The 144179-nt window shown below is 36.8% G+C and overlaps 1 protein-coding gene and 1 pseudogene across 3 annotated transcripts; one reads left to right on the forward strand and one right to left on the reverse strand.

Moving 5' to 3' along the window:
- Positions 1-2498: 2498 nt before the first annotated feature.
- Positions 2499-3895, reverse strand: LOC104662041 (annotated as a pseudogene). Its single transcript, XR_004059989.1, has one exon. The product of XR_004059989.1 is annotated as a keratin, type I cytoskeletal 18 pseudogene (transcript).
- Positions 3896-7496: 3601 nt separating this feature from the next.
- Positions 7497-68491, forward strand: ZPLD1 (zona pellucida like domain containing 1). Of its 2 annotated transcripts, none has more exons than XM_030929385.1 (11): positions 7497-7551; positions 27070-27183; positions 41520-41740; positions 44786-44967; positions 46330-46402; positions 51192-51289; positions 52749-52829; positions 57535-57706; positions 58962-59070; positions 65586-65615; positions 66034-68491. In XM_030929385.1, the coding sequence occupies exons 2-11, from the start codon at positions 27078-27080 to the stop codon at positions 66207-66209; spliced, it is 1248 nt and encodes a 415-aa protein (XP_030785245.1). In that variant the 5' UTR covers positions 7497-7551; positions 27070-27077; the 3' UTR covers positions 66210-68491. The 2 variants fall into 2 exon arrangements, with proteins under 2 accessions (XP_030785245.1, XP_030785251.1); XM_030929391.1 differs by lacking the exon at positions 7497-7551 and adding an exon at positions 25618-25691.
- Positions 68492-144179: the final 75688 nt, after the last annotated feature.

Below are 144179 nucleotides of genomic sequence, written 5' to 3' on the forward strand. Positions count from 1 at the left end.
CAGGTATAACTCCCAATGCAATCCCTTCTCCCTCCCCCCTCCCCATGATAGGCCCCTGTGTGTGATGTTCCCTTTCCTGAGTCCAAGTGATCTCATTGTTCAGTTCCCACCTATGAGTGAGAACATGAGGTGTTTGGTTTTCTGTCCTTGTGATAGTTTGCTAAGAATGATGGTTTCCAGCTGCATCCATGTCCCTACAAAGGACGCAAACTCGTCCTTTTTTATGGCTGCATAGTATTCCATGGTGTATATGTGCCACATTTTCCTAATCCAGTCTGTCACAGATGGACATTTGGGTTGATTCCAAGTCTTTGCTATTGTGAATAGTGCCGCAATAAACATACGTGTGCATGTGTCTTTATAGCAGCATGATTTATAATCCTTTGGGTATATACCCAGTAGTGGGATGGCTGGGTCATATGGTACATCTAGTTCTAGATCCTTGAGGAATTGCCATACTGTTTTCCATAATGGTTGAACTAGTTTACAATCCCACCAACAGTGTAAAAGTGTTCCTATTTCTCCACATCCTCTCCAACACCTGTTGTTTCCTGACTTTTGAATGATTGCCATTCTAACTGGTGTGAGATGGTATCTCATTGTGGTTTTGATTTGCATTTCTCTGATGGCCAGTGATGATGAGCATTTTTTCATGTGTCTGTTGGCTGTATGAATGTCTTCTTTTGAGAAATGTCTGTTCATATCCTTTGCCCACTTTTTGATGGGGTTGTTTTTTTCTTGTACATTTGTTTGAGTTCTTTGTAGATTCTGGATAGCCCTTTGTCAGATGAGTAGATTGCAAAAATTTTCTCCCATTCTGTAGGTTGCCTGTTCACTCTGATGGTAGTTTCTTTTGCTGTGCAGAAGCTCTTTAGTTTAATTAGATCCCATTTGTCAATTTTGGCTTTTGCTGCCGTTGCTTTTGGTGTTTTAGACATGAAGTCCTTGCCCATGCCTATGTCCTGAATGGTACTACCTAGGTTTTCTTCTAGGGTTTTTATGGTATTAGATCTAACATTTAAGTGTCTAATCCATCTTGAATTAATTTTCGTATAAGGAGTAAGGAAAGGATCCAGTTTCAGCTTTCTACTTATGGCTAGCCAATTTTCCCAGAAAAGGCTATTTTTTAACAGTAAAATTAAATGACTAAGACCATGTTGTGTTTGTTTCTGGGCAGGGGTTCACAGCGCAGGCAATGATCTTAGGATGGTCATAGACACTTTCTCCAAATCAATTTGAAAAGTTAATTATTTGTGTCGGAAACTTATTCACATTCATTTAATAGCCTCATTGCTACTTATCAATAGGGTAGTGCTTATTTTCTATTATTAAATGATTTATTTTCTTTCTTATAAAAAATCTATATTTTAATTTTTTAGAAAACTCCTTTATGGACAATGGTTTTATAAAATCTGTTAGACAATGACCATCCTGAAACAAAAATTAAGTATATGGTGCTTTTCATATGCTGAAAATATATACATGCAACTTTGATGCTGGGCCCCATGGACATTCCCTATAAATGGGCATACGAAATCTAGTCTTTAACTCAGGAGAATGCCAGTTCTGGCCAGCTGGGTAGTGCTGTCCAAAAGCAATGAGATTTTAGTAGAGAATGATCCCATAGTAAGAACATATTATCGACTTGTCAGACTTCTAGATAAGGTGGAAAACTGGAAGCTCAAAGGTTTAATCCAGTCCAAATATGTGCAAATGATTAAAAAACATGAGCAGCATATAAAATTTGGGTGATTTCAATATAAAATTCATATAAAATTTGGGTGATTTCAAATAAAAACCTTGATTGCTTTTTTTTTTTTTAAAAATTGAAGTTTCTGGCAATGTTGGATAACGCATTCCTGGATGGCAGTAATCTTCTGGAAGAGTATAGCCAACCATTGCTACCTTGAGGCGAGGAGGTGAGCTGTGTGCTTTCCATCTGGACATGATTCCTGCTATTTGCTGAATGTGTTCACATGCCCATTCACCAGGTGGCTCTTATCACTTATTTATATCACCTTCCAGCCTTGGTGGTCCTTGAAGTTTGTTTCCTGTTCTACAGAAGAAGGGATTCTCAATTTAACTACTGGGTTCAGGACAAACTCCCACAATTCTATAATGTGTTTTGAAAGTATTGCAGTAGCCTGTTTCTAGCTTGCATGTTGCTTAGAATTGTTGGTTTCAAAAGGAATAGCACTATGACAATAGAAGTATGATTAGAACAGTTTTTCCTACCATTATCCAGTTTGTGGCTTTCAACAGAGATTTGCTGGAAATACAAACCACACTTTCAGTGCTTTTACTCTCAAAAGTGGGCAAAGGATATTGGTGAGCTGATACAGTAATTGCACTTTAATAGCCATCAGCACTCCAATTTACAATAATTTTAAATTTAATGCTTTTGATTAGGCATTTCCAGAAATAAGTAAGCTTAAGTAATCCAAGAAACAAGGAAATGCCTTACAAATCTGGGGATGATTTAAAAGCTTTCTTTTCTGTTTTTTGAACTCTGAACTTTTTATTGGCCTCCTGCTCCCCAAAGGGTACCCTGCTTTTGCTGGCTTAATGCCTCAGAACTTTGGTGTCGTTGGTCTCAGACACCACTTTGCCATCCACTATCCGGCGGGTGGTGGTCTTTTGGATGGTTTGCATGGAGTTGCTGCTGTCCAAGGCATCACCAAGATTGAATTCCTCACCATCTTCCAGCAGGCGGCGGTAGGTGGCAATCTCAGCTTCCAGCTTGACCTTGATGTTCAGCAGGGCCTCATACTCCTGGGCCTGTCCCTGTCCCTCTGCCCGGGTCTGTGCCAGCTCGGACTCCAGATGCAGCAGGATCCCATTGAGCTGCCCCATCTGTAGGGCGTAGTGGGCCTCCACCTCCCTCAGGCTGTTCTCCAAGCTGGCCTTCAGATTTCTCATGGAGTCCAGGTCGATCTCCAAGGACTGGACTGTACGTCTCAGCTCTGTGAGCGTCGTCTCAGCAGCTCCAACCTCGGCGGACTGTGTGGTGACCACTGTGGTGCTCTCCTCAATCTGCTGAGACCAGTACTTGTCTAACTCCTCTCGGTTCTTCCGAGCCAGCTCGTCATATTGGGCCCGGATGTCTGCCATGATCTTGGCGAGGTCCTGAGATTTGGGGGCATCTACCTCCACGGTCAACCCAGAGCTGGCAATCTGGGCTTGTAGGCCTTTTACTTCCTCTTCGTGGTTCTTCTTCATGAAGAGCAGCTCCTCCTTGAGAGCCTCGATCTCTGTCTCCAGCTGCAGTCGAGTGACATTGGTGTCATCAATGACCTTGCGGAGCCCATGGATGTCATTCTCCACAGACTGGCGCATGGCCAGCTCTGTCTCATACTTGACTCTAAAGTCATCAGCAGCAAGACGGGCATTGTCAATCTGCAGAACGATGCGGGCATTGTCCACAGTATTTGCGAAGATCTGAGCCCTCAGGTCCTCGATGATCTTGAAGTAATGGCTCCAGTCTCTGACCTGGGGTCCCTTCTTCTCCAAGTGCTCCCGGATTTTGCTCTCCAGCCTCCGGTTCTCGGTCTCCAGGCTCCTCACTCTGTCCAGGTAAGAGGCCAGGCGGTCGTTCAGGCTTTGCATGGTCTCCTTCTCGTTCTGGATGCCTCCCATTCCTGCCAGACCCCCAGCCATCCCTGAGGCCGGGCCCCCGGACCCCATGCCGCCCCGGAAGCTGGTGGAGCGGGACACGGAGATCCGGGAACCAGAGCCCCCGGCGCCTGCATAGACACTGGCCGCGCTGCTGACCGGCCGGGCGCCGTAGCTGGGCGCCTGGACAGAGCCCAGGGACTGGTAGTTGGTAGAGAAGGTGGAGCGAGTGGTGAAGCTCATGCTGTATGGGAGGAAGGCGAGACGACAGGACTCAGGCTTTGCCGACCAAAAGCTTTCTTAAAGTTATTCAATATCAGTTACCTAGAAAAGCTAGTTCCTGGAATTGATCATCTGTAAATAAGTAACTGTGAAGAAATTATAGTACAATAAATACTGTATTCACCATGAATTCTTCATTGAAACCATCTAGAATATATCAGCAAATCTTATACGTAAGGGGAATTATTTAAAAATACCCAAAAAACAGAGGTTTAAGTGTCATGCCATATATGAACAATATATCAGTATTTCCACTAATGGTCTTAAAGTAATAAATTCAGCATTTTAAAAATAACATTTTCCCCTTTTGTGGTAAAATAATATGTACAATACAATAAAACTTTAGCCTTATAGCTGCTTGCTAACTTATCAACTAACAATTCATGCTGATCAAAAGTAAGGCTAATTTATTCAGCTTTTAGACTCTGAGATTAGAAATATTTGAGTAAATCACTTGTTGAGCTGGGAAATCGATTGTACTTATGTATGAAGCTTGTTTGGGCCTTCTTTCAAGTGTGGCTGAGTCTGTTCTTATAATTCGTCTACAATGCTGTGTGGCCTGAAATCCCATTAGGACATAGAGCCAATTTATTTGTGTATAATAAGAGTATCTCGACTACAACTGATTTTGTAAGTAACTGAAAAGCCTATAGCTCTCCTATAATTTAGCTCTGCAGCAAGAAAGTCATTACACTGTGTCTATGAGATACTAACATACTAGTTGAAAATAAAAGGTAAAATGAGCTGGGCCAGGGTGGGGGTGGGGGTGGGATCTCTGATGTTCAAAACTATTTTCTGGCTGCTGGATTAACTGATTATTTCAATCCAAATGAAAAATCAATATAAATATGTATTTATGTTGCTCAGTTTAGGCCCATTGTAAAGCAAAAAAAAGGAACTCTGAAAATGAGGCTAAACATTTCGATGGATGCTACAAATGTCATGAAGCATAGGGGTTTAGAGACACAAATTTCTTACATTTGTTTTATAATGTGATGTTTTAGTGTGAATCTAAAACTTTGCTTTAAAGAAAAAATGTAATCTGCTTTTCTCATATTGAAAAGGTGCTTATATTGAATAATATAAAGGACATAATCCTCCCATAAGCAAGATCCTAAAGTACTGACTTACTAACGATGCTTAATTTACAGTTCCCTGTGACAAGGAGGGCTTTTTACTTTCATTTTCCAACTGGAGTAATTCAGTCATTGAGAGTTTAGTTATATGACTTTTAAAGGATGACAGGAATGAGCCATTTAGTTTGAGGAGATACCAGTCAGAATGCCTTCTTAATCTAAATTCAACCTTCTTTAGGAACTAAAGGGCACTGGTCACTTTTCCTCTGATTATGAAACATTAAGTCCTTTTCTGGACAGGATAACTCCTCAGCTTTCCACTTCTGGTGCTATCAGATAGTGATGAATATTTCATATGTCTAAAATTATTCCCTGATAAAGCATATGATGCATGTACAACTAATCAAATATTCAGCCAAGTCACCCAGCTTGTAAGACAAGAAATGTCCCTGATAAGGGGCTCAGTGTTTTCCAATAACTGGTAATTTCCTTTGAAATTTTGTGGAATGTATGACATTGTTGTTCATCACATTTTAAAAGTAAAATAGTAACAAATAATGTCAGCTACTTTATCTCAACTGTTTTATCTTTTCCTTGCTGAAAGCCTTTAGTGGAATTGCTACCTTCTTTTTAGCTAACCAACTTGTAGAGTATGTGGGTAGTGGTGTTCAATATTTATGAAATGCTCATTTTCTCGTAGGACAGAGCTACTGATATTTTTCTATAAATGACAGAATTTGTTAATTGCTACTTAACCTGTTGCATTTTCATTTTAAGTTTTAAAATAGTAGAAGACATGATGGATATGCGTTCAAAGTGAAACCTGAAACATTGCTTGAAAGTATCTAGCTTGATGCTTCATTATAGAGTAAAACACACATGAGTCTCTGGAGAATGAGAAAAAGTTGCAGTTACTGTCAACATAATTAGGAAGACCTAAAAAAGTTTCTCATGATCACTTAAATTATTTATTTACTTATTTATTATTGATACATAATAGATGTACATATTTGGGGGTGCACGCAATAATTTGATACATTATTTTTTTTTATGTTTTTAATGAGTGCTTAACCCCCTCAAATACAAGACAGATTATATTAAAGGTATTTGAAAAATCAGTAACTCAGGCACCTCACATTTATTCGTGGGTAGATTAGTATTTTAAGTATGCTTTTTGGCGGAGCTGACACTTCCCTGCAGAGCATGAGCCTGGATTTGTTTGGTGTAGAAAGTACCAAGCTCTCACTCACACTAAACAGAAGATAGAAAGCAATGTGAATAGCTTCTGGCTATTATATTTTTAGTGGTTACATTAGATTTTAAATCACTTACCATTTAGGGAAAGAGTTTGGTCCAGGGGGTTGATTAGAAATTTTAAGAGGCTGAACTCTTAGATTTTAATCTCACTTTGCAGTAGCCATAGGCAGCTTGCCTCTATCCCAGAGGTAATTGAGAACGTAAATGTTGTTAAGGTACCCTGAGCCAATAGAATAAAATGAAATCTTATAAAGGTGTAGGCCAGCGGAATTACTGTTAGCACAATGTGCTTTTTTAGGGTAGCATCATTATTAAATGGCAGATGGAGTAATACAAATCAATACAAAAGGCTTCAATCTTCCACACAATTATCCCTAAGCACAGTAGTGCATTTCAGTACTAAAATAGCAGCAAAGTATTTCACTACTTCACTATGGCCAAAACATCTTGAAAAGTGTTTGCTGTGGTGCCTGTATCCCAGCTTCCCACTCTTCTTTCCAAAGAGGAATCATAATAGCTTTTGGAGTGGAATGCTTAGATGACTTCTAGTTGGGTCCCAGGCTCCAAAGGCTGCTGGAGGTGGGAGTTGCTTGGAGGCCCCTAAACAAAAGCAGAAGTTATGAAGCAGTTTCAGTGTCTAGCTTCCTCTTGACAATTGGGTCCTGTTGGGTTTGTTTGCGTTGTCTGCCTCTTAGTCATTATTATTCCAATCAAACAAGTTTTCACGGTGACATTCCATATCCTGTTTTCATCACTACATGAAACGTAGTATTGAAAGGGCCCGGCATCTTTCACGAAGCACAACAGGACATTGATAACTGTGCAGGTTAGCTCCCCTTCCAATCCCAGGCCTTGTTTCTTACTTTATGATTTTTTTCCAGCAGGCTTTCCCTCATCAGGCTGATGATAGCTCACTTCACATATACCACTCACGACATCTGTACAGTATAAAACACAAGATCAAACGCAGGTAGGGGGAAAAAAAAGAGGAAGGGAATGAAATGAAAACAAAGAGAAATAGAAGGAAACAAAGGTCCGTAGAAGATGAGCTCAGGTTTCATGGTGGTGATGATTAGTTTTATAAAACCTTGTGAGACCTGTGGAAGCATTTGCTTGTCTAAAATTCAGTTTTTTTTTTCTTTCTTTCTTTCTTTCTTTCTTTTTTTTTTTTTTAAGACATTTCAAAAAGAGCAGCTCTTCTCTCATTTGAAGGCTTGACTCTTTTCTGAAAAAGTTTGGTAAGGTCTAGCATTTGAACACTCAGCCACATGCGGCAGAACCTAGCACATGGAGGACAGCTGACTCCACAGAACCGGGGACTGGGGTAAGTGCCCAGCACTGAAGCCACCTGAAGTGACTAAAAATGCTGCCTTTTTACTAAGCATGGAAGATTCAGTTTAATTTAATAATGTTTTCTCTTTAACACACAAGACAACCTCCAGTAAAACTCCTGTAGTTGTTGTGGTTCCAGTGATGGTTAAAGTTTGGCCTGGGAAGTATCTTAAATATAGCAAAAGGAGGTTACAAACGTCTTCCCCTATTTGGGTGCAGGAAGATAGAAACAAAATTGTATTTTGTAAACTTCAATTTATCCCAAATATTTGTGTTATATTTGGAGAAAGGACCGAGTCTTTTGGCAATTTCTTCCATCTTGAGGTTGAGGCTTGAGGTCAAAAGTTGTGCAGGATTTGCCACACCACTGTGTTTCAGACATGAATTCCAACCACAGACTTTGCCAGCAGGCTACAGCCCACACATGCTTCATGAATGGAAGTGAACAGTGTATATTTTAGATTTCTTATCAGGGTTCTATTGTACCAGAGAAGCTGGCTGGATATGTGTGGCATCATCTCTGATTACAATGATGATATGATAATTGAAAATGATTATGGTGTGATTTTCTTTTAAATAAAAATTATTCTAATGATTAGCCTAGTATTGTTAAAATTGACATGGAATCTCCCATAACCTGGGAGAAGTTATTTATGAATAAGGGGAAACGTGATTTCCATTTCTTGGGTGATCTCTAAGGCTCCTTCCATTCCAATGGCAAAAATCAGTTACTTTTTGGTGTTAAGGAAGAGACCATGTTTGTGTATTTGAGATATTGATCTTTTTGGTTTTCAGGGTTATGACATTATTCATTTTGCTCCTTTGAATTGGTTCTTATAATTCACTTTAAGGGTCAAATAAAAAGGAAAATCAAAAACAGTTCTAAATTGTCAGTTTAAATAAATTTGGTAGCAACAACGAAGAGGTTGAATTTAGTTAGACATCTAATATTTCTCTTAATACATAATTGAAAATCTCTTTTTATGATGTCATTTTTCAGTCACTAGTTTTCCCTCATCTGACACATTTCAGAACTTCCATTTGAATAATTGCACCCAGTTTTGTATTTTTAAGTTTCCCTGTGTAAGTTTTTATTTTTCTTTACTATTATAATACTTAGGTAAATATAAAAATCTAAAAATGTGTTGTATATATTTTCATTTTCGAGATTTTTCAGAAACAACCTCAAAAAAACACACAGAGTTATCATTAGTGTTAATAGCCATGTAATATAGTAACAAGATCATGGTAGATATTACAGCAAATTCTACATTTCTTTGTTTCTCTCTCTCTTGTTTTTCATGATTCTGGGAACTAAGGGAAAATTCTACATTTCTTTCAAGACACTTAAAGCTTCTTTTCCCCTTAAAAGGGACCATAATGCAGAGGTAATAAACCACTGAATTTTTTTTTTTTTTTTTGCAGGGACTCCTTCTTTTAAACGTAACTTTTGAACCACTGAACTGTGAGCAGATGCTCAGATTGTAATCTATTCAGTTATGATATCAAACAGTAAATGGCTAAAGATACATGTTTTCATAGCTTTTTCAATAGCCTGAATACCATTAAGTTCATGGGTAGAGAATGATCATCTTTTGTATCATTCAGAAATGTTTGCTTGCAAGGAATTCATCTTTTTGGTTAATTTACCTAATTTGTGCTTTATTTTCTTTCTGTATTTAAGCTGGAATGTAAAGTAGGTCAAGGCTATTAATTAAGCTTGATCTGGTTTGCTGTGTTTGTCTTCATTATAAAATGGTGTAGCTGGAAGCCAGACACAACAGCTCTACCAAGACGTGGTAAAGTAAAGCACTAGACTGAATTTTACAGATTCAGAGTCACTGCTGATTATTGTTAGATGTCTAAGTTGATTTCAAGTGGGAACTTATAGGAATTTCAAACTCTCAAGACTTGAATGATGAGGTAAAGGAAGGTACACCTTAAAAAAGCAGCTGATCAATTCCACCAGTTTGAATGAACATCATAGTATTTTATTGCTAACGGACAATGGCCTTTATCAAGGCTTACAAAAGAATATATCAATGAGAGAGTACTGAAAGACAATATTTGCTGAAACAAATTTCCTTAGAAATATATTGTGTCCTGTCCCCCAGATTTATATGTTGTGTGGTTTATAGTCATAGTCTAATTGTTTATAGCAGGGTCAGCAAACTTTTCTGTAAAGGGCCAGATCGCAAATATCTTAGTTTTTGTTGGTGTCTGTTATGGTTACTAAAATACGCCACTGTATCTCAAAAGCAGCCAAAGAAAATTTAAACACAGATAAGCTGTGTTCCAATAACATTTCATTTATAGATACTATACTTTGGATTTCATGTAATTTTCACTTTTCATGCAAGGTTATTCTTCCTTTGATTTTTTTCAACCATTTGAAAAATGTGAAAACATTTTTTAGCACATGGACCATACAAAAATAGGTGATGGTCAGAATTTGGCTTGCCGGCTATAGTTTGCCAATCCCTTGGTTTACATTTTAATTTTCTGGAAGTCACAATAAGATATCCTAGAACATCAAGAAATGCATTTAAAAAAACAAAATTATATACATGGAGCTTTATGGATTTTTTCTTGGAAAGTGATAAAAATATTTAAAAAATTATGAAACCAAAGTTTTTTAAAGTGGCTAAGCCACAAGAATAGTAAAGTTAAAGTTATACCAATATAATAATTTTGTTATTTCTATTTTTGTATCTATGAAAAATAGAGATGCTGAATTCAAAAATATATTTAGTTTGATTAAACGTTACCTGAGGCCAAATGAAACTGTCAGTGGCTTTGTTTGTAAACTTAGGATTCTCTATAAAATGAGATTAACTTGAACCTTTCACTAACATTGTAAGTTCTTGAATCTAAAATTTCACCATTCAAAAAGTAAGAGAGACTGAAGACCACTTATTGTTATCCATTAGAATTTAAAGTATGATATTTGCTCATATATGCTCATCTGAGAAAAGCCAGAGCTACAACTATACTATCTCTCAGTTGAACACACCATCATTACATGACAGAATATAAATCTTGTTTATATTACATGAATTGTACTTTGAAATTAAATCATTTTTCTTTATATAATATTATGGAATTGGAAAGAATTTGTGACCAACTTTTCTTTCTATTTCAAATGTAATTTATCACAATTTTCATGTAACAAGTTATAATAATTGAATAATTTTTAAAAACTACTCATCTTTTAGAGATTTGAAATTGTTATCCATAGAGTACACACATTTAAAAAACTTTTGTGCATTTGTGTATTATGTATTTGTGTTCATGTATTTGAATTCTGGCAGAGCAATTCTAATTAGAAACCTATTGAATAAATATTTAAAATTAAGGTAATATATTTCTATTTTCTAAAATTATTTATCAATTCTATTAAAATGTGTGCCATCACTGTCAGTGAAGTGAAAAGGAAACTTAGTAGAAGATTGTATTGTTTTACTTTTTTTAGTTTATAAAAATCAAAGTTATTTACAGGGCATAAAAAGTACAGCTGAACCTTGTTTTAAAAATTGAACCAATTAATTAAAGCTACTTATAGAACATAAAAATACTAGTGAGACTTAAAAAAAATTGAACCAATGAGCTCACTAAATTCAAGCAATTTTTAATGTGAATTTTATATATGTGGGTACAATTTCAAATCAATTTCTAGACCCTAAGTCCCATTTCTTTTGTATTAAAAACATACAAAAATAAATATAAATTATTTCTAGTGATGGGTAGATTGATTTGATGATTTTAGTTTGATTGATGTTTAGATGAAATTGAAAAGTTTAATTAAATTAATGATGGAATGTTTAAATAGTAAAGCATTATCTTGAGGACTAAATGTTGACACACTTAACTTTCTATATTTTGGTGATATGGCACTATCCCCTTTGTAGCAAAGTAATCATTCATTTAACAAACATTACTTGAAAATCTGCAGTGGATCTGACACTCTACCAGCTCCTAAATACAAAGACAAATATAATACTCTTCCTGTCATGAAGCTTAGAGATTTACTAGGAAAGAACAAAGATGTACATCCAAAGAGAGATTTTGCCCCCTAGGAGACATTTGGCAATGTCTGAAGATATTTTGGGGTGTCATGACTTGTGGGGGAACTATTCCTGGTATATAGTGGGTAGAAGCCAAGGATGCTGTTAAATATCCTACAATGCTGTTATGGCATCCTACAACAAAGAATTATCTGGCCCAAAACATCAATAGTGCCAGCTTTGAGAAATGCTGATCTAAATGCATAGCATTTTTAGAACTGCTATTATAGAATGATGCCTAGACTTTGATGAAAATACAGAAGAAGTGGTCAATTCTATGCGCAAGAAGGGATTGTTTTGATAGAGGAGTGTCTTGAAAGAAGAGCGTGGGAAGATTTTTGAAAAGCTGAACAGAGAGATGTCTGTGGAGGGTTGGTGGGCTTGGGAAGAGCTGCTTTATAGCTGGAAGTAGTAAAGTGAGCAAAGATATGGAAATAGAAAACAACTTATTGAATTTGGGAACCGTAGCAAGTCTAGAGTGGATACGATGGGCATAGGGAATAGAAACATTCTATTGGGCAGATAAGAACTTTTTGTTGTTGTTGTTTTTTGCCGTGTCATGGAATTGGAGCTTTCTCCTGAATGGTGTTGAAAATAATAAAGGGTTTCAAGCAGGGACATGACATACTCAGGCAGTCTATTTATAGGATTCATCAACCTTGGTGTGAAATGTCATGGTTATTTAAGAAAGCACAAAATCTTATATCATTTGGTCAGAAAAGAGCCACAGGGAGAGTGAGTCTCTCAGTGGGAAGAAGGATCCCTTCTTTTTTCCTTACAATTGTTTTACTTTTGGTCCAAAACTTTTCACTTTATTTTTAAGAACTCTATCAAAGAAATACAAACTGAATTCATTTTCAGTGGGTTCATAAACGCGCTGTGTTGCTGATTGGCTGACTCCTTCAGGCTTAAACTGCCATGTTGTAGCATCAGGGAACATTATCCTTTCTTGGAAGTTCTGTTTTCAGATTCCAGCTATGGAGTCATGGTGCAGAAAAAGAAAATACGCTTACCAGTAACAAAAGACAACTAGAAATGGAATCTCAAGTATAGCAAAACCTTATTCCTCTATCTCAGTGGTTCTTAATCTCAAATGCTTATTAGAATCACTGCAGGAAAAATTTGGACATTCATATTTCTTAAAACTCCTCAGGTAACTCAAATTGGCAGTTAGGATGCAGACCATTATATTATCTTAACTCAAGGATCTCTCCTATAAACACAGAATATTAATCTTCCAATTTTATTTTGGCTCCATAATGATTTTTTAAAATATTTTTTTCTCCAGTAAACTCACTTTCTTATTTCCATTAAAAATTAAAATAAATGTGCATTTTCTAAGCATACACCAACTTTCAAAGAGTAGCTTTCTGACATTGTTACAGTACAAGAGGGACCTAGACTATGATTTCTCATCTAATGTTCATGAGTTAGGTGAGTCTCAAGTAGCGGAGAGATAGCTAGAGATTTCAGCGTGGAGTTTTTCAATGGTGGCAATGCATACTCTTAAAAAGTCCTATTTTGTGCTGCGCAGCTCTGTAATTGATTGGTTAACATGGCTAGTAAGCAGTGTGCTAGCCATGGAAAGGCTGGGAGTTTGCTTTTCCTGCAGCCCATTCTCTACTCTTCAGCTATAGGTCACATATTCCATCCTAGGCAGCTGCTTTGGAAATGGGGGTTTTCCTACTAGAGTGCTACAGGAGAAACTGTGTACCAATGCTAATTCATCCTTGTAAAAAGCAACCAAAGATGTCAGTCTTAATCCTTTGTTTACAAATAGTCATTAATTATCTGCTCTATATAAGGGGATGATTTTCTTTTATCCATCAGGAAACAGAAAGGAAACGATGGTTCAACCTTTGTTCCCTATGAATTAATTACAACATTGCATCAATGAGCAAAAGAGAAAACACTATTGTTATAAATTGTCCTCGTCTCTCCAGTCTCTTGAATATACATATTTTTGCATTTCCTTTCTCTGCCATCAAGTTTTCCCTTTGTGAAAAATTTTCTTCTAGATACAAATTTCCTTCTAGGTACTTTCATATTTTTCTCCTTTAATTCACAAATGAATGCCCTATATCTATTCCCTCTACTTCCTTACCATAATATATATTTATAACAAGCATCCTCCCAAGACACACACAACTGAAGAATCAATCAAACTCTGTAATCCAACTTTGAGTCTTTACCTAGAACTTGGGAAAATACATTTTCTCTCGACATTGTTCTTGTAAGTGTTCAGTCTTGGAATGCTAGTTTCCTCTTGTTTGCTGCTTCTGTGAACCCAATCAAAACTTGTCTGTGGGTGGGAGGATTCAGCCCATGGGCACCATGCTGCTGTCTTGCTCTAAACCAGTAACTTTTAAACTTTTTGACTATGACTCACGGTAAGATATGTTAATAGTGATCTAATATTTACACACCTATAAATTCATACAAGGCACATATATATTTTACGAATACATTATATACACAGTGCTCTGTAAGATGTTCCATTCTATTCCAATACTTTCTATTTGTTCCTATATTATGCTATCCTATTCTGTTTCATGAAAATTGCCGCTCTTGACTCATTCACCAATATTCTAGCACATTATTCATTGCAAATTATTATTCTAATCTAAACCCGTGATTTTCAGCAGGGCCTGTGGAACAGGGAATTAGTAAAACTCTCCAGGGTGTGTAGGTAGTTTGAAAAATAGCTGTTTTTATTTTGTTGTTGTTGTTCTCTTACTTTGATTTCTTTTTAGTGAAGAAAGCTAATTTATTTAGAAGTTCAAATATCACATACAGGAGGAAATTTGACTGTTTTATGTTTTTCAAATATCTAATCCCTGATCTTTTTCAAGTCCATTTATATTTCATCTTTGTTTGATGGCACTGACCAAGGAATAGACCAAACTAAACAGCTATTGTCATTCAATTGGCAAGTAGTTATGTATTTCTGGATGACATCTTTTGTGTAAGTCTCTGGGTAGAGATAGTTTCGTCATGATGAATCTTGGTTTTCATACTGTTCTTGATAGAACTTTTACCAAAATATTATGAAATTTATTATATATTATAATATACAGAAAAGGTGGGGGTCTTCATGCCTGTAAATGTTTATGTTCAAATTTGCCAAAAATCCTGATTTACTAGTTATAATGCAACATTATCTGCAATCTGAACCAGAATAATACATCCTTCTGCTCACCTCCTCCCTGCCCCTGGTCCTAGCCCCACTAAAGTAACTTTTCCTTTGACAGAGATCCATTGCTAGAACAGCTTACCTTGCCTACGGTGGCTCACAGCTATTTCTAGAGCTTGCCTGGTGTTTCAGATCCCAAAGAACATTTTGCTTATTGAGATAGGAACTGAAAGTTATGTTTAGCGTTATGTCTCATATCCCCAACTTTGACTATGGTAGGGATATAATTTTCTTAGAATTATGTTCATCTCATCCAAGACACAAAAGCATGTTAGCTGTCTTCTTAAGTAATAATTTTCCTTCCCTTCAATGCTTTCATTCTCCAATATCTTGACACCATTTACTTTGATCCTTTAAATAAGTTAGTCTTATTTCTACTTCTATGCCTTAAGCCTACTAGATGAAATATCCTTTGAAAATTCTATAACTTAGTTATGTTATATTTCAAATATACAAACACTGAAATAGTATAATTAGTATGATCGTTAACATTTTGACATATTTCCTACACACACGCACACACACACATGCACACACACACACACACACGAACATTTTTTAAAGAGCCATTTCGAAACAATAATACTGCCACTACTTAAAAGTTAGAATTGGGCTGGGTACGGTGACTCATGCCTGTAATCCCAGCACTTTGGGAGGCTGAGCAGGTGGCTCACCTGAGGTCAGTAGTTCAAGACCAGCCTGGCCAACATGGTGAAAACCCGTCTTTACTAAAAATACCAAAATCAACCAGGTGTGGTAGCGCATGCCTGTAATCCCAGCTACTCAAGAGGCTGAGGCAGGAGAATCACTTGAACCTAAGAGGCAGAGGTTGCAGTGAGCCGAGATTGTGCCACGGCACTCCAGCCTGGGTGACAAGAGTGAAACTCTGTCTCAAAAAAAAAAAAAAATTCAGAATTCATACTTAATTCTTTCCTTTTAATTATTAATTTCCAATGTAAAGATTTGTGTAATGGTTATCTTCATTTGTCTATGAGTGATTTTATGAAATCCATAAAATAGAAGCAATTAGTATAGTGCTAATTGAAGTGCTTAAAAGTAAGGGCTTAAGTTTTAGGTTCTCCCAGATTTCAACACTGACTGTTCAGTAATACTTTTGGGTATATATGCTACTTGATCCAACTGGCTAAAACTTTTGTGGATGTGATTTCATCATGTCTGAAAGCATCATATTTTGTGGATGTAGTTTTATTGTTCACAAGCAGCTATAAATTTTAGAAATTATTATTTCAGGAGATGGTTTTAGTTGTCTTCTTTTACGTTACTTATAGCAATAATGCAACTATTTAAGAAAAACATTTAGCCACTTGACATCAATTTCCAGATCTAAAGAGCAAAGGCAGTTCTGTTTGCTTCAACACCTTCCTGAGTGACGTCATGAAGTTTAATATTACATCCCCCCAAACAGGTCAACAACTAATTAAAAAAAAAAAATCATGAACGTTAATGAGAACAGGGTTGAAAATGTGTTTTGGGCAGAATAAAGTACCATTATAAATTACAGCAGCCTATTTTATTTCGTGATTCCTAAAGGTCATTGAGAAGCAAAAATGTAGACTCAAAAAGAAATAAAAGTATACCACCAATAGCGACTTATTTTTTTCACGTAATTTTAATTTTGCCATTTTTGTCTGGAAGGAAGGACAAAATCATCCCAAAGCAGAAGGGCTAATGTTTTTCTTTAGCAACATGGAGATTAGGCTGTAAGATCTCCTGCTGATTTTATCTCTTAAACAATGACCAGAGGGAGATATGAGTGTTTTGGGGATGCATCACTTGCCACCTCTTCAATTGTCATGGATAAAGCAAGAAGACAATGGAAGAGCTCTAAATCCTTTTGGAATGGTAAAGCCTACATTCTGATAAAGGAGGTGATATTTGAAGGTGGTCCTAGGGAATGCATTACTATTTTATCCCTCAGTTGCTAAAACATCATAGTTTCACAGGCACTTTATCTCTAGGGCAATACTTCATTTCACATATTAAGTATTTGGCAGTAAGACCCAGCATGTGACATCCCCAAGAGCACACACACAATTAGTGACAGAATGAGAACCAGAGCCCAAGCCTACAGTTATATTTATTCAAGGGAGTGCCCTGGTGTGTGGCATAAATGACATGTTACATGAAATGCACAGACAACATGAAAACACAAATATCTCAGTGAGCCTCTAAAAGTTGTTGGCAGGCTCAGCTCACTACTTATGGTGGTAAAGCATTTTTTTTTTCTTAAAAAACTTTCACTGCCATTAGATCATAAAGATAGTTTCCTATATTAACTTCTGTAAGTTTTATTGTTTTTAATGCGATTATTATAAAGTTGAAGTGCTTCCCTTTGATTAAAAGTTTTTGAGGAAGAAACAGATATTCTATGCAATTAGTGAAGTCACATCAAACTGGCATTTTTATTAACAAACTCAACTATATATTCTCGGAAAAAAGAGGGAAGTGCAATTAATGAAAATAGTATGTGTAGCCTTTCTGTTGTTTTGGTCAATGAATTTATTTATGACCCTGTATAAATGTGAGAGACAATATCAAACAGATTTGCTTCCATTGGTTTTAGTTCCCATATAACTCTCTTAGTGTGAGCATCTCACCTTGTAGTCTATGATTTTACGGTTTAAAGAAGTGAATCTTACATCTAACATGGCTTCTGAAGCAAAGCAACCACTTTTTTTTGTGTTCACTATGATGTTTTTGATCCCCTACATTGAATTATTTAAAAATATATTCTAAAGTTTTAAGAATTAATATTCAAATAAAAAACTAGGCCCAAATCTAGTCATTCCTCAAGATTTTAAGTTCAAATTCTGACTTAAAAGCATTCAATAATAATTTTTAAGTGGACTTTGAAAAATGTTTCATCTTATATACAAAACCAGTTGATTGATGTACTGAAAAGGAAATCAAATATACTACATTTTTAGTAGGGGCAGTTTAATATGTTTACAGGAGTTTAATTATCTGCTATTAAAAAATCTCAAGCATTTAACTAATGCTTAAAAACTAAAAAATAAATTTGTTCAATCTTAGGTTTATTAAATAACTATATATATATATATATGTAACCTTGGTTATATATATAACCTTGGTAGCATTTCAGTTTTACATAAGAAGTTTCAATTGTTTACTTGTTACTCACTTTGAGTCATAATAAAAAGACTAACCGGTTACTTAAGTAGATCAAATTCTTTAACACATTTGAACTGCTAAAAAAACCAACATGCATAGATTCTTTAACATTAAAACATTTATCTAATTGTCGATTCTTTTAAACATGTGCTTACATATGCCTGGGGTTAAGCGATGCTCATCCATTTGAAATGCACTTATCTTCTAAACTAACTGAAATTACTTATTAGTCAAAGGTTTCGGCTGGGACGATGGCTAGATTCTTATTTGCAGCCATCATGCAACATAATCCTATTTATAGTCTATGTAAGGACTTAATAAATTAGGGAAGTTCATTTCATTGTTGTTATAGCCCACACAACTCATCTAGCTCATGTATCTAAGTATCTAACATCCCTTAGATGCAAATGACACATTACCCAATTCTCTCTGCAACCATGCAGCTTTTAATATTTGATTAAACTTTGCATTTCTTGATTCTTAACATATTTGAATAACTTGTCATGCCACTTTATTTCTGATTTGACAGAATCTTGCATTTTCTCCCATTCTTCTGGTCTGGTAGGACCATAGAATTACAAATTTAAAATGTTATCTGAGGAAGGGAAATTTCTTTATTACAAGAGACTAATGGAATATAGCAACCAAATGTAATACATAATCATTTTCACTTAGTTGTATTATCTCCTTGGCCTATTTTAGGGTTTCCTGGATTGGGGGGAAAAGCTATGTGATATATTTTTTGTGAATTGAGAAAGTTTGACTACGACTTGATACTGGATTGTAACTTTCTTGAGACTGATAATGCCATTGTGGTTATGTGAAGAAGGGCCTTATTCTTATGAGATGTGTGTTGGAATATGGATCAAAATGTCTAAAACTTACTTCCAAATGACTCAGTGTCCACCACTACCACAACAGATAGATGGGTGGGTAAATAGATGGATGTATATGTGTTTGGATAAATACATAGATAAAAAAGATGAGAAATACAATATCTGATTAGAATCTCCATATCTCAAGGCTGTATTAGACTCTGCTATAGTCCTGGTTTCTGAGAATGTAACTTGTGAGTCATTCTTGATTCCTTTTTCATACTCATTCTGCACCTAGAAGGCAACAAGTCCTGTTATTTCTTTTTCAAAGTAATATTTTAAGTATGTTTACTTTAATGCACCCCTAGTATTATATTGCTAGCACTCAATTCAAAGGTCTTCAACGATTTTTCCATTCCACTTAGGAGAAAAGGTGCAGCCTGGCCCTGCTGCCTACAGGGAGACTTAACTTCTGGTCCTCTCCTCCTAGCTCAGGATGATGAACTTTCTTCCAAAACAGTTTCACAAACCATTGATTGTTTTGATATTGGAGAACCTATGGTCATGCGATGAACGCTACCTAGTTCGCCTTGCTCCAGCCTTCATCTGACTAACTCGACTCAGTCCTTCAACACTTTTCAACTATCGCATTTCTCAGAAAGTCTTTTCTTGACACCTGCCATCTAAATCAGGTTCTACTGTGCTTTACTTTTCTTTCATAGCAATTGCCTAGTATATTTTGTAAACATTTTTAATGTGCTTGATTATTAATTTAATAACTCCCTCCGTCTTTAGTCTATAAGCTCTGTGTAGGTAAAGCCTATGTTTGTTTTGCTTACTACTGGCTTCCCAAGACCCTGAGTCCAACACTTACAAACTGCTCACCAAAAATATGTGAAATAAATAAGTTAATTAATTAACAGAAATCTCAAAGAGAGGAGTACTATTGGAAAAAGAGCTGTTTTATTCTTAGGAAAGGGTTGACAAAGATGTGAAATTATATTGCCGTTACTCATTGTTAGTGCCCATGAACATACTTTTGAACATTGGGGAGTGGGTTTATATTCAGCCAAAAGATATTGACGTTATGTCCCTTGTGATTGATTTCTGTGCTGTGCCTTCTCATAAATATTTTGCCTATCATCTCTATTGAGAAAGAAATATATTTATTCTGAAGTAATAATACTAATAATCAAGTTTATTAGAGGGAAATTAGCAATTAAGATAACTAGTAAAATTATTATTTTATTATTAATTTGTTATGATTACACTTCGTGAAAGGAGGAAGGAAGTCAATATGCTAGCATATCTTCAGTGCTGCTTCAGAAGAATAAAATGTGCAAATATCTTGAAAAGGAACCTGGTGAATTATTAAGGGAAAGCTTTTAAAGTGACTTAGTTCAATGTGTCATTTCACTTACTCCCCCAAAACTAAGGTACTACAATAAATGTTCTAAACACTGTAGATCATTTAAATGCTGTAGATTACTTGAGAAAACCCTCAACAGAAAGACAAATGAGGAAGGCAGGCAAAGGGAAATAAATGAACACTCAGTTTGTGTCAGAGAAAATTGGAGTAGGTTTTTCTCTTAAGAGCAGCCTTTAGCTTTCATATTTACTTATGGTATACATCAGAATCTTAAGAGCCATAAAATTTCTGAATGTCTTCTTGATGGCTAAACATATTTCCTGCTTTGTTTGAGGCATTATTCAGAAAGTACATGGTGTGTTTTTTTCTTTGTTTAGCAAGACAAGGACATTCTACATTAATGAATGTATATGTACATACTAATGAATATTTCCAATGAAGGTCATATATTTTTATTTTTTAAAAAATATATATGTTGACTATATTGTCCAAGTGCAAGATAAAGATAAAGAATGTAGAGCTTCAGTCTAGACGCCCCATCAGAAAACATGTTTCTTTATTAAGGAGTTGTGATCCTTAGCACTTTAAAACTAATGATTTATAGCCTGGCGTGATGGCTCATGCCTATAATCCTAGCACTTTGGGAGGCCGGGGTGTGTGGATCGCCTGAGGTCAGGAGTTCAAGACCATCCTGGCCAACATGGTAAAACCCCGTCTCTACTCAAAATACAAAAATTAGCTGGGCATGGTGGCAGGTGCCTATAATCCCAGCTACTCGGAAGGCTGAGGCAGGAGAATCACTTGAACCCAAGAGGCAGAGGCTGCGGTGAGTTGAGATCACGCCATTGCACACCAGCCTGGGTGACAAGAACGAAACTCTGTCTCACAAACAAACAAACAAAACAAACAAACAAACAACACTAATGATTTTGGAGGGTGAGTTAATATGTACTTTTCCTGGAAAGTAGACTGTGTAACATCAAGATTCTTAACTGGGCAATACAGTTGCCTACCTGTGTGGCTTTTGTGCCTGTTTACCTAGGCACTAAATCTATTCGTTGTCCAATGCTGGAGTAGAGTTTCATCCTTTAACTTAAACTTTGATCTCTGTTAAAATACGCACATTTTTTTTCTCCTTTTTCCTGAGAACTTTAAATGTTTCCAGTAATTTAAACCTTAGTGAACTGTTGTGATCTTTTCTGCAGAGCAGGTTTGAGTGAGTGATATAGAAGCACCAAGTATGAGGCCATGCCCCTGCAGGAACGGCAGCCTGTGGAGAGTAGCTGCTCAGTAAATGCAGAGGAGAGCCAAGAATGAGAGGACTGGGGCATCACCAATGCCAAAGAACTCGTTTCATAGTTTTGTGAATCTGTATGATAAAAAGTTAGCTTTAGTTTATTGGGGAAAAGTGCATGAATCTCAGATTGATGTTTAACATTTGAAGAGATGTATTTAGTTTGAATTTTCTATTTTTCTTTCCAACTATAACAACAGATCAGCCTATATCAAGGCAATAAAATTAAGGAAGTTTAAAAGTTTGATAAATTGTTGAGCTCATTTGACTCTGCAAAAGTTATTTCTTGAGAGCAGATAAAGGCACTTTCGAACATGTTCACTTTTTTTTCAGGTCACAGGGGTGCTATTTAATAAATTACTTTTCTCAGGCACTAAGAGCCACCTTTATTCATCTGAAAAGGTTAATGCAGATTTTTAAAGTGTCCAAGTTATTCCCAAGAGTAATTTGTGCACTAGGAAAGTCTATTTTATTTGAGAAGTACCTAAATAGCAAGAAAAAAAAGCAAGTGAGGATACGTTATAGACACAGAGATCTGGGTTGTTCATAATCAATGTTCCCTGCCAGCAAGCTTCATTTATATGGGTTAATTATATATCTCTGACCACTTTATTTAAAATTTCAACATTTCTTCCCTTCTACCTTACAACTTCCTACTATTCTTCTTGCTTTATTCTTCTCCATAGCGCTTATCACAAATATACTCTATATTTTACTTATAGATTTTGATTCCTTCTGATTTCTCTTAGAAGTTAGAATGTAAGTTCTATGCAGATATGCAGATAAAAAATTTTCTAATTGCTGTACCTTAGCATCTCCCCACCCCCTGGAGAGTATCAGACACATATAAACATTCAATAATTATTTGAACAGCGTACACAGGAATAAATGAATGCTGATCAAATTTACCAAGGAAATTGCCAAATTTCCATTTGATTTAGAATTACATGCATCATTTTCTGGAAGGTGGTACCACATATAATAGCTGAAGGTGGTTTCTGGAGTCATTGTTCTGGGCGTGAATCCTGATTCCGACACTGGCTGTCTGCTTAGCATTGGGCAAATTACTTCAGATTACTGTGCCTTAGTTTTCTCATTCCCCAGTATAAGGAGAATAAATTGCCTGTCTCATAGTTAGAAAACACATATAAAAGTACTTAAAACACTCTGGTACACAGTCAGCTCTTAAAACTTGTAAGTATTACATTAAATCAATTTTTGAAAAGAACAATATTCTTTATGCACTCACTGCCTAAATGAAATAGAGTCATGAAAATTGTGTAGATATTAACAAATATTTTGTCTCAATCATCTGAATTATTTAATTCAAAGCATATCTTAAGCATACATTATTAATATAATTTACTTTCTGAAAATCAGTAGGACATTAATTTTATTTATTTGAAAAACTCCAATCAAGTCAAACAGAGTAATGTAATAATTCCAAATGTCAAGCTCGTTTTTGAATTCTGCATTGCCATTTACTATGTCTGTGACCCTGTGTGAGTCAATTAAAATCTTTAAGCTTTGGTTTTCACATTTTTAACATAAGTAAAAATTAAATCTATGTAATTAGTTGAATATTAAACATAGAACAGTACCTGGTACATACAGTAACAGATCTCAATAAAAAGATTAAACAAAGATTATTTTATATTAAAATCTAAAGAACAATGTTTGTGACAGAACTATATCAATTAATATAAAATTGAGGAGGAATTGAAAGTGCATTATATTTTTCTGTCTCCAAATTTAATTCTAAGCAAAGAAATTAGAGATTTACATGTTGGACGAAGTTATTTTAAAAAGAAAATTTAGTATGAGAAATATTGACATATTTGACAGCAAATCACTTAGCATATGATTTCCTCTTCTATTAGTAACAGTTTATGAGATACAGGTGTCTCTTTTTTATATAAACACTTCTGAATTTCTTAAAATTCAACATTTTACTTGTAATCCTCCTTCTCCTCCCCATTCCCATCAATTTAAACTTATGAAGATTCTAAGTAAGAAACACATACAAAACTCTTTTGCACACACATCTTCAAGGCCATTATCATCTCAGAATGTGGTATTAATATTTTGTATTATTGGATGTATTAGGCAAGTCATTCTTGTAAACCACTATTAGAATCCAAGCAGAGACATTGGTTTCTGTACTTAGATGTGGTGGAGAAGGTGAAAAATGCTTCTGCTCAGATTCTCTGTCAAGAGTTTGCTGGAGCCACAGTGCGACAGCAAGCACCTCAGATTATTCCAGAGTAAACCACAAGAACCAGGTTCTACATTCTGAAGAGAAAGTCCACTAAACCTTTATAACCAGATCAGGACTAAAATACACATGTCTGGAATTGCACCTGTGTAAGAGCCAGGGAGCCTGAGCAGCCAGGATGATATGTTTTTGAGCAATGTAAAGGGTGTTAACATAGTCCCCCAATCCCATACAATTCAATTTCAGAAAAGAATTTAGGGACTGTGGTAAAATAGCATCTCCAAGCTTGCTATGGCAAGAGGATGCTCAGGTTTTCCATGTGCAGGGGAAATGATGAAGGTAAGGTTGAGGATTGGAAATTTGCAAGATAATAGTTCATCAGTTCGTTTTAATTTATAGTTGAACTATAAAGAACCTCCAGAAGGCTTGAAAATGTCATAAGCTCTACCAAGAGTGTAGAAATTAAAAATAGAGATACTGCCTCTATAAGAGATATGGGTGTCCTCTTAAAATTCCTTGCTTAATGTGCCTTAATATTAAAACACAGATCAAACTGTACTATTCTTTATGCACTTATACTTTGTAAGTCTATGATCATCATCTTGATTTTTTTTTTTTTTTTTTCCTAAGACGGAGCCTGCTCTGTAGCCTAGGCTGGAGTGCAGTGGTGCGATCTCGGCTCACCGTAAGCTCCACCTCCTGGGTTCACACCATTCTCCTGTCTCAGCCTCCCGAGTACCCCGGACTACAAGTGCCTGCCACCACGCCCGGCTAATTTTTTGTATTTTTAGTAGAGATGGTGTTTCACCGTATTAGGCAGGATGGTCTCGATATCCTAACCTCGTGATCTGCCCGCCTCGGCCTCCCAAAGTGCTGGGATTACAGGCATGAGCAACCGTGCCCGGCCTTTATCTTGATTTTTAAATGACAAATCTAGAGAATGGCTGAGAAGGGATTATTTGAATCCTATCAATATATTTTCTGTTAAAGAAAGCTGCCTTCTATTTCCACCTCTTATTCATTAAAAAATGTTAGGGTATTAATCTGCATGAAAATGCAGTAGGTTTTCTTACAGAGAGTAGGACAGTGTCATGCCTTTTTTGGACAACCTTAGGTGTGATTTAAAGCTTTGAGGCTAAGAGTTTACTACTTGTTCTCAGTGAGCTGTTTCAATTAACACGAGTTTTTCATTTATTTTTGGCCAACACAAATGTGTCTAGTTTAGTCAATAATAATGTTTTTGCTGTTTTCACAATGAGAAATAAGGACTTCTGTCTCTTTAAAAATAATTTTATTCCTCATAATGCCCCATTATAAAATATATCTATAAAGCAAATTGTATTAATTACATAAAAATTATTTACTCATTATAAGATGAACAGATCTATTAAAGGATACAAAATGTAAAAAGCTAAAGAAAATGGCTGATGATAAACGGCAATAAAGAAAATCTTAAATTTAATAACATGAAATTTAGGTAGCTTGTTCAACAAACTTTACTATCAGAAAGACTTAGGGTTGAATTCTAGTTCCTCCACTTATTTTCGTGTCATTTAAACTTCCTGAGACTCATTCTTTTCTCTGTACATGCAGCAATAATTGTAATCTCACCCATCATTATAAAAAATATAAATGAGCAGCTATAGGAAAGTTATCTGGCACCAAGTGCCTTCTTTGTGCAAAGTGTACATTCAAGAAATGTTATTTTCTCTGTGAAAAATATATTAGCTAGAAAGCATTTCAGAACCACAAAATAACTCACCAACTTAAATTCCTGATTCTGTAATTTCTTAGAATACAACTCTATGTTGGGGATAACAGTGTGGGTCTAGAGTTTCCAGTGTCTTCCAGGAGTTCTTGAGACCCATCATGAGAAGGAAGTGGTGGGGCAGGGAATAAATGTGGGTGCAGTGGAGTGTATTGCTTATTCAGGCTTCTTTCTTTTCTAGTGTCTTCCAAAGACTCCAAAAGAGCAAGACTGTCTTATTCTATTTGAAGTATGTTGAGGAGCTAGATAATGATGGCGCAGGTATGGCCAAGAGCGCCTTGGGTCTGGGTCAGCCACTGGTATGAGCCTTTTGCTTATGGACTGTCACAGGCAATCAGAACTAACTAGGCATATGGCTGTTCTCTCCAAAGTCTTTAGATCTGTGCCTAAGTACTATGTGATAGTGCTGAAGGAAGGAAGGAAGTGCCTGCTGAATTAGTATTTTTTTCAGTCTATTTTTAAGAGTAAGCATACCTTTCTTTCCCACATCCTCACCAAAGTGACCTTATTCACTGTAAACTTGTTATTGTGAAATGATGATTCAAAAGCAAGATGTGTTTCCTTCCTTTTCCTAAAGACTTGATTAATTATCTAAGGGCAGATCTTTAAGGACAGCTAAAACACCATTTTCCCTCCAAAACCCTAGCTTTTAAAATGCACTAAATTATTTGAGTAAACCATTTGCAATTTTATTTTCTTTTTGCTTTTTATGCATAGACCAAAACCACCAACCCAAAAGACTTTTTTCAGGGTACAAACTATGCTCTGAGAATAAGTTAGGTATTTCTGAAAGATGTTTTAACTCTATCAGGCCAATAAATGGGCATCCAAGAAAAGAATTATTAAATGCAAGACTGACCGGTGTTTAAGTATTAAAGTCCATTTCTATTTAACTGTTCAACCCACACTGATACGTTTTAAAACATCTTCCATTACTTTATCCTAAGAATTCAACGTTTTCTTATGTCTGTATCAGTCCTTACTACCCACCAAGGAACAGTCGTGGGAGGAACTGCAATATCGTTCACACACATAGTATTTCCCTGTTCTTCCTTTTGTTTTATCACTATGTCTCCTAAGAAAATGACACACAAACCATTGATTTTGAAAAGTGGCAGTAGTCTGGAATTTTTCTGTTGGGGGAAATTTTTTTCTATTGAGGGCAAATTGTTATTTGGTCATTAAGATTATTGAGATTCCTCTTAGAATCAAGTATTCAACATTTAAATTCCTCTGACTATATATTTGTTGGCATTAAAAAATGTAGACTCATCTCCAAATTGGTTAGTCTGCCTAGTTATGCTATTCCAATCTGCTAGATACTTGGTTTGAGTTCTTCCTATGCATAATAAAGAATTTTCCTTTTGTAAACTTTATGATTTATACTTTAGCTCTTCTACTATGAAAATCTAGCTTTGTCACCCTTAGCCAACAGAAGGCAACAATGAAAACAATATTGAAATGTTATAACCCAAATATCTGCCTTTATTACTGATAATCCTCAGTTATTTCATGAGCTTTGGCTGCATGGATGTAGACTACTTATCCAACAGTGAGCTGAGATCAGCCTCAGTTTTTCCAGTAAGTAGGAGTGAAGGAGTAAGTAGGAGTGTCCACATGATAGATATCTCTTTTCCAGGTTTTGCAATGGAACAAATATGGTTGCTGCTGCTTCTAACAATTAGAGTGCTTCCAGGGTCTGCTCAGTTCAATGGCTACAACTGTGATGCCAACCTCCACAGTAGATTTCCTGGTAAGTGTAAGCCTAATCTATTCTCTGAAAGAGTGATTATATTTGAAGAGCAAGTCATTTAAATATATATGGAGAACGGGGGGCTATCTCTTTACATTAAATGGATATTAACAAATGGCAAATGACAAGACATTTTTCTAGAGCTGTAATTTACATCCATATTAACATACAAAGTGTTCATCATAGTTAATATTATTATAATGGCTGCTCACAGATATGAAAAATATTGCCTATTGTGTAAAAAATTGGGAGAGACTAATTTCATTCAAAATTTGCAAAATTTGTATCTTTTTTTCTCATAAATTAATTCAGACTTTAAAAAACTGCTCTTAAATGCTCATATATTTATTTAGGAATAATCTTAAGAAAATGATTGTGAAATATTGTACAACACAAAAAAATGCTATTTCAATGGAATGATGATTACCACCAAAGTACACAGTGAGCTTCAGAATGAATTTCACAGAAGCCCATCAACGTCGTGACAAATACGAGATTTGGCAACATTGATGGGCATGTCCCACAGGTTTCTAAAACCTGCACCCAATGAGAAGTTACTCAACGTTTTACTTAAGTATTCATCATTTTATATTAGCTAAAGCAATGGAACCACAGTTCAACATTTACCAAATAAAGATTAGATAATCGGACATACTTTTCCAAGTCTGCCGTGCAAATGGAATCTCTCTGGCCATGGTTTACATTCTCAAAACCTGTCAGTCCTCCTGTGTTTGGAGCATTCTGTGGAACAGCAAACCTGCATAGAGCAATCAGTAGGTAGTTACATAGATAAAGTGCGATTTCTACAACAGAGCACACATCAGAAATTGTCTGAATGTCTTCATGAACTTAGACGTAGGATGTAAGTGGTTGGTTTGTTAGTAAAATATGAAGGTCATGGTGGGAATGACTAAAGGAATTCGGGGAAAATATGCTAAGGCAGAGTTGTTAATGGCTTTCAATATCAACAATGAGCTTATTTACATTTGTTATTATGGAAAATTTCAAACATATATAAAAGTAGAGGTTAGTAGAAAGAGCATTCATATTGATTATCCAGCAGTATCAATTATCAAGATTTATAAATTTTGTTTGATCTTTGTCCTTACCACTCCCATCTCTAGCATATTTAAAATAAATGTATTTTTCATGCTTTGGTGTTTATATGTGATGGAAAAGAACTTAAAAATCATTATCCTTTACGTGTACATAAAATAAGCTCAACAGTAATTTCTTAATATCATTAAATTCAGCCAAGTTGCCTCTAAAATCTTCACACAGAGTATTTGTTGATATATCTCTCATTTCATTTTGTTTTATAACGGTGTCCTCTGTCCTTTGCTTTTACAAAATGCTATTTATCTCTTTGAGCCATTTGGTCATTTGTCATGTAGAGTTCTGACACTGGATTTGGCCGACTGCAACTCTCAGGTGTCACTGAACAGGCTCCTCTTTCCCTGTCTATCCTGTAAACCAATTAGAGCTAGAAGTTTGAGTAAATTCAAGTACAATTATTTTGGTGAGAACGTGTGTTATGTAGTGTAATAAAAGTGTTTTCTCTTAATTTTGAATGCAATTGAGTCATTGAGTCTTTTTAAACATAACCTTTTAAAGGTTTGATGTGGTCACATTTTGTTTTAGGAAGAGACATTAGGAGAAGTGTGCAAGATAGAATCAAGTTAGGATAGACAAGAGACAGAGAGAAATATCCTGAAGGCAGTGGAAGCACTACAAGGGGACAGTTATTAAGAGATATTTTTGTGGTAGACTCAGCAGAAAAGGAGAATTGAATTGATTTGGGAGGTGAGAGAAGATTAGAGGATGTTTTTAACTGGAACAACTGGATGGTAATGTTGTTAACAGACAAAAACATAGGACACTTGCATGTTTTAGAAAGGAAGTTCGAGTTTGGAAATAATGGGCTTGAGGCATTTTTAGAATATGTAGAGGCAGTTTCTTCCTGTTCAGTAGTAGGAAATGTGGAGTTGGGTCTGAGAAGAGAGATCAAAACTGAAGATGGCTGTATGAGAGTTGATTCCCTGTGCAGTGCATAAGCCATGAGTAGAGAGTAGGAAAATATAAAGTATGAAAATAGACTGCTATTTAGATAACTTTTGTGGTTGAAAAAAAAAAAAAAAAGAAAGAAAGAAAGGAGCAACCTGAGCTAGGAATTGAAACAAAAGAAAGGAGCAACCTAAGGCAGGAGTTGAAATCAATTCCTGGGACTATGGAGGCCTGAGCATACATGATTAAAGGGAGAGTATTCAAAAAATGGAAATACTAATAAAGAATAATTGTTGAAATGAGAAAAGAAAATACCGAAGCGATCAACGGTACAGATGAAGGAATTAATCTTGGAAAAGTAGTAGTTGTTTGTTTGATTTAAAAGAGAAGGAGAGATAAGGACACAGTTGGAGAAGGTGAGAGATGCTAATTGTGTTCACTCCCTCAGTGTAGTGGGAGGCGGTGACTCCCTGTCATCAGAGTCACTGGAGGCCTGGGAAGGGTGGTCAAGCCATGACCCTGTGATGGATGGATAAGAAGGCCAAGTAATAGAAAGATTGCTCAGCAGAGAAGATCTGACTGGTGTGGTAATTATATACTTGTAAAGGTTAATAAGACATGTTAAAGAGCCATGAAATGACTAGGACAGGAAAAAGAAGTATTTATCATATGGTGAAGTTTTAAAAATCATGTTAAAAAGTCTGTGTACAATGGCATCTACCGACCACCTGCATCAAAATCATATGGGTTAGTTGTTTAAAGTGGGGACTCAACCAGTTTCATCTCAAATAAGTGACGTTAGAATCTCTGAATGTGGTCTTGGAAATCTGTAGCTTAAACCCTGCAGATGAATCTAATGTACATTTATGGTTAAGAACAACTGATAGTGTATTCTATCATTTTCTTGAGTCAATTATTCCAATGAAAAGCACAATTATTTGTTGGGGAAATATAACTAAAAACAAAATCTTCTCCCAACCTAGAAATACTCTCTGCCTGGGTAGTAGAGACATAAAAACACTTTTATCATTAAATAAGCATTAAACCAGAATGTGATGCACATCACAGGTAATCAGTAAGAGATTACAAAAACAGAAAGAAACCTTGCCATTTTATATAGCCAAGCAGAGACAGTTCATTACATATGTTTTCAATATGGACAATAACTAGTCCTCAAGTAAGAGGACTTGACAGGACCGTTTGTGACGCATATGAATCCTCTCTTTATCTGGTAAGTAGGGTGACCATCTGTGTTAGCTGATTTGTTTCATCCAGAGGAAAAATTAACTTCTCATATCTTTATGACAGGAGGGAGTTTTGCAATTTGGAGCAAGGCTCACATCAAAATTCGGCTCCCTTCCCCAGCGCAGAAACTGGGACATAAGGCTACCATCTCCCTTGATGTTTACATTTCAAAGAGATGGCTCTCAGATCCTTGAGAAAGACATTCCTGGGTCATAAAGCTTACAAGAATCCTATCTAGTTTTCAAAAGGATTAATACACACTTCAAAGAGAGGAGAAAGTACTTCTAATTATAAGTTTTCTAAAGTAAATGCTCTCAGAAAAAGGGAGGGAGAAGTCTCTTCCTCTATTTTCGATTATATTTGTGTTTTGTGTTTGTATTTTTTCTTACACATAATAGCACTTTAGGTATTATCTGGCTTAGGTAACAAACACCCAAACTTTCCGGACGTACATTCATAAGCACATACACCCATAAACACACACATACACACACACACACACACACACACACACACACACACACACACACAGTTATAATTTTAAAATTTGTATTTAAAAAACATTAAATTTGTATTTTAATAAAACAAATGTTAATAAAATCCAAATAATGCTGAAGTCCCAGGAGAGACTTTATATTTAGATGGGTTTTATTTAACCCATTTTTTTGGAGGTTGTTTGCAAAAAGAAGATCAGAGTGAGCAAATAAAGCCTAAAGATTAATTGCTTACTGCCTTCTTGACTCTCAGTATCTCTTCCACATCACGATCACCCTTGATGTCATCAGGAGCTCTGCAAGCTGCTCAGAGCCTAAGCAATGGGATGGAATGAGAATGAGTCTGGCAAAGGAAAGGGGCTATCTAAATGCAAAGCAATGTTAATAATGATGAGAGTAATCATCTCACCCTATCTGACCTTTGCTGTTTCATGACATTAGAACTATTTTCTTTAATTTCCATGGCATTTATCCTGGGACCAAGAGATGCATCCTGGTCTAATTCATTTAAATTTAAAGAAATGCCATTTAATTTTTAGAGGTAGTTAACCCTTGGTTATCCAAGCTTACAGCAAAAAGCAGACTCATGAACCACTAAAATTACAGTTGTGATGATTCTAGAATAAAACTCAACTACTTTATTTGGTTAAAGTAAAACATACAGATGAATGTACTTGGCCTTTGTGATTGGTGTGTATTTTCTGAAGCCAGCCCTTTCTTTGGAAGTGCATGAGGATTAGACTAAACTTTCTGGCCTCTAAAGAAATCTTCAATGATAAAGTCAGATCCAAGGAGAAAAATGGGCTTATAGCAAAATAAACTTTATGGCTTGACACTGTCTTATGGTGATCTAAGTAGTCATGGGAAACTGAGTATGAGTCAGTGTTTCATACCATGTGATTTGATATTATGTTGTAAATAATACTAATAAGGAAACAAGCAATAAGTTCCATGTTTTGAGTACCAGGCACCTCACAGAATTCTTTCATTTCTTACAACAAATTTTTAAAATCTTTTTAAATCCTCCCTTTACAGTAGGAAAACTGAGGATATAAATTTGTTAAATATTGCAAATCTGCAAATTAATAGAGATACAAAACTAGGATTCTTTCCATCAAACAATGATGTCTAAAAATGAAATTTGAATAGTAAGTTTTAAAAATGATGTATGTATGGAGATTCTCAATTGAAATTACCATGTTTAAGGATCTGAAAAGTCATGTGTTAGGGGAATTTGTTTAGTCTTTTCAAGACCTGCTTGACTAAGGAAATCTTTTTATCGGTAATATTTTTAATATTTTAATATTCAATGAACACAAGTGTTCCACAGGAGGTAAAATTGAGAATCAATGATTTAATCAATAGAATTCATGAGTGAGTTCAGTAAAATGAACTGTCTAATTTTGTGGTAGGCTTTGCTTAACCATGGCATTGTTCTGTGCCCAAAGACAAAGTAAGAGAGGCTAGTGGAATAATTATCCCAGGGAATATATTCTGGTCCTCTGTGTAGAAAGGAAAGGCCAGTTCTCCTTTATTCCTACTTACTGATAGTTCTTTGGTCTCCAAGTTGTCAAGAGGATGCCTGCTTTCCACTTTGCACCTGTGGCTGCAATTACTACACCAGATGAGGCAGAAGAACAGATCCGGGCAGCTATTGCTGACCACGTTCTGGTTAATTTACAATGATGAAGTGCAGTGGAGAAGACAGCAATCAGCAAGTTCAATGAGTGATTCAAGGTCCATATTCTCCCATGTTTTAATAACAGCGTTCTTTATTGCACAAATTTTCACTTTTTCTGTTTTTATAAATAAAACCCATTTGCTTTTTTTTTTCTGCCTGAAAAAAGATGACCAAACTTTTCTGGTTCCAAAGAATGTGGAGCAGCAAGTGTGATTATAAGTCTGCAAAGTTTGCCTCAGACTGCATATGAATTTCCTGCAGCACTGGAAACAACAGCTTGCATTTGCTAACGAGAAACAGATGTTGTGATGAAAAACTGAGGTGGCACAAAACCTGTTCAATATACAGAGGAAACTTGAATTCGTAATCCACTTTAAGTTCTTCATCAGCTGTTGGTATTTCGTGTAGATGAAATATCAATACCCCTTTAGGACTTCTAGCTCTTTTAGCACCAAAACCTCAATCTTATATAAAAACTTGGTAAGAGCAAATCTTAACTTTCAAAAATGAGCTAAAACAACATATGTAGCATCTGTTCTCTAGGCAATTTGTAAGCCCGTGTAGTACCAAATATCACCACTGTCATTTTAGAGATAAAAGCAGAACTGATATATAAATTATTATTATGGTCTACAAAGATGGTATAAATTAGTATTGGAATATTTATTGGAGCCAAGAATGTAAATTATTTTCAGGTGAGATTTTCTACCATGCCACAAAGTACTCTGCAGCATACAGAAAAGGTTCCTCCCACTATATTGAACAGATTGCTGTTTATACTATCAGTTTTAAACCAATACTACTTTTAAGTACATACAAACCAGTGCATCAATACTAATGTGATGATATTCACAGGAATCTCCACATCTGAACTGTACAGAGCCTCCTGCCTGCTCACTGCAGACTAGCCACTCTACCCCCATCCTCTCCAGTTGCTTCCGATTCCCCAAGACAGTATGTCACACATGCCCGGAAAGGTCCATTTAGGTTCTTTGGTCTGGACTCCTTGACCACAGTGCTACAGGCACCACCACTGCCAGAAATGCTTTTTATGGAAACACTGCCCCACTTGGCATAGCTGCCTTTTGATGTGGGCTGCTTTGCTTCCTCCAGGTATTAAACTGCTGTGGTTTACAGAATGAGACAGAGATGGGGGTAAGAGAAGAGGCTGATTCTGTTCCCAGTTTTGTTTCACACATTGCCACTGGGGCACTAAAGAAGGCTTACTTAGACTCAGCCTCACAGAGCATTTTATGAGCCTTCTTTCATCAAGATTCAAAACCAGTCAGCTCTTCAGACAAGAAAGGGAGTCAGACTCAGTTCTAGCCCCTTCATGATTCTTGTCTCTCTCCCTCCTGTCCCTTTTACAACCAAACTTTTCTCTCTTGTAAGCATGTAAATCAGACAAATGGATATTTGGAAGGAGGCTTAAACTCGCCAGGCGAAATCCACCTATGAGTGATCTTCTGTCCAGTCAAAATACAAAGCTGTGACTTAGCACCTGAATTGGCTGAAAAGTTGTAACATCAGGATCACCTGGAAGCTTGTAAGAACTGCAGAAACTCAGCCCCAACTCAGATCTACTGAATCAGAATCTGTATTTTTATAAGATTCTTTGGTGGTTCATCTGCACAGTAAAGTATAAGAAGTGCTGGTTAGGACATGGTACCCATGATGGTCTGCTATCTTTATGTTGTTACAAAACTACACAGTATTTACACTAGCCCCAGCTGGCCATCATGCACTTGCTTGCTATTAATAGTAATAGGTATCAACAAACCTATCACTGTTAAAAATTCAGTTTTTAATGAGGCAAGATAACTAGTCACCAAGGCTAATACACTTAAAGAGATAAAATACAAGCAACTTGCAATCATCTATTAATTTTATGTTATTTAATGAGTTGCCTTTTCTCAATCTGAAGTTAGACATTAAGGATTTTGATGTTCATTGAACACTCAGAAAACAGAGGCATCATCTCAAGCAGTTGGCAGAATACAGATAGATGAACAGTCAAGATGAACCCATATCAACTGTACACATATTTTGTTTGTAAATATTAGAACTTGATATTAAAGACTTAGACACCATTGAAATAAATGTATTTTAATCAATATTTGCTATTTGTGACACACTCTAGGAAAACCCAGAACTCTCTACTATTAGTTTATAATTTAATAGAAAAGTAAATATCCACTCTCAGATAGAATGTAAGGGAGACAGTAGCCCCACAGTTAAAGTGAGATAGGATAGAACATGAGAGGATGGTTACACTCCATTGGGAAAATTACAGAAAGGCTCATCAAAGGTCAGCTTTGAAATTATTTTTCTGTTTTAAGTTTATTTCTCTTCTTACCTGAATACTCTCATTGGTAATTTCAGCTATCACTATTGTTTATTATTGATATACTGAGTATATGGTGATTCTCAGATTTGTATTTCTTATCTTCTGTCCCCAAATATTAGACTCATATTTCGAACTACCTACTGTACATTTCTGCTTGAATGTCTCCTAAGTAACTCAGCCTCTCAAAAACTGAGCTTATCATCTTTCTCCCTGAATTTTTTTATCTTAGGGCATAAGCCACCCACTCACCAAAGCTAGAAACCTACACATCAGTGACATCCCTTTTCCTTCATTCAATCTTCCCATCACTTCCTTATAGAATCTAACCAGGTGGAACTATTTTATTTCCTCCTAACAATCCCTTTCAAACACCTCTTTGCTACCAAGACAAGGTTGTTTATAATGTTGTTTACAAATCTCTAGTATATCAATATCAAGCTGTATTGTAATTGTTTACTTTTCTTCTGTCTTCTTTATTCAGTAAGCTCCTTGAAGAAACGGGGTCGTTTGTTAATGTTGTTTTCTCAAAGTCTAGCACAGAGACTGGCACGTGATATGTACACAATAAATCCTTTCCTGAAACACGTTGCTGATATGAAGTGGCATGTAGTTTAGATCTTGAAAATAAATAAAATCAATTGCCTCTAGACTAGTGGAAAATTGATGGCACCGATTTTTCATGTTTGATTCTTCTGCATCCCATCTTTTTTTTTTTTTTTTTCCTTTGAGGCAGAGTCTAACTGTCACCAGGCTGCAGTACAGTGGTGTGATCTCGGCTCACTGCAACCTCTACCTCGTGGGTTCAAACCATTCTTGTGCCTCAGCCTCCCAAGTAGCTGGGATTACAGGCATGCACGGTCACACCCGGCTAATTTTTGTATTTTTAGTAGAGATGGGGTTTCACCATGTTGGCCAGGATGGTCTCGATCTCTTGACCTCATGATCCACCCATCTTGGCCTCCCTAAGTGCTGGGATTACAGGCATGAGCCACCGTGCCCGGCCTCCCCATCTTTTTTCTTTTACACTATACACTGACCTCCAGAATTTCTTTTCATACAGATGTTTACTTTTACAGATCAATGATGAGGGAACATCTTGAGTCACTGCACTACAGTACTGAGTACCAGCCTACAGCCAAATTTTGGAGTGTTGCCATCTTTGTATTGCAGAATATATATGTGCAAATTATTTGAATAATTGTATCAATCTGTACTCATTATTCTGTAAAATAACTGGAAAATATTAAGCATTCTGATGCTAGTGAAGGGAAATGAAGGCTCCAACAATATTGAGATGATCTGAAAATGATGCAGTCTATCAAAAGCCTCACCGTTAGCCTCAATTGAATGCTGTTAGATTTAAGCAAATTGAGTATAGAATTTTTAAAGCAAGATCAAAGTTAGATGTATTATTAGATATGTAAATAATACAATGCAAATATATTTTCAGTAATTGTGTGTAAAAGAAAAGGTGTAATTAAATGTTCCAGGAATAGAACTTTATTGGGGATAAAGAAGTTGAATGAATTCTTATTCATGTATATAGAACTGGATCCGTACTTTCTTGACTTCCATTTATATGGTAATCACATTCTATGAACCTCAAATCAGGACACATTTTATACACGGAGAGATACATGGCTGACAATGTGACAGGATGTTTAAAATTTGCAAAATTTTAGAAAATCTGAGATAGATAAAACCATTGCCCGGTAGATGGACGACAGAGTACAGAACACTATTTTTACCCTGTTCAATTGAATATTCAATTCTTGTTAATTTCTATGAAAAGCTTAGCTTGATTAATATCAGGGGAAAAAACATTGCTGTTTTGGCAATGTAACTGCACATAAACTCTGTCTGCCGGCCTGCCATTTGACATACTTAGTATCTTTAAACATAAAACATTAAAAATCAAGCCCCTAAAGATATCTACTCATTAGGTTGTTTAGTAGTCTTGAACATCATAATTCAGCCCGGGGATTGGACAGTAAAAGGCTTAAAAAATGTAGCTGTTGAGAGCAAGAGAGCAACTGTTATTCAGTAACTCTGAAAAAACTCTCTCTCCTTTTGGCAGAAATTGCCCTTTGGCAACTTGAGGTATCTTTCTTTTTTCTTCCTCAAAGCCTCACAAATGGTAGAGTTGTGCTGAATGGATGTCTTTAGTACCTACAACCAGGAAAAGAATGTGTTTCTCTGAACAATAGTGAAAAGTCCTTAGAAAGCTGGGTTAGGAAAGACTTGGACAGATCTCTTTTCTTACACTGCAAAAAGCCTTTAGTGTGTCATCATATCTTAAAGTGGGATAAGCTTGTAGCAAATTCAGTTTCATTGCAGGAGTTACAAATTGGTTATAAAGCAGAAAACAGAGAAAAGCACTACATCTGGTCACAGCAATCATTTGCCATTTGTTCAGATACTCTAAGCATTAATTAATACCCTTAAACAGAGCTGAGGAAACTGGTCTTTAGTTGGTTTATGTTAAGAAGAATGATACTTCTCTTTTCGTGATATATTCATGAATAGGTATTCACTTTGGTATATTTATGGTATATCAAGGAGTGCAATGATACTTGTTCCATTTCACCAAGCAGAAAGTGAATTTGTAGTGAACTCTCTCATAGCTGAGGATTTGATTTGACATTCAGGTAGATGGTATCTTAGGCCATTTTATATGTAAAGGTTCCCTGTGATCTCACCTGTGCCTAACACATGTCCTCATTGCCTGCTATTTCCTCCTTTGCATTTTAATTACAAATGGATGGGAACTACCTGATTCCCAGGTGGCCTGAGCATATTTCCTTATTCACATTTGTCCCCTCTGTGTTATAAAATTTTCACTCCTCTATCGAGCTAACTCCTACTGATACTTAAAGACTGAGCTAATGCCATCTTCTCCAGGAGGCCATTCCTAACCAGCTGGTCTGGGCAATGCTGGTATTCTATGCTACTCCATAGCTCTCCACGTGATCTTTCTGTCCATCTTTCTGTCACGCGAATGTGTCTGTCTCCTCTAATGGACCATAATATACAGGAGTTCCCTTTATCTGCAGTTTCATTTTCCATAGTTTCAGTTAACTGCAGTCAACTGTGTTCAGAAAATATTAAGTGGAAAATTCCATGAATAAGCAATTCATACATTTTAAATTGTGTGCCCTTATGAGTAGTGTAAACAAATCTCACGCTATTCAGCTCCATCCTGCCCAGGATGTGAGTCATTCCTTTGTCCAGCTTATCCATGGTACATTTGCTACCTACGTACTAGTCACTTAGGAGCCATCTTGGTTATCAGATTCACTGTCTCAGCGTTGCTTTGCTGTGTGCAAGTAATCCTGATTTTACTTAATAATACTTTACTCATAATAATTATTAGTATTATTGTTAATTTCTTACTGTGCCTAATTTATAAAACCAACTTTATCATAGGTATGTATGTATAGGAAAGAACATACTATATATAAGGTTCATTATAATCTGTGGTTTCAGGCACCCACTGGGAGTTCTGGAATGTATCCCTAGAAGATAAGAGAGGACTCCTGTGCTTGGGAATATGACCACTATGTTTTGAATCCTCGTGCACTCTGTTGCTCCAGTACCTTATATGATTAATTAGCTAATTACTCACTGGAGTACATTGGTTAATATAAAACCTTTCCTGCCTCTGGGACTTACAGTTTATTAAGAAAAATATACAAATACATATACGACTCTAAGGCAATACAACAGCATAAAACAGAGTGGCATACCTTAGACTTGGGATCAGGTCAAGTATTTGGGTAAATAAAATTTGAAACCTGAAGAATGAGTAGGAGTTACTTAGGCAAAGCTTTGGGGTAGGTGGAGCATTCCAAACAGAAGAAAGAGCACTGATACACATAGTTTGTGTGCGTTCCTGTATTATGCTTTTAAAAATGCCCACAGTACTTTAGTGAGGAATAATTTACATATCATAAGATGTGCCAATCTTCAGGGTACTGCTTGAAATGTTAGCACATGTATATATTTATATAACCTCCACCCAAATCAAGATAGAGAACATTTTTATATTTTCTCCAATTTTTCTCGTGCTCCTATTATAGGCAATTCCCACCCCAGGAGGTAACTACTTTTCTGGTTTCTATCACTCAAGGCGATGCCTTTAAAGACATGAAAAATGTTCAGAGTCAAATTTAGGGAGCAAGGTTGATAGAAGAGAGAGGGAGGGAGGAGCATGCAGAGGTAGGCAGGTAACAGATTATGGAGAGACTTGAGCACCTAGTTCAAGATTTGGGCTTTTGGCCTATGGGAAAAAGTAGCTGTTGAAAATCCGAGCATGAGGATGACATGACTGGATTAATATATTAACAGCTGTACTAATTGAAGGACATTAAGACTGGAAATAAAGGAACCAGTTAGGAAGCTAGTACAATATTCCAGGGGAGAGATAATGATGGCATGAGCAAAGGAATATCATGTAGATAGAGAAAAATCAGTAGATTTAAGACATACTTCATAGATACTCATAAACATTTATTAAAATAAACTGTATTATTTTAGAAAAAAGTATCACTTAAAAATTATCTTTGCATTTAAATAGTTAATGTTGCTGAAGGCTATGGAGATAGCCCCTTAATTTTAAATGGTGTTAATTGTTTTCTGGGTTGGCGAAGTATACTTCATAATTAATTCATTATTTTTCCACCAACAAAGGAAATACTGTGTAGAATTTCCTATAACACCTAGCCTTTTGGTTTTTGGCCATGAAAAAGATTTTTCATCTTTCTTTATAGGTAATTTTAATGAGTTTAAACTTATGAAAAAACATAGACGTTTCCATATTGCTTATTCACATTCCCCAAATATGACTCGCTTTGCTAGAAAAAAAAACCCAGTGTGTATATAGAATAAACACTCTAAAAAGATAATGCTATTGAACATTTCTACTGTTAGATTAGGACTGAATTATTTAAGCAAATTAATTCTATGCTAAAAACCTTGAATGAAATTTACATACTTAGGTGAACATACCATGATTCACCAAAAATATGTGTTATTTTGTTTGGTTTTCCTCTTTTGAACAATCAAGGTCATTTCCCCATTGAAAAGCAGAATCAGTTTTTGTTTGTTTCTACATGTTGAAAGCTTGTTACTTGTTTCAGGTGCTTTATCTAATTGGTATAACAGGGTGATTAAAAAAATGGTAAAGTCACTCTCTTAGTTTTCTAGGGCTGCTGTAACAAAGTACCACAAACAATGTGATTTGAGACAACGGAAACTTGTGTCCTGGGTGATTTAAAAGATAGCAATTTATTGCCTTACAGTTCTGGATGCCAGAAGTTCAAAATCCAGACAGGGCCATGCTCCCTCTGAAAGTCTGGGAAGAATCCTTTCTTGTCTCTTCCTAGCTTCCAGTGGTTTGCCAGCAACCTTGGGTGTGCCTCGGGTTGTAGATGCATCATTCCAATCCTGTACCTTCACATGGTCTCTCCCTGTGTGTCTGTCTCTTCACTGGATGTTTATTTTATAAGGACACCAGTCATATTGAATTACGGGTTCAGTAATTACCCCAGTATTACCTCATCTTACCTAATTTAATCTGCAACAACCTTTTCCCAAATAAAGCCTAAGGTACTGAGGGTTAGGGCTGCAGCATATCTTTTTTTGGGGGGACATAATCCAACCCATAGCAGTTATTAGAACTTGATGAATGTAAAATAATCTGCCTCTAGGGAATTACCTAGCAGCCACTCTCCCCATTTCCTTTGTACATTTTCTACATTACAAGTAGAAAAATAACTAAATAGAGATATGAAGACCATGTGTGTGTGCTCACTTCTATAGACAGAGGCTAGATCCCATCACAGATAACCCATGGAGTCGTGGAGAACCATGCAAATTGTGTTTTACATTTCCATGTTTAGGTCATTTTTTTTTTTTTTTAACTGAGGCATGCGTAGTCATTGGCAAAATTTTCTTATAGTGAGCTGTGCATTTTTGTGCATAATATCAACACTATTTTTCATTCCCTTTCTCTCTAGTGTGATTTAATTTAGGCAAAATAAAATTGAATTCTGATGGATGGCTTTTATTTATACAACCCATAAGATGGGTTACCAAATACCAAAGTGCTTGACAATTGGGTTTAGGGTGGATTTCAACTGTTTTCTCCTTATACTTGAGAAAATGCATCATTTGTAGTGATTTTCACTACTCTTGACAGGTCATCTGAATAATCCAGTTGCTCTCGTTCTGAATTTCCTCAGTAACCTGATTTGTTTCCACTCAATTCTCTGGTCATTTGGCAATACTTGATCAACACTTAATATACATCCACTGGACACCAAGCACAAGGAAACAGAGGTGAATTGTAATCTCTACACTCAAAGATCTCTCCTTAAATAACTAAATAAAAGGCTGTTTTTCTTGTCTACTTAATAGCTGGCACATTGGATTATGGTGTATCAAATATAAAAATGAGTTACACAGACAAAGGAGATGAATAAATATATCAGTGGGATGTTAATGTTATTTATGATTCTTTCTGCTTTTCTGACTTATGTTTGTTTTTTATATATTTTTATTTCAGCTGAAAGAGACATCAGTGTCTATTGTGGGGTACAGGCCATTACGATGAAGATTAATTTTTGCACGGTACTTTTCTCGGGTTATTCGGAAACAGATCTGGCACTGAATGGAAGGCATGGGGACTCCCACTGCAGAGGGTTCATCAATAACAACACCTTTCCAGCAGTGGTCATTTTTATCATCAACCTCAGCACCTTGGAGGGCTGTGGAAACAACTTGGTGGTAAGATTAGTGTGACATTTTGTGCTAGGTCTGGGGTCATAAATAAAAAATCTCCCCATTTCATGAAAGGATAAGAAGCCCAATCTACCTCTTAAGAAAAACAAACAAACAAACAATAAAATTGAACAAATCACTTTCCTTTGCCTGTTTGAGGCCTGCACTCCCAAATACACAATTCTATCTTCCAATAATGGTTATGTTTATAGCAGTGGGGCAGTCAAAGGGCCTGAGGTCAGCTGTGCCCCTCTAAGCAGCATTATTTTGTGTGAGTGACACTGATGGATCTGTCTCTACAGTTTAGCATTAGCCATATTCCTCAGACTTTAGAAGGAAGTGTCTGACCATTCAAACAATGTTTGTTCCAGTGAGTCTGGCAGTGAACCACTTGGCCTGTTGTTTCAGTGACCTCATTTGGAAAGAAAGATGAAAGACAGAATGGGAAGCTTGTAATCTTCTTTCATGCTTACCATTGAATGATCGACACGAGTACTTTGTAAAAAGGGGCTGTCAGTATTGCTGGTATAATATTCTTAAGTGTGTGGGACTGTCCTTTGAATTTCAAAATGTTTATCATATCCAGTCTTACCATGAAATCCCAGTAGCACACTCTCTGTAGTCATTGTGAAAATTGAAACATCTCTTCAAACATTTCCACCCTGAATTAGAAATACTGTTTTGTAGCATTCATTTGTTTATTAATGCATTGAACACCAAAAATAGAGTTGAATAAGGAATTGACTCTCTAGTGAATTAAAATTAATAGAAGTGAATATATTGTGATTTGACAGGAGTATGAGTTAAATAGTTACACTGAAATTCACTTAGTACTATTTTTTATTTTGCATATTTAAATATAATCTTATTGGTAAATTTGCAAATATAAAAAAGGAAGCACAATAAACATGATCACTTAGCCCAGGGAAGGAGATATTGACTTTTACTCTTCACAGGTTATTATTTTATATTAAGGAGAAAGGATTGATTATTCCAAGGCCAGGATTTCTAAGACTTGGTGGGAGATGGAAGACAGAGAAAATAGATTTCTTTGAATCTTCTTCTTTATCTTTTCCCAGAGGGCAGTTAGAATATTGTGCCCATGACCATTTCCAAGCCTGCAGCTTGAGTATTGTTGACTATTTTTATTAAAAACGTTTATTCAACTCTCTGAGTTGTGTGCAGAGAAGTTATGAAGTGGGCCTAAGGGAGGGTGATGCAGGTTGATTATTACAAGTTCCTGTTCTGTGTGGAAGGAAAGAGCCTATGTGGAGATGAGCAGCATTTCCTGGTCTCCCACCATGCCCTGAAGCCTTTCCTTCCCTTTCTTGTCTGAATGTGTCACCTTGCCCTGCTGCCTAGAAAACCATTCAGGAGAAAAGCCAGGAAAAGTATGCAATGTGTGTGCTGTTTATCATTTTAAAAAGCTGAATAAGTCTGCTATAAAAATTGCTAGGCTGGGCACAGTGGCTAACGCTTGTAATCCCAGCACTTTGCGGGGCCGAAGTGGGCAGATCGCCTGAGGTCAGGAGTTTGGGACTAGCCTGGCCAACATGGTGAAACCCTACCTCTGCCAAAAATACAAAAATTAGCTGGGCCTGGTGGCGTGTACCTCTAATCCCAGCTACTTGGGAGGCTGAGGCAGGAGAATCACTTGAACTCAAGAGGTGGAGGTTGCAGTGAGCCAAGATTGCATGACTGCACTCCAGCCTGGGTGACAGAGTGAGATTTTGTCTCAGAAAAAAAAAAATTGCTATATATATATATATGTATGTATGTCTTTTATTTTCGTAGACAGAATTGGTGTGTTTAGCTGTCAAATCAAGCAAGTAGTGGGAGGAGGGGAAGATTTGCTTATCTTTCATTTTTGCCTTAGGTGCTATCAGCTTTGGCAACTGCTCTAAGATCATTCCTGCATGGGAAAAAAATTAAGTAGGCTACTAAGTCTCTGGATTGGAATAATGATGTTTTCATTCATAAAGATTCTTGTCCCATTTATAAATTAACTAGATAATTGCCATGGCTTTACCCATGTGCTGTTAGGTTCATGTGTAAAGTTTACTCTATTGTTGAAAATTATCACAGATCTTAGTAATATAGTAGTATCTGCTAAAATATTTATTGAGTGCCCTCTTGTATTTGACAAGGTCGAAGAACTCTCTGGTATTATGAAGGTCAAAAAATTATTGATTATTTCTAAAATGGTGGATCTTAAATTTTAGTAAGACTGGAGAATTCAACGAAGGCCAAGCAGACCCAAGAAAATACACATGGACAACATTTTTACACTTCATGAACCCCCAAAACCCACCTATAAACTAGTGTCCTAGAAGTAGATAAGTATCCTTATGAACTAAACAGGAAGACCCTGAGAAGATCAGTCCTCAGAAAATTTACAACCTTCATTCATTTGAAAATCCTTTATGGGGCCCAAGATGCTGGTCGCTGTGCTATGCTGACTTTGCAAAGGTAGACAAGATGGTCCCTGCCCACAAAGAGTGTCGATGATGGCTGAGGGAACTGCCCAGCGAGCAGGCTGCTCTTGCTCTGCCTACAAATATGATGGAGATAAACACTGCATATGAGGAGTCAGGGGAATTTCCTAGGGAAGGTGAGATCCTAGGGAGGAGTAGGATACATCACGGGAAAGTAGGGAGAGTGACAGCATTATTATCAAGAGTTGGAGCCTGGAGATATGAAGCTAACAGGGAAAAAGGTTCAGATTAACAGGGTTTTTTTTTTTTTTTTTTTTTTTTTTCAGCCATGCCAGAGAATTTTGGCTTCATCCATGAGTGTTTTCAGATTACTTGTTGTAACCGTCTGAACCTATAATCTCCTTTCTTTTTATAAAGTATGAGTAAAGTGTTTTGGTAAATACAAAGTTTCATTTACTTACAGGCCATTTATAAATCGCATTTCTCACTTATAAACTTGCAATTTCAAAACCTTCTCATTTTATAGTTGATCTTGCTTAATGTTTTATTTTGTATATGAAGTGCCTAGACATATATATAGCCATTTAATCATTAAACTATTCTAACATTCTAACAGGTATCCACAATTCCTGGAGTCAGTGCTTATGGAAATGCAACTTCAGTGCAAATAGGAAATATTTCAGGATATATTGATACTCCAGACCCACCAACAATCATCAGCTATCTACCTGGGCTTCTTTACAAATTTAGTTGTAGTTATCCATTGGAATACCTGGTTAATAATACCCAGCTTGCTTCGTAAGTTTGCATTTTATTCTTGCTTTCTCATATGACATTCTTGCTTCAGTCGTTTCATATCTTTCAGGGACTTAGAAAGATAGCAGGATTTATTGAAAATAGTTAAGTTCAGACAATGTAATGGGAAGCATATTATGTCTAATATATTTATCTCTATCTGTTTATCTATCATTATCTATGTATCCATCTATCTACTTATCTCTAATTGTTATGATCCATAACAGACCCAAACCATTTTTCCCCCAAATTAAGCTGACTCAAACTAGCCAGTTGTCTGCCTTGGGTTCTCTTCACTCCCTTTGCCCAAGAGCCTTGGGTGTTTCATGGCCCTGAAGGCCCTGTGGTGTCTCCAGTGTGTATGACATTTGGTAACTACATTGCTGAATTTTGGTTGGCTTCTGTCTCGGCCATATGCTTTCACTGCTGGGCTCTTGTACCCCAGATTCTGGGATCTCCATCCCTCTGTTGAGCTGTCACCTGCGTGGGTGCTCATGATTCTCCCAGAAACATGGCATGACATATAGTCAAGGAGCTCCAAATATGGACTGAGGGTGTAGCTTTTTGTTTATATTCATGTATTCATTATCTCCAAAGCACATACTCCCGGAGAGGGCGATGTACATATTCCAATATAATCACCTGGATTTGCTGAATATTTTTGACAAAATGGGATGATTAAGCGAACGCTTTCTCCAATTTTAGGATTTGCTATTATGAAGTCTTAGTTATTGCTTAATCTTAGTTATGAGGAAATGTGGAGGTCACATTCTACTTCCGTGAAAAAATATTCGTAGCTGGTTTTAATAGCACAGTGATGATAAGTACCTTGGACAGAAGCAAGACTTTGATGTGGAGAATGAGAAAGGAAAGGCTTTGAGTCAAAAGAATATGGGTGTACAGGGATGCATCTCTCACTCTGCCCCCTACTCCCCACACTGAACACATTCCTGAGCTTCAATTCCATGGAAATTCATTGATTATCCAATGTATCACTTACCTATTTACCATCCAATGTTCTAGCAATGAACAAAGTAAAACAAATTCCCTGATCTCATGAAACTTCTTTTGTAATGGAAGTGATGAAAGTGTATTTGCATCAGATTCAAGCCCTTTTCTGCCAAAACAAACAAAAAAGATTGCTTTAAAAATAAAATGATCATGAAGAATAGCTTGGCTTTACTTGTTCCCTCTTGCTTTTTCATTATTTTATCTGTTCAGAGATTTAAACAGTATAGCAACTTCAAGCATAATTAACAGTATGTCAGAATTAATTGGGAGTTTTAGTGCTTTAAATCTAACATCCAGGTATCACTTTTACTTTAAAATCTCATGAGCGCTTTCCTTTTTCTAAATGTGTTTTAGGTCCTCAGCTGCTATTTCTGTGAGAGAGAACAATGGCACATTTGTCAGCACTTTGAACCTGCTCCTTTATAACGTAAGTTGATGGGTGAAGGATGTTATTTTCTCTTTCACTGTTGTGAGGAGTCATTTATGTGAATGGCTTTTACATAAAAATCTACTGAAAGCCACATTAACCCTGTTATGCCTTGGTAACATTTATCTATTTTTGCTAGCATTTTCATATGTCTTAGTGATAAAGGTTTAATAACATCTCCATTAAATTTTCTAAAAGTTGATAAATGATTTAAATGTTATATCATAAGTGTGATTTTAAATAATTACTTCAAATGTCTATCTACCTTTACAGGTATTTATTTGTTTATTTAGGTAGGGGTGTGTGAGTAGCTACAGTTAGTTTCAAGATTTAGGAAATTTTTTTTAATGTGTGATGCAAAGATTTTAACAGTACAAACGGTGTTTGCCTTGGCAGCATCCTTGGTGATAAATGTGTTAATATTTTCGATATGGGTTTTGGCTGATGACAATTCTGTCACATCTGAAATAATTTGGATTGACTACACAGCATTATCTAAATTTTTGTCATGTAAATATCGACAGTGGCAGCAAAACGTGAAAAATACATGGATTTCTATTTATAACTCTAACATTAATCCCCTAAATGATATTTTCATGTTGATTAAAAATTTTTATTCATACATTTTAAATGCCTGATTTAAATATCAATTTTTCAATCTATCAACCAACATTTTTGTAAATTATGAATCGGATTTTTGCATTATTATTCATGTCATCATGGCACCGAGTTATAATTCATGCAACTGATTTAAAAGTCAGTGCTTTATACTTTGAATATAATGAGCTATAAATATTGTAGTAGGACATTTTCCAAAGGCATTGAAAAAAATCATGTTTATAAGTTTGTAGTCTGACACCACAGAGTTCTAAACAACAAATTAAAATGTGTTAGAATCAAGATTGCCTTTCTGTCGTTTCTGAACTTCCTTCTGCAAAGAGAAGCTGTCAGCTGGGCGCGGTGGCTCATGCCTGTAATCCCAGCACTATGGGACGCCGAGACGGGCGAATCACAAGGTCAGGGTATCGAGACCATCCTGGCTAACACGGTGAAACACTGTCTCTACTAAAAATACAAAAAAATTAGCCAGGCTTGGTGGCGGGGGCCTGTAGTACCGACTACTTGGGAGGCTGAGGCAGGAGAATGGTGCGAACCCGGAAGGCGGAGCTTACAGTGAGCCGAGATTGCGTCACTGCACTCCAGCCTGGGTGACAGAGCAAGACTCAGTCTCCAAAAAAAAAAAAAAAAAAAAAAAAAACAGAGAGAGAAAGAGAGAAGCCGCCAAGATACTTGATTCTACAATACTCAGCAAACGTGTGCCAATATTCTTTTTTTTTTTTTTTTTTTTTTTTTCTGAGACGGAGTCTCGCTCTGCCGCCCAGGCTGGAGTGCAGTGGCCGGACCTCAGCTCACTGCAAGCTCCGCCTCCCGGGTTCGCGCCATTCTCCTGCCTCAGCCTCCCGAGTAGCTGGGACTACAGGCACCCGCCATCTCGCCCGGCTAGGTTTTTGTATTTTTTAGTAGAGACGGGGTTTCACCGTGTTCGCCAGGATGGTCTCGATTTCCTGACCTCGTGATCCGCCCGTCTCGGCCTCCCAAAGTGCTGGGATTACAGGCTTGAGCCACCGCGCCCAGGCCGCCAATATTCATTTTTGATAAGGCTAGATATTTACTATTGTTAACAATATTTATATAAGTTTAAACTGGAAAATTTGTCTGATAATTTATATGCATAATCTCTCTGAGGTAGAGTTGAGATTACTAGTTGGATTTTTTTTTTTTTTTTTACTAGTTGGATTTAATATTATTTGTTATAATCGAGTGAGACAAAGATGAGAATTCCTGATCCTAAGAAAGTGAAAAATATATCCATATGACATTTAATGATACTATTACTTTCTGTGAAATTAAACTATTCTCTCACTGAAATAGCAGAAAATCAAAATCTAGAAGTGTGGATTTCAGGAAAGCTTTGTTATTAAGATCTTTCTTTTATCACTAGAGATGGTACTGTAGTTCTGTTGCTAACAAGGTATAATCCTTCAAAGAATCTCTGAAGTTATAATGCTTAAAAAGCCTACAATTAGATGATAACCTTAATATTTTAATTATATGGTAACCAATTTTTTTATATTAGACTACAAGTGAAATAGACGGTGCCAAAATACTTCTCATTTTAAATCAGTTATAGAGCAGTTTTAGTTTGACAGAAAAGTTGATTAGAAAGTACAGAGTTCCCAAACATACCCCCTCCCCTTGCACACATTTTTTTCCTATTATTTACATCTTGTGTTAGTGTGATACATTCGTTAAAATTAATAAACCAATATGGATACATTATTAACCAAAATTCATAATTGACATTTATTTTATGTTTAGGTTACTCTTCCTCTTGTACCTTCTGTGGGTTTTGGTAAATATAAAGTGGCATTTGCTCATCATTGCTGTATAATACAGAAGAGTTTCAATGCCTCAACCTAAAAACTTTTTTAACACAGTGTCATCATGGTATTTTGCCATGTTACAGGATATCTAAAAATTAGTAAGTTACATTAGAAAAAATTTTGATACACTTCATTAGTTGATCCAAAATCATCCTTATTATTTGTTTGAAATAATTAACATGTACCTAGCCAGATGTAATTTTATTGTAGCATTCCAAATAAAATATTATAATCTTCGAAGCCATTAATTCCTGTTTCACAAGGAAAGTTTTTCATTTTTCATTTTTAACCCTTGAGGATGATGAAATTTTATATTACATCCCTACTACTTTCATTTTCTGTTTGTTGTTTGGAGAAGAAAAGTTGTACTCAGTTCGATGTAGCACGATAGTTTATTTTTATGTGTTTTGGGATTCAGTAAGTATACTGAAGGGAAATTATATTTAAAAAACCAATGACATCAACTATGTGATTTTCATGAATGAAGATTACTAATTGAACTGTGGTATTATTTTGTGCAATATAAATATGTCAGTTTTGTTCATTGTGGAATGGAAAGTAAGGATGCTTTTGTGTATTGGAATTCTACCTAAATGTTAGATCCTTCTGAGAGAGTGGAGAGTCAACAAATATTACATAAAGTTATTATAATTATGAACACTTTTTAAATGCTGGAGAAAAATTAAAATGGATATAATTGATTTTAGGGACAATATATTACTAATGAGTAAAAGTCACCATACAAATTAAAGTCGGAAAATTACCTCTTAGAAGCAATTTCAGTAGGAAAAAATTGATGATTCATAATTAAACCACAGCTGGATCATATGTCATTTGCCATATGACTCAGCAATATAATGTTGTAAAGAAAGTAAGCATTCTTCTGGACAATATTGATTCAAATATAAGATGAAAGGGCTGTATAGTTCATGAAGTGTAGGTTACTTGGAGAAGTTGGAAAAGGGAGCCTGAAAGATAATTACATAAAAATACTACCCACCAGACATGGTTAGAGGAGCTGTGATCATTTATCACCAAAATACAGAAAACAAAAGACTGAAGAGTATCAGTTTTTAAGTATATCTCTTATTTATTTGACTTTATTTGGAAATAAAATGTTCCGTATTAACATTTTTTTTCTCAAAAGTGAAGCATCCAAACTATTACTGTCTTAAATTATAAAATTCAAAATATGTTGCTTTCTTCCAAGCCTTCTAAAGAGAGTATGGTCAGGATGTTTTCTTTCCCAATGATTTTAAGATTTTATAATGACCATTAAAAACTTTTCTTTGCTGCCAAACAGCAATGTCTTCAGAATTACTAAGTTTAGGGAAACAATTGGTTTGTCTGTTAAATTACATGACTGCGTAAATTTGGAGGGTTTTTTTTTTTGGTTTGTTTTTTGCACTCTAGTTTTTCTGGTTTTCTTCATTATCAGATTATACCTGCCACTTCTTAATTTCTAATCCGATGCTTTAATCTACTGTGGGTTTGAGAATGATACAAATAAGCTCTCTAGAATTGGTCTAAAATAAGGGTAGAAAAGTAAAAATGAAGTCCTGAGATACCCATGTATGAGTGACCTCTACAGAATTTGTGCAGGAACCATACGACATGTATTCTAGCAGCCTGGAGTCTGTGTTTGTCTCAATAACTGAATCTTGCCCTACACAAAATGTAATGTGTAAATGTCTCATTTTGGTTTTCCGTATATTATTGAAGTTTGCATCTTGAAGATGTTGATATATTCTAGAAATGTGGTTCTCCTGTACTTTCTCCTATTGTGCCTAGAAGAAAATTTCTGTTCTTGTGTGACTTTAAAATGGTCTTACTTTGATTTTCAATTAAATTTTAAAAATTTCAAGTTGCCAGGTAAGTGATTTTGGGTAAGTAAAATATTATCAGAAGTATAAGACCTACAGTGTCTATAGTAAAGGGCTTAAATTGAAGCAGATGTAATTTAAATAAACTGAATATTAGTCTCTAATATAATCAAATAAATGGCATATTAATTTAAGTAAGCTAAGTATTGACCATTGAGTATTAACCAAACTGAATATTAGCTAATGACCACTGAATATAATTGAGATACACTGAACATTAGCCACCATATATGGTAAACTATGGAAACTAAAGATTTATGCATGGAATCAATTTGTTACATGGATATGGCTTAATAACAGTTCTGCCAAGAAACCAGAGGGTCACGTAAATCCTTTTTCGATTGATTCTGCAGATTTATGTTGATTTACTTTCTTTTTTTTCTCTCTAACATTGTTGTTTTAAGTAGTAAGTGTGCTGTTGTTGGGGAGGTAATAATAGATTTTTTATTGTTTTGTCATTAGGATTCAACCTACAACCAGCAGTTAATTATCCCCAGTATAGGACTACCTTTGAAAACCAAAGTATTTGCAGCTGTCCAAGCCACTAATCTGGATGGCAGGTAATTTCAAACTCTTATCTTTTTTAGGTCAAAACACTTTGACTGCCCAAACCCTCATGAGTCATAAAGTTGGCCCATTCATTTTTAAACTCAGTTTGAAAATATTATCATTGCCACACCATTTAGGCATGCTACTAAAAAGAAATAACAAATTACAAAATTTAAGAGGTTACACTCGTGTTGTGTCATTAATCGGAAAATAACATGTCTTCCCACAAAGAAGGCGAGTGGTTCTTGGAAGGGGGCATGGGAAGATCTGGGATGCCGAAATGTTGTATTTCTTCATCGGAAAGATGGTTAACCAGATGTAGTAATTCTGTGAACACTTGATTTGCTTGCTTTTCCATATGTATGTTACTCTTCAATGTGAATTTATTAAAAAATGAAAGGACACTGCATAAGAGTGTGTCAAAATTACATAAAATGATCTCCAGAAACATCTCTATAAAAAACTCTTAAATTTCAGATGATACCTAAGAAAATTCAGAGCAATCAAACTGAAATGGAACTCAAAAGCTGAAGCTCTAACCCTGCCTTATTAAAAAAAGTAATGTGAAAATGGCCTATTTTGGATTGCTCATGTATTAATATTTAAACTTTGCATCCTGAAGAGATTGGTATACTCTAGAAATTTCGTTCTTCTTTACCTTCCCTCTTCCTGTCCTGAAGAATATTTCTATTCTTGTATGAGTCTTTAAAATTGTCCTTTAATAATGCAGGAGTTTTTCCATTCCATTGACATTCACTTCCCATGGATTAGTATTTTTTTTTTATAACATCAGAGTTGGAGTGGGCTAATGTATAAGTGTGAGCAAAATCTAACATTATGGAGGAAGGATGTGTATGTGTATGCGCCTCATGGCTTTCTTCTCCCTAACACAGTGTTTATTGTGGACTCCACAATTGCCAAACCACTGATTCTGATATACAATTTATGCTCTAAACTCTTTTGCTGTATTTGCTATTATAATATTCTCTGAATCTGTTAGAGACAGTAATATCTAGAAATAAAAGGCTATTGTTTACAGTGAACATATAAGCATCTATGTAGCTCATTTTAAAGTTTACTTCTCAGACTTTGAGCATTCAGTTGTCTTGTACACAATTATTTATGGCATTAACCTTGACCCACCTTAATGTGAAATTGACAATTTGGTGCAGATTTTTAAACACTTTGAGTTTAGGAGAAAGTTAATACTTTTTAAAAACTTGTATGGGTACATAGCAGGTGTATCTATTTATGGAGTACTTGAGATGTTTTGATGCAGGCATGCATGTGAAATAAGCAGGATGGAATAAGAGAAAGTTTTAATATACAATAAACCTCTGCAAATAACAGGTAATAAACCATTATATTGCATGAGATAATAATTTTGTCAATATTTACTTCCCTTGTATTAGTAACTAATACCCAAAAGGAAATTCTGACTCTAGATTATGTTTGCTTACATTCTTTCAGATGGAATGTTTTAATGGATTATTGCTATACAACTCCATCAGGAAACCCAAATGATGACATTCGATATGATCTCTTCCTTAGGTAAGACTTAGCTGTCTAAGTATTGTATTGATACCAATGACCCAGTTGTAGATAACTGAAATGGAAAATCTAAGTCAGATAAATTAGAAATCACTAATATAGCTTTTGAATTTCAAGTTTTATATTTTGAACTTTGAGTCCTTATAAAAGCTGAAAGTATAAAAGTTGAGAGAAGTTTTCAACACAAAATGCTGATAAGGCTATTGTTGAATCAGAGTTGTAAGTAAGTTAGGTCCACCAAAGATGTTTTATTCATGTTTAGGAGATATGGGAATATTTCACTGTCTTAGGAAAAGCATAGTTAGGACATAATATTCGCAGGAAAAGAAATGCAATAGAGGTTACTATTTATCTGCAGCTGGACTGTCTCATATGTCAAAAGGAGAGTAAAATTAAAGTAATGGTCTGGATAATTTAGACCCCAAAATACTTTTGTTCATTTATCAGTATTTAGTATAAAACTATAATATAACCTACCACTCCTTTTTTTATTAGAGCCAATAACTTCATCCTCCTTCCCCAATAGACAGTGAGAGAGTGAATGTAATATACATTTGGGGAAAGAGGACATCGATCACAAAACCATTCAATCATCCCAGTTCCTTTTCAGCATTTTTATCTGACAGCCGAACAGACTTGAGAGTCAAGCAATGTCTTCTAATCATGCTTGTAAAATGCAGTTGGCTTAGCTCACTGCAGCTTATTGACACATGATGGAAGTAATATAATGGGAAACCAAAAGAATACACTTTATTGGCTAATCAAGGGTAAGATGATGTTCAGAGGGTACAGTCAAACTGTTACTCTTACATATCCTATTTCTGGAAATGTTAATTTGGGCAACATTTTTGGGAAAAAATGTCAGTATGTATCAAAAGCCTTAAAAGTTTCATATTCTTTGATTCTAGCTTCACAAATTGGGAAATACATTTTAAAATATTTATGATGTTCTGGTCTATCAGTGATATTTACAATAGTAAAACATGGGAACGAATTATATATTCAGCCATAAAGAAATGGCTAGGTGAATGATGGACAACCAGTAAGTTGAGAGTCCATACAGGCATAACAATCCTATAGAGTTATGTCTTAGATAGGAAAAAAATGGTTGGCTTTCTCTTACCTTCTCCCTTTTTGTCTTATTGGTATTTCTATCTTTGAAAATAGTTGATTCTTTAACATTTAAAGGTATTAAAATATCAAGGAAAAGGATCGTAATATATAATTGTGTATATAATGAACTTCATTTATATAACAGAAAAGACTGTAAGGAGAAACAGCAAGAGGTTCCCAGTGGTTATTTATGCTTGGTAGGGTTATGGATTTTTTTTGACATTTCTCTTATTTTCCCAAACTTCTATAATCCTCATATATTGATAATCTGGAATATGATCATCAGACTTCTAGTGTGAATATAGAAGCAGCTTAGTGCTGAATCTTTTCAGTTTTCATGTTGGAAACCATTCAGAGTGAAATGTATAAAGAAAAAAATTTCCCAAATGTCCTTTTTTTGTGAATCTAGGAGGAAGAGAATACCTAGAAATTCTAAAGGAAATGTTAGTGTGGATGAAAACAGTTAAGATCAAGAGAAAATAGTGTAGAAAGCAGTGTAGAAGAGGTGGTAAGGAAGGCAGGGAAGAAAAGTGGGTGCTGAGGGGTCCTAAGGGAGTCAGCTCCCAGAAACAGCAGGAGAAATACACAACTAGAAGGAAAGGGCACTACTTTGAATGGAAACTGCTATCCCCCAGGCTGGGGAATCTGAAGAATGAAACAGTAGAGAATGCTCAGAGCCTCAGAAGTGGCAGATCTCAGAAAGTGCCAGCAAAAGTATACCTTCTAAAGGTGAAGGAATCACCTGGGAAGGCAGGGGCTCTAGCCTTGCTGGCAAGGCTGGTGAATAAACCTCAGGAACCCAGGGCTGATGGTAGAACCCGTGAATATCTTTTAAGCTCAGTCAGCTGCACAGTTCTGCTATATTCAAAGAAAATTGTTATTGAAAAACAGAGGAGGGAGCCCTTGAGTTGGGGAAATCCTTGAGGAAGGTATTTACCATTCTGCATTGTCTTAGGGGTCCTAAAAGTTTTAGGTTTAGGGAAATCCACTCTTTCAAACTTGAATGATAAACAGATGCAGGTATTTCCTGTAGTATTCCAATATTCTACAGGAAAAATATCGAAAATGGGAGAAAAGAAATTTTAAAGATGAATAAACTCACCAGAAAAATGTTGCCACGGAATATATAATATATACATTCGAACGTTAATTTTTAAAAAGCAAAAAGCATCATGGTTATGAAGATAGAATTATGAGAACTTAGGTAAGTAAGGGTAGGACAGTAAAAGTCATGGCTATGGAAATGTGAAAAGGAAACTGGGATAAGTGAAAATAAATGGAAATATAAAAAATGTATGAGAGGAAGGGACACGCCATTAGAAGACATTCAAAGGAGTGCAGATCACAGCAAAAACAGTGTGGGACATGGAAGATAAGTATAAGGAATACAAATAAAAATAAACAAATATAAAGGAAAATAAAAAGGAATAAGTAAGATAGAAATAAAAAGGTGAGAAAGGGAATTCAATATATGTATAATATGCATAATTAGAATTGTCCCCCCAAAAGTCAAAAGAATAGAACACCATGTTTAAAAATATAATCCAGGAACATTTTCCTAAATTAAAAAAAAAAATCTGTCATTGACATAATGAATTGATGCCCTGGATGAAATTGAAGATTTCATTAAGTGGAAACCAGGGGAAATATAAAAAGACATAGAAATACAATAAAAAATTAGAGATTTTACCTCTTAGAAAACTTACTTCTGGTGACCAACAAGTAAGTAAGGAAGTAAGGATATAGAAAATCTAAATGACATAAGCAATAAGCTATATACAGAGAGACAGCAATTCATAACAATATCAAAAACCAGGAAGTCCTCACCACTTGGAAGTTGCAAAACCCATAAATAAGACTTGTATCAAAAATGAAAATATGAACCAATTTTTTTGGAAGAAGTTAAGAAAAAGTAGGTTCCTTGAAAAAATACATTAATAGAGAATCACAGGCTAATCAAATCAAGAAGAAAAGGGATAAATGACAAATACAAAAAGATAAGGGGGGAATCAACATGGAAATGAGCAGAGTACTGTTCTATTAGATATCACAGTCAATAAAATGTCTACAATTATTAAAGGAATGTGATATTATGCAAGGCTAGACACATAGACAAAAGTCACAGAACAATAAAAGTCACAGAACAATAAACTGAGAAATGGATCCCCAAACATATAGGAATTTAGTATAAGATGGAGTGTGGAATCACAAATCAGTGAGATAAGTAGATTTTTAAAAACAGTGTTGGACATGGATAACAGTAAGATAAAAGATAGTACTGGACCTATACTTCACTTAATATACCATAATAAAACCTAAATAGATTATTATTTAAATGTAAAAACTACAACTTTAAAAGTGGTAGAATAAAACAAGAGAAATACCTTCAGAACTTTGGAGTAAGGAAACTGTTTTCAGTCTAAATACTAGAAGCCACAAAATAACATATTGAAAATTTAACTACATAAGAATAAAACTGTGCGCGCGCACACACACACACACACACACTGTCCAAAGCCAAATAATAAAGTAAAACAATCTGCAACTTATATAACAACCAGTAGCCACTCTTCTTAATACATAAAAGAACTCATAAGAATCAGAAAGAAAATGGCCAACAACACAGCAGAATTTGGTCAAAAGACATAAACCACTTTTAGATAAAGAAATGCAAATGACTATAAGGTATGTGAAGATATACAAACTAATTATAAGAAAAATATAAGTTAAAATTATAGGGTGATAGTTTATTTTTACTCTCAAATAGGGAATAATAAAAAGTTTTATCCATACATTTTGCTGATGTAGCTCTGGAGAAGTAAGCATTGTTTTCATATATTGCTTGTGAAGTCCAAAATTGAACAATATTTATATAGGGCAATTTGACAATATCTATTAAATGATTATATGGATGTATTCTGTAGATAATCCTGTACATGTTCAACATGATATATTGTAAGGCTATTCATTATTACTTCATTTTTAAAAAGCAAAAGATTAAAAACAATGCATGTACATAAATAGGAAACTGATTAAATAAACTCTGAAACATGTCCATGATGAAATACTATACAGCTGTGGAAGAAAATGAGGAAGCTCTCTAAATGTTAATACGAAAAGATCTCTAACACTGCTAAATCTTTAAAAGGCGAGGTACAACGTAGTGTAGGCAGTATGCTATCACTTGTTTAAGGAATGAGGACAGTAAGAATACATTGCTTCTGTTTCTATTTTCATATACCCTGGGAATGATGTGAAAATAAATGAAAATAAATGAGAACAAAAAGAAGTGAGATCGCTTCTGGCAGGTTTCTATATATTTTAAATTGTTTGGATTTTTGAACTATATGAAAGTATAATTCTTCTAGCTATTATTGCAATCAGAAACTGATCTGTTTAAATTTTATGATCCAGGTTTTATTGTCATATCTGTTGAATTAGCTTATACTATGATTAAATGTCTGTAACATGGCATGGTTCTGTTAGCTCTTAACGTAATGATGGATCCTTAATACGGTAGAAATTAATTTACAAGTCTCAGTAGGTTGATACTTTCCAGTGATGTCCTGTTTTCACGTTCCCTGAAATTTAGCTGTGACAAGGATCCTCAGACCACCGTCATTGAGAATGGCCGAAGCCAGCGGGGTCGGTTTTCATTTGAAGTGTTCCGATTTGTGAAACACAAGAATCAGAAAATGTCCACTGTCTTCTTGCACTGTGTTACCAAGCTCTGTAGAGCAGATGACTGCCCCTTCCTTATGCCGGTATGTTTTTAAGGAACCTCATTCTAAGTTGTTGAATTGATCTAAGCTGAAAGTTTATCAAATGTCAGAAACTAATTTCTGCTTGGGAAGTGGATATGTGTTAGGTAAAATAGTTTGAAGTCGGATTTATTCATTTGTCTAGTAAAGATCTGCTAAATATCCTACTTTGTGCCAAGCATTACACTGAGGATACATAGATGAGGCATGCACAAATTCTGAATTTAATTAGATTATCCTTTACGATCATGAGCTAGTCACAGAAGAAAGCAAGACAAAAATCTTATGGTGCAAAGGCAGACAAATATATGGGTTGTAGTAACAGGCAGTATTCACCATTGCAAGAGAGTTAAATCAGGAGAGATTGAGAGGATTGGTGGAGATGAACTCCAGCTGTTACTTTGAAGAGGACTGAACCCCAAAGAACCAAAATCAAGACTGTGAGAGACACTGCTGGCCAAACGATGGTCAAAGACACAGACACATAAATTAGTGTGATCAGAGAACTTCTAATTCTTCAGGAGGGTTGTAGAGCAGAGTAGAGATGATTGGAAAACCCGGGGAGCACAGTGGGCTGGTGCTGGAAAGGTAGATTGTGGTCAGATGGTCGGGAAATCACTGAGATTGAAGGTTAAAAGCAGTGAAAGGTGTGCATCTGAATTGCATACAGTCACCATTAAAATAAAGATCCATTTAGTAGTGAATTAAAAAATTCTATTCTGACTGGCTCTCTAGGGTCACATCATTATTAACCTGAGAAAAATGCAGGCCCCTTTTTAATTTGAAATGCCATTAATATGTTTATATTTATGTTCAATTCATGCATAAATGGGAAGCTATTTCTTCATACTCATTGATCCCTTTGGGCTAATAAGCTATGTCAGATAGGGGTAAATGGAGAGTCCACATTACCTTGAGTCCATGCTGACCAACATTTCCAGGAAGGATTTATTAAAGGCTTGAGAGAAATAAAAGTAGAAAAGTTTGATAAACACAGCACTTTTTCAAGAGAGCCATTGAGCTATGTAAATTAATGAGGCAGTGCCCAATTACAGAGGGAGGAAATAAGAAATGTGGCCCAAGCCAGGGTAAGAAACACTGTAGTAGTTACATGCAAAGTAATTAAATAAATGCACAGAAGGAAATGAATAAAATTAAACATGTGGTATCTCTTCCAAAAGAATCTGCTTTCCAAATGGCCATAAAGAAACAATTCTGTGCCGGTGTGGAATTTCATTTGTTTTCATTAACACCTCAGATTTGCAGCCACAGAGAAAGGAGAGATGCTGGGAGGAGGACGACTTGGAGCCCCCAGAGCTCTTCTGGCAGTGCAGTGCTCTCTGCTGGTCCCATCATTACTCGGAGTGGTAAGTGTGCTCCTCCTTCTGTATGCAGTAATAGACGGTTCCAAAATGCCTCCTTACTTGGCTTCTAACGAGAACTCAAAGTGGTTCCTAAACAGCACTAATTAACTGTGAGACAAGATAAACTGCTAAGCAACTTTAATTTCACAGTAGTTTTCCTGTTTACTCAGCTTTCACACAAAGGGCAATATTGTCTTTACTACATTTCCTGTTTACACACACACACACACACACACACACACACACACACACACACACGAGTATGCCATGATGGACCTGTTTTTTTTTTTTTTTTTTTGAGACAGAGTCTCGCTCTGTTGTCCAGGCTGGGGTGCAGTGATGTGATCTTGGCTCACTGCAGCCTCCACCTCCTAGGTTCAAGAGATTCTCCTGCCTCAGCCTCCCGAGTAGCTGAGATTACAGGTGTCTGCCACCACACCTGGCTAATTTTTGTATTTTTAGTAGAGATGGGGTTTCACCATATTACTCAGGCTGGTCTTGAAATCCTGACTTCGTGATCCGCCCACCTTGGGCTCCCAAAACGCTGGGATTATAGGCGTGAGCCCGGCCCATGCTGGATGTGTGTAATCACCCTGTGAATACACTTCACCCTCCTTTGCCCTGCTGTTGCCCATGACTACTAATCTGAGTGGACTGCAGCCTCTAGCTCCCTTGCCCTCTAGTTTCTGGCTGGGCTTGACTAATCGGTGGTGCTGTAAGCAGCAGTGGAGTCCACAGGGCTCCTCCCAGACAATTCTCTCCCTGTGACTACTATGAAAACCCTCTCCTTGTCCCTTAACTCTCCTCATCCCTTAACTCTCCTCTCTCTCGTGAATTTTCTATGTCTTTATAAATAGCCTATTAAACACTCCGTATATGGCCCAGTTTGAGTACCATTTGTTTCCTTTCAGAATTGTGCATATTACATACTCTCATCTACTGCATTCATTTGTGCTCATGAATTTATATGATCTAATGGACACAACTCTTTATAACTCTTTATAAACATATTCTCAGGTATACAAATATATGTGCATACATGTACCTACACACACACACACACACACACACACACACACACACACACACTGTAAATGGATGTAGATTTTGTAGGTTTAAGTCAGTGTGAACCCAGAGGCTTCCGGAGTCCGTTGGATAAAACAGAGATGTGGCATGAAAAGCTCTGAAACTAAAGCTAGAAAAACAGGTTCTAGATTTAGCTTTTGTTCTAACATGCCATGTGAGTAGAGGCTTTATTTCATTTCTCTGGGCAGATGTTTCTTCATTTTTAAAGTAAAAGTTTTTAAAAAGTTTAAAAAGTTTTAAAATGTTTTTTTCATTTTAAAATAAAAGTTTTAAGATTTTTTTTTCTAACTCTGTCGTTCTAAATTTTCTCCCAAAAAAGAGAATAATTCTGATTTGGATTATATGCTAATAATATTTTCTCCATTTTATATTAGCCTTAAGGCTGTTACTGCGTTTCTGTTACATTTTCGGTACCTTTTCTCCATGCTGCCCATCCCACGGTCAAAAGAAAGTTTTGCTTGAAATAGGCAAATCAGTAAAAAGTGGTTTTGGCCCAAAACATTCAGACAATTGCTTTAATTACTTTCCTCCCTGTGCTTGTATAGACCTAACATTATTTAAAAACAAACCAATAGGCCCTTTCAATAATGTAGAGATACATTAAATATGAAATTTCAAACTTAGCCCATACTCCCTGAAGATTTTTGGTATGTGCTTTGACTGGTTTAAAAATGACTGGGTTGGCCCACAATGGCTCATGCCTGAAATCCCAGCACTTTGGGAGGCCGAGGCGGGCGGATTACCTGAGGTCAGGAGTTCGAGACCAGCCTGGCAACATGGTGAATTGCCATCTCTACTAAAAATACAGAAATTAGCCGGGTGTGGTGGCACACGCCTGTAATCACAGCTTCTTGGGAGGCTGAGGCAGGAGAACTGCTTGAGCCAGGGAGGCAGAGGTTGCAGTGAGCCAAGATCGTGCCACTGCATTCCAACCTGGCCAACAGAGTGAGACTCTGTCTCAACAATAAAATAAAATAAAATAAAATAAAATAAAATAAAAGACTGGTTTGTGGCTTGTGAAAGTCCCATTTTTGATCTCTATCTAGCTTTCAGAAGTGGCTCATAGAATTACATTGAATGGAAACTCAGTTCTTGCTGCCAATAATTAGGATTGCTTTTGGGTAGGCACAATAAAAGAGATTTTTATTTCCATGGAGCATATCTAGAGTCAGTTTGCTATAAGAAAAGAAATTTAAAAGTGACATTTCTTCTGTTCATCTTAGGTAGACGGCTTTTCCTCCTTAATTACCATCTTACTTCCTTCTTGCCTACGTGGAACTAAGTATTACGGTTTTTAAATAATTTGTTAGCTGTATTCATCCGTTCTAATGTTGCTAATAAAGAAACACCTGAGACTGCGTAATTTATAAAGAAAAAGAGATTTAATGGCGTCACAGTTCCACGTGGGTGGGGAGGCCTCACAATCATGGCAGAAGGCAAAGGAAGAGCAAAGGCATGTCTTACATGGTGGCAGGCAAGAGGGCATGTGCAGAGGAATTGCCCTTTATAAAACTGTGAGATCTCGTAAGACTTACTCACTCTCATGAGAATAGCATGGGAAAAACCGACCCCATGATTCAATTACCTTCCATGACATGTGGGTATTATGGGAGCTATAATTCAAGATGAGATTTGGGTGGGTACACAAACCATATCATTATTGTAAAATAATTTTTAAAATTCAAAAAAAATTATAAGATCCCCAAAATCCCAACAAAGATAAATAAGTAGAAGTCTCTAATTCTAACATAAGTAAACAGTTCTCCAGGTTTATAGGTTTCATCCATCCCATGTCCAGTTGCCACAAAGAGCTATCAATGCCTCTGATGTCATGCCTGGATTTCTTTCCAAGTTTCAACCAGTTTCTACCTCAAGAATGTCACTTATTGCCCAACATGCTAGAGTTGTCTCGGGATCACCTCCGGTTTCTCCACCGGCAGAGCCCCCAGAGGAGCACACTCACACTTTCAGGGTTCCCTTGAATCCTCTCTCATTCTCTCTGGAATTATTTTTAAATAATTTTGATAAATTTTGGCATGGTCTTCTTTAGTCATCATGGTGGTCTCACTGCTTAGAGGAACATATATAAAGATGTTTACATTGTAATACTATGATACCTATGAAAAAGTATATTTTTAAAAATTCCACATGAACACAGAACTCAGAACTCAAGCCCTATGCATCCACATGCAAATCCTATGTAAACTTCATGTTCAGCTTCATGACCAGAACTACCTTTTTTCCTTAGTTTCACTTTATTTTTATCTTAGGTCAGCTAGAATTTATCTCTTCAGGTCCTGTGGCCAATTTTATATAGACAAGTCCAATTTCAGGCTTGATTTGCTTTCTTCAAAGCTCTCTGATTCTTGGAAGTTTTGCTCTGTTTGCTCATTGAACCACTCCTTTTCCCTAGACATATAGCTTAGGTCAAGTTCAGTAAGTTGTGAAACCTCAGAACTCCTGTTTTGTTTTGCTTTTTAATGAAATCAAATCCATTCTGGATATTTTTTTACCCAACATTGTTAATAGTTTTGTTACTTGACTTAGGAAAATCTTCACACCCTCATAATGCCACCCCTCAAGAAAAATTTCCTGAAGTGTTCTTATTTAAAACTTCAAAATGCTAAAGGTGCTTGGGTAGGGGAGTGCTTATCAAAGGGTGCAATTCTGGAAATCTAAAGGCACCAACACCAGAAAATAATACCTAAATGTTTTGTTTAATTAAATTCCTTTGGAGAAACCCAAGCCATATTCTTGTTCAATCAGAATTGTTGAGTTTTGTGAGTAGTTAATAATTCACTTGAGCATGCTTGTTTAGTCCCTTCATAGGACGGGCACTCTTCTAGGAACTGGGAGTACAACAGAGAACAGGCCACAGACTTTGTCCTCGGAGATCTTAGAGTTCAGTGGTAGAAACAGACTATTAACGAGCATAACACTGTGAAAAGTAAAAAGGTTGGCGCTTATTAACTTGAAATGTGTGGTCCATTTTACTACATAGGTTATTAAAATTTTTTTTAAAAATAGTTTTCTAGTGCTAAGAGAAAAAAAATTATTCTGTATATGTCTTTGGTGGTCTTATTATTATTATTATTATTATTATTTCAACTACTTACATGAGAAAGCAGAGAATGACAATTTATCTGCCACTTCTGGCTTTCAAATGACTGTGGCATTGCTGCTATCACCTTCCTCCTATAGGATTTCAAATAGATAAATATACTCTTGGAGAGCCCCAAAAGTTTGGTATTCCAATCAGTTCTAATTCCAGAAGGCTTCAGGTGTTTCTTTTAGCATATATGTACATGTCAAGACCAAGTGGGTTCGAGGATAAAACAAGCTGTGGTGCGATAAAAGCCTCCTGAAAAAATGTCTACCTTCCCTTTCAAGGCTTTACAGTGCTTTGATTTTTTGTTTGTTTGCTTTGTTTGCAATGATACAAAAATTGGAGGCTACCAGAAATAGCAACTAGATAAAGCAATTCTCTCCACCTTTATCCACTATCAAATACAATTCCAAATAGTATTAGAATATCACAGGTTTTGATTTCAACCACCTGCCAAAGGTAGTATGCTTTCATTTTCTCAGAGTTCTGGAACCTGGATTTTGTCGTTCCAGTCTCATTTGGAAAAGAGTGTGTCTTTTCCCCACACGGGGAGGTTTTGTCCACAGCCAAGTCCTCATTAATGACACCTGAAATATTGCTTCTATAAAAGTGTTGGTGGTAATATGGGGAGTGAGGGGGACAGTCTGACTTCTGTTAACCTTAGGAGGCAGAAAATAGCAGAGAGGGCATCTAGTCATAGCACTTTTGTCCTATTTGGAACACTTATTAGAAAGGAACTTTCTATTTTTTAGTTGAAATATTTTAAAGCAATTAAGTGTGATTTCTAAAAAAAGACAATAGCTTTCAAAAAGACATTTTGTACCATTATATATTCTCCCCCTGTGTTCCAGTGAGGCAGCTCATCTTGGGAAAAGAGCACATGGATATTTTGGAAGAATTGATCATAGTCCATTCATCCCACCTGTTTCCATGAGAAGCAAGTGTTGTTATAAAGTAGTATTGGTTAGAGGTTAGGATTTTTCTGAATGTTGTATAATAAAAAATGTGTGTTATTTTTCTTTTTGTCCTATAGCGATGCATTGCACCATTCAAAAGAGTCCTATGAATGAGTGCCGTATTAATTTTGAGCATTGTACTTCAGGATCAGACAGCATCGTTTCTGCCAAGATTCATGTGTCTGAAGAAAAAATGGTGTCAGATATTTTATAAATATCTCACCAGGTTCTCCCCTTACTTGTTTTAAATACTAATCCTAGAGTTTCATAGCTTGAGATATTCATCTTCATCACCAGAAATATTTTTCATACTTGGCCAGTTTATAGTATTTTAGGAAAAGGACTCTGAAACTGAGCTTTGTTTTAAGCATATGTTTACTCTGTCATAAAGGCTGTGACAGATGGAAATTTCTTTATCTGTAAAATGGGGGTAGCAATAATATCCAAACCATATGGCTTCTGTGAGAATGAAGTGTGATAATGTATGAAACAACAGTTTATGAACTATGTAGTTTTATACACATATTGATTGTAATAATATTTATATTCCAGAAATAAACAGTCAATTGCACACATTATATGGTTCAAATAACAAACACAAATATTAAAACACAAATATGAAATTATTGTTATTTCAAATATGAAATATGAGCTCATACAAGCTCAAGGGTTAATAGCAACACGATGACAAATTGGACAATACAAATTGGGAAATCAGGTAATATGTTTTTCACATCTATTATTGTGTTTGGCAGGGAAAAGTCAAAAATCAACAGCTTCAATCTTTTACTTAACAGATGCAAATAAAACTACAACTCAAGCTCAGGAGTCATGTTTTCCTTTCATATAGTTATTAAGTGTAAATTTATCTTCTTGGAACTTAAAGTGATGTGTTTGCAGATTATGTTGGACAAATTGGCAATACTTAAAATAGAGTGGCACTAAATAATGAATATTCTGTATAACAGAATAACAAATAGCAGGTTATAGGACCATAAAAAATGTAATAGCTGTTAACAATTACTGCCCCCACTAACCTGACTGGAGAGCTAATGATGAAACAAAGTTGGCAGGCAAGAAAACAGCATAGTATAGATGTTTTTCGATTACATTTGTGTACCCAGGACAGGTGCAGGATGTGGGCTTGGGGAATAGAAAGATGATGAAATCCAGGACATATGAAACAGGGCGTGGAAAAGCAGAATGGTTTAGGAGGACTTTCATTTTTGCCTTACTCAAGGAGATTATGGGTGGCAGTAAGAGGAGATATATGTAAAAATGTAGGTACAAAGTAATTATTGATCAGAATAAACAAAAGTAAATATTTGGAGAGATGATGTCAATTCTCTTCTCCTGTTTTTTCCCCTCAGATGAGACTCCAACCAACAATTCACAACTTGGTAAGATAATTAACATATTTTGCTGTTTTTTTTTTTTTTTTCTTTTTTTTACATTTTTGGTGATCAGTTACAAAGCTGTAATCATCTCAGTGTAATGAGCTTGAGTTTTCCAAGTTTGGTACATTTTAGATAACAGTTCACTGAGGGTTTTCAAACTCATATGTGATCTATTGGTCAATTTTTATAGCATTTGATAGCTTTTTGGTATTTTTGGTTTTGGAGGACCATGGGCAGCCTCTAAACCATACAATCCTTTGGTATTGGGTTGAATTACAGTCAAATAGATTGTAACACAATTCAGAGCCATGCTGCTATTCTATGAGATGCTGATGAAAGACGTTTTGCAGGTAAAATTGGGTTAAGGTGAGATAAATATTATATGGGGCCTTTACAACTGGGTGTGTTTCATTATTTGCAGGTTCTCCAAGTGTGCCTCCCTTCCAGCTGAACGCCATCACCAGTGCACTGATATCAGGAATGGTCATTCTGGGAGTTACGAGCTTTTCTCTTCTTCTGTGCTCACTGGCCGTTCTGCACAGGAAGGGACCCACCAGTTTAGTGTTGAATGGCATAAGAAACCCAGTCTTTGACTGACTGTAACAGGTGCCTGCTCTCCAGAGAAGGCTTCACTGACTAAACTACGTGTGACTGCAGTCAGTGTTCCATCTGAATTTCATGTCAGTCCACATTCAATATTTGTAGGTCTGATAAATTTCACAGTGTAGCTTGTCAGCATAATGATAGTGAAAGAAGTTTATAATATTGCTATGTCACTGATGTATGTGGCCAGCCGTATTTTTATGCCACCAATGAATACGTTGACAATAAGTGAAAAATATTCAGGACTTACGTCTTCCAGGATCAGTAATATTTCATTTTACGTCAGTTTGCTTTTGATTGTTGGTTAAAAGATAAAAGGTTGGAGTAGACAAAAAATGAAATGTGTTGCATTTCCCCCTTAAGCATTAAAGCCCACTGCAGCGGCATTTAGATCTGCACATGTGGTCCTAGAATAAATGTTGCTTTTTGTTTTAATCCAGATATTCCTCGCTTCAGGATGTGTTTTAATTGGACTGGCCAATTTGGATACCTGAGATTTAACTACTCATTCTATGACCTCCTGTGTTTTTGGCTGATTTCCATGTCTGACAATACTCATTTTAAAAGAAACTCTTGGGACATATCTCTTAACCTGGGGCATCCTTTCGTATAGAAGATAGTGAAAATAGTTGTTAGCTTCCAAGTGTCCTAGTACTAAGTGTCCCTAGATCATTATTTGTTAGAATAGGAATGGCTGTGATTGGTTTTCTTCTGGTTCACGTGAGAACACCAGCACATGTTAACTCTCCTCCCAGGTCAACAGTTCAACTGCTGTTGCAGCTGTGCTTCCAGCAGTGAGGTAACTATGCAAAGATTATTTTTAATTCAGGAATCATTACATGTGAAAACAAGCCGTAGCTGTGAAAAGAGAACGTTATCATCAGCTCATAAACATACTGTTCCTAGAAGGGTTTTGAATCAGTTAGATTCCGTTTTTCCTAAAACAAAAAGGAAACTTAGGTTAAGTGTCGTTTGCAGAACATTGTTGAAATCTACATTAAAAGATATTCTTTCCCCCCATATTTTTGGTGCCAGGCAATACAATTAATCAGGAGAGGGTTTCTTTTTAAGGTACCTTCTTGTAGGTTTCATAATTGCCATGAATAAACAATATTTTCCTCTAATAAATATTAAGAAAACTGCAAGAAGCATCTGATCCTTTATCAGTTTTGCAAAAAAGTAAGTTTTAAGCAGCCATGTTCTTACAAAAAAAATCAATGTTCTCTTTGTTTAAGCTACCTATGTGCTGAACAAATAAAACAGTTTAATAGCCAACCAAAACCCAGCATGTGAAGTTACTAGAAGTGCCATGTTAACTATAAGAAATTGCTGTAATCGCTAATTTCTATTCAACATTGGTGACCCATTAGTTGGGACTTAATTTACTATACTGCATGTGAATCATCAAGCATTATTAGGTTGCTTCAAATGAGATGTCTACAATGTGAGTTAATAATTAAATCAATCCTCAAGCTGAAAAACACTTTTTCTCCAATTTGCTTGAATATTTCAGGAGAAAGTGTTTATATTGCAATAATTAGCTATATAATTGCATCAACTTTTTATTTCAAGGTGTAGACACCAAGGGAAGTGGGATCTGGAAAGTCTCTGGATAATCTCTTCACACACACAGAAATTTAAATCACGTAAAAAGCCAGTCTACTCTTCCCTGTGTTACTTCAAAATAACTTTGAAGCGACTGTTCTGAACTTTATCTGTGTTAACATGATTAACTGACCATACTACTAATGTTACCCTATGTGTACATGGATGGTATTGAAATATGCTGGTAAATCTATTTCAGATACTTTAAGTGAATTGCCATTGATTCTAGGATTAAGTTCTGTGAATAGGACATTATATCATTTAAGCTGTTTTGTCAATTTGATTTTTATGCTTTTGGAACGGCCGCTGTTTCAGCTGTTGGCCTTTTCAATTCTATACTCCATTTTATAGAATCGAATAATGGATACATATCATTTGGGAAACAATTTAAGTACCATATTATTTTTTGCCACCCTTTCATCATAAAAGGAAGAATCAGAGTTATAATGAGATAAACCAAGCCTGTTTTTTACAACTTTGTTCTTATAAATCTGCAATTATGTGGAGTATTTAGTTATACTGAATTTTACAGTTATTATAGTGTGAAAAACCTTACAAAATATGTGCAAACATTTCTTCAGTTTTAATACCTCAAACTGTTTTTTTGCACTTCAGGGGTAAGGTCTGATGACATGTAAAAGATGATCGTTTAATAAAATAATTGTTTAAAATATTGACCTGTTTTTTTTTTCCCCCTCCTTCCTGCTCTCGACATCCTATTCCTACTTTCACAAAAACAGAGGGTCTCCAACTTATGATGGTTACATTTACAATTTTTGACTTTAAGATGGGCTTATCAGGGCATTAAATGCATTGTTGACCTGTGATTTTTTTTTTTATTTATGATGAGTTTTTTGAGACATAACGCCATTGGAAATTGAGGAGCATCTGTATTGAGAAAGATTTAGTCTAAAATAAGCTGCCTAATGCAACAGGGAAGGTCAGTGGTCTCTGTAGGTAGATGAAGTCTGCCCTCTCAATACTGAGCCCTGTGTAGGGAGACACATTCTCAATATCAGCTAAAGGTAAGGAAGTACATTTTTCTTTGAGCTTGAGCTTTAACTAAAATGGAACTTACAATTTTAAAAACTTTGGTAGGGACAGAAAAAAAAAAAAACTGGAAAGACAGGGAGCTTGGCTTCTGCCCGGAATTTCACAGTCTCTCCTAAGTGCCAGCAGGATCTGTGTCTTGGGAGACGGTTGGTAGGAAAGTGGCATAGTGTTGAGGCAAAATCCTTTTCCTGACCCAGAGATAATCCAATCTCACACAACTGGGCACTATCCTGAGCCCTAAGTATTGACAATTAGCTTTGGGAGCCTCACAAGACATGATGGTTCATGAGGGGCATTGTCAGCTGTGGAAAATGTAAGGCCACTTTCTGAAGCCTCACAGACAGTAAACTTCCAGAAGTTAGAATAGAGCAGAAGTTCATGGGAGACCCTTTTTTGTGAACACGGGTCATGATATGAAGAATAGTTTGAAGAATTGCAACAGGATGGAGGGCCAGCATGCATTTATTTTGATTCCATATTTATAAGAAAAAGAGAAGGCTGATCGTAGAGCAACTGCCTTTGGGAACGAGATTCTTCAGTTATTTACAAGTGGGGAAACATTTAAAATAAAACAATCTAAACTCATAATTTAGAAAAAAAATTTAAAAATACTTGGATAGTAAACAAAACAAATATCAGAGTGAGATGGAGTTGGTGTATCAGTCAGTGTTCCCCAGAGAAAAAGAATATATAAGATATTGGTATATATGTCACATATTATATATATAATATGTGTGTGTGTTATATATGATATGTGTGTGTGTGTGTGTATATTATTTGTGTGTGTGTAACATAAGGAATTGGCTCACATAATTCTAGAGACTAAACAAGTCCTAAGAATAGAATTGCAGTTGGCAAGGTCGGGACCCAGGAAAGCTGATGGTGTAGTTCCAGTCCAAAAGCTGGTAGGCTTGAGGCCCTGGAAGAGTTGATGTTTCCATGCAAACCAAAGGCAGGAGAAACAAAAGTCCAACTTTGAAAGGCAGGTAGGCAGAAGGAAATCATTATTATTCACAGGAGGGCCAAACTGATTGGAGGTATCATATTGTTAAAGGGCTAAACTTCCTAATCAGTCCAGGGATATTAAGCAATTAATAAATAAAAGTGTTACAAAATCTGACAGTGCAATTGAAATGGTTTAAAACTATTTACTGTCTGGAGGTAAGGGTTCATGAATTGAGGGTCCTCTTTTATATTACCTGAATAATATTGATCAAATGGAAGAAAGACAGGGCCATGAGTAGGTGGGGATTGATGAACTCTAAAGTTATACAAAATTATTCCTCAGCATCAAGAGAAACAAAGTACCAAGATACATGGCCAGGCGGTATTTATTGGACCCATATCCTACAGGGCTGGCATCAGGGATGCTGGCAGCCAAGGAGAAGAAGAATGACATCAGCAGTGACAACAGGCTGGAAGCAGTAAAGAACATAAAACAGAGTAGCTGAGATAATAGGGGGCAAATGCAACAAGGGGCCGCTGGACTCTGGGAGAAGAGGCCTCTGCCACTTCTTAGGAGGAACTAGTTCTTTGGTGGGAGGCAGAACGAGAATCATTGACAGCTGTTACCCACATTCCTCATGACAGCTGCCCATCCTCCAGAAGTTCAAAGGTAAGTGAAAATTGAATTAAAAAGTTATATATTCATGTTTGTGAAGATATCTTGCCTGACAGCTTATTGGCAAACGCAGTCTCTGAAAATTTGAATAACACAAGAAAACTGAAATAACCTTAATTAATGCCACATTTTGCTGAGATATCCAGAAGAGGATTAGTTTGGGGGCTTCTGCTCATGTGGACTAGACGTAACCTTTAGAAATCTCTGCTCAGTAATCTTCATTTATAAAATGCTTTGTATTCTTGGCAAAGTGAAATTGAGAACTCAGATTGTTATCTGCTTAGTTCAAGTCTCCAATTCCTCTTTGCCTCAAGTATCTGGATATTTCCTTTTTTATTTAAATTGCCAACATAATTGCTTCAATTTTCTCTTCCATTTTCTGTGTAGAAAGGAGCAGTGCTAATCATTACATGGAGCTTTAGTCAAAGGCAATGTGGCCCAAATTTTGAGGTTAGTTTTCATCAGGAGCATAGCTGCGTTAGCATTGCCCAGAGCAAAATCCATTACTGAATAATCCTGCTGGTTTAACTAATCAACTAACACTAGAAGATCTTGGGAGAGCTGTGGTTTGACAATTTCATGCAACCCTGACTCAGAGTCATACAGGTCCTGAAGCTATTTCTTCTCCTGTACGTAGTTTTGTAACTTATTTATTTATTAATTTTTATAGTAGGAAACAATTGGCTAAACTGAAAAATTACTCCAGAGGAAATATAGTTGTGTTTAGCAATTATTTACGACTTGGAAATTAGAACTTATTTATTTAAAAGCTGTCATTTTGCTAACGTATATTTTGTGGCTGATAAAATGAGATGGCAGAAAATGATGTAGGGTTCTCATTGTAAAGAAAATGGAACCTAATAATTTCTTTTGAATCCTGTAAAGATAAGACATGGGTGCTTCTTTGGTATCTCATCTCACTCTGTAAATACAATGTGGAACAAAGGCAATTCACTAATGCTCACTAAAAACTTTAATGCAGGCTGGGTATGCTGGCTTATGCCTGTAATCCCAGCACTTTGGGAGTCCAAGGTGGGCAGATTGCTTGAGCCCAGGAGTTCAAGATCAGCCTGGTCATAGTGAAACCCTGCCTCTACTTAAAAATTTTAAAAATTTAAAAATTAAAAGAAGAACTGTAGTGTTTTCTTTCTACCTTGTCAATGGATATATATTGAGAGTTTCTCTTGTTTCACAAATTAATCATCAACATGGACGATTCGTGCCTCTAAGACTTGATCAGAAACTCTTTTGAAAGTTGCCATAAATATTGTGATTAAACCAGTAGGACCTATGGTTATTTTTACAAAGGTATGCCAGGCTGAAGAAGTGTGCACACATTGGGCCTCGGGTTCATAGCTGGATGTGTAAAGAACTTTGCCTGGTTACCATTGCAGTGGTTTCCAAATCCATGTGGCTCACTCCCCGAGGAGGTATTTCCACAGACCCACAGGAATTCTCCTCAAACTTGTCTTCCATAATTTCCATAATTTTCTTCTTTTTCTGATTCCTGAAACTTTCAAACTTATAGAAAACTGCAGACAGCAATATAACAAACACAGAAGTTTTATCATCTTGGATTAACAAATATGCACGTATTTTTTAATTGTTTCAGATCTACAAAAAATATTTTCATGTAAGTTGAAGTCCATTTTGTCCTCCTCTGTACTCTATTTCTTTTAACTGTCTGTCCAGAGGGATCATTGTCAGTAAGTTGCATGCTTTCTTTCCAGCCATTTAAAAACTGATTACTACATGTGGATATTTTTCGAACAACAGAGTTTTAATGTTATCATACTTTATACTTCCTTATCACACTATGTTTTCTTTTACATGCTGATTTTTGAAGTCAACAGCATGTTACTGAAATCTCTTTATCTTGAGACAGATCAGTTTCATGACATCTTTACATTCCTGCCTCAATAACTTCCGGCTTGAATTACGTTCCAACAGTTATTACTTTGTGTATCTTATAAGAAAGTCCTTTTCTCTCCCTCTCCCCTCTTTGGCCTTCAGAATTGCCTTGGCTCTTTTTGCATCTTACTTTTATTCAAAGCTGATATGAGAAAAATTATGTTAAAACTTTGATTGGAATTGCATTGAAGTTGCAGATTAATGGGGAAAAATTGCCACATTTTTGATACTGAGGGATTTTTCCATCATCAGTCTTGTTTTATGGATCCATTTATTCAAGTCTTCCTGCAATATCTTCAATTGAGTCTAGTACTTTCTCTATAAAAGTTCATAATGTAAAACTTTTGTTACAGTTATTTGTAGGTGTCATAGGTTTCGGCAGCTATTGTAAATGAAATCTTTTCTAGGAACTAAAGTTTCTAATTACATATTGCTGCTGGATACAAATGTTAGTGATTTTGTTTTTATATTTTATTTACCACTATTGATAGAGTACCAAGTTTGTATTATAACCCTTCTGGCTGTGGATTCCCTCAGACCTGCTCAGGGCACCCAAAGTCCACAATGAGGCCCTGGAGCCAAACGCTTTCATTCAAAGTACCCTTTATTTTTCTCAGCAACATCCTTGGAATTTTGTTTTGTTTTGTTTTTTCACAGAGTCTTGCTATGTTGCCCAAACTGGAGTGCAGTGGCACAATCTCGGCTCACTGCAACCTATGCCTCCCCGGTAAAGCGATTCTCATGCCTCAGCCTCCTGAGTAGGTAGGATTACGGGCCTGTGCCACCATGCCTGGCTAACTTTTGTATTTTTAGTAGAGATGGGGTTTCACCGTGTTGGTTAGGCTGGTCCTGAACTCCTGACTCAGGCAATCCACCCACCTCGGCCTCCCAAAGTGCAGGGATTACAGGCCTGAGCCACTGTGCCTAGTCCGAATTTTTTATTTAATCACATTTTATTATCTTTGTCTCCTATGTGAAGGTTTCTCCAAAAGGCTTTTTGGAGTGCTACTAAATAGTGTTAGTCATTCAGGGAAGTATTTTGTGTCATGGGGAACTTCTGGAAGTGTTATTAGCCCAAGGCTAGTTCTGAAATTCAAACTCTGCTTGGTACAAGTAGGTGAATGACAGTGATCAAAGGACATTGATTTTTGTCAGCTCTTACGTAAGTCATAAATGTGATATTTGTGAATGCATTTGGTAAATTCATACATGTTGATTGTTATTATATTTTTTCATCAAACTTACCTTATGTTTTAAAATTTGCTTGGTAAATTCATACATGTTGATTGTTTTTATATTTTTTCATCAAACTTACCTTATGTTTTAAAATTTGCTTTTGGAGGTGGGTATTAGTGTACTATGAGCCAATGAGGAAAGTTACATGCTGCATATGCTGTCCCTTAGCACTCATCCCAAGCCAAGTGATGGACAGGGATGGGGAATTCCATAGGGAAGGAGTCCCCGCACTAGCGTCACTTAAGGTACTAAGATTGGCCATCTGTCTCTTCTAATGAGGAAAGCAATGTTGGAATAGAGGACAGGCACATCAAAGGTTATGGCCAGGGCTGGACTTCTCAGCCCACGTTTGCTGAGGGAACAGATAAAGCAACAAAGTTGGGAAGTAACAGACTGGGCCACTAGGTGCCCAACAGTGATGCTGGTGAGTGTTTGACTCAGTGTGTATGGTTTATTTGATGTCTACATGATGGTGATTCTTGTTCCCTCATTTTAATCTCTTCAGGTTGATAGGACATGGGGAAATACTAAAAGGCTGGTTGCCTTTATATACTTTTGTCTAGAGGTAGTCACTTACAAATCACCCGTTGTTTTTCAGTTTGTAAGATAAATCTTCCAAGTTGTTAAAACTTATATTGCTTTTCCCATAGATTGTCAAAGAATGGTGACGGTTACATTAAAGTTCCGAATTTCCTGACCTCTTTGAGAGATAAAGGAACTGTAAATAAATTACACTGAATTTCTCTTAAAAGCCTTATCTTAGGGGATTAGTAACAATATCACATTTTTCAGAAGCCTTGGGGCAATAAAATCTCCTTAGTGTAATTGAAATCTAAGTACTTATCTACTAGAGAATTATATATTTCAACAGCTTTTAAAAAATTATGTTCCACTCTTAAAAGAAATCTGCATTTTTAAATTTATATTAAATCTTTTTATTCTTAGACAAATAAGGCAAGAATCTACATATAGTTTAATTTGATATCTTTTTTTGCAAATTAGATTTTTTAAGAAAAATTATGAATTATAATTGAATCATCTAGCTTTTCCTGTTATGTAAGTATTATTTTAATCTATATGTAATAGGGGAAAACTAAGAAGAAGGGAATACTTACTATTTGTAGATACTTTTTATATCTAGTACATATTGTAATAACTTCATGAAGTAGATGATATTTTCCTAATTTACTTAGAAAACTTTAAGTCATATTTTATTTGAATATATTGGAGGTGTAATATGCCTTCTAAGTTTTATTAATTAGTTAGTTCACCTTTTGGAGTCATTGTTCTCTTAATGTTTTAATTGTTTCCCTTGACTAAGTTCTCCTTCACCACTTGGGATGTGAGAGAAATGGAGAGAATAAAGAACTCCAGTTTACAGAGTTGATCAAAGTTCCTTGTATATTAATAGGTGTGTGTTAGTGTGTGTGAAAGATAAAGGTTGAAGAATTGAACACTGATTACAGGGAAATTTGCTAGTATTAGTATAGTTTTATAGATATTGTACCATTAGTAGACAGCTGAGTAAACTAATAACAACTTGATTTAGCTGTTTAGTAAAATTTTAAATATTATAGATAGCCGTAATTTGTGTTAGATTACTTGATTATTAGTTTCATGTCATTTTAAGGTACACATTTTTGTATTGGTTAGAATTACAGTCCATATTGCAAGTAAAAGAGATGCTGTTGTCACGATAGTGAGTGAGTTCTCATGAGAGCTGATGGCTTCAAAAGTGTTTGGCAGTTCCCCCTTCTCTCTCTCTCTCTCTCTCTCTCTCTCTCTCTTTCAATCCCTCTCAATCTCTCTCCTGCCACCTTGTGAAAAAGGCGCTTGATTCTCCTTCACCTTCTGGCATGATTGTAAGTTTCCTGAGGCCTCCCCAGCCATGTGGTGCTGTGAGTCAATTAAATCTCCTTTTTAAATGAATTACCCAGTCTCAGGTAGTATCTTTATAGCAGTGTGAAAATGGACTAAAACAGAGAATTGGTACTGGGGATAGGGCACTGCTATAAAGATAACCTGAAAACGTGGAAGCGACTTTGGAACTGGGTAACAGGCAGAGGCTGAAACAGTTTGGAGGGCTCAGAAGATGTGGGAAAGCTTGGAACACTCTAGAAACTTGTTGAATGATTTTGACCAAAATGCCGATAGTGACATGGACAATGAAGTCCAGGCTGAGGTTGTCTCAGGTGGAGATGAGGAACTTATTGGAACTGGAGTAAAGGTCACTCACGCTATGCTTCAGCAAAGAGACTGGCAGCATTTTGCCCCTGTCCTAGAGATCTGTGGAACTTTGAACATAAGAGAGATGATTTAGTGTATTTGAACATAAGAGAGATGATTTAGTGTATCTGGCAGAAGAAATTTCTTTTTTGTTTCTCTTCAAAGTTCCTTGTATATTAATAAAACCAATATGTTGGTTTTCTTTCTGTCTTTTATTATTATTATTATTATTATTATTATTATTATACTTTAAGTTCTAGGGTGCATGTGCATAACGTGCAGGTTTGTTATATATGTATACTTGTGCCATGTTGGTGTGCTGCACCCATCAACTCGTCAGCACCCATCAACTCGTCATTTACATCAGGTATAACTCCCAATGCAATCCCTCCCCCCTCTCCCCTCCCCATGATAGGCCCCGGTGTGGTGTGTGATGTTCCCCTTCCTGAGTCCAAGTGATCTCATTGTTCAGTTCCCACCTATGAGTGAGAACATGCGATGTTTGTTTTTTTGTTCTTGCGATAGTTTGCTGAGAATGATGGTTTCCAGCTGCATCCATGTCCCTAGAAGAAATTTCTAAGCAGCAAAGCATTCAAGAGGTAGCCTGGCTTATTCTGAAAGTGTCCAGTTATATGTGTTCACAAAGATGTAGTTTGAAATTGGAACTTATGTTTAAAAGGGAGGTAGATCATAAAGGTTCGGAAAATTTGCAACCTATGTGATAGAAAAAAATAAAACAATTTTTGGGAAAGGAATTCAAACTGGCTGCATAAATTTGCATAAATAATCAGAAGCTGAATGTTAATAGTCAAGACAATGGGGAAAATGTCTCCAGGGCATATCAGAGACCTTCACAGCAGCCCCTCCCATCACAGGCCAGAGGCCTAAGAGGGAAAAATGGCTTCTGGGCAGGGACCAGGGCCCAACTTCTCTGTGCAGTTTTGGGACTTGGTGCCCTGCATCCCAGGTGCTCCAGCAACAGTCGTGGCTAAAATGGGACAAGACATATCTTTGGACCTTGCACCTCAGATGGTGAAAGCCTCAATCCTTGGTGGCTTCCATGTGGTATTAGGCCTTTGGGAGTGCAGAAGACAGGAGTTGAGTTTTGGGAACCTCCACCTAGATTTTAGAGAATGTATGAAAACGCCTGGATGTCCAAGCAGAAGACTGCTGCCCTTGTGGAGCTGTGAGAAGAGGGCCACCATCCTCCAGACCTCAGAATGGTAGCACCGTGCACCTCAGAATGATAGCACCACCATCCTCCAGACCTCAGAATGGTAGCCACAGACACTCAAGACCAACCTGTGAAAGCAGTCATGGGGGCTCTACCCTGCACAGTTATAGGGGCAGAGATGCCCAAGGCCTTGGGAGCCCACCTCTTGAATCAGCATGACCTGGATGTCAGACATTAAGTAAAAGGAGATTATTTTGGAGCTTTAAGATTTAATGACTATCCTGCTGGGTTTTGAACTTGCATTGGGCCTGTGGCCCCTTTGTTTTGGCCAATTTCTCCCATTTGGAAGGGGAACACTTATCCAATGCTTGTTTCTCCATTGTGTCTTGGAAGTAACTAACTTGTTTTTGATGTTACAGGTTCATAGGTGAAAGGGTCTTGCCTTGTCCCAGATGAGACTTTGGACGTGGATGTTTGGGTTAATACTAGAATAAGTTAAGACTTTGGAGGACTGTTGGGAAGGCATGATTGGTTTTGAAATGTCAGAAGGACATGAGATTTGGGAGGAGCCAGTGGCAGTATGATATGTCTTGGCTTTGTATCCCCATCCAAATCTCATCTTGAACTGTAATCCCCAGGTATTGAGGGAGGGACCTGGTGGGAGGTGATTAGATCATGGGGATGGTTTCCCCCAGGCTGTTGTCATGACAGTGAGTGAGTTCTTATGAGAGCTGCTGGTTTTTAAAGTTTTTGGCAGTTCCCCTTCTCTCTCTCTCTCTCTTTCCTGCCACCTTGTGAAGACAGTGTTTGCTTCTTCACTTTCTGCCATGACTGTAAGTTTCTTGAGGTGTCCCCAGCCATGTGGAACTATGAGTCAATTAAACCTCTTTTGTTTCTTAAATTATCCAGCCTCAGGCAGTATCTTTAGAGCAGTGTGAAAGTGGACTAATACACAACTATATATAATATGAATTCACACAGAAAAAAACTACAGGAAGGAAGTTGATAAAAATATTGACTAAGAACAGTAAGGAAAAATAATTGGTTTTAATACTGGTCTTCTTATGCTACTATCTATAATGCTATCTTTTTATGAGAAAATATTCAGGTAATTTAAATCAGAACAGTTTTAGTTGTCTGATAATTGATAAGCAGAATAAAGTGTTTCATCTATACTGTTGAGATAATTACATCAATTTTCAACTTCATTTAGTTTTTCCTACTGAAAAAAAATTATTTGTACCTAATCTAATGAGCACGTACAGCAAGAAAATAAATTTCCAAATCTTTTTTGAGATGTAGTGAAAACATAATGGCTTTGTTTGTTCCTAACCAGTTCTAACATTTTATTCAATGTGAAAATGGTCTGCAACGAGTTTCAGATTATACAATAGCAGCATATTAAGCAGATTTGGGGAGCTGTGGCTCCTACCGACAGAAATGAATGAGCTATCTGACTCATTGTTTTTCATTTGTGCATTTGTTTTTCCCACATCACTAGCATTTGTTATGGTCACACTGCCAAGCTCACACAGAAAATGAGTTTATGCTTTGGGAAATGGTTGAAAAGCATCATCATCTTCATTATGTCAACAATGAAAATTATGTTTGTCCGTGCTCTCTGGAGCTGATGGCTAGAATGTTTGAAAACAACATCTAGGCATTTTCTCACTCATCCAGAAAAAAAAAATCTATGCCAGTGTTATTGTTTTTTATTTTACAAATAATTTGTTTTCCCCTTGCCCTTTAGAGCTGAGAAAAGCTGCATGTAATGAATACTATTTGTACATGAAGGCAATTTCCAGAATGAGTATAACACCATTGTCTGATGATTTTTGAGAGAAATGGCATGTGGAAAAGATACAGAAACTCTTCAGATTGTCCCCTTCAGTTGAACACTACCCATTTTTTGGAAGTAAATGACTCACTCTTTTTTATGCATTTCCACCTTACCCCATCTCCCCATGAGAACAGTGATAATTGCTTTGTCGACTCTCAAATGTTTCCTTCATTACCTATTAAATATCCTAGAATGGGTGGCCAGGACTCCATTATAAAAACAACTGTAATATAACTGCATTGTAATATAACTGTAATTCCTGCATGTCAGAAGAGAAAGGCTACAGCAGCCTTTCTTCATTGATTCTATTCACGTCAGGGTTTTTCCTCAAAATGGCAACCAGTGAAAGTAATTTTATACATATCCAGGGGATTTAAAATAGTGTTTTGAAGACTGTGTGGTTTTCTGATGTCAACTGTACAGTTCAAAAGGGATCATATTTTCTTCTCAGCTTAAAATCAACATTATTTTTCTTCAGATGGGATTAACAGAGTAACAGAGCCAAGGATAGCACATCACTATGTTTATCCTTTGCTCTTTAATCAGAATTGCTTCTCCCAATATGTAAACTCTGGGCTAACTCTAGATAGAAGGCAGGAAGCGAAGGATAATGTGCTGTTTTAAATGTAGGTGGAAGATAAGATGTTGAGACTAAATTTTAAAAGCCACTCCAAGATACATTCATTCCACCCTCACATTTAAATAATGCTCACATTAAACAATTGTTCCAAAGGAACTGTCAGAATGAAACAGTCAGTCATAGCTTTTCCTAGCTGAATTTTGACAACTATAAAAGTCCAAGGCTTGCTGTGAAGCTATGAAAATTGTTTTTAAAACATTTGCAAAACATGAGCAAAGCCTTATTTCTTTTTGATTATTGGCAGAAAAAATGAACAAAGTCTACAATATTGATCAGGTGAAGCTTTCTAGATGATGTTTATTTTGCAGGGCTACCTCAAATAATCTAAAAAATATAGGACCTATGCATACATTGCATTTGTATGCATTATTATTTTTAACTTTTAGTTATCATCTATATCCATGCTTCTTAGCTTAGGGAAAATGTGGAACTCACTATTAAATGCATAACATCTGCAAGTCAGTACTTAGTTCCCTAGAGGCCTTGTTATACCTGAAGTCAAGGAATTCAGCACTTTGCTCAAAGAACATATTGCTCATTCCTAAAAGCTAATATTGTGTCATAGTGAACATGGGTCTGGGGTAAAGAGGAATAAATTGAGAACTTGTAATAACTCTAGAACCTTAGTCTGCAGAGCATTGTCCCCTGACCAGTACAATAAGTATTACTTGGGAAATTATTGGAAATGCAATTCTTCAAGACCAAGTTCAGACCTTCTCAATCAGAAACTGGGGGTAGAACCCCAGATTTTCTGTTTAACAAGCCCTCCACTTGATCCTAAAGTTTGAGCACCACTGCTCTGGAATAAAGTTGAATTCAATTCCAGAAAGCTAAAAAGAGATCATCATAGATATGTGGCATCATTTTTATATCCTCAAATACAAAGAAGTATACACACCACGCAACGTCTGCAACAGTGTGTTTTTTCCTCATAGCTCCTTGTTTATTCTCGGGAGGCATTAATATATATGTTCCATTAAAAGGGGTGAACTTTTCAAACTGAGAAAGACTGTTCCTTGGTGAAAAATACACTTATATGAATTCCTCTGCAGATGAGTTCCATAGATTATTATGTATAATGAAAAAAAATGACCTGGTTTGGTGTTGGGCCTGATGTGAACCACAGTTCTGTCAATTGTGAGTTGAATGACCTTGAGGAAGTCATTTAGCTTCTGAGCTTCAGCTTCCTTATCTATGAAGTAAGATTCTCATATCAATTTTTAGGGTTTAACTTGAGAACTAGGGATAATCTATGTAAAGCAGCTAGCTGAAGTCCAGGCACATGGTAGATATTAGACCTCCCAACTTGCCTGGCTTTCCCTTGCTATTCCAAAGGCTGCTCTTTGCCTTCATTGTGACTTCTGACTTTTAGATTTGATTCTACCTGGAGTAGTGGGAGCTAAGAGCATAGGCTGTGGTGTCAGCCTTCTTGAGTGTGAATTCCAGTTCTAAAATACATCCTGTAGTTTCCTCATGTGTATAACGTAAAAAATACTACTACCCCCTTCATAAGTTCTTCCAAGGAATAAATTAGCATAAGGTGCTTATCAAATGACTGACATATAGTAAGCATGTAATTAATGTTAGCTATGACGATCATCTTCATTCATCAGGTTGGTGTGACTTCACATCTCTACCTTACTCTGCTTGTACCCTAAAACATAATACTTCGGTGGAAAAAAAATCCATTACTTCATTCATTTAGCAAATAAGTATTTTTGAGGATTTACCACTTGAGAGGGCTTGAGCACTGATAGATGCTTTGCCTAATACTATTGAAGCACAAATTTGCATTTATTACTTTGTATTTCTTCAAGTTAGTTTCCTAATCTGTAAAATGGGGATAATAATAATTCTCCCAGTATCTATGTTAGAGCATTGTGAATAAAATGAGGTAATGAACGTGACTCCAAAAACTGAAATAAAAAGCTTCAAGGCCATGTGCAGATAATTGAACCATCAACACCTCCCCAGATTATACAACATGAAGGCAGAGGAAGATAGCTATAGCTGCTCATTTCAAATCACATTCCTCAGTTTGCTATTTTCATTTTCTATTTTTTTTATTGTTTTATTTCAGATTCATGGGATACATGTGAAGGTTTGTTACATGGCTATATTGCATAATGCTGGAGTTTGGGCTTCTAGTGAATTGATACCGAAATAATAAACAGTGTACCCAATAGGCAATTTTTCAACCCTCATTCCCATTCCAGCTTCCCTCCTTTTGAAGTCCTCAGTGTCTATAATTTCCGTCTTTATGTCCATATGTACCCATTGTTTAGCTCTCACTTATAAGTGAGAACATGCTGTATTTGAGTATCTGTTTTTGACTTACTTTCTTAGGGTAATTGCTTTCAGCTCCATCTATTTTGATGCACAGGACACAATTTTATTCTTTTTTATGGCTGCATAGTGTTACATGCTGTATATGTACAACATTTTCTTTCTCCAATCAACTCTTAATGAACACATTCGTTGACACCATGACTTTGCTATTGTGAATAGTGCTCCAATAAACATACTTATGCACAGCAAAATAAGCAAGCAATAACATAAGCAGACAACTTATTTGCATTTTTTGGCAGCCTTAGTGGTCTTGGTGGAATGACATGAGGGGAAAAAGCAAACGATTTACTGCTGCAAAAATGTGCTATATTACTAAGTTTATTTTTTGGAATGAACATTTGTATGCCACCAAGATTTCTATGATCTGAACGTTTGTGTCTCCCTCCCTCAAGTTTATATACTGAAACCTAATCTCCAAAGTGATGGTGTTAAAAGGTGTGGCTTTTAGGAGGTTATTGGGTCTTTAGAGCAAAGCCCTCATGAATGGGATTAGCATCCTTATAAAAGAGACTTAAAGAGAGCTTTTTGCCCCTTCCACCAAATGAAGACACAGCCAGAAGGCACGGTCTATAAGGAAGGGGCCCTCACTAGATATTGAATCTGTAGGTGCCTTGCTCTTGGACTTTCCAGGCTGCAGAACTGTGAAAATAAATTTCTGTTGCTTATAAGCCACCCAGTTTATGACATTTTTGTTATAGACATCTGAATGGACTGAAATAAAATAAAATTCTTGTTCTGAAAATGAGAACTCAATTTTTGAGCATGATGTGAAGGTCACTGGATGACATCTGAGCTTCTGTCTACTGGGGGAAGTGCTGATCAATTCTTACTCTAGGCCACCTAACTGCACATTACTGAAGATCCAATTTTGGAGCCAGTAAAGACAAACCTGACTGTGTGTTAGAGACCCCTCCTCCATCAGGGTTGATGATAGGGTCTTAAGTTTGTCTTGCTGCCTCTAAGATCCAGTGTCATTAGATCTCTGGGAATTCTCTGGACATCTGTATATCCACCAAGTAGCACCCTTTTCTGTTATTGTCACCTCTCAAGACTAGACCTTATCTCTAATCTTTGACTTATTCACTTTTCAGATAATCTCCATAGCCCTTTTCCCTGCCTCTGTCAGCTGCTCCCCAGCTGTATTTCCTGCTATATAGGGGAATCATGAGCTGCAGTGCTTCCTGACCAAAAGTATCACTAATGTTACAAGATTTCTCTTTTGTGTCTCTTCCATCTCTTCCCCCTTTTGGAATTTTACACTAGCCCAAGTCATGTGTAAATCTGTCTGAGGTCTGATTGTGATTTTTGGATGGCTGGCCAATGCCAGAGGGTCCAGTGCCTGTGTGTTCTTATCCATGATTATTCTCAGCTTACTTCTCTTATGCAATAGTCTGCTGAGCAGTCTCACCATCTCTTGCAGTCTGGATCGTGTGAGTTAAGACAGGGAACCTTTCAAAGAAAATAAGTTATTTCAATCTTCCTTAGACAGCAATTTAAGATACCCAAGCCGTTCAAATCATAAAATTTCTAAGAAGGCAAGCAAAAATATTGTTAATTAAATATTAAATCTTTATTATAGCTAGCATATTAATTTTAAGTAGTTTTAATTTATAGTATAGTATAATTTTATTTATGTGAAGCATGTATACTTTATAGCATAGAGTGCCCTCTTGTATAATCAATGTGTATAAGATATTTATGCTCATTTTATTGGGCTCTGAGCATAATTTTACTATTAAATATATGGAAGAATTTTATGGGTTTTTTATGACATCATTGGCCTAAGCTAGGCTTACTTTTATGCCAAATCTCCTGTCAAGAATAGAACTCTCAATTTTAACATTGTTTCTGTGGGAAAATACATCAATATATTGTCTTTCATGAACATCTGCTTGTCTATAATTTCAATGAAGCTAATGGATGGAGAACCAGGTTTTCTTCTTGCTGTTAGAACTTTATTTCCTCCCTATGTTTCCCTTTTGAAATAATGATTTCACTTAAAATTATGTGGTTACTTTAGGTAGTGTTGGAGTCTTTTACTGTAAGTTAAGCACACATTTCCTTGAGATACAAAATTCTCAGTAAACTAAAGTTCTTAAAATGTGCCTGTATGTGTGTTTGGGGGGTGTAGGGGAGAATTGTTTGTATAAATGTATTACAACCCCCCTCCTAAAATCCTTAATTAGAAAACAATTTTAATGAAGAACAAAGCTATTGAAATATAAAATAAAATTGATTTTACCTACATCTCTCTTTTATTGCTAGCACTTTAGCTAGCCATTCTTCTACCAGTGTATTTCAATTCCTAGCCCTCTTCAGAGATGTAGGTTGTATGTGGCCAGTAAGGCCTGAAAACTTTCTCCGTGGTCCTCTGATAGAAGATGGAGTCTGACAGATGTAGATGCAGTGGATCGTATCCTCAAAAACACTGGACATCTGGTGTTTGGTGTGGTATTAAGAATAGTTGTACCTAGGGCCTTATATAATGTGCAAAACGGTAAGAATTAGTGATGTGCTAGAAAAGTGGGAGCTAAATGATGAGAACACATGAACACATAGAGGGGAGCAACACACCGTGGGGCCTGTTGGACGGTGGAGGGTGGGAGGAGGGAGAGGATCAGGAAAAATAGCAAATGGGTACTAGGATTGATACCTGAGTAACAAAATAATCTGTACTACAAGCCCCCATGACACAAGTTTACCTATGAAACAAACTTGCACATGTCACCCTAAACTTAAAATAATTTAAAAAAATAGTGTTGAGCAAAAACTTGGAAGAATTATTCATTTAGGCAAATCATAATCTCTCTAAACTTCCATTAGTCTTTATCGTTGTGTTTTATTAATTCTTGTAAGAAGTAAAATTAGCTTTACCTTGACTTCATGTGTCAAACCACTTTAATACGTTAACATTTTAATAAAAATAGTAAAATTACATGTGGAAACATTTGCATTGCAACTTTAAGTTTTCCACACTTGGGAAGAGAAAAACTGTTAGGCCTAACCACGCAGCCTTAAGTTAAACCAGCAATAAATGTAATTTGATAATATAAAATTCTCATCTTCAGACTTTATATAATAAACATGCTAAAATAATAAGATCTCATAAACAGCAAATACCTAATCGTCTTTCATTTGTTATTGAAAGCTTTTAATTTACTGCCAATTGTTCTTTATCATGATATATTATAAAATAAAAATGCTCACAACTCTCTTTTTAGACTAATGACAAGTCATATAAAGGTAAAAACTATTTCATTTCTTCCATGCAATGTTAATTTCAATCCAGAGTAAGGAAAATATTTCATATGCACACAGTGAATTTCTTATAGTCCCATTTTAAGGTTGTCAAATATTCTGATTTCAATCCTATTTGACCAATTTAAATTGCAATTTAAATGGTTAGATTCTACCATTAGATTTTAATTACCTTCAATTCTATCAGAGCAGGGTTCCACAGCCCTTTGTAGAAAATTCATTTCCTGCTTAACCAAAGAGACAATGCTCTTTAAATAGATTTTTCCCATGCCAGTGCTTTCTCTGGAAAGAAATAGTTTTAATACAGCCTGTTGTATTTTCTCCTGTACTTCAGGACAAATTTATGAATAAAATAAAGTAATGTGTCATATAAGGGAAAGACAAGATAAGAAACATAATAATGGTTACTTTGCGCATACTTATTATTTTTTTAAAATATTTGTGACTAAATGGCCCTCTCATTTGAACTAAGAATTCTACATTCTCATAATAGTATGACTTTGCACCTTTAAACATTCTTTCCACAGGTCATTTCCAATACAACCTCTCTGGAGAGTGTATAATCATATAATTAAAAGAAGTACATAGAGAAAAAGAAATTTGTACTAGTTCTACTGTGATTTCAAGCACAGCATAGAAAGAAATCATAGAGAAACCATCAGATAGTGCACATTTACACTTACATGAAAATACATTGTAGAAGATGTAGCAAATGAGAGCCTCATTTGTATTCTTGATTTAAGCTATTACCAGGCATTTCTGGACAACTCATTAATTGCTTCATGCCATCAAGGGCCCACTTAGCGCATTGAAGCAGTAACCTATTAAGTGATCCCTGGGGCCTGAAAGATTTAAGTTGGGCTCCAAAAGAAATCTACAGTAGTTGATACAGGATTGCTAAAAGTGAGACATGTTGGAAACACATTTTGTGACTGCATAACAATAACTTTGAGAATGCAAATATTGTCATATGTGTATGGGTGGTAAGAGGAAATTGTCACTCAAGCCTTGAGGATTTTGGATATAACGGTTTCTGAGAGTAAAGGTGACTTTATCATGATGCTACAGCACCTTGGCAGAAAAGCTTCCCATTATTTGCCCACCATCATGTTTAAAATCTAGTGTGCTAAGAGATTGCCAAGTTTCCTTAAGTGGGATCTGTTGCCATTATAATCAAATCTGACAAGCTTCTGGCTAATAATTTAAAATAAAGTACTATCTTGAATCAAATAATGAATAACTTAAAAATTCAAATTAAAACTTTTTGTAAGACCCCTATTTCTTGCACCAAATCAGGAAAATATAAACAAACAGATTGTTTCCATGCGTGTCACTCACCAGTATTACAGAAGGCACTCAATGTTAAAGTGGTTGACAGTTTCAAATTCAAACAAATCTTGACTCTGTCACTTCAAATTTCCTCATCTTTTTTAATGCCCAGTTTCCTCATCTCTAAAATGGGAGTGACTACACGCAGTTGTGAGAATTAAAGGTAATCATCTAAGAATGGGGAATGACACTCAGGATGTCCTCAATATATTGTTGGTGGTGATGATGATAAGTGGTTCTCAGCTAAGACTGATGTCTTTTGATAGCTTTTGTATTGTCCTTGTTTAAACAGCAGACAGATACTTCAATTCAGTCTCTACAATATCTCTCACATCTGTGCTTTATTTTCAGTCATGCCCTTCTCCCCTAAATCAGGTACTATTCAAATGAGAAAACTTTGAATTTTGCTGTGTGTGAGAACTTTGCAAACTACAGCACACCATAGAATTTTAAACATTTTATTGAAGCTTACCAGAACTATAGTAACTAATTAACTGATATTCTACCTACTAGTCATTACACATCCTAATCCATTCTTAATGGTGTTGGTAGAGGTACCTTTTAAAACCTATATTTTCAGATTACAACTTTACTCAAAACACTTCCATGGCCCCTCAGTACAGTGGATAATGTTCTATTGAATGTAGCCATTGTATTTTGTTATTACCTCATCTTCTAATATTTTCCTCAGATCTCTCCAGCATCTTATTCTCCAGCATGCAAAAAGATGCCATTCCTTGAATTTGTTCTAATTTTTCTTGACTTATATAGCTAGTCAACTCTTTAGTTAATCGGACGACTATTGATTGAGGAGTTTTTCATATGTCTCCTCTCTCTACCAAAAGGTTCCTCTTTTCCATTATTTCTACCCCCCAAATTCTTCTTTTATTTCTATGTATTTATTTTTGAGACAGGGTCGTACTCTTCACCTAGGCTGGCACGATCATGTCTCACTACAGCCTCGACTTCCTGGACTCCGGTTATTCTCCCACCTCAGCCTCCTAACTGGCTGGGACCACAGGTATGTGCCACCATGCTTGGCTTACTTTATATATTATATTTATAGAGATAAGGTTTTGCCATGTTGCCCAGGCTAGTCTCCAACTCCTGGGCTCAATTGATCTACCTGCCTCAGCCTCCCAAAATGCTGGAATCACAAATTCCACCTTTAAATTTTGTTTACTTTAGCTTTCTCAGATCTCTTAGGTGAGAATCAATCTCTCCTGTGCCTGTTTTCCATTTTCTAGAACATACTCACATTCATCCTTCTACCTTAGTTTTTTATTCGCAACATAATCTGAGAGGCCTGGGCAAGAATCAGGTTGCCGTTTTCTCTACAATGCTAAGTAGAACATCTTTCGCAAGATAGGTGCTAATTCATGAGAGGAAATATTGTCTTTTTCTCTATAGATGTATTTACTAATACTAAGCTGCAGTTAAAAAAATACAGGAACAAAAAAGAGAACAGTAGCTGGATTTCAAAAAAAGTCCCCGAACCCATAGGGGACAGAGGTTGGCTTTGATGCCTCCTTCTCTTTTTAAAAATGTATTTCTCTTAAGCTGTATATTCCTTTGATATTTATTTTAACCAGAATTCACTAGGATAAAAGTGTTAGGTGAAGGTCATGGATAAAAGATGGAGGGAGAAACAGTTTCTCCCTAAACCAAAAGCATCACTGTGGACCAAAATCTGAAGTGTTTCACCAAGTCCCATAACAAATCCCCACTGTCATTCAGCAATTGCAACAAAGTGCATACATAGCTCACTGACTTCTTTTCTCTTTTTGCCATCTGATGGCAACCTGTATTAACCTGACCTGGCCAGTCTAATATTCAAAGTAAGGAGAAAAGTCATCACAGAACAAAAGAACATTTTATCAATGACCATTCTTCTCATTTTCTACATCCTAACTCTACCCCAATATTTTATGGTTCTCTCTAGACCTAACTTGCTTTTCCAGGTGAGATGTTGAAAATAGAAGGGCAGAGTTATAAAATATTTTCTTGGCTTTCAACACCAGAAAGGTGCAGGTTTATGAATGTCTACTATAGTGTCTATCAAGCAGGTAACATTTTGAGGATGACTTCAGGCTTTTCAAATGTTTTTTCATCCTTCATGTAAGTCGCAGGACGCTGCTGTGAACTGTGTCGATAATATAGTTGGGTGGGTCATTTGGGGACCACAGTGTTGATGGCTGTGGACAAGATACTGTCATAAACTAGCCATTCCTTTGATAGAGTAATAATTTGGATCAATAGCATTGTCCCTTTAAAGATGTTTAAATCCACCTAGAGGCACCTGTTTTTCTAAATGAATGAAATTGGTCAGCAGCTAAACTTGCATGTCAACTGGACCTATGGACAATGAAAATTAGTCAGTTTTTCCTGTGAGGAATGCATGATCTTAGTATCTCCTGTTTTCGATCTCAATTTAAACATGGGAATAGATGGACTGAAGAAAAGAAAGTATGTTCACCCTCAAATTCAAAGTCAAGCTGAGCAAAACATGTAAGTTTGTAAATGTTCTATTGCCTGACTGACAAACTAAATCAGAGTGGAGAAAGCACCGCCCTTTTTTCCATGGATCAAAATATTATTCTGGTCTTCTTGGTTCCTGAATTGGCCCTACGATTATGGCTTCATTCTCATGACATCATATGAGGCTTACTTTGCATCAGACCGGGAAGAGATTTGTATTAAGCGCCATTGTTTCTGTGATCAACTCTTCTCCTTTAATTTAAAGGTGCATTAAACATGATTTATAAGGATATTCAAATCACACAGGTTTTCCTTTAAAGTTTTCCACTTGATAGAACAGAGCACATCATAGCTACATTGCTGTTTCTACTGAATCCACTGTTTCAGACAGATATTGCCTGAAAAACTGCTGCTAGCTATGAAATGAATAAAATATCAATGCTGAGCTACAACATGCACACCAGATGTAACCATGCTTCTCTGGAAACTATGCCCACCAACAGGAGCTATGTGAGAAATTGGCCCTGAGCTCTTTCAGCCTCATAAACAGGACTCTAATTAGCACACTGATAAATACTTCAACGACTAGCAGACAGAATACGCATTCTGCAGTCTAATTTATACCATTCTCTGGTAGGGAATGATAAACTATACTGCTGATACCAGGGATTCATGAAGGTAATAATAACATTAACCAAATTCTATTTACAAAATAATCTTATTACACCTCAACCTTGACTATCCCTGCAAATCATGAACAGAGATAATATGGATACATGCAGTTTATAGATACTCACCTCATGTAAACTTTTAGGTTCAGATTCCTTGACTACTTATCCCTTTACTAAAACCTGAAATACAAAACAAAATAGGTTAATGTGTCTAGGCTTTACTGTGATTCCCTTCTGCCTACCCTTACTGAAATACTTTTGCATATTCAGGAATAAGCCCATTTTGAACCAGAAACAACAGGCTAATTTTACTGACACTTCCTTGTATTAGGCTCTTTAAGGTGGCAAAGAACAAAAAGGTACACAAGTGTTTTTTTTTTTTTTTTTTTTTTTTTTTTTTTTTTTTTTCAGATAATGTTAGTTTTGATCAGGATTCACACAGAAGAACCAGGAAACATTGAAAAGGGCCTCAGCATGTACATAATCAGGTCACATGGAGAACTGGAACTCAATAAAAATTCAAGCTACTCTAGGTGCACAACAATTCTGGTAGTAAATTATTCCCGCAACTCAGTTTCAATCTCTCTATATAATTCTTTCTCTACTTCTGTTTCTACTATTAACTAAGACTTGAGCTAACTGGCTTCTGTTTTTGCAGTTATTCCTGTATTATGGCTCTTGTTTACTAAAAACTCTTCATGACTTTTCTTCTGTGCTGCTATGTCTTCTGAGTCTCTCTATTCTTTGTATTCAAGTTCTTCAAGAAAAACCATCTAGTCGGACAAATAATTATAGTACAGCATAGAGTACCTACAATGAATGGGTGTCTAAGTTTAGGACATACCTCAAAGGCTGTAGTAGATAAGTAGATAAGGGTCATTGTAGGGTTGAGTGCCTTTGGTGTTGGTATAATGTGGTCTAAAGCTTAGCTACATAGGGGTTAGAATCGAGCATCTTTGGTTATGTAAAAGTCACTTATTTCTTTTATGAGCATTGAATTGTGAGCAGACAATTCAGGCAAGTTAATGAGTGATATGAAAGAAAGAAATGACTAAGAGAAGGAGGAGGAGGAAGAGCAGGAACAAGTGGCTTGGGAAAAGTATATTACAGTAATACTTGGCATGCTTTATATGTTTTATTTGAAACTGACAATAATATAACTTTCTAGGAAGAATTATTTTTTAGCTCTTGAAGAAACCAAGGTATTAAAATTGTCAATCACATTGCCAACCAAACATACAGCATATAATAATCAAAATTAGAAATACGATAATAGGTCGGGGTGGGTGCAGTGGCTCACGTCTGTAATCCTAGCACTTTGGGAGGCCGAGATGGGCAGATCACCTGAGGTCAGAAGTTTGAGACCAGTCTGGCCAACATGAGAAACCCTGTGTCTACTAAAAACACAAAAATTAGCTGAGCATGGTGGCGTGTGCCCGTAATCTCAGCTACCAAGGAGGCTGAGGCAGGAGAATTGCTGGAACTTGGGAGGCAGAGGCTGCAGTGAGCCGAGATCTCACCCCTGCACTCCAGCCTGGGCAACAGGCAAGACTCCATCTCAAAAATAAATAAATAAATAAAAAGTAAAAGAAAAAGAAAAGATAAAAGAAATGTGATAATAAACACCTGCTCATTTGACTGCCCTTCCATTCCAGAGGAAGTCAGGTATCTACCTGGGATCTCATAATTTAATCATCATAAGAGTATATAAGATCATTTTTCTCAAACCTCTTATTTTACATTTGAAGATTAAGGCTAAGTAAATGGTCCAAGATCTCACAGCTAATTAGTGCTTAGGTGCTGCACCACATAATGAGGGACAAGTTTCATGGTCTTGGAAAACCTTTCCCCACCACTAGATTCTATGTTTTGTCTAGGACACTGTGAGCAGCACTTCTGTGTGCATCTAGGGGAATCCTACCACTTTCAAGTGATTACACCATTTCCTAAAACCCCCAATCAACTGATCGAAGAAAGATTACAGAATTCATTCAATTTCCTGACAAATGGCTGAGATAGCTATTTTCCTTTGGGTTTGAATGCTTAGATTCATTTATTCCTCCATGCTGTTTTTATGATACTAAAGGAACTTTAAATTATGCCATTTTATATTTTTTCAAAGGATTTTGTATCACTGTTAATCACAGCACCAGCGTCAATACCACTCATAATTATTCTTTTTTTTTTTTTTTTGTCAGTATACTTCAAAGACCATATGTGAGGCTTTGCAAAGACACGGGCAGGGCCTTCGTCCAGGAATCAGCAGCACTGACTGAGGATGTCACATCTTCTGATTGCCCATTTTTACAGAAATTGTAATTCATGTCCTCCCAATTACAATCTTGTAATTTTACCTTCCACAGAGATTATATCCAATATATCACACTAAGCCTGCCATTTAGAGCACAAAAAATTAAATCAAGCTGAGAAATCCTGGAGTGTAAATTACGTCCATTTAGGTATTTTACAGGTGCCCAGCTTAGGAGATAGATGACTTACTCTATCCAATTCACCCTTTTTTCATTCCTATGGCAGTGATTTCCGGCCCTTGAGAAAACAAAGCAAGTCTTTCTACGTGATTTTTGGGCACAGTCCTAGAGTAAAAATAATATTATTTTCTATATCATTCCCAGACACCTCAAGTTGGGCAGAAGAGTAGGGTTTTGAGAGTTGAAAAGAAACAATATTAGAACCTCGTTGCCAGGAAAAAAACAATCTAAACCTGTTAGAAAATAAAACAACAACAACAAAAAAACCCGTTTCACCCACCAACTGACCACTCTGGCAAGCAGTAGAGCTTAAGGTGCTTCAGAGAGCCATACTAAGCTGGCAACAGTAAATTACTGGATTCAACTAAATTGTTGGTGTTCAGAGCCTCAGAGTAATCCCCTAGTCTCAGTTTTGCTTCACTTACTTTCATATTTTCAGTAAGTTATGGCCAACAATCACCTAATATGTTTTGACTGTCAAAAACTTTTATGCAATTGGTAATGATCCTTCTAAAATGGTTTCTGTGAGCAATGAAGCTTTCTCCCATAAACCATAGACTCAGTAAGGAAACAGGGAATGACCAAGGCTCTTCATGTTTGCATTTGTATTCATTTGTGTACAGACCCATAATTCCTAATGGTGCATCCTTTCATTCTCTAAATGTCACTCTTAAATGCTACAGTAATGCATATGATTCTGACTAATACCAAGGCATTAAAAATAAAACTCTTTTCCTTGTCATAGCATGGAATATAATTATATCAACTGTAGTCAGTTAAGAATAAAGACATGGAGTTAAAAGGCCTAAAACCCAGGGACTAAGCCCATCTCTATCTCTATTCTACCCTTGTGGTAAGAAGACTGTAATACTGATATGGTTTCACTGTGCCCCCACCAAAATCTCATCTTGAATTTTAGTTCCCATAATCCCTATGTGTCCTGGGAGGGACCCAGTGGGAGGTAATTGAATCATGGGAGCGGTTACCTCCATGCTGCTGTTTTTTGATAGTAAGTAAGTTCTCACCAGATCTGATGGTTTTATAAGTGGCTTTTCCCCGATTGCTTGGCACTTCTCTCTCCTGCTGCCTTGTGAGGAGGGATGTGTTTGCTTGTCCTTCCACCATGATTGCAAGTTTCCTGGGGCCTCTCCAGCCGTGCACAACTGTGAGTCAATTAAACTTTTTTCCTTTATAAATTACCCGGTCTTGGGTATGTCCCTATAGCAGTGGGAGAATGGATTAATACAGTAAATTGGTACCAGGAGTTGGGTGCTGCTATAAGGATACCTGAAATGTGGAAGCCACTTTGGAACTGGTTAACAGGCATAGGATGGAATAGTTTAGAGAGCTCAAAAGAAGATAGAAAAATGTGGAAAAGTTTGGAATTTCCTAGAGATCTGAAGGGCTCAGAAGACAGGAAGATATGGGAAACTTTGGAACTTCCTAGAGACTTGTTAGGTGGCTTTGACCAAAAGGCTGAGAGTGATTTGGACAATGAAATCCAGGTGCAGATGGTCTCAGATGGAAATCAGTAACTTGTTAGCAACTGGAGCAAAGATGCCTCTTACTATGCTTTAAAAAAGAGACTGGCGGCATTTTGCCCCTGCCCTAGAGATCTGCCGAACTTTGAACTTGAGATAGATGATTTAGGGTATCTGGCAGAAGAAATCTCTAAGCAACAAAGCATTCAAGAGGTAACAGAGCATAAAAGTTTGAAAAATTTGCAGTCTGATGATGTAGCAGAAAACAAATTTTTCTGGGAAGAAATTCAAGCTAGTTGCAGAAATTTGCATAAATAACAAGGAGTTAAATGCTAATTGCCAAAACGATGGGGAAAATGTCTCCAGGGTATGTCACAGACCTTTGAGGCAACCCCTCCCATGACAGGCCCAGATACCTAGGAGGGAAAAATGATTTCCTGGGCTGGGTACAGGATTTCCCTGCTGTGTGCAGCCTCGGCCCCTGCATCTAGCTGTTCCAGCAGTGACTACAAGGGACCAAGGTACAGTTCAGGCTATTGCTTCAGAGATTGCATGTCCCAAGCCTTGGAATTTTCCATGTGGTTTTGGTCCTGTGGGTACATAGAAGACAAGAATTGAGGTTTGGGAACCTCCACATAGATTTCAGAGGATATATGGAAATGCATGGATGTCCAGGTGGAGATGTGCTGCTGGGTGAAGCCCTCATGGAGAACCTCTGCTAGGGCAGTGCAGAAGGGAAATGTGTGGTTGGAGCCCCCACACAGTGGCCCCACTGGAGCACGCCTAGTGGAGCTGTGAAAAGAGGGCCACCATCCTCCAGACCCCAGAAGGGGAGATCCACCAACAGCTTGCACCATGCACCTGGAAAAGCCTCAGACACTCAATGGCAACCCATGAAAGCAGCTGGGAGGGGCACTGCACCCTACAAAACCACAAGGGTGGAGCTGCCCAAGGCCATGGGAGCCCACCTCTTTCATCAGTGTGATGTGGATGTGAGACATGGAGTCAAAGGAGATCATTTTGGAACTTTAAGGTTTAATGATTTCCCTATTTGATTTCAGACTTGCATGGGGCCTATAACCCCTTTGTTTTGGCCAATTTCTCACATTTGGAACAGGTATATTTATGAATGCCTGTACCCCCATTGTATCTAGGAAGTAACTAACTTGCTTTTGCTTTTACAGGCTCATAGACAGAAGGGATTTGCCTTGTCTCAAATGAGCTCTTGGAATTGGACTTTGGGGTTAATGCTGGAATGAGCTAAGACTTTGGAGGACTGTTGGGAAGACATGACTGTGTTTTTAAATATGAGAAGGACATGAGATTTGGAAGGGGCCAGGGGTAGAATGATATGATTTGGCTGTGTCCCCACTCAAATCTCATCTTGAATTGTAGTCATGGGAGAGACCCAGTGAGAGATAATTGAATCATGGGGGTGATTACCCTCATGCTGCTATTTTCATGATGGTGAGTGAGTTCTCATGAGTTCTCATAGTTTTGTAAGGAGCTTTTCCCCCTTTGCTCAGCACTTCTCTCTCCTGTCTCTATGTGAAGAAGTATGTGTTTGCTTCCCATGATTGTAAGTTTCCTGAGACCTCCTCAGCTATGCAGATTGTGAGTCAGTTTAAACCTCTTTCCTTTATAAATTACACTTTATAGATTATTTCCTTATAGCAGTATGAGAATGGACTAATACAAATATTTAATAGGGGTAGCACTGCTCATCAGTGAGTAGTCCAGTAAGGCAATGTTTTTCAGGGAAGCAATAATAGTCAGTGGAACCCAGTGATGGGGGATCTGAAAGGCAAGAAGGCAAGGATTCAGCCTTGATCATCTGGGTAATCAGGCAAGAAGGTATTTCTCACAAGCCAAGGTTCATGGACAAAGTCATCCTCAGGAAGATGTCTTCTTGCTGGCAGGATTGTTAGAAGTGAATTTGTGCCAAAGAATGGACTGTGATAGTAATTGTAGTAATCATAACGCTGGCATCAGTGAGAGCTGGTAGATTTAAAACTTGTACTAGATGCCAAGTGCTTTGCTAAACATTCTTTCATGAATTAGTTAATTTTCCCGCCAATTCTGTAGCTCTTGTTATCGATATTCCAAAAATAAGGAGAGATTAAGGTCTAGAGGAGAGACTTGATCAAATTCACACTGCTCGTTTGCACTTTTTCCTATGGTGTCAAGTATCTTCTATTTGCTTTGTGGATACACTCTGCATCCTTCTCCACCTTACTCTTGCTGACAGGAGGAGATTAGAGGGGAGTTAGGAGAAGGAAGGAGGGGACTGAGATCAAAGTATATATTCGGTCACATCACTCCCTAAAGGTTCATTTCAAGCTGCCCAAGTCTCTTCTCTCAGAGTATCTAATACTTTGGCACGTGAAGGGATACAGTCTCCAGTTCATGTAAAATGCCTAGTTGTCATACTGTAGTAAGTGTAGAGATATGGCTAACCGTAAGGAGGCTTGAGGAAGATATCCAGAATTCAGGGCAAAACTTCTTGAATCTCCTTTGCCTATGATTACATATTTGTTCTTAATGATGATTAAGACACAGTCCTGGCCACCAAGGAGCTTAGAGTCTAGTGAGTTAACAATCAAGAAAAGCTTCTGGGTGAGCTGAATCTGCATTGCAGATGAAGTCAACAGGCTTGTTCTGTGAAGCCAGCAAAGCATCATGAACCCAGGTAAGACTCAATAGTAATCATTCTCTTTTTTTGGCATTGTGAGAGTTTAATCCTTTTAGTAGGAAAAAAACACAATTTTTCCTCTCCTTAATTATTCTTGTATCTAATTGTTGTGATGTCATCATAATACAATGTGGTTTCTCCTAGGAACTTTGAAATGAGGAAAATCTATTTGTTGTCTTTGCTATGAGAGTCACATTTTTATATCAATAGAGCTAGACAAAGGAGTCTAGCTTCCAGTCCTACAAGACTTGATAGTAACCCAGTGAAATATATTAACAAAGACTATTTTTAAAATGTATGAATCTATCAGAAAAAAGTACGAAGAGCCTCCAGAACAAATAAAAAGAGTTAGGGAGGTAAACAGGAAAGACCCATGCTGGCACAGTCTGGTGAGTGGAGAAGACCTTTGGCCAATGACTTTGACTATATCTGCTCTTTCATCAAAATTATCCTTTATAGGAGGTAGTGGTTTTATTTGAATATTCAATTTTCAATTATATTTTCACCCAACAACATTTTATTATAATTGAATTTCCCATATATTTTGTCTTCAGGGAGATAATGCGTTGGATAGAAATGAGGAAATTGAATCAAATAGATTTTATACTACAATTAATCAGTTGTCACTAGTATTAGTGACCATTTTTGTGTGTAGTTAACGTGAATCTGCTTCTGAGAGACAGATCACTTTATTTGTGCTGACAAATAAGGCTTCATATTCTTTCAGGCTAAGGGCCAGATTTTCTGTCCTAGAAAAATTATTAAGTTAATATTCTGAAAAACATCTTGGGAGGAGAATATGCTGGCATGCCACAGAGAATGTAGAGCGAATGCCTCCCTTCTATAATACTCTGGATTTTGGCATTTTATTTATTTTTTAAAAAGTATTAAATATTTCAAATGTGTCAGGCACTTTGCTTTGTATCAGTGATATTAGTAACATAATGATGATTAAGACACAGTCCTGGCCACCAAGGAGCTTAGAGTCTAGTGAAGTAACAAGCAAGAAAAGTTTCTTTTGCCCTAATTTTGACTCAACTGTGATTGCAAACACAAATTTAGATGCATGAGATGCTCTGAGACCTGTGTGGATAAGTTGCTTAGATAAACACCTCTTGGTTCATAAAACAAACAAACAAACAAACAAACAAAAAACACTTGTTTGACAAACTTGTTTTGTAACTAGTGTCTAGTTTTGCAGAATACAAGATCCATCTCTACCTGCTTCCTTTGACTTGAATTTCCAGAACTTACCAGGTTTCCTGGACACCTCACCTGGGACTGGGAATTAATTCCTACCTCGTTCTTTCCACAGCTGAGCATTATCCCTGCCTTCTTCTATACTCAGGCCATAGCAGAGCCACAGATATTCTCTTTTCCTTGAGAATAGGCCAGAATAGTATTTTAACTTTCATCTTATTATTATTGTTATGTGAAAATAAAAAAACAAATTGTTTTTCTTAATGATTCCACTCATTAATCCGTCCTTTTCGTTAATCCTTTCATTCATTCCATTCATTAATCCAATCTATGTTCTTTGATAACTGGTATGAGCAAGATTCATCAGTCCTTTCCCTTTACTGCTTTATTCTAGAAAAAAGAGATAAGACACATATTATAATTGTATGCAAGGTATTAGTACAAAGTTCCTTGTGGGAATGTTGGGGCATTAGTGTGTTTGTGGAGTAGGTAGCATTGAGACAGATCCTGAAGGGCGAAATATGCTTTAAAGGCAGAGACAGAAATAACTCAGGAAAAGGCAACTGTAGTTATAAGGAAGAGGAAAGAATGTTATTCTTGAAGCTCCTATTTCCGCTCTTCCAGTTATCATCTATGTAACCTTAGAAAGGTCAATTTATGTCTTTAAAGTTGGCATTGTTCATCATGAGTAAAATGGGATTAAAAATTCACATCGTTGTAAGAATTACATGTAACAACATATGTTACAGTTTCACGTAAACTTTTGGGGCCATGAGATTAAATCATATATCATCATTCATGTGAATGGAATGCTCAAGGGAGTTGTGGGATGTACCCTAGGAACTGCAGGTGTTTGGGCCATGAATTCTGTTTAGATATTTATGCCTTTCTCATTTGAGTGACCTTAGAAAAGTGACTTACCTTTTATTTTTTATTTTCTGCAATTATTCAGCTGAAAAATGGGAGTGCTCTTTTTTCACTGGCTGGTATTATACAGACACTGTAATTACTAAAATTAGATTATATTATAAAACGCAATGAGCTTTTGGAAGAGAAGAGGTCATGTAAATAAGCTCAACTGAGTATGTGTTTCAGCAAAGAAATACCACTGTAAAAAGCAAAAAAGTTTATTTTAATGTGTTACTTTTTCTTCTACTTGGAAAACAGGAAATATCTGACAAAGTTCTGGAAATGGCAGCAGGCTAAGAAAATGCATTAAAATTTGATCTCTATTAGGTGACTGTCTCTCTTTAAAAATTAATTGTCAGCTTGGTTTTTAAAAATTGCTGCATTCCAATACTTGATTCTGCTTAATTACCACCAGAGTCATTTGGGGGTCTGGGCATAAATTTTATTTTAATAAAAAACATCAGCCTTATTTGGGAATGACTTTTATTTCAAAACTGAATTCCTGATGCAAATGTCTGAAAGAAGCTTTTATAAAACCCAACGGCATGCACAGGAGTTATGTCTTCATAATGTAAACATAGCCTAAAATTGCAGTAAATATATAAACGTAAGAATTTTGGAACAGTCATTTGTAAATGATCACATAATTTCTAATGCTCCATCCTTTTATTTTCTAAAAGCTGAATTTAAATTCTGCTTAATCTGTTTTGCTGACAGTTGGGGGTGTTGTGTGACACCTACAGAAGAAGTATTTTCTTCAGTATTGCCATTATGAATAACATCTTGGTATATAAAAAATGCCACGAGCAATGCTAATTTCAAAAGCTTCTGAGCCAACATCAACATTGCTGACACCATGGCATTATGTATACCAAACCTAATCACTCCAGTAATACGATGCCTCAGTAAATCTGTGAACATTAACATACAGTCCCATCAACTTAGCACTGCCTCATGCTACAGTATATTCACACAGAAACAGGCTGGTTCAGAAACAGAACAGCTCATGCATAAACACATACAATGTAGCTGTCTATTAGTCATAAACATTACTAATATGATACTTTTTCAGTCTTACCTATCCTGAAGATTTTGTAAATGCCATTTCAAAAACAGAGCATCCATTTTGAAAAAGATGATTTGTTTACCATATGAGACATACACCCTGACTTTAGAAAATATTAGCAATTCAATTTCAAATTTATAAACAAATTAGCAACGTAGTAATTATTTCCTTTCTAGCATGATTATTTGCATGGAGGAGGAAATCCCTGTAAAACTCAAAGTTTCTTTGGAGACATGTATAAAATAAGATTTATTCATGAGTATTCAGGAACATGAAAACATTGACACCAGGAGTCTTCCAACAAGTTTGGTAACAATAAATGGCATGCAATATACCCACCTAGAATTCCTGAAAATCTAAAATAATTCATCCTTGCTTTGTTCAAGTTGTCAATGGATGAGAAGACACATATATGCTAGTATAGAAATAGATAATCATAACAAAACAAAAGATGAATAAGTAACAATTGTGGTGCTGACAAAGAATTTAACAGTGTTCTGATCTTTGGATCAAAAGGCAAAGTAAATAAAAATCAACTGAATACATGTTTTCCTAAAGGAGTCAACATTTCTTGTAGAATCTAATGGGATAGAGCCCACTGAATGTATTTTTTGGGACAAGGTCATCTTTAAAGGAATTTTCTGCTGTGTTCTGTAACTGTCAGCAGATAAAAGTAAGTCAATATTACTTTGATGGTAAAACATTGGTAGTTCAAGACCATTCTTTGTTTTGGGGATAACCAGAGTCTTTCTGTTATCGTCGAAGGTTTAATAATGAGTAAACTTTCCTGGAACCAAGTCCTGAAAGGAAATTAACCTGAGCTTTGCTGACTTGTTTTCCCAAATCATGTGATATAATACTTTAGTAAGGACATTTTTGAAAACAATGTGTGAAGCATTGAGCAGAATCATGTGAAAGGGGTCCCAAGAGCTGAGTATGAGTTGACTGGACAGTAAGGCAGCAGGGAGACTGCCTTCTTTCTCTTCAGGTAGGAAGGGTGACATTGCATCCCTCCCATGGCATTAATGAATCCTTTACTCTGCCAGCATCTTATATGCCACAAGGTTTCCAGTTGTTGGGCAGCTAGCCTTCTCAGACAGCTCCTATAAACATCTGATACCCACATCCCAATTCCTGGCGTCAAGAAGCTGATATATTCCTGCTCTGACAAAACTCTTTCTCATTCTGGACCTGTAAGTAAGGAAACTCTCCCCATTCTTAAATTGTAATTCCACATTGCAATACAGGATGAGTTAAGAAATTTTTCCAACACCAGAGACAAGAAGTAGCAACACTGAAGCAATTCTCCTGGCATAAAAGGCAAAGTGAATATTTGATGCTTTTGGTAAAGTCCCTAGGTGATGTTATTTATAAAACATATGAAGCATAAGAATTCTATGAATTTCTAGAGCACTTAATTGTGCTATAAAAGGTGAAACTAGCATCATATTATATTTAGGTTGCTGATTAGGCAACTTTGATAATTAATTTCTGAAAAAAACCACTTTGCAATAAAGCAATCTATAATTAAGTAATGTTATATTTAGGCTAGTAATAGGGAACTTTCAAATGGGGAAGAAAGTGGGGAGGTTTTATTTATGTACACAGCAAGTCCACTGCATTCAAACGGTGGCACAATTCCAGTTTTACCAGCCAGAAGAACCCAGGAACAGATTAGAGAAGAAAGGAAGACATTTATAAAGACTGGCAACTGAAAGGATTGGCTCAAAGAACCTTCAGCATGTTGGTGTGGTAGTTTTTACAGTTATGGCAAGTGATAAATTTCAGGTTCTGGTAGTTTGTCATTTTAAAAACAAGCTCTGGGGCAGAATGTTCTTCTGAAAGACATGCATAATTTTCACTGACATTCTCTTGCAATAGGTTCCCTCTAGTTAGGAAACTTATATGGAGTATAATCTAGTTGCAGCGAGATAAAACTACCTTGTGATGTACCCATTAATATGCCAGTGCATATTTGTGTTATTTGAATCTTGGAATTCAATGACTCCTCAAGTTGAGTCCTTTTCTCTGAGGTCTTTACTGCCCTTCTTAGTGGTTACATTAATGATGACTCATTCCCTTTAAGTGAGTATGAGAATGGCAAAGAAAGCGAAGAGGCACAATGTAAAGATCTCTTGATTTCAACAGTATGCAAATAGTTTCATACATAATGGACTCCCTATGTATTGTCCTTTGTTCCCTGTACTCCATGATTTGCTGCCCATTTATTTGTTTTAAAGTAAAATAAAGTGAACAGTGGATACTAAATGCAATTAGATCCTTACAAAATTAAGTTGCACAATGAAGATAATAAAAATAAAAATTTCCAGGCTTTTGTTTATGTATTTGGTGAAATAATGTAACTACAGCAGGGAATTCCTGCCCAATCAAGAAAATTTATAATTGTTTCATGACACAGCTTTATAGATGGTTAGCATAGTTCAGACTAAAGCATTCACCTTTATCTCTCATGGGCAATAAGTGCTAAATGATACAAGGTCCAAATTCTCTTTTTCACAATCCGAATTTACTGAAATATTTGATTACCAAAGCTCCACTTAATTTTGTGCTGATGGAAAACAGAAGAGGAAGATGAAGCTTTTCAGAACAAAAATCCATCTGCCACCAATAATAGCCTTTGTGTTTAAACAGCAGTCGGTGACAACATGACTTTTTCTCTATATATGAGGTTTGTATTTTAGCTTGTTGGGAAGAATGGCATTTAAAAATTAACATATTATCAGAACATGATGCAGTGACATTAAATTATACGGACTTCGTTAGGAGATAAAAGAAAAATATATGTTCAATGTAGGACCTCTCAACCTTGATCACATCCTGTGTATCAAATAGAAATGAATAGATTTTGGTGATATTTAGCTTTGTAGTAATAATGACTGGAAATGTTAACATCAATAACTTATTGCTGTATAAACCACATTAGAAAAAAAATCTCTTTGAGACGATATTACTTTGGCTGTTATTCAAATGAGCAGGAACAAATGAGGCATTTATGCAGTAATTTTTTTCTTACTCAAATTAAGCTAAATTTCATTAAGAAATGATTGCACCAAAATTAGCTTTCTGCAATTAAAAATAACTGAGATTAAAAATAATTTATTTGGCAAAAATATATTCTATTTTCACTTACACATTGTATGAAACAAAAATAAATTTTCTATTAACGCTCCTTCACTCGTAACAGAAGCAAATGACATCTAATTAATGGAAATTTTTTTTTTGTTCCAAGAAGTTTCAACCGTCAAACAAGGAAGTAGAAAAGTGAAACCTAAATCTGTTTGCTTAAAAGAAAAAAAAAAAAGAATTTCCTACCCATCTTATAATGCTCATCCCATATACATTTTTTTTTCCACTATGACTGCAATTTGGCTCTCAGTTGTTTGCAAGTCAATTAGAGAAACTTTGCTATGTTGCTTTAAACCAAATACAGGGACTGAGTGATTCAGTGGATTAAATCAAGGACAGGAAACTGGGTAATTGCAGTACTAATCTCAGCTTTGCCTAATTATCCATGACCTCTTGGCAGTGATATTGCCCCTTGTGGGTTTGTGAGGAGTGTTCCTGTACCTCCTATCTGTTTTCTAAGCAGCTGTAGCTGTTAGAAAACAATGACTATCCTTTCCCCAATTGGAATATCTGAATTTTATTAAATTATGTTGGCACCTTTGTTGTAATCACTTGATTTATATGCGTTGGCCTATTTTTAAACTCTGTATTATTTTCCATTGATCTGTATTCCTGCCTTTATGCTAATACCACAGTCTTCATTATTATGTCTTTAAAATCCAATAAATCATCCAATTTTGTTCTTTCTCAAAATTATTTTGCCTATTCTAGGTTTTTATATTTCTAGATGAATTTTAGAATCAACTTGTCAATGTCTGCAAAATAAAAAGCCTGTTGGGATTATGTTTGTGACTGTGTTGAATGTATAGATCAGTTTGGCAAGAATGGCCATCTTAACAATATTGAGCTGATTAATCCACGAACACGTTGTATTTTGTTTTATTTTATTTAGATCTTTACTTTCACTCTGCAATGTTGTGAAGATTTTATAGTAGGGTTTACAAATATCTTTTATCAAACTGACCCCTAAATTTTTGTATTTTGGATGATATTGTTTTTAAATTTCAAATTTCAGTTATTTATTGCTGGTCTGTAGAATATAGTTGATTGTTTTATATTGGACTTCTATATTGTAAACTCTAAATTTATTTATTAATGTAGTGAGACTTTTGAAAAGAATTTTCCTTGTAGATAATCATACTGTCCATGAATAGAAACTTTTTTACTTCTTGGTTTTCAACATGCATACTTTATTTTTTCTTGCCTTATTACATAGATAGGGCCTCCAATACAATAAAATGATGCTTTCACTTTCGTTCCTAATCTGAAGAGAATGGAGTTATTCTTCCACTATTAAGTTTCATGTTACTTAATAACCTTTTAGAAAATGTTCTTTATTAGATGAGAAAGTTCGTTTCTACTTTTTTTTTAACCAGTAGGTTTGAATTTAGTCTGATAAGGTTGGGCTCTGTGGCCCCACCCAAATCTCACCTTAAATTGTTATTTCCACAATCCCCACGTGTCAAGGGTTGGACCAGGTGGAGGTAATTGAATCACGGGGGCAGCTCCTCCATGCTGTTCTCATTATGTGAGTGAGTTCTCACGAGATCTGATGCTTTTATAAGGGGCTCTCCCCTTTTGGCTGGGCACTTCTCCCTGTTGCCTTGGGAAGAAGATGGCTTGCTTCCCCTTTGCTTTCTGCCATGCTTGTCAATTTCCTGAGGCCTCCCCAGCCATGCTGAACTGTGAGTCAATTAAACCTCTTTACTTTATAAATTACAGTCTCGGGCAGTACTTTAGAGTAGTATGAAAATGAACTAATACAAGTCAAATGCTTTTTCCGGATCTGTTGAAATTATCATATGATGTATCTTTATTCTCTAAGTATGACAAATTATATTAAATAATTTTTAAGATGTAAAACCAACTTTGCATCCTTTGTCATGGTGTGTTGTCCTTTTTATATATATTGCTGAAATTGATTTTCTACTACTTTTGAGAATTTTTATGTCTTCGTTATGACACAAAAGTTTTCTTATATTATCTCTTAAAGCTTTGGTATAAGGTAATGCTGACTTCATAAAATGATATGGGATTTTTTTCTGCCTGTCTTTTAAACAAAAATTTGGGTAAAATCAGTATTTTTTTTCTTAAGTTTCCTATTTAATCTGTTATCAAATGTACTATCATAAAATTGTTCATATTATCTTGTTATCCATTTAATATCTATAAGAGTGAAAGAGATATCTCTGTTTTTATTCTTGATAATTGGTCATTTGTGGCTTTTTCCCTTAACACTGAGTTTATCAGTTTTATTATTATTTGCCAAAAACAAACTTTTCACCTTTAAACTTTTCTATCATTTTTGTTTTCTGTTAATTCGAGTTCTGTTCTTATCTTTGTTTCTTTCCTCTCATTTATGAATTTCAATTTTTTTCTAGCATTTTAATATGAAATATTAGATCACTTAAAATCTTTTTATCTAATAGAGGAATTTAAAACTAAATTTTCTTCTAAATGCTGATATAGGTGATAAGTTTTCATTATCCTTCAGTTTGAAGTTTTCTCTAATTTCCGCTTTGGTTTATGGGTTATTTAGAAGTGTATAACTTAAGTTCCAAGTAATTTGGAATTGTTTTCTATGTATCTTATTGTTTTGATTAAGTATCTCATTTTAATGGTCAGGGAACATATTTGATGACTTAAGTCTTTTGAAATATATTCAGAAATGTTTTATTGTCCAACATTTGAGTCTTCCTGGTGAGTGTGAGTGTTTGCAGCTCTCCAAAATTCATATGCTGAAATCCTCCTGACTCTTAACTGTGATGGCATTTGGAGGTGGGGCCTTTGGGAGGTGATAATTAGGTCATGAGGACGGAGAGTCCACTAGTGGAATGAGTGCCTTAAAAATAGTTCCCAGTGAGCTCCCTTGACCCTTCTGCCATGTGAGGGGGGAAAGAGAAGATGGTGCTCTATGAACTAACAAGTGGGCTCTTGCCAGACACAGAATTTGCTGGCACTTTGATCTTGGACTTCATAGCCTCCATTACTGCCCAAAGTAAATTTCTGTTGCTCATAAGCCACAAAGTCTATGGTAATCTGCTATAGCAGTCCAAACAGACTAAGACACTTGTATATTTAAGGAATTTATGGCAAAAAAACGTAGTATTTTATATTTACCTCTTTACCATTTATAGTGGTATTCCTTCCTCCTAGGGATTTGAGTTTTTTCCTGGCATTGTTTTCCTTCATTCTGGAGAATATACTTTTATATATGTATTTTTTATATAGTATAATGTGAAATATATCAATATAAATATATTTTAAATATATTTTATATTAAATATTTCTATAATACATTAATATTTAATTTTATATAATATAAATATTTTACATTTATATATTTTTATATATATTTTGTTTTTGTTTTTGAGATGGAGATTTGCTCTTGTTACCCAGGCTGGAGTGCAATTGTACAATCTTGGCTCACTGCAACCTTTGCCTCCTGGATTCAAGTGATCCTCCTGCCTCAGTCTACCAAGTACCTAGGATTACAGCCATGTGCCACCATGCCTGGCTAATTTTTTGTATTTAGTAGAGATGGGGTTTCACCATGTTAGTCAGGCTGGTCTCCAACTCCTGACCTCAGGTGATCCACCCACCTCAGCCTCCCAAAGTGCTGGGATTACAGGTGTGAGCCACTGTGCCCAGTCCTTTTATATTTCTTATTGTAAAGTCCTGTTGATAATATATTTAATTTATGTTAAAATGTATTTATTCCATTATTGTTTCTGAAGGATATTTTCACTGGATACAGAATTCTGAATTGATAGTGCTATTTTTTCCTCTGAGTGTTTAAAAAATATCCTTCCATTATCTTCTGATTTTCATATTTCTTTTGAAAAATTAGCTATAATTTGTATCATTGTCAGCTTTCAAGTACATTGGTTTCTCTCTGCATGCAGGTAATGTTTCTCTTTCTTTGTTTTCAAGAGTTTGTATTGGCTTTTTAGTGGTTTGATTATGATGCATGTGGGTATTTTCTTTCTATTTATTCTATTTTGCATTTGCTGAACTTATAGGTCTGTAAGTCAATGTTTGTTTTTTTCCATCAAAATTGGGAATAATTTGGTCACTATTTCCTCAGACACTTTTTCTTACATTCACAATCTCTTCCACTGCTGGGATTCAAATTACATACCTTCTAGACCGTATGTAAATATTACTCAAAGGTAAATATTGCTCTGTTCAGTTTTCTTCAATCTTTTTCTTACTGTTTTTGAGATTGGATAATGTATATCAATCTATTATCAAATTTTTTAAGTCCCTCTTCAAGATCTCCCATCTGCTGATATCAAGGAATTCTTTTTTTAAGTTTCATTTACTTTTCAGTTTTAGAATTTTCATTTGCTCCTTTAATTTTTTGGTTTTAAATTTCTTTTTGTTGCAAAGGATCCTTTTCAGTATACTAACTCATGTTATATATTTCTGTAATTCTTTGAACATCTTGTCCTTGAATTCTTAGAAGGTATTTATAATAGCTCCTTTAGCATCTTTGTTAAAGTTGACATTATGCCTATTACAGGGTTGATTTCTATAAGTGCTTTATTGCGTTAGTGTCACATTTTCCTATTTCTTTGAATATCTCACAAATAATTACTGTGTACTGCACATTTTGGATAATGCATTGTAAAGAATATAAATTATTCTGTCTTACTCTAAGTGTCCCAGTGTTCATTCTAGCAAAAAAGGTAATCATTTGTTAAATAACTTGAATTTGCGTAAACATGGTTTTCACTTGGTTAGTGTAGATATGACAACAGCGTAACATGTTTCCCAGGTCACTCCAACTTGCCAGAATTTAAATTCTTCCAAATTACTTATCTCCTGAAACTTTCGACATGGCTTAGATTTTGGTTTTATTGGGCAGGTCTAGAGTAGTCTGTCTTAAATCTTGCAGTGTCTCAGCTTAATTTTCAGGGTTCTCGAAGTGTTAAAGAGACTGTCTGGGCCAGACTCCATCTTCTAGCAATATTCAGTCTCTTATATCATCAGTCTCTTATATCAAGCTCTGAAGCATGCAGCAGCTATTGTCTGTTAAGTTTGATGAGATTTCAGCTTGCACATGTGCAACTCATCCCTTAATGAAAGACTTGCCTGGAATCCCCAAACAGACTTTTGCCCATCCTCTGTACAGCTTCTTCCTCCTGATGCTCTGAAGCTCCTACTAAGGTGAAGAGGTAAAAATCAGGGTGTAGGGTAGCTGAAGCAGTTGTCATATTCTCTCTGGACTCCAGCTCACTGTGCATTGGTCATGAAACTGTCACTAGGCAGAAAACTGGAGTTATCGTAGGACTTATCTCATGGGCTTTCCCTTTCCTCAAGGTTTGCAGCATTGCACTTCATGTTATCCAATCTAAAAATAGTGGCCTCATACATTTTGTCCAGCTTTATAATTATTCATGTTAGAGGGATTGACTGGTATTAGTTATATTATCATATTTGGATGCAAAATTCTTCTGCTTAATTTTTAAAAAGAGTGTAGTATTCAAGCCCAAATCTCTAAGATATATTTTAAAATCTTGTTTTCCTCGCTCTATTAACTGTGTTTCTCTCAGATATGTTATTTTCTCTGTTAAAGTTGTTTTCCTCTTTCGTGGCATTGCTGTTTCTCAAATTTATGATTCTTGATTGGATGCTCATATCAATGAAAATCATAGCAAGACACCTATAGCATGGTTAGAATCAGAGGAGAATTAATTTACAAAGATTTGGGAGTAGGGAAATGTCAGAATTATTTTGTTTAGTCTAAACAGAACAAGTCAGTCTCCATAATGATACCTGTAAGACATTAAACATGGGAATTATTGCCTACATTTTCTGCCAGGCATAGCAAAGAAGAATTGGATCAGTATTTTTAGACAAGAAGAGAGAGAAAGGGACAGACAGACAGGCAGACAGACATGGAGAGAGACAGAGACAAAGAAAAAGATGAAGAAGATAGAGAGATACAGAGATAGAAAGATAGAAAAAAAAACTGATTGTGTTTAACAGTCTGGCTTTAATTGTTCTAGCATCCATGTATTTCTTGCTATTTGATTGTTCAGTGCCATTGCTGGCATTAACCAACAAATTCTCCTCTTTTCCCTTTAGTTAGTTTAATCTGGTTCCTATCACTAGACAGAAAAAGAATCCTAATGATTACTGCCAAAAAATGATGGAGAAAATGAAAGCTGATTCGAGATAATTTTTCTAATGTAAACAGAGCAACCTAAATTTTGCTAGTTAGATTAAATTTTTTTTTTTTTAGAATCTTTTTTTCTTTTCTTTTCTTTTCTTTTTTATTATTATTATACTTTAAGTTCTAGGGTACATGTGCATAACGTGCAGGTTTGTTACATATGTATACTTGTGCCATGTTGGTGTGCTGCACCCATCAACTCGTCAGCACCCATCAACTTGTCATTTACATCAGGTACAACTCCCATTGCAATCCCTCCCCCCACCCAATAGGCCCCGGTGTATGATGTTCCCCTTCCCAAGTCCAAGTGATCTCATTGTTCAGTTCTCACCTATGAGTGAGAACATGCGGTGTTTGGTTTTCTGTTCTTGCGATAGTTTGCTGAGAATGATGGTTTCCAGCTGCATCCATGTCCCTACAAAGGACACAAGCTCACCCTTTTTTATGGCTGCATAGTATTCCATGGTGTATATGTGCCACATTTTCTTAATCCAGTCTGTCACTGATGGACATTTGGATTGATTCCAAGTCTTTGCTATTGTGAATAGTGCCTCAATGAACATACGTGTGCATGTGTCTTTATAGCAGCATGATTTATAATCCTTTGGGTATATACCCAGTAATGTGATGGCTGGGTCATATGGTACTTCTAGTTCTAGATCCTTGAGGAATCGCCATACTGTTTTCCATAATGGTTGAACTAGTTTACAATCCCACCAACAGTGTAAAAGTGTTCCTATTTCTCCACATCCTCTCCAGCACCTGTTGTTTCCTGACTTTTTAATGATTGCCATTCTAACTGGTGTGAGATGGTATCTCATCGTGGCTTTGATTTGCATTTCTCTGATGGCCAGTGATGATGAGCATTTTTTCATGTGTCTGTTGGCTGTATGAATGTCTTCTTTTGAGAAATGTCTGTTCATATCCTTTGCCCACTTTTTGATGGGGTTGTTTGTTTGTTTTTTTTTCTTGTAAATTTGTTTGAGTTCTTTGTAGGTTCTGGATATTAGCCCTTTGTCAGATGAGTCGATTGCAAAAATTTTCTCCCATTCTGTAGGTTGCCTGTTCACTCTGATGGTAGTTTCTTTTGCTGTGCAGAAGCTCTTTAGTTTGATTAGATCCCATTTGTCAATGTTGGCTTTTGTTGCCATTGCTTTTGGTGTTTTAGACATGAAGTCCTTGCCCACGCCTATGTCCTGAATGGTACTACCAAGGTTTTCTTCCAGGGTTTTTATGGTATTAGGTCTAACATTTAAGTCTCTAATCCATCTTGAATTAATTTTCGTATAAGGAGTGAGGAAAGGATCCAGTTTCAGCTTTCTACTTATGGCTAGCCAGTTTTCCCAGCACCATTTATTAAATAGGGAATCCTTTCCCCATTTCTTGTTTTTCTCAGGTTTGTCAAAGATCAGATGGCTGTAGATGTGTGGTATTATTCTGAAGACTCTGTTCTATTCCATTGGTCTATATCTCTGTTTTGGTACCAGTACCATGCTGTTTTGGTTACTGTAGCCTTGTAGTATAGTTTGAAGTCAGGTAGCGTGATGCCTCCAGCTTTGTTCTTTTGACTTACGATTGTCTTGGCAATGTGGGCTCTTTTTTGGTTCCATATGAACTTTAAAGCAGTTTTTTCCAATTCTGTGAAGAAAGTCATTGGTAGCTTGATTGGGATGACACCGAATCTATAAATTCCCTTGGGCAGTATGGCCATTTTCACGATATTGATTCTTCCTATCCATGAGCATGGTATGCTCTTCCATTTGTTTGTGTCATCTTTTATTTCACTGAGCAGTGGTTTGTAGTTCTCCTTGAAGAGGTCCTTTACATCCCTTGTAAGTTGGATTCCTAGGTATTTGATTCTCTTTGAAGCAATTGTGAATGGAAGTTCATTCAGGATTTAGCTTTCTGTTTGTCTATTCCTGGTGTATAAGAATGCTTGTGATTTTTGCACATTAATTTTGTATCCTGAGACTTTGCTGAAGTTTCTTATCAGCTTAAGGAGATTTTGGGATGAGACGATGGGGTTTTTTAAATATACAATTATGTCATTGGCAAACAGGGATAATTTGACTTCTTCTTTTCCTAACTGAATACCCTTTATTTCTTTCTCTTGCCTGATTGCCCTAGCCAGAACTTCCAACACTATGTTGAATAGGAGTGGTGAGAGAGGGCATCCCTGTCTTGTGCCAGTTTTCAAAGGGAATTTTTCCAGTTTTTGCCCATTCAGTATGATATTGGCTGTGGGTTTGTCATAAATAGCTCTTATTATTTGGAGGTATGTTCCATCAATACCGAATTTATTGAGCGTTTTTAGCATGAAGGGCTGTTGAATTTTGTCAAAGGCCTTTTCTGCATCTATTGAGATAATCATGTGGTTTTCTCTTTGCATATGTCTTATGTTTATTGATGTGCGAATGTTGAACCAGCCTTGCATCCCAGGGATGAAGCCCACTTGATCATGGTGGATAAGCTTTTTGATGTGCTGCTGGATCCAGTTTGCCAGTATTTTATTGAGGATTTTTGCATCGATGTTCATCAGGGATATTGGTCTAAAATTCTCTTTTTTTTGTTGTGTCTCTGCCAGGCTTTGGTATCAGGATGATGTTGGCCTCATAAAATGAGTTAGGGAGGATTCCCTCTTTTTCTATTGATTGGAATAGTTTCAGAAGGAATGGTACCAGCTCCTCCTTGTACCTCTGGTAGAATTCAGCTGTGAATCCATCTGGTCCTGGACTCTTTTTGGTTGGTAGGCTATTAATTATTGCCTCAATTTCAGAGCCTGCTATTGGTCTACTCAAGGATTCAGCTTCTTCCTGGTTTAGTCCTGGGAGAGTGTTAGTGTCCAGGAAATTATCCATTTCTTCTAGATTTTCTAGTTTATTTGCGTAGAGGTGTTTATAGTATGGTAGTTTGTATTTCTGTGGGGTTGGTGGTGATATCCCCTTTATCATTTTTTATTGTGTCTATTTGATTCTTCTCTCTTTTCTTCTTTATTAGCCTTGCTAGCAGTCTGTCAATTTTGTTGATCTTTTCAAAAAACCAACTCCTGGATTCATTGATTTTTTGGAGGGCATTTTGTGTCTCTATCTCCTTCAGTTCTGCTCTGATCTTAGTTATTTCTTGCCTTCTGCTAGCTTTTGAATGTGTTTGCTATTGCTTCTCTAGTTCTTTTAATTGTGATGTTAGAGTGTCAATTTTAGATCTTTCCTGCTTTCTCTTGTGGGCATTTAGTCCTATAAATTTCCCTGTACACACTGCTTTAAATGTGTCCCAGAGATTCTGGTATGTTGTATCTTTGTTCTCATTGGTTTCAAAGAACATCTTTATTTCTGCCTTCGTTTTGTTATGTACCCCGTAGTCATTCAGGAGCAGGTTGTTCAGTTTCCATGTAGTTGAGTGGTTTTGATTGAGTTTCTTAGTCCTGAGTTCTAGTTTGATTGCACTGTGGTCTGAGAGACAGTTTGTTATAATTTCTGTTCTTGTACATTTGCTGAAGAGTGCTTTACTTCCAATTATGTGGTCAATTTTGGAATAAGTGTGATGTGGTGCTGAGAAGAATGTATATTCTGTTGATTTGGGGTGGAGAGTTCTATAGATGTCTATTAGGTCCGCTTGGTGCAGAGATGAGTTCAATTCCTGGATATCCTTGTTAACTTTCTGTCTCGTTGATCTGTCTAATGTTGACAGTGGAGTGTTGAAGTCTCCCCTTGTTATTGTATGGGAGTCTATGTCTCTTTGTAAGTCTCTAAGCACTTGCTTTATGAATCTGGGTGCTCCTGTATTGGGTGCATATATATTTAGGATAGTTAGCTCTTCCTGTTGAATTGATCCCTTTACCATTATGTAATGGCCTTCTTTGTCTCTTTTGATCTTTGATGGTTTAAAGCCTGTTTTATCAGAGACTAGGATTGCAACTCCTGCTTTTTTTTGTTCTCCATTTGCTTGGTAGATCTTCCTCCATCCCTTTATTTTGAGCCTATGTATGTCTCTGCATGTGAGATGGGTCTCCTGAATACAGCAGACTGATGGCTCCTGACTCTTTATCCAGTTTGCCAGTCTGTGTCTTTTAATTGGAGCATTTAGTCCATTAACATTTAAGGTTAATATTGTTATGTGTGAACTTGATCCTGCCATTATGATATTAACTGGTTATTTTGCTCGTTAGTCGATGCAGTTTCTTCCTAGCCTCGATGGTCTTTACATTTTGGCATGTTTTTGCAATGGCTGGTACCAGTTGTTCCTTTCCATGTTTAGGGCTTCCTTCAGGGTCTCTTCTAAGGCAGGCCTGGTGGTGGCAAAATCTCTAAGCATTTGCTTATCTGTAAAGGATTTTATTTCTCCTTCACTTATGAAACTTCGTTTGGCTGGATATGAAATTCTGGGTTTGAAATTCTTTTCTTTAAGAATGTTGAATATTGGCCCCCACTCTCTTCTGGCTTGTAGAGTTTCTGCCGAGAGATCTGCTGTTAGCCTGATGGGCTTCCCTTTGTGGGTAACCCGACCTTTCTCTCTGGCTGCCCTTAAGATTTTTTCCTTCATTTCAACTTTGGTGAATCTGGCAATTATGTGTCTTGGAGTTGCTCTTCTCGAGGAGTATCTTTGTGGTGTTCTCTGTATTTCCTGAATTTGAATGTTGGCCTGCCCTACTAGGTTGGGGAAGTTCTCCTGGATGATATCCTGAAGAGTGTTTTCCAACTTGGTTCCATTTTCCCCCTCACTTTCAGGCACCCCAATCAGACGTAGATTTGGTCTTTTTACATAATCCCATACTTCTTGCAGGCTTTGTTCATTTCTTTTTCTTCTTTTTTCTTTAGATTTCTCTTCTCGCTTCATTTCATTCATTTGATTCTCAGTCGCTGATACTCTTTCTTCCAGTTGATTGAGTCGGTTACTGAAGCTTGTGCATTTGTCACATATTTCTCGTGTCACGGTTTTCATCTCTGTCAGTTCGTTTATGGCCTTCTCTGCATTAATTATTCTAGTTATCAATTCTTCCACTCTTTTTTCAAGATTTTTAGTTTCTTTGTGCTGGGCATGTAATTCCTCCTTTAGCTCTGAGAAGTTTGATGGACTGAAGTCTTCTTCTCTCATCTCGTCAAAATCATTCTGCGTCCAGCTTTGATCCGTTGCTGGCAATGAGCTGCATTCCTTTGCAGGGGGAGATGCGCTCTTATTTTTTGAATGTCCAACTTTTCTGTCCTGCTTTTTCCCCATCTTTGTGGTTTTATCTGCCTCTAGTCTTTGATGATGGTGACGTACTGATGGGGTTTTGGTGTGGGTGTCCTTCCTGTTTGTTAGTTTTCCTTCTAACAGTCAGGACCCTCAGCTATAGGTCTGTTGGAGATTGCTTGAGGTCCACTCCAGACCCTGTTTACCTGGGTATTAGCAGCAGAGGCTGCAGAAGATAGAATATTGCTGAACAGCGAGTGTACCTGTCTGATTCTTGCTTTGGCAGCTTCCTCTCAGGGCTGTACTCCACCGTGTGAGGTGTGGGGTGTCGGTCTGCCCCTAGTGGGAGATGTCTCCCAGTTAGGCTACTCAGGGATCAGGGACCCATTTGAGCAGGCAGTCTGTCCGTTCTGAGATCTCGACCTCTGTTGGGAGATCTACTGCTCTCTTCCAAGCTGTCAGAGAGAGTCGTTTGCATCTGCAGAGGTTTCTGCTGCTTTGTTGTTGTTGTTGATTAGCTGTGCCCTCTCCCCCAGGTGGAGTCTACAGAGACAGGCAGGGCTCCTTGAGCTGCTGTGAGGTCCACCCAGTTGGAGCTTCTGAGTGGTTTTGTTTACCTACTTAAGCCTCAGCAATGGCGGGCGCCCTTCCCCCAGCCTTGCTGCTGCCTTGCAGTTGGATTGCAGACTGCTGTGCTAGCAATGAGGGAGGCTCCATGGGCGGGCATGGGACCCTCCGGGCCAGGTGTGGGATACAATCTCCTGGTGTGCCTGTTTGCTGAGACCCTTGGTACAGTGCAGTATTGGGGTGGGAGTTACCCGATTTTCCAAGTGTTGTGTGTCTCAGTTCCCCTGGCTAGGAAAAGGGATTCCCTTCCCCCTTGCGCTTCCCAGGTGAGGCAATGCCTCGCCCTGCTTCAGCTCTCGCTGGTCAGGCTGCAGTAGCTGACCAGCACTGATTGTCCGGCACTCCCTAGTGAGATTAACCCAGTACCTCTGTTGAAAATGCAGAAATCACCTGTCTTCCTTGTCGCTCGCGCTGGGAGCTGGAGACTGGAGCTGTTCCTATTCGGCCATCTTGCTCCGCCGCCTAGATTAAATTTTTTAAAGGACAATACACCCCTGGTTCTTACCATTTTACTTAATGGTAAAAAGATTAAGAATGTCTTTTACATTTTAAAATGTTTTCCTATACCCACCAAAAGGAAATGATATCTGGGTGCTTGTATGCTATAAGTCCCACCTTGCCAATTTTGTTTCCTTTGTATTTTTTAGATTTTAGTTAATCAACTTAATTGGAATAAAAAGTATTGTTAGATATGCTAGTTTACCGACTAAGCTTTCACTGGATATTTTACATCATGTGTACTATGGTCCAAGGCTTGGGTTGATTAAAATCTTCAAATGCTTCACATGCTTTAGATACTTATTTTTTAAATGACTTCACTAATAATCTTAGGCAAAATGTCAATGTCTCAGTTATTTTAAAAATATCAATTTTATTACTACTTATGGAATAAAGGAGTTGTGGTGGTTAATGATTACCAAATCCATCACTACTAATGGAACAAAGAACTTGCTATTTTCTTTTCAGGAGTTGAAGGTGATTAATTATTACATTACCTATCTTCATACAAAATAATTAAAACTTGGAGTAGAAGCTGCCACATAAACCACTGAACAGCTTCCACTCAATTTTGAAAGGAATTATGGTTTTTAACATAAGAAAAGCACAGCCTATTCAAGTTTAACACTTACTAATTAGTTATGTTTAAATAAAAACTTACACAAGTTAAAGCCATAAATGTAATGCTGTGTTCTTTTTAAATTTTTATTTATATTGTTTATATTAACAGGATATGGTAATGAGATGAAAGGATGCATTAAATAAGACAGAGCCAAATTTTATAGCTTAGCTAGGGGAAGGAAAACACTAGAGTTTTTAAAATAAGACTTACAATGAATGTTTATGGAACTGGATTCAGGCAAGGCTGTCAAGTAGCTGTATGCCTTTAACTCACCAAAGGGAAATAAATAATTTTATCCATCCTGGTGAAAAACTAGCTAATCCAAAAGTATTTTCAAATCATTTATTACTCATGAATTTAATCAGAAAATTGGTATATATTGGGGTTTCTGGTGGCTAATTTGTGTCTCAGATAGTTTGGGGGGTAAGCAGGGAACTCGAGACTCTACATCAGCAGGGAAACAAGTATGGTTTCAAAACATTGAGGTTTGGGGATTATGTGAGATGTGCAGCTGATACACCCATGTTTCCCAGCAGGATGTCCTCCTTCTCTAAGACATTTTTATTCCTTCCTATTTTGTCACACATTATTGACCATTGAGAACAAAAGCATCTCTCTGAAAGACATGCATTTAGGAAAAGTCTACGTAAAGCAAGTTCATCCAAGCATATTGTGCTATTTGCTCCCAAGACAATTTTTTCCACTTTGTTTTGATTATCTGGCTTCACTTGCTGTCAGCTTCAGTGCTAGATTTTTGGTTGCCTTGTACAAACCTGTGTGTGTGTGTGTGTGTGTGTGTGTGTGTGATGGGGTATGTGGAAGGTAGTGTTGAGATGAGAAAAGAATGATTACAGGATAATAAACTACATTTTATTGAGGAGGTATAAAGTGCCAAATCCTAGGGTAGTTTCACAGTTGCTAATACCTTCTCTCATCAGGTCATAACTAACCAAAGCCAGAAAGTTTTCCACCTGAGCACAAGCTACCTCATACTCAAGCAACCCTATGTCTTTCTACCATTCACCACAGTCATTCGTTACTGGACCTCATCAGTCTTTACCTTAGTGTGGGTGGACAAAGGCTGCAAATCTGCCTTGCGTAGTTGCCTTTCTTTTGGGGGCAACCTTTGAGAATAGGCTTCAATGTAAACCTAGAAACTTCACAGTATGAATCAGTTATGAAAGGGATCTTCATCTCCAGTCTTTCTGTGTTGTTAGAATTTGGCTTCCATAGTTTTCTGATGTAAGTTTCAGAGGCTTGCCACGGGGTTTAGCAAGACCTTTGATTACTAGTACTTTTTAAGGGCATTGGAACTACAACTTTTTTTGTTTTTTTTGTTTTGTTTTGTTTTGTTTTTGTTCTTATAAGTGACCACTAGATGGGCTTCCACCCCTATTAGGAGTTAGAAGTAACAAATGAACCAGTCATTAAATGACTCAATGAGCCATTTGGCTCTGAGCTTAAATGACTTGACTATGATTTTCGCAGAAAAGAGGGAGTGAAAACCAGGTTCAGGCCAATAGTTGAAACTTCAGAGGATAATGTCATGGTAAGGCTGGAAGGGATCCTGAAATAGAGGAAGAGGCTCCGAGAGTTTAAACCACATTAGTTCTGAATCATATTATTGGGGCTATTCAGGAAAAGGCCTCTCTCATCTTGGTACTTGTCTATCACAAATTCATTATGGGACAGTCTTGCTTGTAAGACATAATTATCCCTTTTCTTCTTTTGTTTTCCTTCCTTTCTGCATTCTAACAATCAAGGCATGGCCGCTCTTCTTTGACTATGTTTATGCTATTTGTATGAGAGTTATCTCTGTATAACACAAGGCCACGTAGAGGTATTTTCCCTGGGCACTGTTATCCTCTCCTCAAGGGGATCTTGATTGCACCTCAGTTTACCAGCTTGTCTCTCCTAGAAGCATGTGTTATTTATAATCATTCAATAGCATTTTAAATATTCTCCTGTGAGCCTGGCTGTATGCTATGACATGGGGTTATATCAGTGGAGAATATGCCAGGGCTTTTCACCCCTTTCCTTACCACTTAGACATAGCTGGTCTGCTCCCTCACCAAGTAAAACCAACCTGCCTAAGGTATTCAAAAAGGACTATTCTTTTCTTAATTTTTTTCTGTATACTTCTGCAAGCTCTCATTTCCCTTTCTAAGTTTTCTAAAGCCCTGGTTCTTTACTGGGCTTTCAATATCTGTGACTGGCACCCTACTCTGTTTGCCAAAACTTCCCAACATCCTTTTTCTCTATCAACCTTGCTCTGCATGCTACCTTGATTGTGGTATTACTGGCAATTTCTGGTTAAAATTTTCCTCTAGTTAAAACTTTCTCTGTAGGGGAGAGAAAATGAAGAGTGACTATGTGTCACTCAGAAGAAAGAGAAGGAACCAATATTTGCAATCATTTTGTGTCATACACAGTAATAGGTACCTCTACTTATTTCATTTCATTTTGTAGCAGAAGTATATAAAATATACACTGTGAAGTGAAAGATGCATAAAAAGCATAAAGAGGTAACATAACAGAGAGTGGTTTACACTGTCTGGACAACAAGAGAGGATGGCTAGATATTCTGTACCCATGTGGTGAGTGTTAACCTGGTGACACATGAATGTGTGGGTATAGAGTGCCTACTTGTCTTCTGATACCTCCAGTCCATTCTACACATGGAAGCCAGAGAATATCAACCCTCAGTGACCTCCCACTAGACTTAGTCTCTCACATTTTTCTAATGGTGGATAGGGATATAGATTTGGTGTATCCTTCCAAAATTATTTCTGGCCACCCTTCAACCACTTACTTCACTCCAACCATATTGGCCTTCTGGATTCTCAAAACTACCAGGTGTTTTTCAGCCTGCAAGTCTTTACACATGCATCTGTGCAGAGTGTCCTCCCCTCATCCTTCCTCAAAGGAATAGATGCACTCATGAAACAGCGCTTATGTATCAGACTCATGATCAGATTGGAGGCATTTCAAACAAGTTCTGTTCATCAAGTATAAGAAAATCTTACCTAACAACCTGACTTAGTGAGCAGTTTCATTTCCTAAATGCTTATTTGTGAAATTGAGAACTTCGGTGTTCCTCAGAAACATTGGCAAGTGAAAAGGTTGAGTTTGCCTGGGGAGTAGGTTTGCTTATTGTTGTGCTATGGATGTTGCTCTTAGCTTATCTTTGACTTATTATACATGAAAAGGTTTCCTTGCTTGCATTATAAACATTGGCTATGTAACTGGATATGGACTTTGAGTTTCTGATCTCTGACTACTATTGCCATATTTTGTGTAATTGTTAACTGTTATCAAATAAACAAACAATGAGTTAATCACATTTACTGTAACAGAAGTTAACATAGGGCTACCACCTGTCTGCTTCCCCCTGGAGAGTCTGAATTTTGGAGATCATTTTACTGCTGGAAAACTTTTAAGCTCTCCATGAGGATTTGCTTTAGTTATAGCTGTTTCTCATTTGGTGTAATTTTTTCTCCATTCCAGTTTGGAAAAGGGAGTGGCCATTATTTGCTAAATGCTCATCTTGGGATGGAGGTTGGAAAAGTAGGAAGAAAATTAACGCAGCAAAAAGCAGTCTTCTCTGTCTTCCACCCTCTGCCCCACGATTTTGGCAGAATGGGAAGCTATCCATCAGGCAAATCTGATGGGACAAAGTGAGTGGACACTTGATGACTCCTGTGGGAATTTGGGATTTGTCAAGATTGCTTTTCAGAGCTTAAGGATGGATGAAAGCATGTGGGCTGAACTGGATGATCAAACAGAAATGGAAAATCCTTTGGGGCAGGCTAGGTGAAGATCTTAAGCTGACCCATACTCAAAGCATCCTGGAATCCATAGCCCTTCAGTACAGACTCTCACCCTTCCATCCCTCTCATTAGTCCTAAAAAATATTAAAAGCAACCATAAACTCATAAAGGAGTAAGAAGACTTTTAAGAATTTAGGGCTTTGTATGTGTGTGTATATTGGAAGAGAGAGTGTTATTCTTTGGCAAGACATCATAAAACAAAAATCTGTTATTGAAATAGCATGAAATAACATATTCTAATAAAGTCAGGAAGGTTATTATCTCATAATCAGGAAGTAAATATTTAGGTTTATTATGCAGCATTTTGAGAAAGGTTGCACTGTATTTAAAAGAGTCTGAGGACATCAGTCTTCACTGGGTAATACTTGAAAAGGAAAGTGGACTAATGGGAAATGCAAATGTTGTGGTGTCTATTATGAAACAGACCAAGAAACCCACTGAAGGAGCACAAAGAAATCACTCTCATTAGGCCAAAAGTGAACTTTAGGAGGAAGTAAATTACCAAAAGTGTTGTTGTCCAGTAAGACTATATCTGAGGAAAATCAAGTTATCTTACCCAAATTCATTTATCATAATATCCAGTTCTGCCTTCATGATTCTTATTTCCTGATAAATCTCTTCTATATGGGTGCATCCAGTATTAAAAGAAAACAATTCAGAATCAGCTTGCACAAATGTGCACTTACTTAATAGAGACCAGCAGTATTGACCATTGGATAGCTTGGAAGCATACAAATATAATGAATAAGTAGGAGAGCTACTGTGTTGTGAATGGGTGCATTTGCTAGAAATCAACAATCTGAATTTTCTATTTCAAGCTGAAACTATGGATGGTAAATTGAGATCAAGGCAGAAAATAGCTGAGAAAGGAATTACTATGAATATTTGATAAAAACAAATCAGATGAGCCCTTTGTTTTTTGGATGACTGCATCACAATAAAATAAACTATTGCCTATGTCATTGTTCACTATCCTGTGTGATACTAAAAATTACCAGGAAAGCGTGTTAAAAACACATATTATTGGAATGAAACCAACTTTTGGATCAAATTTTCCATGAAAAATATTGAGTGTATAATCTGCATAGGAGCCACCATGTTGACTGTATGAGAGATGAACATGTAGCTTGAAGAAACATGGATGACTTGCATGGTTACAAAACAGAGTAAGAGGAACACTTCAGTGTATATTTAGCAGAAAATGCCTGTTGTCATAAATTGAGTTTGAATTTTATCTCAACCATTTGCTGCTGGATTGACTTCTACTACTTACTTTACTCTTCACTAAAACACATTCATTTTTTATATAATTTTCCAAATAATGTTCATATTTACCAAATGTTATGTAGCTTCACACACATGTTAAATCTCATGCTCCTCTCTCTGAATTCAGCCTTTTTAAAAAGAGTTTTTTTGGTTACTCCAGCTTTGGCCTATGAAATCACGGTTTTCAGGATCATAAAAATATAAGATTGTATGGGAATCTTAGAAATTATGAAGGCTAGTAGTTCTTAAATGTGGCTTGTTAAAAATCACAAATGCCAAACTTACTGTATTATACTCTGGGGATGGATTGATGTCTTGTAGTTTTTACAGCTTCTCAAGGTGATTTTGATGCAAACAATGAAAATCATTGTTCGTTCTACAGAAAGATACCATTGTTCAAGAGAAATTCAGCAACTTAGCCAAGTTCACAGAGACAATTCAGACAAATGAGAACTAAAATAGAGAACTTCGGACTCTCATATCAATTTTCTTTCTGAAACATCAAGAAAGATAAGTTAAAATACAATTTTTCTTCACTGTGAATGTACTAAATGCCATTGAATTTAATACTTTAAAGGGATTAGTTTACATTAGACAAATTTTACCCAATTAAAAACTAATTTAAAGCCGGGCATGGTGACCCAAGCCTGTAATTCCAGCACTTTGGGAGGCTGAGGCAAGGAAATCACAAGGTCAGGAGTTCAAGACCAGCCTGGCCAATATGATGAAACTCCATCTCTACTAAAAATACAAAAAATTAGCCAGGCATGGTGGTGGGCACCTGTAGTCCCAGCTACTTGGGAGGCTGAGGCAGGAGAATCATTTGAAACTGGGAGGCGGAGGTTGCAGTGAGCCGAGATCGAGCCACTGTATTCCAACCCAGGTGACAGAGTGAGACTCCGTCTCAAAAAGTAAAATAAAATAAAATAAAAACTAATTTAAAAACATACAAAAAAACACCACTTTTATTCACTATTATGTAGACAAGTTAATTTTCTAAATAACATTGTAGAATGGGAACCACATGTTATGTCTGGCTAGTGCAACAGCCAACAGAGAAATCATTGATATAGATCATTCAAGCTACTATATCAGCTCTCTGGTCTGTAAAATTAGGGAATGAGGATAATAATGCTTTGCTGTTGAACAAGTGTGAATCTGTGAAAGAGGATATATATAGTCTGCCTGGTACTCAGTGGTTGGTCACTGCTAGCTTGACTTCGGGATGAATACAATATATCATATGCTTTTCTCTCCTCTCACCTTGGTCACCACAATGTCTTCCAGTAGTAGGTGGCAAGTAACTTATTTATCAACTTGTCTGTTGACTAATAAGACCACATAGATATCACCCTCTTATCAGGTGAAAATAAATTTCCTTGAAATCTCACTTTATAAGATAGCTAACTAAATTCCATTCACTCCATATGTGAATGTTCTGCTTTTCTGATTAGGTTACAAGTTGTAAGGGCAGGACTCATTTTTGGGGTAATTATAGCTTTAAACACACCCAGATGGCTATTATACACTAGCCATATCCAATGCATATAATAAATAATTAATTGAACAAATAAATAAATAAAAATTACAGCCCATAAAAGCTCCTCATTAACTCTCCCAGTACTAGCCTACCTCTTGCAATTAATTTTAAATTTTCTTGTTTCTCCTTTATTAAGTAAGCTGAAATGAAATAGAAATGATATAATTGTTTTTGCTTTCTCATTTGGAGAAATACTTATGCAATCTCAGTCCTCAGAGCATACAGAAAATGAGACTAGATGAGCTCCATTTGATAGACAACAGAATTCTGAACAATAATGGAATCACATTTATTCCAGTGAATATATATATACCCATTCCATTGCAGAAAATATTATAATTCCCATAAATTAAAAAAAAAAAAGATATTGATTTTGCCATTACGGAAGTATTCCAGAGGAAAAATTAGGATTTACTCCTCTTTTGTAAGCACTATTATGGGAGGCTTCCTCAATAGTAAGCTTCACTTTTAGTGAAGAAAAGTGCATATGAGCATCCCTGCTGTAGGGTCATATCTTGAAGATAACTTTTGTCTTCCATACCCAAATTCCTAGTGTTATACAGTCCAAGGATGAGATATGGGAACCCAGACATGAAGTTGTCAGTGTGTCTCACAGGAAAAGTATTAAACGAATGATTTTGTCTATTCTGTGGAGGCCAACTGATGTAATCTTTAGAAAAAATAGACATGATGTGGTATGATTTGGGGGATTTAGCAAACCTTAAGGATATGTGGTAGTGACAGTGGACAATGTTTCTCAGAGACATCTTTCCTCAGTACTAGTTTTGTGAGCTCTCCTACAGAAAGATGTGGGTCCCCAGGCCACGGATGCACTCTACCCCAGTCCTAACTCTATTGTTAGAGCAGGAATTATCCATGCAGGAATATATCTTTCAAGTACAATGTTTTGGATTCCTGAGAGCTTTAAATACAATTCAATCATGGTATTTTTCTAATCCAGAAATCAGTAGAGTGAATAATGGCCCACAAAATTCATTTAAAGGGATCTTGACTTGATTAAAATGAATCACCCAGGTTCATATAAATATCGCACATAATTTCATTTTGAACTGGCAATGTAGTGCAAAGAGAACTGTACTAGAAGTCAGGAGAGCTGATTAAGGCTGGAATCTTCTTCAATGAAGTGTGTGAACATAGCAAAATTAAATACTTTCTGAACCTCAGCTTTCCTTATATTTATAGTGAAAGAATTAGAAAACACAAGGTCCATTATACCTCCATGGTTCAGTCTAGCTCTTAAATTTATAATCTATTTGACATTTCTGGGCTCTCTCAGAAAAGAGATTTTGTTTCAATATCCTTGGGATGAAAATAGGATACTTTCTTTTCTTTCATCTCTCCATTTGTCAGAGACATTAAAAAAAATCATTTCTCTCCTCTTTTTTTTTTTTTTTTTTTTTTTTTTTTTTTTTTTTTTTTTTAATTTTTTTGAGACAGAGCCTCGCTCTATCGCCCAGGCTGGAGTGCAGTGGTGCCATCTCGGCTCACTGCAAGCTCCGCCTCCTGGGTTCACGCCATTCTCTTGCCTCAGCCTCCCGAGTAGCTGGGACTGCAGGTGCCCGCCACCATGCCCAGCTAATTTACTCTCCTCTTAATGTTCTGTCTTAGTCTAGGCCACACTGTGGACAGAACAACATTGTCAGTTAGGGAACCGTGATTGGCTACACTCACCCTCTCTCTAAGCTGGTTTGCTAAAGAGAAGGCTTTGTCTCAAAATGAATGGGTAAAAATATGATAGGTTTATAAAAAAAAAAAATCAGCAAGTTCATATAAACATTGCGGTACTCAATGAAAGACGTGCTGAGAAGGTAACAACATGTGACAAATGGGTAAATTTTCTAGAGTCTCGCAAGACTTTGAACATAGCTCTCCCTGGTGGAGACTGCCTGAGCCACCCTGATATTGTTTTTCCTCATGGTTGGCAGTTGTAGAGTGCAGTGGAACAATCAGTTCCTTGGTTATCCTCCAAGGTGAGCAAGGTCAGTTTTAAACAGCTTTGCTGTCAGGGAGCCTCATATTTTACTCTAGTTTCCTAACCTCACAAATCTTGAGGCTGGCACTGAAGTCAGTGAGCCCTCTGCAGCCTGATTCCCCACAGCGACTTCTCTCTTTTTACAAACAATGCCTCATCTTGGTTCTGCACACCTGCACAGGTTTTGAGGGAGTAGGACTGCAGTTAGTCAATGCAGCCATAATTCAACCGTGATAAAGTATTTGCTTTCACCAGGGTCCTTTTTGTACAGTCTCATATTAAGTCCCACCACAGGAAAATTGCCCTTGAATGTTTGGTCCTTCATCAGCATTAAACCACAGAGCTGACTTTGAATTTTGTCAAATGATTGTCATAGGAGAGGGTGAGATTACACAGTCTTTTGCTTATTAGCATTTCATTTAGAACATTACCATATCAAATTGGCTTAATTCTCTTCAGGGTATAAATATTTAAATTTTACAAATTCCGGTTATGTTCCTTGCCCCCATTTTGTTCTTCCCACAAGAAAAAATAAATAAATAAACATGATCCAGAGTGTATGTTAATCTCACTTAAGGCAAGGAGTAGCCTGAAGATGAACGGTTCATGAAATGACAGATGTCCTAAGAAAGAAAACATCTCCAAAGTAAGACCATTATACTCCCATTTCTTTGAGTGACATGGACGTTTCCACCTAAATTTATATTCAGCATTTTATTTCATGTAAGCAAGCTAGTGATATTGTTTGCAAATAGGTCCTTGTTAATGTGGAGTGAAGTTCCTTGAAAATGCAGCAGAACCTTTTTTGGGTATGCTCTGATGATCCTCAACTGCTCCCTACAGTGTCACTGAGTTCTTTAGATTGTTATCAGGAAATTAGACACTCCATTGAAACAATCCTGGGAAAAGAATTCAAGAATCTGGTTTCGGTTTTTGCTTCTGCTCCTAGAACATTGGACCAGCAGTGCTGTAAAGGACCTGTGTTTGTATGGATGGGACATTGCATAGACCAGCTTAGCAAGACTAATTGATGGTTCAAGTTCTCTGAAGTACAATTAGTGGCCAGAGGTTGGACTAGAAGGAAGAGAATAAGCAGTTTGTTTGTCCAGGTTTTGATTTGCCTGATGAGGCGTGTCCATTTTCTCATGGTTAATACCTGTATCAACCGCACTGAGAAGCAACTACACATTAAAGATTTGAAGAAAACTTTTCATAACCTATGAAGAATTTTACAAACTCTTGGATAGATGAGGCATTGTGGCATTCCACATCTAATGCTACGAGTTGTTTTCCTGTTTCCTTTTTGCATGCAGCCATATAATAAATAGAACTGAGCTGTGTGGTGACCCATGGGATAATTATAAATATAGTAATGGTTGTCTTTGGTTTATCTGACAGACAAAATATGGAGAAATGTGGTTATTGTACTGTAGTAAAATTGTTCTGTGCTAAGGGGCTGAAAGAGAACTACAAACACCTTTGAGTATGGCCTTACCCAAAAGGTGTGATCATTCATCTTTCTTTTTTTTTCTTTTCTTTTCTTTTCTTTTTTCTTTTTTTTTTTTTGAGATGGAGTCTCACACTGTCGTCCAGGCTGGAGTGCAATGGCGTGCGATCTCGGCTCACTGCAAACTCTGCCTCCAGGGTTCACATGATTCTCCTGCTTCAGCCTCCCGAGTAGCTGGGATTACAGGTGCACACTCCCACACCCGGCTAATTTTTTGTGTTTTTAGTCGAGACGAGGTTTCACCATGTTGGCCAGACTGGTCTCGAACTCCTGATCTTCTGATCCGCCTGCCTTGGCCTCCCAAAGTGCTGGGATTACAGGCATGAGCCACTGCGCCTGGCCAAGGTGTAATTATTCTTATTGTGAATCCACTGGAGAATCTACATCTGTTACAAATAAGACAACGGGTCCACCCACGGTGTGCTTCGAATTTGAATCTGTCTGCCTTTGTCTTGATTAAAAATGTATCATGATATTCAGGAGAGAAAATTTATACTTTAGGTGGAGGCCTTGTCTCTCTCCAAACTTTTCCACAATGACTTTGAAGTATTTCTCAAAATGCAGTTCTTATGTCAATCATCTATGATGACTAGTTTCCTGTAGCCTTCTGGATAAAAATCTAAAGTATTAATCATGGCACCTCAGGCCTTAGACTATCTCTTTAATGTCATCTCTTTTCTCTGGCCCTCTCATGCATTATTTTCTGGTTACATTGAACTGTCTGTTATACCTTGGCTACTACATTTCTCATCTCCTTGTATTTGGATTTGTGATTCCTATACCCTGTAAACCCTTTTTACAAATTAGCTTGAATAACTCTTATTCATTTTCTAGAATGCAATTACTCCTTCAAGGAAACTCCCTTAATTTTACACCAATGTCCCAACTCCAACTGAGATTTTCGTTCCTCCTGGATATTCTTTGTTTATTTAACTATCACCCACTACACTGTAAGTTCCTTGTTCCTAGGAATGTTATCGTTTATGTACCAATCTATAGTGCTTAGCTGTGTCTGATATACAGTAAGCTTCAGTCAGTGTTTGTTGAAGGAATAAGTGGGGTAAGTCAGGAGTGAGGAATCTAGAAAAGGTGTCTTTGAAGTTGGCCAGCCCTTTGGAACCGGAGTAGATATCTTAGTCATTGAATAACAGATCGTTTTTGTCTTTCACTATATTTGCTGCTTTTTCTTTACCTTGGTATTTAATAAAGTCTCTTTTAAAGTTCTAGCCTCCCTAAACTGTGCTGAGAGAAACATAGAAGAGATTTTGTTTGTGCTTTAGATGGAGCAAAGAAAGGGCACACCATCCCTCCTGCGGCTAGCAAGATGGTAGCAGCAATATCTGAAATGTGAGAATCTCAAGTGGAAAGGAAAGACTTTCAAGGAGAGTGGAAGAACTACTGGATCAATTATTTTTCCAGAAATAAAAAAAGCCTGGAAGTTTGAGGTTTTGTTTTAACAAGGACAATCCTATTTTCTTCCAGTGCCTTTCCACTGTCTCCTTTTAGCCATATTCTCCTCACTTTGCCAGGCTATCCAGGTCCTTTATGCTGTCCTCTGGTTTCTCAAGAACCCCCACAGAGTTGCTACAACCTTTTCTGGATTCCTACACCTGCTGTGGTTGGGAGCCTTTCCCAGACAGCGGTCACCTAAACAGGACATTTACCCTTACAGGTTCTGAGTGTTTATGGCTGAATGTACCTTGTTTCATAGGAGTAAGTTTCACTCCAAAACTTGTGGCTTAATACAGCAATCATTTTGTTATCTCCCATGTTTCCATGGGTTTACTGTGTTCAGCTGGCTATTATTCTACTGCTCTTGCTTGCGGTTTCTCATGTGGTTGCAGTCAGACGATGACTATTTCCTCATCTGCAGGCTGCTGTTACAATCTGGAGGCCTGTGTGAGATATTGGGAGTGCTGAACCTCCCTCCTTCTCCATGTAGTCTCAGGACTTCTCTATGATGATGTCTTAATGATGTCTCTTTGTGATAGCTGAACCAAGGAAGAATACTTTTTTCCTTTTTTTTTTTGTTTGTTTTTCTTTTTTTTCTGAGATAGCATCTTGCTCGGTTGCCCAGGCTGGAATGCAATGACACAATCTCGGCTCACTGCAACCTCCGCCTCCAGGGCTCAAGCAATTCTCCTGCCTCAGCCTCCTGAGTAGCTGGGATTACAGGCATGGTGGTGCATGGCTAATTTTTGTATTTTTAGTAGAGACGGGGTTTCACCATGTTGGCCAGTCTGGTCTCGAACTCCTGACCTCAGGTGATCCTCCCACCTCGGCCTCCCTAATTGTTGAGTTTACAGGCGTGAGCCACCGCACCCAGCAGGAGGAAGACTTCTTATGTGGCCGCTCAGAGTTCCCAAAACCAAGCAAATGGAGGCAGAGGCTACCAGCCCTATTAAAATCTAGGTCCAGAGGGTCACCATGTCACTCCTAATATGTACCATTGTTCATGGAAGTCACAGGGAAGACAGATTTATTGTGGGAGGGGACTACACAAAATTAGGAATGCCTGAAGGCATGGTTCATTGGGGACATCTTTTCAAACTAGCTAACTTGTTATCATAGGACACTTACATTTTAATAAACAATCAATAGTTTTTTTTTCTTAAATAATTTTAAGCACCCAGATTGTGTGTTCCTTCCTTTCTGCGAAACTTTCTTCCTTTTAGCTTTCTAATCAAATCGTCTATCACTTTGACTCACCACTCTCTGCATCACTTCCACTTCCTTAGTACTTGTCTCCATCACTTTCCTTGGTTCTGGTTCCTTTGCTTTTCTCCCCCAAAACTGGCAAGACTCAACACCCAGGTCTTGTCACTCTTTCTTACTAAGCTTCCATTGTGTCTTCCCCATAGAGTTAAACTCATTACAGTTCTTTTATGAGTTCTCCTTGACCTTCCTCACTGAGTCCACCTCCCACCACTCCTGTGTGTCCTAAGCTCTAGTCATTTTGAGCATTAACACTTTCTTGAGTAAAATGTGTTCCTTCATGTCTTACGTTGTTCCAGATACTATTTCTTCTGACAAGAAGGAAGAAACATGTTTCTAAACCTGTTAGTGTTCTCTAGTCCACTCTTGGAACAAGTAAGAAGAATGTTCCTCTCCTTCAGCTTCCTCTGCATGATTGATTTCTCTTTCTTCTTCCTTTTCATAGCATTTTGGATATAGAATTTATTTTATTGCATTGTAAACACTTCAGAGTGTCTCTCTTTCCAGAGATGTCTTATTCATCTCTGTGTCTTCTTATTACAGTGTTTCACAGTGTCTAAAATATGGATGTTATAATCATGTTGAATTGGCTGGCTGAATTATTTTATTCTTATTTTCCTTCCTCAACTGTTACCTCTATGTTAGTGCACATATTTTTCTATGATCCTTTAGCTATGAAATAGTATTTCATACTTCCTGTTGGGATTTATACTTAGTCTCCTGTGGTCACCTGAAAAGTAGCATTTCTAGAGCCACATTTACCGTCTTTCCCTCCCAAATTTCATAATCTCTTTCAGTGAAACCACCATTATCCCAGTTAACAAGAGTAACTTTTCTCCCTTCATTCATCCAAATCAGTCTTAGATTTTAGGCATTTTTTTTCTTTTGACATTGTTCTCATATTTCTTTTGTGAATAAATCCTTACTGCCATCATTTTAGCCCAGACCTTCTTCTCATGTGTGAATGATCACCTTGCTGTTTGTCTTGTTTTCCTCTCTAATCCCTTCCTCTCTCATGGCTAGACTGATATTTCTTCTTCTCCTTCTTCTTTTTTTTCTGGACAGAGTCTCACTCTGTTGCCCAGGCTGGAGGGCAGTGGCGTGATTTTGGCTCACTGCAACCTCCGCCTCACAGATTCAAGTGATCCCCCTGCCTCAGCCTCCGGAGTAGCTGGAATTACAGGTACCTGCCACCATGCCCAACTAATTTTTTGTATTTTTAGTAGAGACAGGGTTTTGCCATGTTGGCCAGGTTGGTCTCTAACTCCTGACCTCAGGTGATCTTCCTGCCTCGGCCTCCAAAGTGCTGGGATTACAGGTTGTGAGCCACCCGGCATAGGCTGATTTTTCTAAAACAACTCTTTCACAGTGTTGTTCTGGTGCTCCTAGAAATGGTGTTTGCTGTCAAATTAAATCTGCTCCTCTGCTTGCTTCTCACTGCCTTCCACAAGCAAACCCCACTCTGCCAATCTTTCTCTCTTTCCCCCTTTTAAGTAGCATCTGCCCACATCACCTTTCTTCATTGATTCAGGCTTAAATGAACACTTGTTCAATCCCAATTACAAGGTCTATCTGTCTAGAAGGTTCTCCTCTTGCCCCTTTCCCCTTCTCACATGTCAACATCCTTCCCATCCTTCCAGGATGTGTTCAAGTTTGAATCATCTATTATTTTTCTTTCAACTTCCTCCTGCCTTCTCTGCTCTCTTTCATCTCTGAGCTCTGAATCCAGACATATTATGTCAGAACCATGTGTTTACTGTGCTTTACCAACATATGTGCTTCTTGAGGTTAGAAATTATGGTTTATCTTCCTCAGTAATTCTCACAGTGTCATAATGCCCAGCACAATGCCGTGTAGTAGAAGACCAAGTAACATTGGTGGGTAAATTACATGAACTTGTAGTGGTGGCATTTTCTGGGTCATCATCTATAGGCCAGTGGGATGACATTTTCTCAAGATAATTTTAAAAAGCAAGGAAAAAGAAGGCTTCTCATTTATAAATTTCCAGATCAGATATCCCCTACATTGTCCCTGGATGGTAGAACTGGATATTGTAAAATAATAGTAATTAGTATTTGAATGGCATTTAACTGTTTATAAAGCACCTTCACTTATATTTGCTTATTCATAGTTCTGTAAGTTCTTCCAAAATTACTATACACTTTGAGGCCGGTGGTGTGATGTGTGAAGATGAGAGAGAAGTGAGGGTGGAGGATTTAGATTTGCAAAAATATTTGATAGTGTATTGGTTTTTATTGGTCTCAAGGAGGTCTATTTCTAGGAGTACTGAGAAAGATATATATGTATATATCTTTACCCATTTACTAGAAAATGGGTTGACTTCTCTAATGTTTTAACAATAAGGAGAATTCCAGATATACAGCAAATAAATCTGAATGTTAGCCCTCAGGAGCTGCTGATAGCAAAAGACTGAAGATCCTATATTTCTATATTCAGATCATACTACTGAGGGATTTCAAGCTTCTCTTTCTCAAGCCAGCTTTTATGGTTTAATAGTTTTTCTGTTATGAAAATAAAGCAGGCCGGGCGCGGTGGCTCAAGCCTGTAATCCCAGCACTTTGGGAGGCCGAGACGGGCGGATCATGAGGTCAGGAGATCGAGACCATCCTGGCTAACACAGTGAAACCCCATCTCTACTAAAAATACAAAAACTAGCCGGGCGAGGTGGCGGGCGCCTGTAGTCCCAGCTACTCGGGAGGCTGAGGCAGGAGAATGGCGCAAACCCGGGAGGCGGAGCTTGCAGTGAGCTGAGATCCGGCCACTGCACTCCAGTCTGGGCGACAGAGCGAGACTCCGCCTCAAAAAAAAAAAAAAAAAAAAAAAAAAAAAAAAAAAAAAAAAGAAAATAAAGCAGATGACACAAAATTTCAGAGAAAGACAGCAAAAGTAAGAGCCAAAGAAAAGAAGGAGTGGAATTGAAAAACGCATCAGTGAAAAAATGGAGAGCTAACACTTTGGCACCGAAATGTTAATGCTTATTTTTAAGATTATATCGCCACCTAGTAAATCAGCTCAGAAATACATCCACAGAAAACGACAGCTTGTCTGGTGCTGAGCTCTAAATGTGTGCTGTGACGGAAAAGTCAACAGCACACATTTTAGAAATGAAAACAAACCAAGGATTTCTATCAAGGAACCTGTTACCTACTCTTGAAAAATGGTTAAAACCGTATTATTATAATTTGCCAGTTCTGAATAATTTAATTCTGGGCTTTTCATTAATAAAAATATTTTGCATTTTCTACTTTCATTTCTGTGTAGAACAGAAGTAGTCTGTTCATGGTCTTTCTGGTTACGAAGCATTGGAACTATGGAATTAAAAACACTAAACACTGCTTAAAAATTTTCTTGTCTTTAGTTTTTCTGTTATTGCAAACAATCTTTTATTTCTTCTGCAGTGTTTGTTTGCACTGAATGCTTTATGCTTGATCACCCACCCTGATTCTGTTTTGTATAAAAAGCTTGTTAGCTTGATAAAACACTGCACAGGGTTTTAGTTTGTTATTTAATAGATGATTACCTGGGTGGCATCCTGACTATAGCCCTTGCTAGTGCCAATTTTTAAATCTGTGAGATAGGGATAACAATAGTGCATTTATCACTGGGCATTTGGGAAAAATAAATTAAGCAGCAAGTGCTCAAAAGTGTTAATAATTATTATTAATAATAAAAATAGATCAATTAGAAATGGTAGAAATGAAGGATAGAGACTGATTTCATCTTGCTCAGTAGATTAAAATGGCACAGGAGATCAAAATGTTTTAACCAAACACATAGATAAAGAAGGCATATATTCTGAGACTAGAAAACCATTCATTCTTAAAAATTCAGGTGATTAAATTCTTAAAAATTATTAAATTGTAATCATATTTTAAAATGATTGAATTCGAATACTTAAAAACCTTGAAAATATACCTCCATTCTTTTTTCTATGCTATCTTTTTTTTTTTTTGAAAGAAATCTATCCTCACGTCAGCCTTCCAAATATCTCCATTTTATTTTGAGGACTGTTTAGAATATTTTGATTAAAGAAATTAGCCAAGAGTTTAGGGTATGAAGTAGGGGAGGGGAGATTTTTGTTATAAGAGCCTTTTTCATGGGGGCTATCAGGCATAAAAGTATCAATTTTGTTTAACCCAGACATGGCAGATTCTGCTATTTATCCCAGAATAACAATTGTTTTTCTTTTTCCCTTAAGGTAATAGAACTTTTTGCTGGTACATAACTATACAGCCAAATATGCCCTAGCTTCTTAAGTGTGGCATCGGCTGTGTGATTTGTGCTAACTTTGGTGCCATGTCTTTATGAAGAACATGCATTTTCTTCTCCGCTTGTCTTTTTCTACCTTTCTGCTGGCTGGAATGTGGATATGATGATGAGAATGGAACGGCCACTGGACCAAGAGAAGAATGCTAAGTTTTAAAGAGAACTAGAGCAACAAGATAAAAGAAGCCTGACTTCCCATCACTTCTGATGTGCCATAACAGCCCTGGAATGCCTATGCAGACCTTACCTGAGAAATAAGCCAATGCCTATCTAACTTAAGCTTAAATTTTTTATTTTTAGTTTATTACAGTAGCCTAAACTGTACTACAACTAATTCTAATAGTCTACAAAGAGTAACAAGCCCTTAAACTATGAATGTAAAATTATAGATTTTAAGTTTGGTGTCTGCACACTGCAAGGCACTGCTTCCCAACGAGTAGTCATTCATTTGATATTGGACTTTTATCAAAGACAAGAGACTTTTCATGTATACCAAAAAAGGTCCTCTTAATAGGTGGTAGGAGGATTCTCTTGTGTGTGGCTATCAAAGCAGTATCCTGTTTTCTGTAAAAAAAAAAAAAAAAAAAAAATGGAGAGGCTACGAAGAAATTAACTCAGGATAGAAGGTGGCTTCTCTGGTTATCTGGCATCCAAGCTTCTTGCAGAACAAAAAGACAAGTGCGGATGATAATGACAGGGGAAGAGGAGGGCTCTGGATCTGAGCACAGTGCGCTGGAGGAAGCATGGAAAAGGCCATAGGTTGTTGAACAGATCAAAGCAGCCCTTGGAGAGAAGATAAAAACATTACTTGGAATTTATTAAGATATTTGCTACCTACATTACAATGTCCTATTTTCTATCTCCTCTAATAATAGCTAATGATTATTGAGCACTTTCTATGTGCCAGACACTGTTCTAGGGTTTTACATCTGTAATAATGTAATCTTTACAGAAACTCTCTGAGGTGGTGCTATTATTTTTATTTATGTTTTCCAGATAAATAAATTGGAGCGTGGAGGGGTGAAATTACTTAGTAAAAGTCATCCTTGTTAGTAAGTTTGGCATTTGAACTCAAGCATTTTGCCCTAACCAATATGCTCTACTATCTTTATATAATGTTTACTAAATTCTCCGTTGCTGGCCATTATCTTCAGACAAGCGGATTTGGGTTACACGGGAACTTCAGAAAGAGGACATAACTGAAGACATCGTTATATTTAGTAAATCAATATACATTATCATACTAAAGGCTTCCCAGTAAATAAATCTGCTTAACTCTGTTTAATTCAGAATTTCCCAAATGTACTTGATCACAGAACTAATGTATTGAGCACTGACTATTGCCACTCCAAGAAGCTAGTGTTTCACTGAACATACTTCTCAAATTCTTGGGGAGAAAAATATATTGACCTGAGTGTCAGGGGGCCCACATCTGGGTTCTGATTTGGTACCTTTTTGTTTACATAGCTTTGGGCAAGTCACTGTAGATTTCTGGGATTTCACTTAGTTTTATTCTTTTCATTTTCTTTTCTTTATTTTATTTTTATTTTTTTGAGACAAGGTCTTACTTTGTTGCTCAGGCTGGAGTACAGTAGTGCAATTATAGCTCGCTGCAACCTCACTCTCTGGGGCCTAAGTAATCCTCTCAATTTAGCCTCCTGAGTAGCTGGGACTATGGTCATGGATCACCACACCTGGCTAACTTTTATTACTTTTTGTAGAGCTGGGATCTTGCTATGTTGCCCAGGCTGGTCTTCAACTCCTGGCCTCAAGTGATCCTCCTGTCTCAGCCTCCCAAAGTACTAGGATTAGAGGTGTGAGCCATGTCTAGCTAGATACTTGATCTAGTAAAACAGTGTCCAAGTTGATGCAGTGACCAGTGACATGTGAGCTTTAAGGACCAGGCTTGTATTTGGAAAAAGTGAAAGCAGAGACACAGCTATAAAAAATCCAGATAATTAAATCCAATTCTAAGCAAAAAGAGAAGAAATAGAACCAGGGAAATTTTGTATTGAGAGATTTTCCTTAAGCATTTGAGTACTGGCATCAAGGAATATGTATGATAGATGATTCATAAGTATTTGTTTGGGCTCTGACTTTAGCCTTCGTAGACATGGGGACATCACTGATTTCCATGCTGCCTCAGATGCCTACCGGTATCTTTCTCCAATTTGCAACCCACAATATCCAACCAGTTATCTCCCATCCATCTTGTTCATGTAGTACCTTGACAACATTGTAAAGGAATAACTCAAGCAAAGGAATAACTCAAGCAGATTAGACAGTTGATCTTTGGTCAGGTGAATAAGACAGAAGAAGATATTTCAGGCAGAGAAAGTAGCACATGCAAAGACTCAAGTGTAAGAAAGAGTAAGATAGGTTCAGTAATCTTGGGTTAGTGCAGACTGGTGGAATGTGTATTCATGGGATTTTTGTAGGTGTGGAGTTTGATGAAGAAGGAGGATTCCAGAGAGAAGTGACTGGAAATGTAAGCTGGGTTTGGGTGGTGGAGTATGTTCCATGTGCTGTATTCAGGATGCCTCTTCCTGCATAGACTCAAGTTTTAGGTCTATCTTAATAGGAGTTTCCAGAAATTAAGCATAAAAGGAAATTCCTTTATTCTGATGAGATTCCATGACTCTTTATGTGTCTTGGGAAAATTAGGATATAAGCTAGAGTACAAGTAACAACCCAATTCTGTTCTAATAGAATAATTCAATTATCATGGTACTGTCATTGGATGTATCATGAATTTGCAGGTGTATGTTTATTTACATAGAAATAACTTCCCATCTTTCTATGATGTGATAATTTCTACAATAACATCCTCATGGTATTGGCTGCCTTATAAATAAGTCTACTCTACATGACGAGGTTCTTCTGGAACTTTTGAAACTAAATTCACCTCTGGATGAGACCAGAATAAAAGAGGAATTTATGCTTTAAATATAATTGTAATTTCTGAAGACTGCTGGTTAAGGCAAATCTAGTGAATGCATAGGAAACCTTGATTTATACGACATTCTCTACCTGGTCTCTGCCTATTTATTCAGCCTCATTTATCCCTATCCATTTCCTTCTTACCTCACAATCTCACACACCTGCTCTCTGCCCACTTTGTGTCCTTCACTATTTCCCAAAAATTCCTGCCCATTTATGCTAATCTTTGAACATGCTGTTTTCTCTATCTGGTGAAAGTAAAGACTTAACTTTGGGTGCTGTAATATTTTGATACAATCTAAATAATTCTTGACATCAATTGCTTACTGTCAAGAGGGTCAGTTATTATTAATCTTGCAGTTTGGTGGGAGAAAAGAAACTGAAGAGGGATGAAAAAAGGGGATTTATCCCCCAACTTCTTTTATCAGAGATAGCCTCTGTATTCCAAATTTATAGCTAGTAATTTAGAGGGAAATATTCCTCAGTAAAATGCACCTGGAATAAAAAAGAGTGGGGGTAAGAGAAGAGAGGGATGAAGGAAGGAAACAAGGAGGAAGAAACTATTCTGGGTACTCTGCTTTCTGAGCCAGTAAACATAATCTAATTTAATCCTTGTTACAATCCTGTGAGGTTAGAATACTAATTCCATTTTACTTTTAAGGGAAGAATACTCAAAAAGTAGATAATACTTCCAAGGTTATGTAGCCAACTAGATAAAGGAGTTAGAATTAAACCCAAGCATTTAAGACTCAAAAGTCTACCACTCTTACCAATGGTTCTACTTAGTACCTTATTGCAGTAGTGTAAAAAATAAATGGGATCAAGATATTATTGGGATGATAATTGTAGTCTCCTGATTTACAACCCATTGTTCTAGCCCTATCCCATTTGAACTACTGTCTTTTCGATAGGAAGGTTCATGTTTTATCTGTAACCATCAACACTGGCCATCTATGCTGGGTGTGACAGCTCACACCTGTAATCCCGGCACTTTGGGAGGCCAAGCTAGGTGGACTGCCTGAGCTCAGGAGTTTGAGATCTGCCTGGACAACATGGGGAAACCCTCTCTCTCTCTCTCTCTTTTTTAATGGGATTGGCTTCTTCTTCTTCTTCTTCTTTTTTTTTTTTTTTATTATACTTTAAGTTCTAGGATACATGTGCACAACATGCAGGTTTGTTACATATGTATACTTGTGCCATGTTGGTGTGCTGCACCCATCAACTCGTCAGCACCCATCAACTCGTCATTTACATCAGGTATAACTCCCAATGCCATCCCTCCTCCCTCCCCCCTCCCCATAATAGGCCCTGGTGGGTGATGTTCCCCTTCCCAAGTCCAAGTGATGTCATTGTTCAGTTCCCACCTGTGAGTGAGAACATGCTGTATTTGGTTTTCTGTTCTTGCGATAGTTTGCTGAGAATGATAGTTTCCAGCTGCATCCATGTACCTACAAAGGACGCGAACTCATCCTTTTTTATGGCTGCACAGTATTCCATGGTGTATATGTGCCACATTTTCTTAATCCAGTCTGTCACAGATGGACATTTAGGTTGATTCCAAGTCTTTGCTATTGTGAATAGTGCTGCAATAAACATACATGTGCATGTGTCTGTATAGCAGCATGATTTATAATCCTTTGGGTAGATACCCAGTAATGGGATGGCTGGATCATATGGTACTTCTAGTTCTAGATCCTTGAGGAATCGCCATACTGTTTTCCATAATGGTTGAACTAGTTTACAATCCCACCAACAGTGTAAAAGTGTTCCTATTTCTCCACATCCTCTCCAGCACCTGTTGTTTCCTGACTTTTTAATGATTGCCATTCTAACTGGTGTGAGATGGTACTTCATTGTGGTTTTGATTTGCATTTCTCTGATGGCCAGTGATGATGAGCATTTTTTCATGTGTCTGTTGGCTGTATGAATGTCTTCTTTTGAGAAATGTCTGTTCATATCCTTTGCCCACTTTTTGATGGGGTTGTTTGTTTGTTTTTTTCTTGTAAATTTGTTTGAGTTCTTTGTAGCTTCTGGATATTAGCCCTTTGTCAGATGAGTAGATTGCCAACATTTTCTCCCATTCTGTAGGTTTCCTGTTCACTCTGATGGTAGTTTCTTTTGCTGTGCAGAAGCTCTTTAGTTTAATGAGATCCCATTTGTCAATGTTGGCTTTTGTTGCCGTTGCTTTTGGTGTTTTAGACATGAAGTCCTTGCCCATGCCTATGTCCTGAATGGTATTACCTAGGTTTTCTTCTAGGGTTTTTATGGTATTAGGTCTAACATTTAAGTCTCTAATCCATCTTGAATTAATTTTTGTATAAGGAGTAAGGAAAGATCCAGTTTCAGCTTTCTACTTATGACTAGCCAATTTTCCCAGCACCATTTATTAAATAGGGAATCCTTTCCCCATTTCTTGTTTTTGTCAGGTTTGTCAAAGATCAGATGGCTGTAGATGTGTGGTATTATTTCTGAGGGCTTTGTTCTGTTCTATTGGTCTATATCTCTGTTTTGGTACCAGTACCACACTGTTTTGGCTACTGTAGCCTTGTATTATAGTTTGAAGTCAGGTAGCATGATGCCTCCAGCTTTGTTCTTTTGACTTAGGATTGTCTTGGCAATGCGGGCTCTTTTTTGGTTCCATATGAACTTTAAAGCAGTTTTTTCCAATTCTGTGAAGAAACTCATTGGTAGCTTGATTGGGATGGCATTGAATCTATAAATTACCTTGGGCAGTATGGCCATTTTCACGATATTGATTCTTCCTATCCATGGGCTTGGCATATTCTTCCATTTGTTTGTGTCCTCTTTTATTTCACTGAGCAGTGGAGGAAACCCTCTCTTTACCAAAAACACAGAAAATTAGCTGGACGTGATGGCACATTTGTGATCCTAGCTACATAGGAGGCTGAGGTGGGAGGATCACTTGAGCCTGGGAGGTGGAGGTTGCAGTAAGCCAAGACAGTACCATTCTACTCCATCCTGGGCGACAGAGGAAGAGACTGCATCTCAAAACAAAACAAAACACAGAAACCAAACCAAACAAAAAAACCCAAAACAAAATACAGCCATCTACTCAAGGCCATCTACTTAGTTATTTGGCATATGGCATTCCTTGTATATACATATTTGAAAATGATCTAAAATCTTACATAATATTTGACTACTTGGTACAGAGTATCCATCATAGGTAATTCTTGACCCTAAAATTATTGTCAGTTCAATGCCTTGCTGTTTATAATACATTAAACTAAACTAAACTAAACCCAGAATGGGCTAAACTAAACAGAATCATTGTTAGGCTCGGAATTTAAGAAGCCATATTCTAAAAGTCCCTGAAGCTCTGAATTATTTGGTTATAATATTTAGAATCACTGTGATACTGTGTTACAAAGTAAGGGTAATGGGGAGAGATAAAGGGAAAGTAGGAGGCCTCTATAATGTTTAAGGTGGTTGTAAGAATAGTGATGTTTAAGAATAACCTTAGATGTCCTACAGCATCAGACAATGGTAGTACAAAAAGGAATCCTGTAATAACAAGGGTTTAAAGGGAAAAATAACTTCACTTTACCCCATCTTGGTCTATATCAGATGTTTGATCTTTCCAGTTGACTGAAGTAAGTTCTTAATAGAATCCTTGAAAACAAAAAACGATGAAGTGAGAGTAAGATAAATGATTTTAAAGCCACCAAAATTCAAGTGGGCAAGCGATATAAGGGTTAATTCCTTGCTGTTAAATTTTCTAATAAAATTGGCAACAGGCTGTTGAAAGTTTATTAGCTTGATGCTGGTTAATCATCTTTACTGTTTCTGTTTTGGACCACAGTAAAGGAACACAAACCAAATTAACCAGCACATGAGCCCTTTAAAAGAACCTCTTTAAAATAATTTACTTAGCTTATTTACTCCCACTTTTTGAGTCATCTGAACTACAGAATTCTCCAAATGAACCAGTACCCCAACTTGTTTGCCAGAATAGAAAGATGAAAAGAAAAATGAGCTCTTACAATACCCTGTGGGACTAATTACCCTGATCTGACTAGACTGGTTGTTAGATCTGAATTATAGTCATGAATAAGTTAGATCTTAATTAAAGTCATGTATGGGGTCCAAGAGGCAATGTCATACAGGCAAAAAAGCTGTTTTGTAATAAGTAGAAATTAGTATTATAGTGCTTTGTGAGACCTTGGGCTTCTGGTTAGAAACCTATCTTCTGAGATGTAGAATAAATTTCAGGTTTAAAACATTAACTCATGTTCTTGCTATATATGTGGTCCTTCCTAAACTTTGAAACCATATCAGTGTTGGGGTTTCCAGTAATGTGAATGAAATGATATTTTCAAAATTAGCTTATTGTTATTTTCTTTTACCTGCAACTATAGGGCAGCTTTTATTTAATGTTTTACACTTTCTTAATAGCTACCAACATCTTGTGTGAGTATGAAACAATGAAGCAAAACAGATTTTTAATTGGATTGGATAATATAAGAGAATTTCCTGGTGGTAGAAGATGTTGAATATTAAAAAATAGCTTTGGAGTAGATAACAAAATTTTCTTCTCTAGAGGTTTTAAAATTTAAAGAAGTTTCATTCAGAAAACAAGTGGATGAACTACATCAATGTTCCTTGACCTATTCTTTTTTACTGAAGAATAAGAATGTTCTAAATGTGTCACAAGCCACCTAAAGGAAGGGAGGTATTGAACATGTATACACAAACCCAAACATCAGTGGCAACTACGCTGTTAGGACTAATTGAAGAATCCTAAAGCCAGAAGGGAACCCAGAATGAGTTTTAGTTTCAACATGAGTTAACAGCCTTAGAGAAATGGTGAGGAGGGGCTCTAGGCCACTGCGTTAGAGTAGCCAGATGCCAAGCCACACGTAAGGGAAGATTCCAGAAAAAAATTAATCTTCCTGAGAGTTTTCATTTATGTTAGGATTTCTAATCATTTCCTCAGTGGAGGGAAAGAGGCGTGCATCCTCACATTTGAATAGGACATATGAGTTTACAAAATCCTCTCACATTTACAGTGAGTTACTGAATGAACAGAAGCAATCATTCTCATTTCATAATTGGTGAAATGGAGACAAAGAAATTTAGTGATTTGCTCACAGCCAAACAGCTGGAAAACGGTTGGGATAGACCTCAAAGGCAAGTCTTCTGACTCTAAGGTTGGTATTTTTCAGATACGGTGTATCCTTCCACTTCTTTAAAGTGTTCAAAGTCCTACTTTCCTGGGAAGTGAGATATGAAAGGAAGCTCAATGATTATCTGTTTTAAGCAGAATTCTTTTGAGACAGAGTCTCGCTTTGTTACCCAGACTGGAGTGCAGTGCTGATCTCGGCTCACTGCAACCTCCCGGAGTCAAGCAAATCTCCTGCCTCAGCCTCTGAAGTAGCTGGGATTACAGGCATAGACCATCATACCCAGCTAATTTTTTTGTACTTTAGGTAGAGACGGGGTTTCACCATATTGCCCAGGCTGGTCTGGAACTTCTGACCTCAAGTGATCCGCCCACTTTGGCCTCCCAAAGTGCTAGGAGTACAGGTGTGAGCCACAGCACACTGTCTGGCTTAAGGCGAATTCTACAAGTTTTCAGAGTAGGACTCTTGGCTATTGGTTTGCAGAACTATGGCCTTGATTTTGACTGTCAGATCTGCAAAGTGCGGCATATAACCCCATACTGGTAAGTAGTTTGAATGCACTTGAATAGAATGAGTCACAGGCTCTTAAATTTTCTTTCATAACATTGGCTCATAGATTCATATATTATTAGGGTAAGAATGGAGCTTTATATTATTTGACACAGTGATTTGATTTACATGTGAGGAAATTGTGTTCTAAAAGTGTTGAGCCTGTGCTTAGTAGATATATATTACAAATGGCGAAATCTCCAGGAAAATGTTTCTAATGTAAAGAAAATGCCAAAATAGAATAGGAGCCACAAAAAACCCTGACCAATTTTCTTTAGTGAAAGTTAGAAGAAAGTTTCTTAACCAACTTTTTACATTAAGTTTATATAAAAGGATGTTAGCATTACCGTGGCACATTCATGAAGAGTAGTTATACAATGTGTTAAGAGGTGATGGGGACAGACGATCTGGTATCTAAGAATATTTAATGCACAAAAATACCACAATCGTGTGGTTAACAGATTTTTTTTGTTTCATAGCATTTTCTTCAGAATTTTGTAGTCTTAAAGAGTATAGTAATTTGGAGATGAGTCTGCATTCATGTATGAGTCATTTGGATGTGTGCAAAAAGAAGAGCAGTGAATTTTTATTTGTTTGAGATGGAGTCTCACTCTGTCTCGCAGGCTAGAATGCAGTGGTGCAATCTTGGCTCACTGCAACCTCTGCCTCCCAGGTTCAAGCGATTTTACTGCCTCAGCCTCCCAAGTAGCTGGGATAACAGGCACGCACCACCATGCACAGCAAGTTTTTGTATTTTTAGTAGAGACTGAGTTTCACTAGGTTGGACCAGGCTGGTCTCAAACTCCTGATCTCAGGTGATCCACCTGCCTCGGCCTCCCAAAGTGCTGGGATTACACGTGCGAGCTACTGTGCCCGGCCACAAAGCACTGAATTTTAAAAGGTATGTCATGGTTTCCGCTGTGCCTGTTTTGAATCATCCATATCTTTGAGTTTGGCCTGTAGCGTATTTGTTTCTAATCCCAATCCATTCTGAAACAAAATTATCTGCTAATAGTATGATATTCATTAATGCTCCAAATGACTTACATATGCAGTAAAATTATACCTTTCTCAGCAGTTAGAATATAAATCAAGAGCATAAAGTAAAAATCATATACAATCAATGTTGCCCTTGGAATGTCCCATCAAGTATACCACTACCTGAATAGGTTTTATACAGCTAATTTTCCTTGTTGTTTCTTGGAATGAGCATCAGATTAAACATCTGGCTTATTTTTAGGAGTCATATGATACAAACAAACAAAGTATAGCAACTTTAAACACTGGAATTAGAATAAGCATGGAGCATGTGCACAATGTGGATGTACAGAACTAACACTAATCGAGGGAAGAGTGAGTTTTTCCTCTCATATAATTATCGCTCTGGGCTATTGACTAACTGACTTAGTGACAGGATTCACCACTTTATTTAAATAGTTTGTTCTTTTTCCCTCTTTTGTTTCAAAGTTCTTAGAAGTGAATCACCCAAGTTAAGTGTGTAAATACCACCAGTCTGCTGTGTGTGTTTGCTTTTCAGCCCCCGAAACAATTCTTTCTCTCAACAAGTGCTAAGTATAATTTAAGGATTCCTCCCATCAACTATACACTCTTATACCAGAATTTTCAGCTTGATGCTGAGCTATATCCATTGCTGAGATGCAGGCAGGTCTGGGCAGAAGCCCACTTGCAAAGTGGGTAAAAGGGATCCTAGGACAGAAGTCTGCACAGAAAGAAGATTTGCTAAGCTATACAATATTCCTTTTGTTTTGTACTCAAAACCCCAAAAACCATGAAAACAAAGATTTTTCCAATGTCTTCTGCAAACACATTTGCTGGGAAAGCCTTAAGTGAACTTAAGTGAGCATGCGTACCTCCTCAGACTCTCCGTTTGACCCTCTGGAATATTCATGGGTTTCACAGCAGATTGTTGCAGTGTTTGATTATAGGAGCTAGCCTACAACCTGCTGGGGCCTTTATGCAATACATGGTTTTCAGACTGTGCTACCTTTTTAAAATTGAAACCATTCTGAATTCTAAAACACATCTGACATTCAGCAAAGGGATTATAGATTTGAGGTATTTGGCCATGCACAGTTTGCACTGTTTTCTACTAACTTAATTTACTGTAGGCCCTAGGTTTGTAGTTTTGAACCTGCTTGTTGTCTTAATCTCTGACATGACCTTTTGATTTATGCTAAAGTTTATAGTTATTAAAAGGGCTAAATGAGAGTGTTTACACTTCTGATTTCTCCTCTGTACATAAAATCCCTAAATAGAAAGATTTTTGATTAAACGAAAATTTTTGATTGCTGTCTTTGGCCTTCCTTGGTACCTTAAGTTTGAAAAAGCAGTAAAAGCAACTCAACTGTTTAGAAAAGGTAAATAATAATAGTGGGCGGAGCAAGATGGCTGAATAGGAACAGCTCCAGTCTCCAACTCCCAGCGCCAGCAACACAGAAGACCGGTGATTTCTGCATTTTCAACTGAGGTACTGGGGTCATCTCACTAGGGAGTGCCAGACAATCAGTGCTGGTCAGCTGCTACAGCCCAACCAGCAAGAGCTGAAACAGGGCGAGGCATCACCTCACCTGGGAAGCGCAAGGGGGAAGGGAATCCCTTTTCCTAGCCAGGGGAACTGAGACACACAACACCTGGAAAATCGGATAACTCCCAACCCAATACTGCGCTTTAAGAAAACAGGCACACCAGGAGATTATATCC

Source organism: Rhinopithecus roxellana, chromosome 1 (genome assembly GCF_007565055.1).
Source record: "Rhinopithecus roxellana isolate Shanxi Qingling chromosome 1, ASM756505v1, whole genome shotgun sequence".
NCBI lineage: Eukaryota > Metazoa > Chordata > Mammalia > Primates > Cercopithecidae > Rhinopithecus > Rhinopithecus roxellana.

What these genes read in the sequence shown, in the direction of transcription:
- ZPLD1 (XM_030929385.1), top strand. Translation starts at nt 27,078, where the DNA reads ATGGAACAAATATGGTTGCTGCTGCTTCTAACAATTAGAGTGCTTCCA. An exon ending in TCCCATCATTACTCGGAGTG is followed by an intron (nt 59,071 to 65,585) that starts GTAAGTGTGCTC and finishes TTTTCCCCTCAG; the next exon opens with ATGAGACTCCAACCAACAAT. An exon ending in AACCAACAATTCACAACTTG is followed by an intron (nt 65,616 to 66,033) that starts GTAAGATAATTA and finishes CATTATTTGCAG; the next exon opens with GTTCTCCAAGTGTGCCTCCC.